The 121896-nt window shown below is 45.0% G+C and overlaps 1 protein-coding gene across 2 annotated transcripts; it reads left to right on the top strand.

Moving 5' to 3' along the window:
• Nucleotides 1–14508: 14508 nt before the first annotated feature.
• Nucleotides 14509–86112, top strand: LOC134339351 (adhesion G protein-coupled receptor E2-like). 2 transcript variants are annotated; one of them, XM_063035778.1, is made up of 16 exons: nt 14509–14664; nt 46883–46963; nt 59621–59764; nt 60795–60905; nt 62759–62826; nt 68081–68231; nt 70294–70398; nt 72000–72175; nt 72871–73035; nt 74859–75062; nt 76695–76915; nt 77533–77599; nt 78394–78473; nt 79555–79723; nt 80558–80650; nt 84048–86112. In XM_063035778.1, the coding sequence occupies exons 1-16, from the start codon at nt 14571–14573 to the stop codon at nt 84096–84098; spliced, it is 1980 nt and encodes a 659-aa protein (XP_062891848.1). In that variant the 5' UTR covers nt 14509–14570; the 3' UTR covers nt 84099–86112. The 2 variants fall into 2 exon arrangements, with proteins under 2 accessions (XP_062891848.1, XP_062891847.1); XM_063035777.1 differs by having other exon boundaries at nt 68057–68231.
• Nucleotides 86113–121896: the final 35784 nt, after the last annotated feature.

Genomic DNA, 121896 nt, shown 5'->3' with positions numbered 1-121896 from the left:
AATGGGCACCTTCAAGGGCCCCAGCTACGCCTGCTCTTTTGTTGGCTTCATGGAAGAGTCCATGTTCCAAGCCTTCTGGGTAATGCTCCCAAACTCTTTCTACCTACATTAACAACTGCATTGGTGCTGCTTCTTGCATGCATGCTCTCATCACTTTCATCAACTTCACCATGTCCTCCAATTTACTTGGCCCATCTCTGACACCTCTTTCTTCTTTCCTCTTTCCCCTTTCTCAGTCTCTCTGTCTCCATCTCTGTTGACAGACTGTCTATTGAAATCTTTTATAAACCTACTGTATCTTGACTGTACCTCTCCTACCATGTCACTTGTAAAAATGCTATTCCCATATCTCAGTTTCTCCATCTGTGTCGCATGTTCTCAGGATGAGGCTTTCCATCCTGGATCATCTGAGATGTCCTCCTTCGGTGAACAGGGTTTCCCTTCCACTACTATCGATACTGCCCCCACCCACATCTCCTACATAAACTATTCAATAGTCCTATAGCACTGCGGTCAACATTGTTCATGAGGCTGGTGGTACATGTGTTCAGGCTTTTGTGTCTTCTCCTCATTGGGAGATGGTGAAAGAGAGGGAGGTAGGGTCTTTGATCATGCTAGTTGCTTCACCAAGGCAGTGAAAATCCCAAAGACTTTGATAGATAGAGTGCATTAAGAGTGAGTGCAGCAGGATAGCAAGGGACAAAATTGGTCCAGCTGAAAATCAGGGTGGTCACTAATGCATGAGTCAAAAGAGATGGGGAGATCTTAAATGGAATTTTTGCATCTGTGTTTACTTAGGAGATGGACACAGTCTATAAAACTGACACTAAACAGCAGACAGTTCATAGAACATGTCTGGATTGCACAAAAGGAGGTGTTTGCTGCATGATGTCACTAGTAAGTAAATTATTAGAAGGCATTGAAAGGGATAGGATGTATAATAACTTGGATAGACAGAGCTGGATTAGAAATAGTCAACATGGGTGTGTTTCTAACCAATCTTACAGAGTAATTCAAGTAGCTTCCTAGCAAAGTTGATGAAGGAAAGGTAGGAGATATTGTTTATAAAGACCAAATCTACTACCTTTCATAAGGCCTTTCAGAAAGTCCCCCTTTAGGAGTGTTTGCAGTCTTGAGGCAAATTAGGGTGAGTAGGTCCCCAAAGACAGGCAAGATGTTATATCAGGCCACGTGGGAGGCTATGGCAAACATTAGCCATGGGTGAGGTACTGGAGGACTGGAGGATAGCTAATGTTGTTTTGTTGTTCAAGAAAGACTCTAAGCATAGGATGGGAAATTATAGGCCATTAAACCTGATGTCACTAGTAAGTAAATTATTGGAAGGTATCGTAAGGGACAGGATGTGTAAGTACTTTGATGGACAGAGCCTGATTAAGGATAGCCAAGATATGTGTGTTTCGAACCAATCTTATGGAGTAATTCAAGAAGGTTGAAGAAAGTTGATGAAGGAAAGATAGTAGATATTGTCTGTATAGACTACATTTACTATCTTTCATGGGAGGCTGGTCAGGAGGGTTCAGTTGCTTGGCTTTCAGGATGTGGTAGTAAATAGGATTCAACATTGGCTTAGCAGGAGCAGTCAGAGAATGGCGGTAACACACATAAAAGTTGCTGGCGAATGCAGCAGGCCAGGCAGCATCTCTAGGAAGAGGTACAGTTGACGTTTTGGGTCAAGACCCTTCGTCAGGACGTAGGGTCTCGACCCAAAACGTCAACTGTACCTCTTCCTAGAGATGCTGCCTGGCCTGCTGCGTTCACCTGCATCTTTTATGTGTGTTGCTTGAAATTTTAGCATCTGCAGATTTCCTCATGTTTGAGAGAATGGTGGTAGAAGGTTGCATCTCTGATTGGAGGGCTGTGAATGTGGTGTGCCACAGGGATCAGTGCTGGGTCTGTTGTTTGACATCTGTATTAATGATTTGTGAATGACACCAAGATTCGTGACAGCAAGGAAGGCTATCAAAGCTTGCAGGATCTGGACCAGTAGGAAAAATGGGCTGAAAAATGGCATTGAAATTCAGTGCACCATTTCCTTCTTGAAGTCAATCATTACCTCTTTTGCCAAACAATGAGGGAAAGGTTGTTGTCATGACACCGTGTCACTAAGTGCTCCTTCCTGTTCTCCGACTCATCGTTATTTAGAGACAACCCACTATCATGGTATTATTTGCATAATTATAAGTAGAATTAGTGCAGAATCAGGCCACGCATGGTCGAGAGTGTACAGAAAGTATAGGGGGCCGCTCTAAATTGTACTATTTTAAGTTTCATGTTTTGTATTCAATGTTTTAAGTTCTATATTCTGTGGTCTGTGTACTCTGTTCTATGTTAATCCTCCCAAGCATAGTAAAATATCCTGTAGTGTTTCTCCCACAGTATTTGACACTAACCATTTGGGAAGATATTAAGAGAGGCGAGCAAAATTTGGTCATAGAGGAAACTTGCAAGGAATATATTCTGCAAAAAAAGTCTCATAAATTTTATTTCAAGCACAGAGTGGACACCTCTTGCTCTTCAAGCCTCTACCCCTGGAACACCTAGCCTAAATCACGGGACAATTTACAATGACTAAATAACAGTATGTCTCTGGACCTGGAGAAAACCCACCCATTCCACATGGAAGTCTCCTTACAAATGACATACAGACTCCTTAGAGGTGACGTAGGAAATGAACTCCAAACTACAATGCCCCAAGCTGTAACAGAGTTGTGCTAATCACTATGCTACCATGACACCTACAGAGGAGGGGGAGTGACAGAGAGAGGTCCAAGGGGCCCTGAGCGGAGGGCAACAATGGAACTTCTTTGCACACAGACTCCTGCTACAGTACCCTCTCCTCTTTTGCATTCAAGGCAAAGCTCATGCCCACAGAAGTTACTTCCCATATTAATTTTCACATGACTGACAGCCCACGCCTTGCTCAACCCAAGAATTACCCCACCCAGATCTGCTCAGTGCAAGTTCCCAGTGGAAGCCCAAAACCAAACCAAACTGCAAGATTCAGTTTCTGGTTTAAGTCAGTTTATTACCATATACACCAGCATGAAATGAAATTATTTGTTCAAATACAACAATAAATACAGCAGAAAGAGAAAAGCAGTCTGACGTAGTGCAATCACAAACACTAAAGTGGCAATATTAGAAACATAGAAACATAGAAAATCCTACAGCACAATATAGCCCTTTTGGCCCACAATGCTGAGCTGAACATGAACTTTAGAAATTACCTAGGGTTACCTATAGCCCTCTATTTTTCTAAGCTCCATGTACTATCCAGGAGCCTCTTAAAAGTTCCTATCGTATCCGCATGGAATAACTGAGAGAGGGACAGTTAAAGTTAAGAATTCAAGAACCATAAGACCATAAGACATAGCAGCAGAATTAGGCCATTCACCCCTTAACTCTGCTCCACCATTCATGGCTGATCCCAGATCCCACTCAACCCCATATACCTGCCTTCTCACCATATCCTTGATGCTCTGACTAATCCACCTTAAATATACCCATGGCCTCCACCGCAGTCTGTGGCAGAGCATTCCACAGATTCAGTACTCTCTGGCTAAAAAAATTCCTTTTTACCTCTGCTCTAAAAGGTGCCCTCTAGTTCTGGATACCCCCACCATAGGAAATAACCTCTGCACATCCACCCTGTCAACATCTGTAGGTTTCAATGAGTTCCCCCTCACATTCTTTTAAAAGTAGCAGCCTCACCAGGAAGGAAATGTGAGAGAAGTGACTAGTTCAGGAGTCTGACTCAGGTGGAGTAGAAGCTGCTCTTGAGTCTGACCATCTGGATTTCCAGACTCCTGTATCTTTTCCTAGAACGTATATGAGAGAACAAAAGAGAGAAAGATACACTACATCCCAGAAAGGAGTATGCCAGGGTCATGGGGTAACGACTCCACTAAATATAATAGTAGTGAGATCATCCTAGTCAACTCTGATGTCCCCCTAAAGAGGTGTATATTGGTGCGTGATTGTAGAGACTGATTCAGGATCGACACAGTCTGCCCTTAATGGAGAATGCCATTCAGAGAATGCTTCTCTTGCTTTTCTCAATATCCTGAGATATATCCCATCAGGAACTGGGGCTGTAACCTCTTTCATACTCTTTAAAAAGCTGAAAAACAACTCTTCCCAATCAACTTTTGGAAGTAGGTACAGAGGAGATGTCAGGAGTAAGTTTTTTTACGCAGAGAGTGCGTAGAATGGGCTGCCAGCGGTGGTGGTGGAGGCGGAAACGATAGGGTCTTTTAACAGACTCCTGGATGGCTACATGGAGCTGAGAAAATTAGAGGGCTATGGGTAAAGCCTAGGTAGTTCTAAGGTAGGGACATGTTTGGCATAGATTTGTGGGCTGAAGGGCCTGTATTGTGCTTTATGTTTTCTATGTTTCTATGTTTCTAACTCTCCTTAGTTTCTGCCTAATTCTGTCATAACTTACTCTTTTCCAATTTACTATTCTCCTGCAAAGTCCATTTTATGCTTATCTACAGGTATATTAAAACTTAAGAAGTTGTTATTACTGTTCCCTAACTGCTCACTCACTGAGAGGTCAGTCACCTGACTTGGCTCATTATCAGACCAGATCCAGTACAGCCTTTGCTCTTGTTGGACTATCCACATATTCATTTAAGAAACCCTCCTGGGTGCATCTAATAAATTCTGCCCCATCTAAACCTTTTGCACTAAGAAAGTCCCACTTTATATTTGGGAAGCTGTAAGTCCCCCATGACAACAATGCTCTTGATTTTACACCTTTCTTTAACCTGCCTGCATATCTGTTCCTCAATGTACTGGGGCCCTTGAGGGGTCTGTAGTGCAATCCCATCAATGATTCACCCTTCTTACCCCTGTCGACTCAGTGGACGATCCCTCTACTATGTCCCTCTGAGTGCAATTGATATTGTCCCTGATTGGTAGTGCAACTCCCCTAACTATTTTACCCCTTCTTTATCTTTTCTAAAGTATCAAAACCCTGGGACATTAAGCACCCATTCCTGTCCCTCTCTTAACCAAGTCTCCATAATCACCACAGCATTATAATAAGAATAAAGCATCACAGCCATTAATGATGTTAGGTTTCACCTTGTGATGGGCCTGCAAACCCTGTCAAAGCTGTTGTGCATCCAATTCTGTCTCTAACTTCAATTAGAATTGTTTTTTTTCACTCATAAAATGGTCTTCCACAGGTCATACCTGGTCTTCTTGTACAGTTCTGCATCACCGACCTTGAACACCACAAAGCTATCCCTCACTAAACTGTGAATCTCCTGGTTTATCCACAGCTTTTGGGTTTGGTATTTCTTGTATGTTCTCAAAGGCACACACACATTCACACATCGTGATGAAGTCAGTGGCAACTGTGCATATTCATTCATATTCAAATTTAAATTCCTGCATGTTGTCCAGCCCACCAATTCAAAGCAGTCCAGTCAGCACTCCTCCTCCTTCTCCATTGACCACACCTTCGTGGTCCTCACCCCTGGTGCTGCAGTATTCAGTCCCTACCTGTACACCAGAGGTAGAAGTACAGCCAAGGTGATGCAACATGCCAAAGTCTGGCTGTGGGATGGAATGGTGAGCATTCTTGATGGTGCTGCAACAGTGATCAAGTGTATTGTCCACTGGTTCCACAAGTGATATGTTGGTGGTAGTTGGGAAAAGGCTTCTTCAAGCTGGCCCAGTTGAAATCCCCTCCAGTGATCAGGAAGACGTCACAGTGCTCAACTCCTCCACTGCCTGCCTGATATTGGCCAGGGGTGACATCTACCAGAACCCAAGCCCAAGTGTGCTCCTACCCATATCCTATTCCTCACCCGGCTTCAACATTTGTAAACCCCTTCACTCTCTTTCCTTCCTTCTTTTAAAATAGTGTCTTTCACCAGTGTTAACATTACTGTTATGTCACACCCAATTCCTCAAACTACTCTGTGTGAGCGTTTAAAGACAGACTCACTTCCCCCATCACCCCCAGTTTCCTAGGAGTTCTTCACTACCTCCAGACGGGGTGTGCTGGTGGTCTCCACTGTTTGGTGACACCATGATATTAGCTTAACGTGGATAACTTCACTAACCACAACCTAGACTCACTTCCAAAGATTGCTGTTCTCAGCATTATTTATTTTATTTGCACAATTTATCTTCTTTTGAACTGGTTGTTTATCAGTCTTTGTTTTTGTATAGTTTTTCATAAATTCTAATGCATTTATTTTCTGTAAATGCCTGCAAGAAAATGAATCTCAAACTAGTATATGGTGACATATACATCAGTATTCTGGTAATAAATTTACGTGGACTTTGAACATTAAGGTTGGTGTGAACATGCAGGCATCTCAACATCTTTACAACCCTCCCACACTTTTAGATTTTGTTTCATACTCGAGACAATACTTGAGATGAAGGTGTGTTGTTTAACCAAGTCTGGGCACCTTCTCAGCAGCATCAAAGCTTCCCACGGCTGAATACCAGAAAAGGTATTCCTCTTTGCAAATGAACAAGTGTAGATGACAGTTTTAGTGGTTTGCAAATTTAGCTGGTATTTCTGGGACGTGTTTTTTTTTTGTTTATCACAAGGCCCCTGAGCAATGATAAAACCCCGGCAATACGGTCTGAACAATTTTCTAGAGGTGCAGCGTCCCCTGAGGCAATGGTGTGAAATACTGGGGTATTTCCTCAGTAGGTTGGTCCTACCCTGGGGACCTGACCTCATCAGTGAGCTGCTGACCTTTGTTTCTGTGGGCAAAATTTGTTTTTGTTCAGAATCTGACCAAAACTATTATATATTTTAATATCAGGGAGATGGCTCCAGTTCCATTTCTACTAGCCTTCGGTCATGCTTAAATTTATAAGCATGATAACTCATATTAAACATGATACCATAATTACCAACTTTAAAAATAAAGAAGTCACGAGTAATTACAAACTGTACTGTATATTTGAGGAACTACTTACATGTTGACTTCGTCAGATTGATTATCTCCCTCAAGTGATTCTTTGACATATTTTTCTTTTTCTTCCTTTTTAGCTTTAAGGTACAAGTTTATGCCTGCCATTTGTAATTTCTCTAACCCAATTGAGCTCCAACTCCAAAGAATCAGTGAGTATTGGGGAGTGCTACACTGCTGATAGTCCACTGTTTGGAGTACAACATTCCACTGCCAAATAATTACAGTTGAGAAGACGCTCTGAAATGCCTCTTGAGAAAAACCATTATTTTACTGAATAACCTTCATGCTGACAGGATTACCAGCTTCATTTTTCTTGCTTATGGAAATGTAACTGGAGCCAACTTCCTGCTATTAAATGACTCTCATGGTTTTCAGAATGTATTATAGGCCACACATTCATTGTTTCAAGAATACATCACTCTGTAGTGGGGTGACTTACTAGATACTGGATAAGGTTAGTCAGTTTATATAGCTTTGAGCATATGACCAATTTAAATCCAGCTATGCAGACACCAATAAACAATAATCAAGGACAGAAAAAAGCCCAAAATGGGTCACAGCTGAAAAGTAATTAACGTTTTGGGTCAGACTTTGTATCTGGACTACTTTGCTCCAGATTCCAGCATCTACTGTCTCTTGGGTCTTGTTTTGTCTATGTCCATTTGACCATGTTCTCACTCTCTAACTGCCCCCATTCACACATTGATAAAATCACCAGGTTTACATCTCACACCTGTGGTTACCTCAGCTTTAATCTGACAAAAACAATTTCCTTTTTCTCCCTTTCACAGTTCTGATGAAATGTTGTCTCTGTTTCTCTTCCCACAAATGTGGCCTGATCCACTGAGTGTTTCCAGCACCTCCTAATTCTGTTCTAGATTTCCACATCTGCATTTTCTTATGATTGTCACTAACAATCCAGCAATGAAATTTGGCAATTAAATGTAGCTTATTTTCTCAAAGATCTTATATTGGTAAAGTGCTTTAACCTTCTTTAAAAAAGATGTGGTGTGGTTCCGGAGAGGTTGCCTTCTGACTGAAGGTCACAAAGTACGGAGAAAATAGAAAGCCACTTATCACGGCTTGGCATAAGTATTAAGATATTTCAACTGATTATCAGAAACAGATAGCATTGTCTCACTGCATGCAAAGAACCCGACTGATGTCAATTCCTATAGTGTGTGTGTATAGGTTCACAGTCCAACTTCTAAAACTGAATTAAGATTCTAACATAGAAAACCATGAAGTATGAGAAGTAGAAGCACGTACTCTCCTGAGGTTAGAGCCACACTTTCAAACTCACTCTCAGAGCATGGATGAAGCATTATATTGGTCTAACTCACCCTGTCCTCATCACTTTTCTTTTACAAAAATACATTTATTACAGATTACATTCTACAATATTACAACAAACACAGAGACAATAACAGTAACTAACACAATCACTAGCACAAAAATAAATTAAATTAAAATGTCCCCTTCCTGATCTGGGATGACATTTATCCCCAGTAGTCTAAGGTCATGTCCATGGTACCCCTAGACAATGTGTTTTCCCTCTCCATGGTTACTTGGTAGTTCACCTGAGTGGAATCTTCTGCTGTCCACTTCCAGGACCCATGGACTATCACTAGATAGTCCACCTGGGTGGAATTCGCCACTACCCACTTCCAGGACCTCCTTTGCCAGCCCCAGGAGGATGGGACGGGACAGTGTAGAGGGACTATTGGGCCTCATCCAACCCATGTTTTGGCCTTTATTCCCCATCCCAGATTTTGAGTGTATTGCTTTCTTTCAAGTAACATGACTGAATGGGGACACAAAAGGCAGCAGATTTGGGATCCAGTGAGAAATGAACAGCTAGAGGAAGTGAAATGATTGATTTCATAATGGCACACTGCGTCAGCACAATGTCGACCACTGTTTTAACTCCACAGACACTGCTCCACCTGTGGAGTTCCCTCTCATCAGTTGAACCAGTTCTTCCTGTACGGGGTTACAGTCCGAGTTCTAGACTGCAGTGTCCTGGAGGCTGCAACCAGTCAGCAGAATCCTTGGTCCGTGTTCAGGGACACCCTTGACCCTGTCATCCCCTGACGCCTTCACCCATGATCCTGTTACTGGCTGACCCTTCACCCCTGACCATGTTACTACCCAACACTATCATCCCTGACTGCGTAACATCTAATCTTGGGTGGATTCCGAATGTACTAGGTTGGTAGCAAAGTTCAAGTGGAGACAAAGTAAGTGGAGACAAGAAGGAGATCATGCTTAATGCCAGAACACAGAATGCAGCATATAGAACATGGACGGAGAATATACACTTAGTGGTTATTTTATTAGGTACCTCCTGTACGTAATAAAGTGGCCCCTTAGTGTAGCTTCATGGTCTTCTGCTGCTGTAGCCCATCTAGTTCAAGGTTCAATGTGTTGTGCATTCACAGATGCTTTTCTGCACATTACTGTTGCAACCCGTGGTTATTTGAGTTATTGTCGTTTTTCCGTTAGTTTGAACCAGCCTGACCATACTCTGCTGACCTCCCTCTTTAACAAGCCACAGAACTGCAGCTCACTGGATGTTTTTTTTAATTTTCACGCCATTCTCTATAAACTCCAGAGACTGTTGTGCAGAAGACCAGCAGTTTCTGAGATATTCAAACTACACCATCTGGCACCAACAATCTATCTGGGTGGGCAAGTTCACTGGACACTGAGATTGATCTCCCAGCATAAGTGAGTGGTCGGAGGAAGTAAGGGAGTTCATTGTTTATTCATCCACTGCTTTTTTCTCTCCATAGATGCTGCCTAATCTGCTGAGTTCCTCTAACATTTTCTGTGTGTTTCTCTGGATTTCTACCACTTGCAGAATCTCTTGTGTTAAAGGGAGGATGACCAATGGGATTGCTCTGCTCTGAGCTAGCATGTGGTCTCAGTCTGAGGCCTCCATTGGTCAGAGTTGACTATGGATATTGTGTCCTAGATGTCCAGATATGCAAGTCTGGGCAGTACAATATGGAGAGCCCATGTGGCATGCTCCACCTCTTCACACATCTGATGAACCCTCAACAGACTGGTAAGTGGGTAACAGTCAAGAAAGGGAAGGGCAAGAGTCAGATACTAGAGAGTACCCCTGTGGTTGTCCCCCTTAACAACAAGTACTCCTGTTTGAGGCGCGCGTGGAACGGCCTACTTGGGGGAAGCAGCAGTGGCCGCACCTCTGGCACAGAGCCTGGCCCTGTGGCTCAGAAGGGTAGGGAAAAAAGAAGGCATTCGTAATCGGGGACTCTATAGTTAGTGGGTCAGACAGGTGAATCTGTGGATGCAGGAAAGAAACACGGATGGTAGTTTGCCTCCCAGGTGCCAGGGTCGGGATGTTTCTGATCGTGTCCATGATATCCTGAAGTGGGAAGGTGAACAGCCAGAGGTCGTAGTACATATTGGTACCAACAACATAGGTAGGAAAAGGGAGGAGGTCCTGAAAACAGACCACAGGGAGTTAGGAAGGAAATTGAGAAGCAGGACCTCAAAGGTAGTAATCTCAGGATTACTGTCTGTGCCACGCGACAGTGAGTATAGGAATAGAGTGAGGTGGAGGATAAATGTGTGGCTGAGGGATTGGAGCAGGGGGCAGGGATTCTGATTTCTGGATCATTGGGACCTCTTTTGGGGCAGACATGACCTGCACAAAAAGGATGGGTTGCACTTGAACCCAAGGAGGACCAATATCCTGGCAAGGGAAGTTTGTTGAGGTTATTCGGGAGAGTTTAAACTAGAATTGCTTGGGGGGTGGGAACCAAACTGAAGAGATGGAGAAAGGCAAACAACAGGAATTCTGCAGATGCTGGAAATTCAAGCAACACACATCAAAGTTGCTGGTGAACGCAGCAGGCCAGGCAGAATCTCTAGGAAGAGGTGCAGTCGACGTTTCAGGCCGAGACCCTTCGTCAGGACTATGGAGAAAGGGGCTGTTGGCTCACAAATAGAGAAAGATTGGAGACAGTGCAAGAGGGAAGATAGGCAGGTGATAGAGAAGGGATACGCTCAGACCAATAGTTTGAGATGTGTCTATTTTAATGCAAGAAGAATCATGAACAAAGCGGATGAGCTTAGAGTGTGGATCAGTACTTGGAGCTATGATGTTGTGGCCATGATGGCTCAGTGGCAGGAATGGTTACTTAGAGTGCCAGGTTTTAGATGTTTCAGAAAGGACAGGGAGGGAGGTAAAAGAGGTGGGGGAGTGACACTGCTGATCAGAAGCAGTGTCACGGCTGCAGAAAAGGAGGAAGTCATGGAGAGATTGTCCACCGAGTCTCTGTGGGTGGAAATTAGAAACAGGAAGGGGTCAATAACTCTACTGGTTGTTTTTTATAGACCACCCAATAGTAACAGGGATATCGAGGGAGCAGGTAGGGAGACAGATTCTGGAATGGTGTAATAATAGCAGAGTTGTCGTGGTGAGAGATTTTAATTTCCCAAATATTGATTGGCATCTCCCTAGAGGGGTTTAGATGGGGTGGAGTTTGTTATGTGTGTTCAGGTAGGTTTCCTGACACAATAAGCCTACAAGAGGAGAGGCTGTTCTTGATCTGGCATTGGGAAATGAACCTGGTCAGGTATCAGGTCCCTCAGTGGGAGAGCAGTTTCTATCTCCTTTACCATGGCATTGGAGAGCGATAGGAACAGACAAGTTAGGAAATCGTTTAATTGGAGTAAGGGAAAATATAAAGCTATCAGGCAGGAACTTGGAAGCATAAATTGGAATAGATGTTGTCAGGGAAATGTATGGCAGAAATGTGGCAAATGTTCAGGGGATATTTGCGTGACATTCTGCATAGGTAAATTCCAATGAGACAGGGAAAGGATGGTAGAGTACAGGAACCACGGCGTACAAAGGCTGTTGAAAATCTAGTCAAGAAGAAAAGAAAAGATTACAAAAAGTTCAAAAAACTAGGAAATGATAGAGATCTGGAAGATTATAAGGCTAGCAAGAAGGAGCTTAAGAAAGAAATTAGGAAAGCCAGAAGGGGCCATGAGAAGGCCTTGGCGAGCAGGGTTAAGGAAAACCCCAAGGCATTCTACAAGTATGTGAAGAGCAAGAGGATAAGACTTGAGAGAATAGGACCAATCAAGTGTGACAGTGGAAAAGTATGCATGAAACCGGAGGAGATAGCAGAGATACTTAATGAATACTTTGCTTCAGTATTCACTTTAGAAAAGGATCTTGGTGGTTATAGGGATGACTTACAGTGGATTGAAAAGATTGAGCATACCGACATTAAGAAAGAGAATGTGTTGAAGCTTTTGGAAAGCATCAAGTTGGGTAAGTCTCCGGGACCAGATGAGATAGCCTTATAATCTTCCAGGCTACTGTGGGAGGCGAGGGAAGAGATTGCTGAGCCTCTAGCAATGATCTTTGAATCATTAATGGGGATGGGAGAGGTTCCAGAGGATTGGAGGGTTGCAGATGTTGTTCCTTTATTCAAGAAAGGGAGTAGAGATAGCCAAGGAAATGATAGACCAGTGAGTTTTACTTCGGTGGTTGATAAGTTGATGGAAATTATCCTGAAAGACAGGATTTATGAACATTTGGAGAGGCATAATGTGATTAGGAATAGTCACCGTGGCTTTGTCAAAGGCAGGTCATGCCTTACAAGTCTGATTGAATTTTTTGAGGATGTGACTAAACACATTGATGAAGGTAGAGCAGTAGATGTAGTGTATATGGATTTCAGCAAGGCATTTGATAGGGTACCCCATGCAAAGCTTATTGAGAAAGTAAGGAGGCATGGGATCCAAGGGGACATTGCTTTGTGGATCTAGAACTGACTTGCCCACAAAAGGTTAACAGTGGTCATAGATGGGTCATACGCTACATGGAGGTCAGTGATTAGTGGTGTGCCTCAGGGATCTCTTCTGGGACCCCTTCTCGTCATGATTTTTATAAGTGACCTGGATGAGGAAGTGGATAGGTTAGTAAATTTGCTGATGACACAAAGTTTGGGGGTGTTGTGGATGGTGTGGAGGGCTGTCAGAGGTTACAAAGAGACATCGATAGGATGCAAAAATGGGCTGAGAAGTGGCAGATGGAGTTCAACCCAGATAAGTGTGAGGTGGTTCATTTTGGTAAGTCAAATATGATGGCAGAATATAGTATTAACAGTAAGACCCTTGGCAGTGTGGAGGATCAGAGGGATCTTGGGGTCCGAGTCCATAAGGCACTCAAAGCTGCTGCGCAGGTTGACTCTGTGGTTAAGAAGGCATATGGTGTATTGGCCTTCATCATCTATGGGATTGAGTTTAAGGTAATGTTAACAGCTATATAGGACCCTGGTCAGACCCCACTTGGAGTACTGTGCTCAGTTCAGGTCATCACACTACGGGAAGGATGTGGAAACCATAGAAAGGGTGCAGAGGAGATTTGCAAGGATGTTGCCTGGATTGGGGAGCATGCCTTATGAGAATAGGTTGAGTGAACTCGGCCTTTTCTCCTTGGACCAGCGGAGGATGAGAGATGACCTGATCGAGGTGTATAAGATGATGAGAGGCATTGATCATGTGGATAGTCAGAGGCTTTTTGCCAGGGCTGAAATGGATAGCAGGAGAGGGCACAGTTTTAAGGTGCTTGGAAGTAGGTTCAGAGGAGATATCAGGGGTAAGTCTTTTACGCAGCGAGTGGTGAGTGCGTGGAATGGGCCGTCGCAACGATGGTGGAGGCAGATACGATAGGGTCTTTTAAGGTACTCCTGGATAGGTATATGGAGCTCAGAAAAATACAGAGGGCTATGGGGAACCTTAGGTAATTTCTAAAGTAAGTACATGTTCGGCACAACATTTTGGGCCGAAGGGCCTGTATTGTGCTGTAGGTTTTCTATGTTTCTATGTTTCTAACCCAAAGATAAAGCGGAGACTGATACAGTTTGCTACCAGCAGTGTCGCAGGAGTTGCCAGTCCACACTGAACCCAACGTAGGGCTGCCTTAGGGACTCCAGCTCCGGATTTTTCCCTCGGGATATGCTCTTGAAGCATTCCCCATGAGTGGGCATAGCCACAAGGCAGCGGAGGTTTGAGATCAAAGTTTTCCATCTCCTAGATGAGCTGCCAACCACGGCTAACAAGTCCCATCTGCCCGAAGCGACCAGTTTTAAAGCGCCAGTAACCCACTTTTGCCCCTTCTCCTGTCAGTAGAAACGTTTCAGCTGGGCTTAGAAGCTAAGCCAAAGGAGAAGGCCTGGAGCTGGACTTGGTTGACTCAGGATATTGAGGCGCACACCATTGCGAGTATTGAATAGAAAATGGAAGCTTGTCCTTATTACCATCCCCAGTTATAACAATTTTATGAAACCTAGCATGTGGTAAAAGAAGTATTTTCCACAAGTTACTATACTAGTGAAGTAATCCTCTGCAGAATTGGCCGAGGAAATCCCTCTGTCACATGAACACTATTGAAGCGGGGCTCTTTGTTATTCTGAAATGCTGGCCCCACCCCGCGAGCTCACTGATTGGTTGTCCCGGCTCTTCAGCTGAAGATCTGAGCGATGCTTGGGAGCTCTCCGAGACGGTGAGGGACTGAGGAGAGAGTGCACGCGTCTACAGTGAAGAGCAATGCCGCACATCCCCGCCCGGCCTCCGCAGCTTGGCAGAAAGAGAAAACGGCACATCCCGCTGATGGAATCTCAGCGATTCATTTTCCTGCTGGGTGAGTTTGTGTCACTTGACACGCTAAACTTTTGCCTTCAGAACTTGCGATCTGTGGATCTGTTTCTGACACTTGTCGCTTGTGTATGTAACCTTCTCACCTTGTGGCCTGAGGAGAGGGCAAAGATCTCAGAAGCAACAAAGCATGTGATTGGTCTGCAGACGCCTAAATTATTTTCTCTAGAAACAGAAACATCAGACAATGGGAATTAAGGTTGGGATAAATCAAGGAGTGGATAAAGTGAGAAGCTGAATGGGAATCACAGAGTGAAGGTACCAGCAGAGGACCAAACGTGACATGGGGACGGTTCTCCACAGTGATGGCTTGGCGATAAGAGAGGGCAACCTTTGAACTCAGAGCGACAGCCGGGAGCTGGCAGAAATTCACTGGGTTATGGAAGGAGGGATGGGAGATGCTACCAGCTGGATTATGTTTACAGTGGACTCAAGTGGACTCAATAGCCTTCTGTTCTGTAACAGCTCTGTGATTCTATAAATCTTATTTCAGCAACATTTATATTTGCCAGTGCGCTTTGTGTTCACGTCGCTTAGGTAAAGCTCCCAGGTAATGGGGAATTCCCCTCTGAAATGGCATACAGGGTATTGGAGAGTGTGCCTGGGGTTTCCAGCGTTAACAGAAATGAGTCATACGGCTACCTACAAGATGATTTCCCATGCTTACCTTTCCACGTCTTGCCGGTCATTTCATTGTAGTAAGGGCAGGGCAGCTGGAATACAACTCCCAGCGGGAAATAGACGACACACCGGAATATCCTGATGGACGGGGAAAGTGAAAGGGCAGCGAGAGAGGAGGAGAAGGGGAATGGTATGTAAAGTTGAGAATCGGCGAGACAAGGCCGGAGGAAGGAAAATCTAACGGGAAAGTGATGGAGTAGCTCAAGGGCATCGACAAACTTGGTAACCGCCCAAAGTCAGCAAGTCTCGGAGACCGAGGAACATTGCAGCCTGCAGCTGATAAGCAAATAAGCTGTTCTGGGAAATGGGCAAGAGAGGGACTGTGTGGCGGGCAACCAGTTTCGATATCAGAACGCAGGGCACGGAACGCTTTTACATTCCTACAACGTTAACAAAGACAGTCTTGTTCCCGGCGGCTGGTTAAACCTGCCCAGTGAGAGTGCCCGGCTGACTGATTCACTCTGTAGTCACCCTCACTACTATTGGTGAAGCTGTGAGCAATTCACAGCCAGTGACCACATCGAATTCCCATTCTGCCGTCGTTCATTACAATTCCACTGGGAATGTAGCTCACAGCCCGTTGCCATGGGAATGCAGCGGGGTAGTTAGCTGTTCTTTGTTCATCAACTTCTCACCAGCTCTGTCACTCCATCAGTGTGTATATTTCTCTCGTTTGCTGTAAACCGTTCTTGGACCGCCTGCTGACCATCCACTGAAGGTGCCTGTTTACGGTGAGACACGTTCTGCAAGGGTTACTGTCCATGTGATGTTGTTTTGCCCAATACACGGTGCAAATCTCCCTGTAGACTGTGCAATCCCCCTGTACACGGTATAAATCTCCCTGTACACTGCGTGGTCTCCCAGTACACAGCGCAGTCTCCCTGTACACTGTGCAATCTACCCGTACAGAGTGCGGTCTCCCGGTACACGGCACAGTCTCCCTGTACGCGGTGCAAATCTCCCTGTACACTGCGTGGTCTCCCGGTACAGGTGCAATCCACCTGTACAGAGTGCGGTCTCCCGGTACACGGCACAGTCTCCCTGTACGCGGTGCAAATCTCCCTGTACACTGCGTGGTCTCCCGGTACAGGTGCAATCCACCTGTACAGAGTGCGGTCTCCCGGTACACGGTGCAGTCTCCCTGTACACGGTATAAATTTCCCTGTACACTGCGTGGTCTCCCGGTACACGGTGCAATCCACCTGAACAGAGTGCGGTCTCCCGGTACACGGCGCAGTCTCCCTGTACACTGAGTGGTCTCCCTGTACACAGCAGAGTCTCCCTGTACACGGTGCGCTCTCCCTGTACTGGGTGCAATCTCCTGTACACAGTGCAATCTGCCTATACGCACTGAGGTCTCCCTGTACATGGTGCGATCTCTTTCTATACCGTGTGATCTCCTTGTACACAGAGCAGTCTCCCTGTACACAGTGCAATTTTCCCTGTACACGGTGCGATGTCCTTGTACACGGCGAGGTCTCCCTGTGTACGCTGCAGTCTCCTCCTACATGGTGCAATCTCCCCAAACACGGTGCAGTTGCCCCATGCATGGTGCAGTCTCCCTGCACACCTGGTAGTCTCCCCGTACACACTCCAGTCTCCATGTACTCAGTGCAAACTCTGTACAAGATCACAGTGATGCCCAGCATACAGACTTATTTAATTGTGATCTAGGAGGACATTTGGTCCACTGTGTCTCTGCTGGTTCAGGGCAGTATTGTCATTCCCTTTCCCGCACATTACTGGATGTCACTCCCCCACCTGCCAGCTTCCCCCATACCTTGCCTGCATCAGGGGTAGCTTACTGTGACTGACAATCCCACTGACCCCACCCAACTTTGGAATATGGTCAGGAACTAGAGTACCCAGTGGACCCCACATGGACACAGGCAGAACGTGCAAACTTCACACAGACAGCACCGGAAGTTGGGATTGAACCTGGGCTGCTGAAGTTGTGAGGCAACAAAGATGTTCAGTGTCACTGTGGCGCAGCTGGATTGTATGGAGCCTCGTGGTTACTGTTGGAGGTTCACAGCTCAGCTAATTCCTTGCGCTGTAATGGTGGAAAGGTTCTGTGCAGTTGGTGCGTCACTCAGAGTGGAATATGCAGCTTCTGACTTGCTCTCAAAATCAAGCTCATGTCTTGCCAATCCTCTTGAGGTTCTAGATGATGTTAGTCATGAGACAAGTGATTTTGGGTGGTAACAACACTAAATATCATGGTGAGGTCGTTAGACACCCTCTACTTGTAGGTGCATTATCTATGACTGTAACGTTTTCTGCATTTGAATTACCATGCCAGATTGTGGTGTAATCACTCAGGACACTTCCAACAGCACACCTGCCTGCAGAAGCTCATTACAGTTTTGGTGACAAGCCGACCCTCCTTAACCTTTTAAGGAAGACACAGGAGCACGTTCCTTGTGCTTGCATTTATGTTCTGCACCCAAGACATATACTATCCCCAGGAGTTGAAAGTTTCTGACCCTTCCCACTGCAGATAGACTTGTGTCAACTGGCACATGTTCAAACCAAATGTATTATTAAAGTTCAAGTTCAGTTTATTGACATTCAACCGTACACGTGTATACCACCAAATGGGACAACATTCCTCCTGACCAAGGTGGATTACGCAGTTTGTATAACTCACACACATAACATATAAAGTCATATTCAACAAATAAATTCACAAATGATGAGGTGCAAAGTTAAAAGTAAGCAGAATAACATTATTGATGCTTCATACGTGACGACAACTGGGTGGTGGCAGGGAGTTCAATACATATATGCTACCATATACTATCGTGAGATTCATTTTGAGAGGCATTTTCACCCTGCTTCCCCTTTCTGAAGTCAACAATGAGAAGAATCCTCCACATATCGGAAAGGAAGCCCTTGCCCCTTTAAATGGTGGAGATCAACAAAGTGGTGTATTTAAGGAGGAGCTAGATAAGTTCGTGGGTAGAGAGAAATTAGGTGACAAGATAGAGGGCTGGAATGAGCCTTGTATGAAATGGGAGTAGGGCTCAGGCAGAGATGAATGGAATCCAGCTGAGGCAGTCATTGGTGCCATACAGCAAAAGGGAACTCACAAAAAAGTGGAGTCAGAAAACTCACACTGATAGATTCTTCCAGCTAAAGCTCACACTAGCATGCCTGTGTGATTTTTCAGTTGGACATGCATCTCTTTGAAACATTCTGTTTAGAAAAAGTGCACCAGATTGTCAAAAGCAAATAACTACAAATTCCTCTGTCAAGTTTAATGTTTATTGATTAAAGCTTCTCTAATCTACTTCACACGTAGATCGTCTGAGTGGGCTACTTACCTCTGAATGTTCTCTAACCTGTTTGTTGAATTTACAACATTCTTTAGTCTGGAATATTGTTCAATAATTAAACTGTAACTGCAGCAGGGATCTTGTTCAAGGTGGCTCAGCCTTCAGGGTGACCTTGGATTATGGGGCTGAGCGGAAGAGTGTATCCCATCATAATGTAAGACCGGGACTGACTAAAATAAATTCCTTACTGCACCAGTAACACCTTCTCCCCGCACCTCCCATCCACAAACCCATCAAATGGACATGGTCTGCCCTGCCTGTCAGCTTCATTTCCCCCAACAAGCCAGACCACAGCCCCTTTCAGGACAGCTGTTCTTCCTCTGTCCACAGCCTGCACTATCAAAGGCTCTATGGAAGATCACAATGACAAGCCCATATGATGCATCCAACAGGCTTCTCCTGAAATTTTGGACAGGCTAATTCTGTGCTCCATTTTAGCACCAATTGTGCCAAGAGATACACTTGAGCAGAAACACGACCGTTACTGTGGCCCTGACACGTGACTGCAACTTTCCCCATTATCTATGTGTGCACACCAGCTGTTCTATATTAGGATTGCATTCTGTCCATGAGCAAAGGCAGCTCATCTTGGAATATCTGCTTCCTCTGAATAAAATCCTTGTGGCTAAAATCCTTATGACTGGATATAACAATGTATGTCGACAAGAGTTGGAGCAGAGGACTCAGTCAGTGGACAGCAGGTTAGGTTTAACAGCTTCAAGCAAAATTGGTCTGGAACACACTCAATCAAAGAGCACGTTAAACTGGACAGCAGAGTTTTCTTGGTTAGTCCCTTTCAGGATCTATTCATCATGAACAAGGCCTAAGTTTATTGCCCATTCACAAATGACCTTGAGGAAATATTGGTGAACTCCTTTCTTGAACCATTGCAGTCCCTCTGGTGACAACGTTCCTACAGTGCAGTTGAGGGTGAAGCTCCAGGATTTAAACCAAATGGTGAAAGAGCAGAGGAACAGTTCGATACAAGGAGGGGTTGTGAAACATGGGGAACCTACAGGAGGTGGTGCTCCCATGAACCTCCGACCCTTTTCCGCTGTACTGGGCTGGAAGGTACTGTCAGAGTAGCTCAGTGAGTAACTGTGCACTGGGATTGGAGGCAGTCAACATTTGGGGTTAGGACTAAGCTTCTGGGTTGTGTCAGATTCCTCAGTGTTGTTGGAGCTTGTCGAGTCTTTACACTTGGAAGGAGTGAGCAGTTGAGTAGAATATTCAGCCATGGTGTTTGTAGGCTGCTCCAGTCCTGCTTCTGGGTTTTGGTGTCCCTCAATATACTGATGGTGGGAAACTCGGTGACTGCAATGCCATTCCATGCCAGGAGTAAATGATTAGATGCTGTCATTATGGATGGTTGTCTTATAACCCTTTCTAGGATCAAGCATTACTTGCCACTTCTCAGCCAATGCTGAATGTTATCAGATCTTGCTGCGTGCGGGCATTTGGTAGTATGGTAGCAAAGCAGTTAGCATTACGCTATCACTGCACCATCTGTAAGATCGGGGTTCAATTCCCACCACTATTTGTAAAGAGCTTGTGCATCTTCCTCCTTGATCGTATTCCAAAGACATATGGGTTAAAGTTAGTAAGCTGTAGGCACCGGAAGCGTGGCGACTCTCATGTACTGCCACCAGCACCATCCTCGCTGATTTGATTTGACACGTGATACATTTTGCAGTATGTTTCAGTGAGAATGTGATAAATAAATTCCATCTTAAAAGATTCCCGACCCTCTGGCTAAAGAAATTCCTTCTCATATCTGTTCTGAAGAGATGTCCTTCTCTCCGAGACTGCACCCTCTGGTCCTAGACTCTCCTACTACTGAGAAACTTCCTCTCCAACTCTACTCTGTCTAAGCCTTTCAATGTTTGGTAAATTTCAATTAGATCCGCCTTCATTTTGCTAACCCCAGGGAGTATAGTCCCAAAGCCATCAAACGCTTCTCATGAGTTAGATATGGCCCTTGTGGCTACAGGGGTCAGGAGGTATGGAGGGAAGGCTGGGGCGGGGTTCTGAGTTGGATGATCAGCCATGATCATAATAAATGGCGGTGCAGGCTCGAAGGGCCGAATGGCCTACTCCTGCACCTATTTTCTATGTTTCTATGTTTCTATACATTAACCCTATCATTCTCATGAACCTCCTCTGGACCCTGCCCAACACCAGCCCATTCTTTCATAAATACGAGTCCCAAAACTGCTCACAGTACTCCAAATGTGGTCTGACCAATGCTTCATAAAGCCTGTGTTGATGTGAAAGGTTTAGCTCTGCCCATTGCCTGCAGCTTGGCTCACACAGTCCTTTGTTGCATGGTCTACACACCGAGTGTTAATCCACTAGATTGATAGTTCTGGTAAGGTGAGGGATGTGCTAGAATTGTGACCATTTCCTCACAGTGTGTCATGGATCCGGTGCCAAATTGCAACTTCTATTCTGAATCTCTACCATTCGGGACATTTGTGGCTGCACAAAATGCAGTGGTAGGTAGGTTCCTCTGTCTTACAGTGTGACTTCTGTTTCCACGAGGGTTGTGCAATGGTCACTTCTATCAATACTATTCCGCTCACTTGAGATATGTTGGTGAGGATGAGGTCCAGAGCTGTGAGCCTCCTCTTGCTCACCCACTACCTTCCACGCCCCCAAACTAGCAGCTCTGTCCTTCAGGACTCAGTCCATTATGGTGTATTGATCCATGCCTTCTGGGGGATATTCAAGATCCTCAACCAGAGCACCTTCTGTTCCCTTGCTGTTCTCAGTGCTCCTTGTGATTGTGGTTAAACAGGAGGTGGACAGGTCTGTCAGTTAAGGGAGGAAGGGAGAAGATGATCAGGGAGAGGATCCTCCACCCATGATTCACCCTAGGGCCTGGGGTGGTAATGAAGACTCCCTCGCTCCTGCCTGTATACCACATCACCACCTCTTCTCTTCTGCTTGGTACTGTCCAACACTGGGACAGGGAGATCTCAGAGATATCTTTCTCACAATGTGTTTGGAGGATTTTGTCCAAGTTCAGTTAATTAGTCTGCTTTTATTTAAATCCTTTTTTTCTTCTTTGTAATGATTCTTGAGGACAATTAGAGGCAGCCTCTTTGCTGTGTGTTGTGTTAGGACAACAGATCTCTTCTCCTGAAGGCCACAGAAGAACCAGATCATTCTTCACAACCATCTCTGGTCATTATGATTAGCTTTTCCTTTTAAGTTCAAGATTGTTAACTGCATTTAAATTCAGCAGTTCCACTGGGATTTGAACTCAGGCATCCAGTTGTTCCAGTCTCTAATTTGTTGTTGTTCCATCATCGCACTGAGAAGAGGAAAAATAGCTCAAAGGTGGAACTAGACAGAGTGGAATAGTTCGAATAGAAGTTAGATTAGTCAGAGTGAACTAGACTAATAGAGAACTCAGTGAAACTGAAAACACTAAGTTTAGCATTTCCTGGAAATACAGTGCATTTTGTTACTGGAGGCAGTACTGTGCCATGTCTCCTCCATTGTTCTGCTATTGATTGACGTGCCTGCAATTACCAATGGGAAGACGGAAATGGAACCCTGGCCAAAAAGCTGGAACAATCGATGGGAGTGGTGAACAGGCAGCAGACTACAATCTCCCCTCTGTCACTGCGGCGTCACCAAAGGTTGGAATGAGTTCCTGCCTATGGCTCACAGCCAGCAGTCAGTGTGGTGTTCACCTCTGTTGAATATTAAGCAAGTTCTAACTCAGGCTGGAAATACGTTTGTGCATGCCTCGAATAGTCAGGAGTTATAAGGCATTAGCTTTTGTGTTCAGACTTTAAAACTACCAGCACCTTGTGTGCCCCCTTCTGAACCAAGTAATAATTAACAATTGACTAACCACAGAGGCTGTGAATTAAATATGACAAGTGTTTGCACATTGCAGTCTACACACAAACAGCTCAGATCAGCTTATGGTTCACGTGTAAATGAAAGGAGTGGAAAAATAAAATCTCAAGAAAACTAAACTAGAAACAGAAAACGCTGGAAAACATCTGAGAGGAAGTACATGCACTCACCCAAGGCAGTCTCATTTCTAAAGGCTCTGAGTTCAAATGCCTCTCCGAAATGCGGAGGACAGGTGTTCTATGTTGAGTGGTGTCTATACTGCAGAGGAGTTGTCGTTTGTGAGATACTGGCTTGTAAAGACCAAATGTAAGAGGTGTCATATAGATTGAGATTAGAATGTAGAATTTTGCAGCACAGTACAGGCCCTTTGGCCCATGATATTGTGACGTTATTTTAACCTATTCTAAGATTAATCTAGCCCTTCAATCCTAGATAATCCTTGATTTTTTTTAAGATACATATGCCTATCTATGAGTTTCTAAGTGCCCCGAATGTATCTGCTTATGGTAGTGTGTTCTATGCTCCCACCACTCTCTGTGTAGAAGAACTTACCTTTGACATCCCCCAATAACTTCTTCCAATAAACTTAATATCACCACTCGCCTCATATTAGCTTCTTTTGCTGACGATGCAATCCTGCCTTTGATAATATTTCCAACACTGTAACACCCAGTGAGTCCAGGAATTTGTCTTCTGTTAAATATTTCTTACCATTTTGAAGTAGATCAGCAGAATGCTGTGTGGAAGAAACTCCGTTGACCTTGTTTATGACCTTGATGCACAGCTGACGGTCACTGTTACACAGGTAATGTCACACCACTGACAGCCCGTTTCCTCTGATGTGATTAAACAGTCCTTGCAATGAGTCATTGACCTACAACAGAGACCAGTGGACATGTCCAGCAGGTCAGGTAGCATCTGAGAAGAGAGAAAAAGAATTAATGTTTCAAATCCATGATGTTTCATCAGAACCATTAACTCTGTTTCTTCCTCCACTGATGCTGCCTGATCTGTTGAACATCGGCAGCACTTTCTGTTTTATTTCAGATTTTCAGCATCTGCAGAATTCTGTGTGTGAAGCTATCATCGATGGTTCAAAGTCATAGTCATAGAGCACTACAGCAGAAAAACAAGCCCTTTGGCCCATTTAGTCCATGCCAGCCTTGTTTCCGATGAAGGGTCTCAACCCAAAAGATCAACTATCCATTTCCCTCCACAGATGCTACCTGATCTGCTGAGTTCCTCCAGCACTTTGTGTGTTGTGATTTTCCACACCAGATCTGAAAAGCAAAGTTAGCACAATGAAAGTTTCATTCTTACTGTAAACCAGGTGTCTTCACCCTGCAGCTTCACTCTCTGCTTCATGCTAGTCCTTGATAAATGTTGATATGACACAGATCTCCGACTGTGATGTAAGTGTGGGTAGATAAATCTGGTGTCATAGACAAAGACCGGCAGCAACTGGTCATGGGTCTCCTCATTCTGATCTTTGTAATGGGCCCCTCTTTCTGTGTGTTTATAATGGGCCCCTTGTTCTGTACGTTTGTGCAGCAATTCGTAAGGCCAGTGATGTTGTGGGGATGGAACTGGACTCTCTCACGGTGGTGTCTGAAAAGAGGATGCTGTCTAAGTTGCATGCCATCTTGGTCAATGTCTCCCATCCACTACATAGTGTACTGGGTGGGCACAGGAGTACATTCAGCCAGAGACTCATTCCACCGAGATGCAACACAGAGCGTCATAGGAAGTCAATCCTGCCTGTGGCCATCAAACTTTACAACTTCCTCCCTTGGAGGGTCAGACACCCTGAGCCAATAGGCTGGTCCTGGACTTATTTCATCATTTACTGGCATAATTTACATATTACTATTTAACTATTTATGGTTCTATTACTATTTCTATCACTGTTTATTATTTATGGTGCAACTGTAACGAAAACTAATTTCCCCCTGGGATCAATAAAGTATGACTATGACTAACAAATGAGACCAATCAATCCAGCACATCCTTCCCCACATCCTGAAGCACTTCCTTTTATCCAATTCCATTCTGAACATTCCTGATAGATCTACTTCCATCACCCGTCCTAGCAACTGATCTCTGACTTCAGAAATCAACTGTTGTATATAACTTCATCGGAGAGACAACCCTTGAGGACATATATACATGAGGAAGAATTTCTTTAGCCAGAAATGAGTTCCAAAGACAGCTATGGAAGCCAAGGCATTGGGTATATTTAAGGCAGAGATTGATCAGTTCTCATTTGGTAAGGCAGGGTGGGGTTAAGGATGACGGTGAAAGGCAAGATATTTGGGTTGAAAAAATATGAGAATGATCAAATGGAGGAGCAGACTCAATGGGCCAAGTGCCCTAATTCTCCTTCTTTGAGGTCGTAATTTTACCTCAGCCCTCTTCACTTTGGAATGGACACAAGTACAAGTTCAAACTGAATTGTCATTCATCAATATAGTCAAATGAAACAGCAAATAAAAGCAGCCAAACAAAAAGCATTACTCTGGGGCCAAGGTGCCAGAGCTAGTAAATTACTGCTCTTTAGTTCAAGACCGAGGTAGTACAAAAATCTTATAATTCCTTTTCAGTTTTACTTATTTCTTTGTTGTTTATTTATTATTATGTTTGCATTTGTACAGATTGCCTTCTTTTGCACATTGGTTGTTTGCTCTTTCTAGCTTTTTACTGATTCTATTGTATTGCTTTGTTCTGCTTTTTTGTGAATGACTGCAAGAAAATGAACATTAGTAAATGGTGGCTTATATGTACTTTGATATTAAATTTACTTCAAACTTTGAACTTTAAAACAATGTAAAGTTCTAAAATCTTCTGACCTATTCCCATGTGTCCTGTGGAAGCTACTGCTACTTAGTAAGGTATCACCGTCTGCAATCCGAAGCCCTGGATCAATGGATCATAACAACCAGCTCTGTTCCAAGCCAAGGCCAAAGTTACCTCATTCCTCCTCGTGGCTCTATAAGATCAAATTAGTGGGACAGAGTGGAAAACTGCACTCCACTGATAGAGCCTCTTATTCACAACCCTGACTGTTTTTTGGGCTTGATAACAAATTCAGCCTCACTTGTCTTATCAGAGACGGGCAGCCTCAGCTCATTCTCACGTCTCTCCCTCTGAGCCAGGACGTCTGTCACCATCAACCTCAATTCTTATTTGTTCCAAATAAGCATGACATTTGTAAGAAAAAGGAAGCAGTCTTTTGAATGTGTAGGCTAAAGTTCATAGCATAGAATCTGAAGGGTGTGGGATGGCTTGCATTCTGATGGGGCAACATGGTAGTGTAGTTGTTAGCATTATGCAACTATAGCAATTATTGATCAGGGTTCAATCCCCACTGTTGTCTGCATTCCCCCATGACTGTGGGAGCTTTCTCCAGGTACTCTAGTCTCCTCCCACTTTCCAAAGATGAATGGGTTTGGATTAGTGAGTTGTGTGCTTCCCAAAGCATGGTGACACTTTCCGGCCGCCTCCAGCACATTCTCAAACTGTGTTGATCATTGGCACAAAACAACATACAGTATTTCACCATTTCAATGTACATGTGACAAATGAAGCTGATCTTTAATATTCTGTATAAAAAGTGCAAGGCCAGGTTTGAAGTTTCTGTCTTTCACCAACCGCTGTCGCAGAGTATCACAATGATACTAAATGTAGTACTTGTTGTGTGCTACTCTCGAATTCCTGCAAGCTTCATTTTCAATTATTTATCTAATACCCTTCTGAAAAGCATTGACTCTGTGACTGAGTCTATATTGCTCTGTGACTTCATCCCTGCTGCCTTCCCATAAGACCATACAACGTAGAACTAGAGTGAGACCATACACTTCCCTGTTATCAGTAAACATGGCTACAAAGCCATTAATTCTATAATTCAGATCATTAATATACTACATTAAAAATGCGGCAGACCCAACACCAGTCTCTGTGGAACACCACTAGCCACCAGCAGCTAACCAGAAAAAGCTCCCCTATTCCCACTCCTTGTCTTCTGCCAGTCAGCCAATCTTCTGTCCATGCTAGTGCCTTTCCTATAATACCAGAGTCAGAATCAGAATCAGGTTTATTTTCACAGAAATTTGTTTTCTTGGCAGCAGTAGTTCAACGCAATACATAATATACAAGGGGTAATTGATAAGTTCGTGGCCTAAGGTAGAAAGAGTCAATTTTGGAAAACCCAGCACATTTATTTTTCCTACATTTACATACTTAGTCCAGCGGTCGTGGAGCATATGGATCCCTTCTTTGTAGAAGTCGGCGTCTTGGACCTCCAGAAAGTGGTCCACAGCAGGGGTGATTGATATGTTCATGGCCTAAATTAGAAGGAGATGAGGAGAAACTTCAAACTTTCTGCATTTTCACTCAAAAAGTTGAACTGCACGTGCATGTAACGAGAGCTGTATGACTCATCTGCTTCTACCTTAGGCCACGAACTTATCAATCACCCCTGCTATGTACCACTTCTGCAAAGAAGGGATCCGTATGCTCAACGACCGCTGGACTAAGTGTGTATATGTAGGAGGGGACTACGTTGAGATACCCTGACAGTAACAATGATAAAGGGGCATGCCCTGGGTGCTGGGGGTCCTCAATAATGGACGCTGCCTTTCTGAGACACTGCTCCTTGAAGATGTCCTGGGTACTTTGTAGGCTAGTACCCAAGATGGGACTTCTTTTGGTCCCGTGTAGTAGCCCCCCACCCCACTCCATACCAGACGGTGATGCAGTCTGTCAGAATGCTCACCATGGTACATCTATAGAAGTTGTTTTTGGTGACATACCAAATCTCTTCAAACTCCGAATGAAGTATAGTCACTGTCTTGCCTTCGTTATAGCTGCATCAATATGTTGGGACCAGGTTAAGTCCTCAGAGATCTTGACACCCAAGAACTTGAACACTTATCTTCTTTAGTAGCCTCATGTGGGGCACCTTGTCAAAGGCCTTCTGAAAATCCAAGTGAACAACATCCACTGACTCTCCTTTGTCTATCCTGTCTGTTATTTCCTCAAAAACTCCCAACAGCTTGTCAGGCAAGATTTTCCTTTAGGAAACCATGCTGACTTTGACTTTGGCCTATTTTATCAAGTCCCGAATCCTTATCCTTAATAATGGACTCCAGTATCTTTCCAACCACTGAAGGCAACTAAATTCGCACAAAAGACTTATTTTTGTGTGACTGCCTTTTGGTTTTCTGCAACTCATTTTGAATTTTCTGTGCCACAGCACACAATTTGCTCTGTGACGCCCTGTCCGATTTTAAACCCATTCTTTTCCCTCTGTCATCCTGAGGAGTACAATCCAACTTTCTCTGACTTTTCCATAAGTGGAACTTTCCCTCCCTTCCCCCTCCTTGTGAGCCCTTGTGCACTCCCCCAAAGACCTCGATGCCAAGTTTTGCCATATGGAGCAGGGTGTAAAACTGGGGTTTACCCAGCCTCAGGAGTAGCAGGATTCGCTTCAGTTAATCTCTGTAGATGTGGGAAAATCTTGAAGAGGTAGCTCAGGGATAGAAAAGGAAGTAGCTTGAAGAAGTAGAAGAAACTTGAACATATTCTTGAATTTCTTGGAGCTGCAATAGAGACAAATGGCCTCCAAATATAACTGTCAGAATCTGAATGTAAAGATAAAAAGCTCAGTTTTATTTGTCACATGTACATTGAAACATGCAGTATGATGTATCAAAGCAAGTCAGCAAGGAATGAGCTAGGCAGTCAGCAAATGTCACTAGTTTTCAGTATTTACTAACCCTACCCGTTCATCTTTAGAATGTGGAGGAAATGGGAGCAGCTGAAGGAAACCCACATAGCTACATGGAGAATGTACAAACTTGTTGGTGCAAGTCCATGTTATCTCTTGTGAATAATACATCACCATAAGCCGGACATAAGACCATGGTGCAGGCTGTCAGTGGAGATGAAGTGAAGGCCAAGAAATGTAAAGGAATTACGTGGTGAAAGTGAGGAGGATGAAGTGCAGAGGAGAGGTACTCACAGCCTCAGAGAACTGATTCCCTCACCAGGAAACCTACGACCAGAGCTGTACCTGACAATCAGAAGCAGGAAGGGATATGGGAAACACTCACCACACAGATTAAGAAATGTTTGAAATTCTCTCCCCAAAGATCAAGTTCTGAAGGACAACACTTAATTTTAAGCCTAACACTAGTATATTGTTGACTGATGGAGGCTGCTCGAGTTAGGGCACATATCAAACAGAATGACCTCAGTTTGATTGTACTCACACCATTGTAACCAGATATAAGAACAAACAGGATCAGGTGTCAACTCACTGACAGTCAGGGAATAGGGCTTCCAGACATCCCTACTCACCTGAGCACAGAAGCAGAACAGTTCATAGATTGTGAAATTTTTTAGTAACCTTCCCTCCTGCAAGTGGTTTAATTATAATATGACATCATCAATAGCAAAATAGCACTTTCTCACATTTACTTTTCATAGTTTACAGCACAGAAGGAGATTGATCAATCCACTAAGTTTATGTCTTCCAGGAAATTGAAAAATCGGTTTATTGTAGGAACCCGTACAGTGAAAAACCTGTCTTGCATACCGTGCATACAGATCAAATCATTACAACGTTACGAGTAGTAAAAGGTTAAACATTAACAAGGTGCAGAATAAAGTGTTATACTTACAGAGAAAATGCAGTGCCAGGAGACAGAAAGGTGAAGGGTCCGGACTCCATCGTGTCCTACTTGGGGACCATTGTGTAGTCTTATAACAGCAGGCCAGAAGCTGTCCCTGAACCTGGTGGTGTGTTGTATCAGGCTTTGAGGTTAAGCACAGCTCCAATGCCATATTCAAGTTTGCTGACAACACCATTGGCATGGGCCGAATCAAAGATGGTGATGAATCAGCGTGTAGGAGGGAGACTGAAAATCTGGTTCCTATACATTGTTATTACCACAACAAAAGCCTCTCACTCAAGATTGAAGCGCTGATTATTGACTTCAGGAGGAGGAAGCCAGGGGTCCATGAGTCAGTCTCGTCAGAGGTTCAATAGAGGAGAGGGTCAGCAACTTTAAATTCCACAGTGTAATCATCTGAGAGGATCTGTCCTGGGCTAGAGCACAAGTGCGACTACAAAGAAAGTATAGATTTAAATTTAGATTATGAGGACACGCAGTCCTCTTTTATTGTCATTTAGTAATGCGTGCATGAAGAAATGATACAATGTTTCTCCAGAATGAGATCACAGAAATACATGACAAACCGACTGAAAAACTGACAAAAACCACATAATTATAACATATAGTTACAACAGTGCAAAGCAATACCGTAATTTGATAAGAACGGACTATGGGCACGGTAAAAAGTCTCAAAGTCTCTCGAAAGTCCCATCATCTCACACAGACGGTGAACCTCCAGCACCGTAAACTTGCCGATACAGCATCCTGGAAGCATCCAACCACAGTCTGACTCCGAGTCTGTCCAAAAACTCCGAGCCTCCGACCAACTCTCCGACACCGAGCACCGAGCACCATCTCTGCCGAACGCTTCGATCCCGGCCTCAGCAACAGGCAATAGGTAAAGCCGAGGATTTGGGGCCTTCCCCTCTGGAGATTCTCGATTGCACAGTAGCAGCAGCAGCGAAGCAGGCATTTCAGAAGTTTCTCCAGGTGTTCCTCCGTGCTTCTCCCGGCTGTTTCCATCAAATCAGGATTGTGCACGGCCCCCTAGTTAACACATACGGTATCAATTCGGAATGGCCGCGCGCACTGCATCGCATCGCCATCTTCTTCTCCCGCCTCTATTTCCTTATACATTTGCAGAGATTCAGCATGACATCTAAAACTTTGACAGACTATATAGTTGTGTGATGGAGTTTATTGGTTGCATCATGGCCTGGTATGGAAATACCAATACTCTTGAACAGAATATTGTACCCATGACCAATCCATTTGGCCCCACTGATCTACACTGTTCATTGCACACTGTTCACTGTTCAATGCTTTGTATATAGTGTTCTTGCCATGCTGTACAAGTTGTGAAAGCCTCTGTATATACATAACAGTTTTGACGTTCGAGATAAAGTTATTTCTTTGGGCATGAAGTTGTCGAGTGTGCCTTTTGCAAAGTAGAAGTTACCACATATTTTTGGCGACAAGGCAAGCTGTTTTTGTGGATATGTCGGGGTTTCGAACGGGAGCAGCAGCACCGATAAGGGGGCCTCACGTTCAGATGGCTACGTTTGGGACTATTGTTGAATTTGTGGAGGTTATGGAGGACCAGCTGGAGTATGAGGAAAAGTTGGGACACTTTTACTAAAGCTAATGGAATTACTGAGGAGGCTAAGAAGCGCTCTATTCTCCTGAGTGTGTGTGGGGCGAAGACTTACAAGCTAGTAAGGAATTTAGCCACACTGCGGAAACCAGGGAACATTCCATATGACGAGCTGGTCAAGCTCGTGGAAACCACTACAATCCGAAACCTTCTATGATAGTCCAACGGTGTAAGTTTCACAGCCGTTTCAGGAAGCCAGGTCAGTCTGTGACCAATTTTGTGGCCGAGCTTCAGCAGTTGTCGGAGCATTGTGATTTCCGAGTGGTGTTGGATGACATGCTCCATGATAGATTGGTATGCAGCATTAATAATGACGGCATACAACGCCGCCTGTTAGGGGAAACCCCACCGTTGACTTTCAAGAAAGCCTTCGAGATTGCCCAAGGCATGGAGATGGCTGCTAATAATGTCAAGGATATCCAGAAAGGACATGGGGTGGGTGAGGGGGCTTGCAGTCGGCGGCAGTGCACCAAGTCAGGAGGGAGACTGGTAAACAGGCAAAGCGGGTGGAATGTCTCCGGTGTGGAGGGACGCACTATGCAAATGATTACAAATTCAAAGACACTGTCTGCCATGCTTGTAGCAAAAAGGGACATTTAGCTAAAAAGTGCAGGAGTTCAAAGGGTAAGATTAAGCCTGGGCAGGGGAAAGCTCGACAGGCTCAGGCAGCCACACACCATCTAGAAGAAGCAGATGAAGAGGCAGCGTGTGCCTACAACATGTTTGCAGTGGAAACGGATGGGGAACCACCTGATCCATATTATGCCACAGTCACTGTCAGGGGAAAGGACATTAAGTTTGAGATTGATTCAGGGGCTACTGCACCGGTCATTAGTGCGGAGACCTACAGGAGGACATGGGGGTCCAACCTGCCTCCCATCAGACCATCAAAGCTCAAACTCAGAACCTATACGGGGCAGCCCAGACCTCATTTTGGGGTGTTATGTGTGGACATTTCAGCCGGGGATCAGAAGGCTGAAGCCAGGCTAGTGATAGCTAAGGGCAGGGGGCCCAGTCTTTTGGGTCGTGATTGGCTTCGCAAAATCCGGCTGAACTGACATGAAATTAAGTATGCACACACAACGGAGGACATTCTGCAGTGGTACAGTGACGTTTTCAGGGACGAGCTGGGAACACTGAAGGGTGTGACAGTGAAACTCCATGTTGACCCTGAGGCTACACCACGTGTTTTTAAGCCCAGGTCGGTGCCCTATGCCATGAAAGGCAAAGTCGAGGAGGAGCTGGAACGTTTACAGAGGCTGGGCATTATTGAGCCCATCCAGTTTTCAAGGTGGGCGGCTCCCATTGGTCCAGTTCTGAAGGCAGACAAATCAGTGAGGATATGTGTGGACTATAAGCTTACGGTGAATCAGGTCTCTAGGCTGGAGGAGTACCCATTGCCACGGGTGGATGAACTATTTGCGACCCTGTCAGGGGGTAAACTGTTCACAAAGTTGAACATGAGCCACGCCTACCAACAGCTGCTGCTCGACGAGGATTCAAAGGAGTACGTCACAATTAATACGCACAAGGGATTATTCAAGTACCATCGCCTGCTGTTTGAAGTGGCGCCCAGCCCTGCCATTTTCCAAAGGACAATGGACACTTTGCTGCAGGGGATTCTGCACGTAGCAGTGTATCTTGATGATATTTTGATCACGGGGGCTGCGGAGGTGGAGCATCTGGCTAATTTAGAACGGGTGCTGAAGAGGCTCTCAGACGCAGGGCTGCTGTTGAAACGTGGAAAATGTGTGTTCCTGGCATCAAGTGTGACTCACCTGGGACACAAGATCACAGCTGAGGGGCTTTGCTCTGTGGAGGACAAAGTGAGGGCTATTAAGGAGGCCCCAAGCCCTAAGACCGTCACAAAACTCAGATGGTTTTTGGGCATGGTGAATTATTATGGCAAGTTTCTTCCTGACCTCTCAAGGGTTTTGACCCCACTGTATAAGCAGCTTCACAATGACACTAAGTGACAGTGGGGCGACAAGCATGAGAAAGCTTTCAAGGAAGTGGAAGAACTCCTCCACTCAGCGAAGCTGCTTGTTCACTATGACCCAGACAAGGAGATCACCCTTGCATGCGATGCCTCGCCCTATGGAGTCGGGGCAGTTCTCTCACATGTAATGAAGGACCGTTCAGAGAAGCCTATTGGTTTTGCTTCATGTACCCTGACAGCTGCAGAGAGGGGATATTCACAGCTAGACAAAGAAGGTCTGGCCATTGTTTTTGTGGTCAAACGTTTTCATTAGTACCTTTATGGACGCGTATTTACAATTTATACGGACCAAAGACCACTGATGAGCCTGTTCAGTGAGACTAGATGCATCCCATCGCTAGCCTCAGCCAGGATACAGCATTGGGCTCTTACGTTGTCAGCCTACCGGTACACGATAGTGTACAGCGTGGGTGGGGATAATGCAAAGGCTGATGCACTGAGTCGACTGCCTTTACCTGAGACACCTGTTGCTACATATGTGCCTCCAGAGACTGTGTTTTCATTGGAGAGGCTGTCAGAGACACCTGTAAAGGTGACCCAGATCAGGCAGTGGACAGAGAGGGACCCAGTTCTGTCCCAAGTCAAGATTTTTCTTTTACAAGGTTGTCCCAGAGCCGTGGAAGGAGAGGAACTAAGGCCTTACGCCAAACGCAAGACAGAACTCAGTCTGCAGGATGGCTGCATTTTCTGGGGGGCGGGGGTCATCGTGTCTCCCCCTGGCTGTTCACAGTTTGGTGGCCAAGAATGGATCGGGATCTGGAGAACAAGGTAAAATCATGCACGCAATGTCGGACTAATCAGAATATGCCACCACCAGCTCCTTTGCACCCATGGGAGTGGCCAGACCACCCCTGGTCTAGGCTACTTTGGGACTCTGCTGGCCCTTTTATGGGGCAGATGTTTCTTGTAATGGTAGACGCACATTCTAAATAGATCGAAGCTCACATCATGAACAACGTCACAACCCCCTCAACCATAGACAAACTCAGGCAAGTGTTTGCAGTCCACGGGCTGCCTGACACTCTGGTCACTGATAATTTCCGACGTTCACCAGCGAGATGTTCAGTGAGTTCATGCAGCAGAATGGCATTCCTCACATTCGGACAGCCCCTTTCCACCCAGACTCCAATGGTTTGGTTGAGCGGGCTGTTCAGACAATGAAGGACGGCCTGAAGCGGATGACAGGGGACTCTCTTAGCATTCGGCTTTCACGTTTCCAGTTTAAATACCACCTCACGCCACAGACCACGACTTCCCGCACTCCAGCAGAGATGCTGATGGGGCGTAGGCCCAAGTCAAGATTGGACCTGCTGCACCTGGACATGAAGGCAAAAGTGAGACAGACTACTGCGGAATCATGTCCACCAGTGACTTTGCCAGAGCGAGGGACGCTGGCAGAGGGGTCAGGGTCCCATGAGGAGGATGGACATTCTCACGCAGACACACAGACTCCTCTCATGCCCCCAAAACCAGACCCAAAACACCCTCACCAGCAGTGCCTGCTGGGTCACCGGGGGTAGTGCGCAGATCACAGTGCGCTCGTAAACCTCCTGACAGACTGAATCTTTGACGGGACAGTATTTTTTGTGGTTGTTAGATTGAATGTTGAATCTGTCATGTTTTCCAGATGTTTTGTATTGATAAACTGTTGCTGAGATACTAGTAAAAGTTTCCAGGGGTCTTAGAAACATAGAAACATAGAAAATAGGTGCAGGAGTAGGCCATTCGGCCCTTCGAGCCTGCACCGCCATTCAGTATGAACCTGGCTGATCATCCAACTCAGAACCCTGTATCAGCCTTCCCTCCATACCCGCTGATCCCCGTAGCCACAAGGGCCATATCTAATTCCCTCTTAAATATAGCCAATGAACTGGCCTCAACTGTTTCCTGTGGCAAAGAATTCCACAGAGTCACCACTCTCTGTGTGAAGAAGTTTTTCCTAATCTCGGTCCTAAAAGGCTTCCCCTTTATCCTCAAACTGTGACCCCTCGTTCTGGACTTCCCCAACATCGGGAACAATCTTCCTGCATCTAGCCTGTCCAATCCCTTTAGGATTTTATACTTTTCAATAAGATCCCCCCTCAATCTTCTAAATTCCAACAAGTATAAGCCTAGTCGATCCAGTCTTTCTTCATATGAAAGTCCTGCCATCCCAGGAATCAATCTGGTGAACCTTCTTTGTACTCCCTCTATGGCAAGGATGTCTTTCCTCAGATTAGGGGACCAAAACTGCACACAATACTCCAGGTGTGGTCTCACCAAGGCCTTGTACAACTGCAGTAGTACCTCCCTGCTCCTGTACTTGAATCCTCTTGCTATGAATGCCAACATACCATTCGCCTTTTTCACCGCCTGCTGTACCTGCATGCCCACTTTCAATGACTGGTGTATAATGACACCCAGGTCTCGTTGCACCTCCCCTTTTCCTAATCGGCCACCATTCAAATAATAATCTGTTTTCCTGTTTTTGCCACCAAGGTGGATAACCTCACATTTATCCACATTAAATTGCATCTGCCATGAATTTGCCCACTCACCTAACCTATCCAAGTCACCCTGAATCCTCTTAGCATTCTCCTCACAGCTAACACTGCCGCCCAGCTTTGTGTCATCTGTAAACGTGGAGATGCTACATTTAATTCCCTCATCTAAATCATTAATATATATTGTAAACAACTGGGGTCCCAGCACTGAGCCTTGCGGTACCCCACTAGTCACTGCCTGCCATTCTGAAAAGGTCCCGTTTATTTCCACTTTTTGCTTCCTGTCTGCCAAACAATTCTCTATCCACATCAATACCATACCCCCAATACCGTGTGCTTTAAGTTTGCACACTAATCTCCTGTGTGGGACCTTGACAAAAGCCTTTTGAAAATCCAAATATACCACATCTACTGGTTCTCCCCCATCCACTCTACTAATTACATCCTCGAAAAATTCTATGAGATTCGTCAGACATGATTTTCCTTTCACAAATCCATGCTGACTTTGTCCGATGATTTCACCGCTTTCCAAATGTGCTGTTATCACATCCTTGATAACTGACTCTAGTCATAGTCATACTTTATTGATCCCGGGGGAAATTGGGTACGCAAGTTAATAACACCACTGTTTTATTTCCTAGTTTTTTACATTTGGGGAATGTTGGATTTTAAAGGGGGAGAAATGTTGCATTATTAAAAGTAAGTTAGTACTAATTAGGATAATGGTGGGGGGGGGGGTTACTTCCGTTGCTTTTACTTCCAGTGCTTCGTATACAGTGTTGCTGCCATGCCATACGGGTTGTGAAAGCCTCTGTATATACACAACGGTTTTGACGTTTGAGCTTCTTTGGGCATGAAGTTCTTGATTGTGCGTTTTGCAAAGTAAGAGTTACCACAGTTTCAAAACCCAATCCACTTCCATTTTATTTCTGTTTCAGTATCAGAATCAAGTTTATCTTTGAACTCATTCTGGTCCCTATGAATTCCTTAATCTGTTTGTCAAAGTCTTGCATAATTGTTTCCTCTACTCACTCAAGTACCAGATATGGTGTTGAGGGACTGCGCTGTTTCATCATCTTGACAGCGCAGTCACACAGTTCCTTGCGTAGGAAAGTTTAGGTGTAAGTTTCGCACCTTTCACATTCAAACATTTGGTGCAGATGAATTTGATTTAGACCGTGGGCTGTGCAATAAACCAGAATGAAACAGAAATAGCAAATGGTCTTATCTGATTACCAGAGTTCGCAAACTTTCCAGCAGGGTTTCTAACATCATATCAAGTACATTTCAAGATAGCTTTATTGACTATAGGCTCTTTGGCAGTTTCTGAAGGGAGGAGATAGAGTCATAGAACAGTACAGCATTTATCTAGTCTGTGCTGAACTATTAAGCTGCCTAGTTCCATCGATCTGCACTCAGACCATAGCTTTCCATACCCCACCCATCCGTGTACTTACTTACATTTCTCTTAAATGTTGAAATCGAGCCCACATCCACCACTTCCTTTAACAGTTCATTCCACACTCATACCACCCTTCATTCCCCACATGTTCTCTTAAAACATTTCATCTTTCACCCTCAACCCATGAGTTTTTCCACTGAGGTTAGGTGAAACTCTAATTCTAGTCTCTCCCAAATTCAGTGGAAAATGCCTGTTTTCATTTACCCTATCAATACGTCTCATAATTTTGTATACCTCTATCAAATCTCCCCTCATTCTTTGACACTCCAGGGAATAAAGTCCTAACCTCTTCAAACTTTCCATAGAACCATAGAACCATAGAACCATAGAAACTACAGCACAGAAACAGGCCTTTTGGCCCTTCTTAGCTGTGCGGAACCATTTTCTGCCTAGTCCCACTGACCTGCACACAGACCACATCCCTCCATACACCCCCCAGCCATGTAACTCAGGTCCTCAAGGCCTGGCAACATCCTTGTAAATTTTCTCTGCACCCGTTCAATCTTGCTGATATCTTTCCTGTTGACCAGAACTGCACACAATTCTCCAAACTAAGCTTCACCAACACCTTATACAACTTCAACATAACATCCCAACTCCTGTACTCAGTACATTGATTTATGAAGATCTGTGCACCAAAAGTTCACCCTATCTACCTGTGCTGCCACTTTCAAGGAATTATGGATCTATATTCCAAGATCCCAAAATTTGATGAAATAGATGCAAGTCTGACTATCAGCACATTTCAATGATTTTGTTCTGTGTTTTGCTGGATGCTCAAATATTGCTTCCTGCTTTCTGATATGAACCTGGATGCAACTTCCCATCACCTGACTGGCTCCTGATCAAATTTAAGATTCTTCTCCTTTGTTCAAATTCCGCAGGGACCTCCTTTCTCCAGTCCTGTTGGGTTCTCATTTCCACTGCAACACCTTGATGGGTGTTGCACAAATTGCCCTCGCAGGGTCAGGGCCAGACACCTGCACTGGTGCGATCAGTTGCAGAGCAGTCTCTTTGAAGGATTCTTCTTACTTTGAGGAATAAATACAATGCAATTCTGACTTTCCTGGTTCTGCTGAAGACTCTTTAACCTGAAACATTATACCTGTTCCTCCTCCACAGATGCTGCCTGACCTGCTGAGTCTTTCCAGCAATCCGAGATTTAATTTCAGATTCCCAGCATGTAGAGTGAGTCATGTTGTCCATTGGAACTCTCTTCCTAAGGTCACAAATAGCAGATGCATTGGAGTAGGTACAGAAGGGTGATGAGGTCAATGGCAGTCTGTTCTCCTCTCCTCTCTGGCTCCCTTCAGTCTGTTGTGCCACTCAGCTGTGAGCTAGCATTCATCAGGCTGCTCTCTCCATTCTCTTGGGGGTGTGTAGCCAACAGCACACAGCCTGTGCCAACAGCTGCCTCTTCTGCTGGGCAAACTGGCTCCGCAATACAGAACTGTTGTCAGGCAGACAGGTGTTGTACCTGACACTGATACTGTTGTCAGGCAGATACATTGTACCTGACACTGATACTGTTGTCAGGCAGACAGGTGTTGTACCTGACACTGATACTGTTGTCAGGCAGGCATGTGCTGTATCTGACAATGATACTGCTGTCAGGCAGACATGTGTTTGTACCTGAGACATATCCTGTTGTCAGGCAGACAGGCGTAATGCCTGACACTGATATTGTTGTCAAGCAGACAGATGTTGTACCTAACACTGAAACTGTTGTCTGGCAAAAATAAGACCATAATATATAGGAGCAGAAGTAGGCCATTCGGCCCATAGATTCTGCTCTGCCATTCAATCATGGGCTGATCCAATTCTTCCAGTCATCCCCACACCCCTGCCTTCTAACATAGAACATAGAATAGTACAGCACAGTACAGGCCTTTCAGCCCACAATGTTATGCTGACCCTTAAACCCTGCCTCCCATATAACCCCCCACCTTAAATTCCTCCATATACATGATATCCTTTGATGTCCTGGCTAATCAAGAACCTATCTATCTCTGCCTTAAATGCACCCAATGACATGGCCTTCACAGCCACTTGTGGCAACAGATTCCACAGATTGACCACCCTCTGACTAAAGTAATTTCTCCGCATCTCTGTTCTAAATGGACATCCTTCAATCCTGAAGTCGTGCCCTCTTGTCCTAGACCCTCCTTCCATGGGAAATAACTTTGCCATGTCTAATCTGTTCAGGTCTTTTAACATTAGAAATGTTTCTATGAGATCCCCCCTCATTCTCCTGAACTCCAAGGAATATAGCCCAAGAGCTGCCATACGTTCCTCATACGGTAACCCTTTCATCCCTGAAATAATTCTCATGAATCTTCTCTGAACCCTCTCCAATGTCAATATATCCTTTCTAAAATAAGGAGCCCAAAACTGCACACAATACTCCAAGTGTGGTCTCACGAGTGCTTTATAGAAACTCAACATTACATCCCTGCTCTTATATTTTATATCTCTAGAAATGAATGCCAACATTGCATTCGCCTTCTTCACCACCGACTCAGCCTGGAGTTTAACTTTAGCATATCCTGCACAAAGACTCCCAAGTCCCTTTGCATCTTCTGCATTTTGACTTCTCTCTGCACCTAAATAATAGTCTTCCCATTTATTTCTTCTACCAAAGTGCATGACCATACACTTACCAACATTGTATTTCATTTGCCACTTCTTTGCCCATTCCCTAAACTATCTAAGTCTCTCTGCAGGCTCTCTATTTCATCAACACTAACCGCTCCTCCACCTTCTTTGTCTCATCAGCAAATTTAGCCACAAATCCATTAATCCCAAAGTCCAAATCAATGACATACATCCTAAAAAGCAGCAGTCCCAACACCGACCCCTATAGAACTCCACTGGTAACCGGCAGCCAGCCAGAATAGGATCCCTTTATTCCCACTCTCTGTTTTCTGCCGATCAGCCAATGCTCCACCCATGCTAATAACTCCCCTGTAATTCCATGGGCTCTTATCTTGCTAAGCAGCCTCATGTGTGGCACATTGTCAAAGGTCTTCTGAAAATCCAGGTACAGCATATCTACTGCATCTCCTTTTGTACCCTGCTTGTAATTTCCTCAAAAAATTGCAGTAGGTTAGTCAGGCAAGATTTTCCTTTCAGGAAACCACGCTGGCTTTGGCCTATCTTGTCATGTGCCTCCAGATATTCCATAATCTCATCCCTAACAATCAATTCCAACTTCCCAACCACTGAAATCAGGCTAACAGGTCTATAGTTTCCTTTCTGCTGCCTCCCACCCTTCTTAAATAGTGGAGAAACATTTGCAATTTTGCAGTCATCTGATACAATGCCAGAATCTATCGATTCTTGAAAGATCATTGTTAATGCCTCCACAGTTTCTCCAGCTACTTCCTTCAGAACTCGAAAGTGCATTCCATCAGGTCCAGGAGATTTATCCACCCTCAGACCATTAAGTTTCCTGAGCACCTTCTGAGTTGTAATTATCACTGCACAAACTTCACTTCCCTGACACTCTAGAATGTCCGGTATACTGCAGATGTCTTCCACTGTGAAGACTGATGCAAAATACATATTCAGTTCCTCTGTCATCTCTGCATCTCTCATTACAATATCTCCAGTGTCATTTTCTATTGGTCCTATATCTACCCTCAACTCTCTTTTATATTTTATATACTTTTAGCATCTTCTTTGATATTCGTCACCAGCTTCCTTTCATATTTCATCTTTTCCTTCCTGATGACCTTCTTAGTTTTCTTCTGCAAGTTTTTAAAAGCTTCCCAATCCTCTATCTTCCCACTATTGTCAGCAGTCCCAGTGTCAGGTATAACACCTGTCTGCATAATAACAGCATCATTATCAGATACAATACCTGTCTGCCTAGTGGGCTTAACAACAAGCTGTTCTAAAAAGCCATCCTTTAGACATTTTACAAATTCCCTCTCTTGAGGTCCAGTACTGGCCTGGTTTTCCCAATCCACTTTCATATTAAAATCCCCAACGATTATCATGACATTGCCTTTCTGACATGCCTTTTCTGTCTCCTGCTGTAATTTGTAATCCACATCCCAGCTGCTGTTTGGAGGGCTGAATACAACCGCCATTAGGGTCCTTTTACCCTTTGCCATTTTTTTAACTCAACCCACAGAGACCCTACACTTTCCGGTCCTATGTCATTCATTTCTAAAGGTTCAGTATTATTTCTTATACACAGGACTACACCAACCCCTCTGCCAACTAACCTATCTTTCTGATACACCATATGTCCTTGGACATTCAACTCCCAATGGCAGCCATCCTTTAACCAAGTTTCAGTGTTGGCCACAATGTCATACTTGCCAATCTGTAGCTGAATTTCAAAATGGTCCATTTAGATTACATTAGATTAGATTATGAGGACACACAGTCCTCTTTTATTGCATGCATTAAAGAAATGTTACAATTTGTTCCTCCAGAATGATATCACGTACAAGACAAACCAAGACTAAAAAAAACTGACAAAAAGCACATAATTATAACATATAGTTACAACAGCGCAAGCAATACCATAATTTGATAGAAGAACAGACCATGGGCACTGTAAAAAAAGTCACAAAGTCCCTCGGAAGTCCCATCATCTCACGCAGATGGTTGAAGGAAGAAAACTCTTCCTGCCATGAGCTTCCAGCGCCGCAAACTTGCCGATGCAGCATCCTGGAAGCACCCGACCACAGTCCGAATCTGAGTCTGTCCGAAAACTTCAAGCCTCCGACCAGCTCTCCGACACCGAGCACCGAACACCACCTCTGCCAAGCGCTTCGACCCCGGCCCCGGCAACAGGCAACAGGCAAAGCCGAGGATTTGGGGCCTTCCCCTCCGGAGATTCTCAATCGCACAGTAGCAGCGGCAGCGAAGCGGGTATTTCAGAAGTTTCTCCAGGTGTTCCTCAGTGCTTCTCACGTCCGTCTCCATCAAATCAGGATTGTGCACGGCCCCTATTTAACAAATACGGTATCAATTCGGAGCAGCCGCGCGCACTGCATCACACCGCCATCTTCTCCTCCCCTCCCATTTTATTCTTATGCTGCGTGCATTCAGATACAACACTTACAATCCAGTATTTGTTGCTTTCTGTTTTAATTGCATCATGCCTCTATTTCCCTGTAACTCATCCCATTGGCTGTGATTAAGCCTCATCTCCTGCCTGTCCTTTCTATCATCTCTGTTGCACTCTATCTTTGATTTATTTCTGTGTTCCCCTTCCTCAGCCCTATCACTCCGGTTCCCACCCCCCTGCCAAATTAGTTTAAACCCTCCCTAACAGCTCTATTAAACCTGCCTGCTAGGATGTTGGACTCTTTTGGGTTCAGGTGTAACCTGTCCTTTTTGTACAGGCCGTACCTCCCCCAGAAGAGGCCTCAATGATTAAGGAACCCGAAGCCCTGCCCTCTACACCAGTCTCTCAGCCACGGTTTAATATGCCTGATCATGCTATTCTCATGCTCATTAGCACGTGGCACAGGCTAATATGTGTTGTACCTGACACACATACTCTTATCAGGCAGAGATGTGTTGTATCTGACACAGTTACTGTTGTCAGGTAGACAGTTGCTGTGTCTGCCAATGATTCTGTTGTCATAGTCATAGTCATACTTTATTGATCCCGCGGGAAATTGGTTTTCGTTACAGTTGCTCCATAAATAATAAATAGTAATAAAACCATAAATAGTTAAATAGTAATATGTAAATTATGCCAGGAAATAAGTCCAGGACCAGCCTATTGGCTCAGGGTGTCTGACCCTCCAAGGGAGGAGTTGTAAAGTTTGATGGCCACAGGCAGGAATGACTTCCTATGACACTCTGTGTTGCATCTCGGTGGAATGAGTCTCTGGCTGAATGTACTCCTGTGCCCAACCAGTACATTATGTAGTGGATGGGAGACATTGTCCAAGATGGCATGCAACTTAGACAGCATCCTCTTTTCAGACACCACCGTCAGAGAGTCCAGTTCCATCCCCACAACGGGCAGACAGGTGTTATACCTGACTCTGATACTGTTGTCAGGCAGACATGTTGTACCGGACAATGACCTCAGGCCAAAACATCAACTGTACTCTTTTCCATAGAAGCTGAGTTCCTCCAGCATTTTGCACATGTATTCTCGACACATCACTGTGGCAGGCTGTCTTGCATACTTATACACCGAAGAATGCTTTTCATTACTTGCTGTAGTGACCAGGTCACACAGTTTGGAAATGCTTTGAGTGCCTTTTACCTACATCCCTGAAATATTGATTAGTCCGTCTTCCCCTCAGCAAAATGCCCTCCCCCTCCACACTGCCCTGTTATAGCCAAAACAAAAATGTTCAGAACGGACTGATGCCTAGTGTATTCTGGAGAGTTGGGAAGCCACTTCACACAGTGACCTGATGTCGGTACTTGACGGGCGATCTGTGAAAACCCAGTGATCTGGTTGGTATCGGTACCGAACAGGCAATCCGTGTAGGCCTTTTTGGCCCTCCCCAGCAACCCCACAACCACAATTAACCCTAACCTAATCACAGGACAATTTACAATGACCAATTAACCTACCTGGTAAGTCTTCGGACTGTGGGAGGAAACCAGAAGACCTGGTGAAAACCCACATATTCCACAGGGAGGCTCCCACGGGAACATAGCAGTTACCATGACACTATTACAGCTTGGGGTGTTCCAGAGTTCAGAGTTCAAATCTGATGCTGTGTGAAAGACATTTGTACATCCTTCCCATGAGCACATGAGTTTCCTCCCACAAACATACTGCTTAGTAGATTAATTGGCCATTTTGATAGTCCCGTAATTAGGCTAAGATTACATAGGTGTGTTGCTGGGCAGTTCAACTCATTGAGCCGTAAGGGCCTGTGTCTCTAAATAAATTTATTTATTGTACCTGATAAAGTGGCTATTGAATGTATATTTGAGTTCTTCTGCTTCTGTAGCCCATCCATTTCCAGGTTCAGCACGTTGTGTATTCAGAAACGCTCTTCTGTACACCACTGGTACTGTTATAACGTGTGGTTATTTGAGTTATTGTCACCTTCCTGTCACCCTGAACCAGTCTGACCATTCTCCTCTGACTTCCGTCATTAACAAGCCATTTTCACCACAGAACTGTTGCTCACTGGATGTTGTTTTGCTTATCGCACCATTCTTTGTAAACCCTGCTCTGCACGAAAATCCCAGGAGATCAGCAGTTTCTGAGATACTAAAACTGCCCCATCTGGCACCTACAATCATTCCATAATCAAAGTAATTTAGATCTCATTTCTTCCCCATTCTGAACAACTGAACTTCTTGACCATGTCTGCAATGGATTGAGTTGCTGCCACATGATTGACTGATTAAATATTTTCATTAACAAGTAGGGGCACAGATGTAACGAATGAAGTGGTAACTGAGTGTATACGTACAGAAATTTGATAATAAATTTGACTTTGACTTTGAACATTAAGGTTGCAGTGAGCGCTTAGACATCTCACCATCTTTAAAACCCTTCTGGATTTTGTTTCATTACGGACAATACTTAAGATCAATGAGGAACGTGACACAAAAGAAGAATGCTTAACCTTCTCAGCAGCTTTATGCTACAAGTCTACATGTTTTTATGCATTGAGTTGCTGCCGGATGATTGGAGTCACATCTCATTGGGGAACAGAGGTGGAAAGGGTCAGCAACTTCAAATACCTTGGTTTATCATTTCAGAGGACCAATGTGAAAGTGTAATTATGAAGAAAGCACAGCAGTGCCTCTACTTCTTTAGAATTTTGTGAAGATATGGCATGGCATCTAAAACTTTGACAACTTTTATAGATGTTGGGCTCTTTATCTAGTTTTAGGACTTATGTGAAGATCTGATCACATTTTAGGTCATATTTATGCAGAAATAGAGAAAATTTCTACAGGGTTCACTAACTTTATAGCACCACTGTATTTTAATAATAAATTTACTTTTCACTTTGATTAGATAATTGCATTAACAAGCCTATGTACCTAATAAAGTGGCCACTGAGTGTATGTCACTATACACTACCCTGAGATTCATTTTCTGGCAGGCACTTAGAGGAAAATAAAGAAATACAATAGAGTTTATGAAAAACTATACATAAGCAAAGATAAACCAACAACCAATGTGCAAAAGAAGACAAATCATGTAAATAAAAATAAATAAATAATACTGAGTCTTTGAAAGTAAGTGCAATGGTTGTGGAATCAGTTCAGTGTTGAGGTGAGTGAAGTTATCCATGCTGCTTCAGGGGCCTGATGGTTGCAGGGTCTCGCTCAGACTGCCCTGCGGTTTCACTTGCTGAGGAGCTGCGGATGGAAGTGAATGGAACTGTTGATGAATAATCAGCCAGGAGGGTTTTGAATGCAGGGCAGACAAAAGAATCTGTGACCTCCATCTGCTCCTGATCTCTAGTTTTTGTGCAACAGCCAAACTCATTTCTGACTGCACAATATCTGTGAGATCAGGCTCCGTGACTGCTGGGTTTCTACTCTCACTGACACACACAGCCCGGGGAAGGAGTCAGGCTCAGACTGGGATCCCACCTCCACTGAAGTGCTGCCCTCTGGTGGTGATCATAGTTCACTACCACCAGTGAAACACTTCCCTCTCTCACAGAGCTGTGTACTCTTAATGGGCCCACTACAGAACACAACAAAGAGCAGAAAGCCTGGAAAAACTCGGCAGCATCTGTAGGAAGAGACTGTCATTTGGGTCAGGTTTGCAATAAGGATCCAGACCTGAAACATTAACTGTGCCATTCTTTACATATGGCTGTGGAGAACTCCAATGTTAGCCCAGTGAAATCATCGTCCAGCTACTGTCGGACCACCTCGTGTTAGGAACACAGAAATAGTGAGAATGAAGTGACACAGTGAATCAACATTAGTGAATCAACTGTCTTGTCTCCCTTTCTCTTCACCATTTACACCTCGGACTTCAACTACTGCACAGAGTCTTGTCATCTTCAGAAGTTTTCTGATGACTCTGCCATAGTTGGATGCACCAGCAAGGGAGATGAGGCTGAGTACAGGGCTACAGTAGGAAACTTTGTCACATGGTGCGAGCAGAATTATCTGCAGCTTAATGTGAAAAAGACTAAGGAGCTGGTGGTAGACCTGAGGAGAACTAAGGCACCGGTGACCCCTGTTTCCGTCCAGGGGGTCAGTGTGGACATGGTGGAGGATTACAAATACCTGGGGATACGAATTGACAATAAACTGGACTGGTCAAAGAACACTGAGACTGTCTACAAGAAGGGTCAGAGCTGTCTCTATTTCCTGAGGAGACTGAGGTCCTTTAACATCTGCGGGATGATGCTGAGGATGTTCTACGAGTCTGTGGTGGCCAGTGCAATCATGTTTGCTGTTGTGTGCTGGGGCAACAGGCTGAGGGTGGCAGACACCAACAGAATCAACAAACTCATTCGTAAGGCCAGTGATGTTGTGGGGATGGAACTGGACTCTCTCACGGTGGTGTCTGAAAAGAGGATGCTGTCCAAGTTGCATGCCATCTTGGACAATGTCTCCCATCCACTACATAATGTACTGGGTGGGCATAGGAGTACATTCAGCCAGAGACTCATTCCACCGAGATTCAACACAGAGCGTCATAGGAAGTCATTCCTGCCTGTGGCCATCAAACTTTACAACTCCTCCCTTGGAGGGTCAGACACCCTGAGCCAATAGGCTGGTCCTGGACTTATTTCCTGGCGTAATTTACATATTACTATTTAACTATTTATTTTTTTATTACTATTTAATTATTTATGGTGCAACTGTAACGAAAACCAATTTCCCCCGGGATCAATAAAGTATGACTATAACTATGACTATGACTATGACTATGACTATATGTAGAGCTGAAGGAACAGACATTCAGACCTGGACATAAGCAGGGCGAAATACTCTGTAGCATTGAGGTAGTAATCAGGTGCAAAGTGAAATAAGCTGGACAAATTGCCCGCTATGTGCTTTTAAAGAATGGTTCCTGGCTGCCCCATCTAACATGCTTCTCTCTTCACTTGCAGTATTATTTCTCCATGACCTGCAGGCACTGAACTCTGTTTCCTCTGATTCCTGCTCACCCCAAAACAGAGCCAACTGTAAGGGTAAGTGACAAACCTTCATCACAAGCTTTGGAACTCCCCTCTCTTGCTTCTGTAGTGCTAACTGGGACAAGTGTGAGGGCTAACATAATTCAGTAAGGGGTTGTGTCTGAAGGCAAATGCAAACCTGCCTACCGACCCAGATGCACAGTTCCAAATTCCTCATCCTGTTTAGAATGGCCCTCTCCAGCACTCCAACCTCAGAATCTTTACAAAGGTATTCATAGGGCATGGAATCAGGCCCTTCGGCCTTCTGAGTCCATGCTGGTCATTGGGCTGAATTTGTTGGCCAGGAGCAGAATATGCGACATCCCAAACATAATGTAGGAGCTGTGGAACTGACAGACTCCTGGAGTGGTGTGAACTGTGTGGACAGAGTGAACAGTATGGGTGGTGTAGATGGTGTGGACAGTGTGAGTTGATAGCGTAGACAGTGCAGACAGGAATATCCAAATCTCGGGCTAGTCAACTGTCAGAGTCATCAAGTCATAGAAAAACACAGCACAGGAACAAGAAGGGTCTTTGGCTCATCTAGTCCATGCCAAACCATCTAAGCTGCCTACTCCCATCGACCTGCAACCAAACCATAGCCAGCCATACCCCTACTATCCATGTACCTACTGAAACTTCTCTTAAGCTTTGATATCGAGCTCACATGCACCACTTGTGTTGACAACTCATTCCACACTCTTGCAACCCTCTGAGTGAAGATGTTTCCCCTCATGTTCCCCTTAAACTTTTCACCTTTCACCCTTAACCCAAAATCTCTAGTTGTAGTCCCACCCAACCTCAGTGGAAAAAGCCTGCTTGCATTTACCCTATCAATGCCCCTCTTAATTTTGTAGACTTCTAACAACTTTCTCCTCAATCTTCCACATTCCAAGGAATGAAGTCCTAACCTATTCAATCTTTACTTGTAAATCAGGTCCTCCAGACCCAGCAACATCCTTGTAAATTTTCTCTGTACTCTTTCAATCTTATTTACATTTTTCCTGTAAGTAGGTGACTAAAACTGCACTCAATACTCCAAGTTAGGCCGCACCAATGCCCTTATACAACTTCAACATAATATCCCATCTTAGGTACGATTTATGAAGGCCAATGTGCCAAAAGCTGACTTTATGACCCTATCTACCTGTTCTGCCATTTTCAATGAATTATGGACCTATATTTATTCCCTGATACCTTTGTTCTACTGCACCTCAGTGCCCTACCATTTACTGTGTAAGGCCCACCCTGGCTGGTTCTACCAAAGTGCAGCACCTCATACTTGTCTGCATTAAATTCTATCTACCATTTTTCAGCCCATTTTTCCAGCTGGTCTAGATCCTGCTGCAAGTTCTGAGAGCCTTTCTCGTTGTCCACTTCACCCCCAATCTTGGTGTCATCTACAAAATTGTGATCCAATTAACTACATTATCATTCAAATCATTGATATACATGACAAACAACAACGGACCCAGCACCAATCCCTGCAGCGCTCCACTAGTTGTAATGTATTGTGTGAGTATTCATAGCGTCAGAGTGCGTATGACGTCAGGACGTGGAGAAGTAAAAATGGAAGTCAGGTGAGTAAAAGTGGTTGTTCAATCTACAGCGGTGTCCAAGTCACATCAACATTACATGGTGTCAGAAGAAATTGTGAAAAAAGAGGAAGAGAAGACACGTAAAAGATGTCACAGTTACAGCCACCGTCAAGTTTAAGCCGACGAGGTAATCTTGCTGAGAGCTGGAAAAATGGATCCAGAAGTTTGAGCTGTTTTGCATCGTTAACGGCGTAGCTGAAAAGACGGAGAATGTGTAATGTGCTACGTTTCTGCATGTGGCGGGAGAAGAGGCAATAAAGGTTGGTAACACTTTTGTCTCCCAAGATGACGAGCAAGATAAAATTGAAGTGTTGAAGAAAAAGTTTCAAGATTACTGCGAACCGAGAAAAAACCTACCGTACATCCGACACATGTTTTTCACGAGGGCTCAAGGACCAATAGAGACCATAGACGCCTACGTAACAGATTTGAAGAACAAGGCAAAAAACTGTGAGTTCGGACAACTGCATGACTCTTTAATACATGGCAGGATTGTATGCGGCATACGGGATGATCAAGTGAGAGGCTATTGAGAGAGGCGGATCTTACATTAGAAAAGGCCAGCAAGATCACGTCAAGTCAGGTTAAAGTGCTCAATGAAGAGATTGAAGTGCACAAAATAAATACTGTGAAAACTGACGAGAGTAGGACAAAGCCAGCTCCACAGGATAATCAAAAGGAAGTTAATTGCAACAGATGTGGTTATAAACATGGATACAGAAAATGTCCAGCTTTTGATCAGACATGCAAGTTATGCCAGAAAAGAAGTCACTTTGCAAAGACGTGCAAATCGAAGGAGCACACAAGGAAAATGCACGCTGTGGAACAGAGTGAGAGCAACAGTGACATGTTCATTGGCACAGTTGAAGTGGAACAGGAGGTATGCATCAAGAATATTGACAATGCAGAGATGGAGGATGAAGATGATTGGACTCAAGATCTGATAATAAACAGGAGGAATGTGACATTTAAGCTTGACACTGGGGCAAAGTGCAATGTAATGTCAGCACAAACATTCAACTCACTGGACATCGGAGGAAGACTGAGAAAATCCACCTGCAAGATTGTTCCATATTTGGGCCACAAGATGGCGCCATTGAGCAAAAAAAGCACTCACCTGTGTGTACAAAGGTCAACAATACAAGATCGAGTTTGAAATAGTACAGCAACATGTTCCAGCAATAAAAAGCAACATGCACAAAGCTAGGCCTGGTGAAGCGAATCTATGGTGTTGAAAAAGAAAATGACATTCTCAAAGACTTTGATGACTTGTTTTCTGAATTAGGATGTTTATCAGGGAAACACCATATCCAGATTGATCCAACTATTGCACCAGTCGTGTATGCCCCTTGAAAGATTCCAGTAGCTCTCAGGGATCAAGTAGTGGAGGAGCTACACAGAATGGAAGAGATGGGAGTCATAACAAGACAAATAGAACCGACCGACTGGGTGAATAGTATGGTGACAGTGGTCAAAGAAAAAAAGACGAGGATTTGCATGGATCCACAATATCTCAACCAAGCCATCAAAAGAGAGCACTATCCGCTGCTCACGGTTGAAGAGGTTGTCTCCCACATACCTAACGCAAAATACTTTTCAGTATTAGACGCAAATCAAGGTTTCTGGCAGATCAAGCTGGATGAAGAAAGTTCCAAATTATGCACTTTCAACACGCCCATAGGGAGATATCGTTTCCTGCGTCTACCCTTTGGGATTTCTTCTGCATCAGAGGTATTCCAGAGATCCGTGGCACAAGTGACTGAAGGCCTGGACGGGGTGGTCAACATCATTGACGATTTGCTGATATGGGGTGACACCATTGAGGAACATGATCAGAGACTGAGGAAGCTCCTGGAGAGAGCACGTGAGTACAACCTAAAACTGAACAAAAGTAAACGTAAGGTCAGAATTACAGAGGTCAAATACATAGGTCATGTACCCAGCGCCGATGGCATAAAACCAGACGATGAAAAGGTCAGAGCTGTGGTACAGCTACCACTACCCGAGGACAAGCAAGAACTATTGAGGTTCATGGGCATGATACAGTATCTTGACAAATTCATTCCCAACTTATCAGAGGTCAGCACTCCACTCCGAAAGCTACTAGAGAGCAAGACTGAATGGCATTGGGAAGACGAACAAAAGAAAAGTTTTGACACATTGAAGCAGTTGGTTACCAATGCACCAGCACTCAAGTTCTATGATGTCAATAAACCGGTGACGATGTCTGTGGATGCCAGTTCAGAGGGAATAGGAGCTGTTATACTGCAGGATGGGAGGCCTGTGGCATATGGATCACGAGCACTTACGGACTGTCAATGCTGATATGCTCAAATCGAGAAGGAATTACTCACCATAGTTTCTGGGTGTGAGAAGTTCCACCAATATGTATATGGCAAAGAAATCCAGGTTGAGAGTGATCACAAACCACTTCAGAGCATCTTCAAAAAGCCACTCCACCAAGCTACTGTGAGGCTGCAAAGGATGCTTCTCAGGCTACAGAGGTACACTCTCACAGTCACCTATAAGCCAGGAAAAGAATTGTACATCGCTGATGCTTTGAGCCGTGCTTACCTCAAAGAACAAAAGGAAGAGTTGCTAGGAAGAGAGCTGGAGATCAACTGGGTTACACCTCAGCTACTCTGAGGAGAAGTTGAACATGTTCAAGAAAGTGACTGCAGATGATCCTGAAATGCAAATACTAAGAGACATTACAATGAATGGATGGCCAACAGAAAGAAAAGATGTTCCAAAGGAAATGCAGAAATACTGGACATTTAAAAAGAAAATCAGCTATGCATCAGGACTAATGTTCAGAACGGCAAAACTCATCGTACCAAACCAAATGAGACAGGAAATGCTCAACAGAATTCATGAGTCACACCTGGGATAGTGAAATGTAAAGAAAGAGCAAGGGACATTTTCTATTGGCCAGGCATGTCAACTCAGATAGAGGACATTGTGTCTCAGTGTGCTGTCTGTAATGAAAACAAAAACAGCAATCCGAGAGGGCCTCTGCTTCCCCACCCACTACCAGGAAGACCATGGGAGAAGATTGGCACAGATCTCTTTCACTACAATGGTGCAGAATATCTGCTTTGTGTGGACTACTATTCAAAATATCCAGAGATCACCAAGTTCAGTGACACGTCCAGTCGAGGTGTCATTACCGCAATGGTCGACGTTCGCAAGACATGGGATTCCAGATATTGTCGTTAGTGACAACGGTCCACAATATGCCAGTGGTGAGTTCAGAGGGTTCTCAGAAAGCTGGGAATTTCAGCATGTTACTTCCAGTCCAGGGCACGCTCAGTCTAATGGACAAGCAGAGAGAACTGTGCAGACTGTCAAGAACATGGTCAAGAAGGCACAAATCAGCAACGGTGACCCTTACATCGCTCTGCTTGAATACCGCAACTCACCGATTGAGGGTGAGGGGTTCTCTCCTGCGCAGCTGTTGATGGGACGTCGTCTGAAGTCCAGACTGCAACATCCACAACTCTACTGACTCCTGAAGGTAATGCTCACGTACATGACAAGCAAAAGTACAAGCAAATAAAGCAAAAGATCTACCATGACAGACATACAATACAGTTGCCAGATCCGCATACAGGTGAAAATGTCAGAATACAGAGAGGAGACACTTGGCAACCAGCTGTGGTTGTGAACAGACATCAGCAGCCAAGATCTTTCATAGTTCGCACGCCGGATAGAAGAGTCTACAGGAGGAACAGGAAGCATCTGCTGAAGACAGGCGAGAGGGAGTTTCCACGTACAGATGCACAGGACATTTCCACAGATACAGACATGGAAACAAATGACACCAAGAGTGATGCAGACCACAAAGACACAGAGGCCACTTGAGAGACTGACATTGATGAAGGACAAGCACAGTCACAGTTGTATCACACACGGTCTGGGAGACAAGTCAAACTTCCAGCTAGATACAGAGACTAGACATACATACAGTCTCATACAGTTTGAGGCAAAGTCACACATGTTATAAGTTACAAGGTGTGAAATAAAAGGTTTATTAGTCTATGTTAGTAAAAGAAGATACACTGCTGTTAGTATTGTAAGATACAATGCAGAATACAGTACAAGAAGGTAAGATTTTTTTTAGTTTATGTTATGGTTGTTGCACTGTAAGAAGGGCATACCTAGAGGCATTGTTTTGGTAATTTACAGTGTTGTAAAAAGAAAAAAAAAATCTTGAGAAGCGGAATGTAATGGATTGTGTGAGTATTCGTAGCATCAGAGTACGTATGACGTCAGGACGTAGAGAAGTAAAAATGGAAGTCTGGCGAATAAACGTGGTTGTTCAATCTACAGCGGTGTCCGAGTCACATCAATATTACACTAGTCACAGGCCTCCAGTCACAGAGGCAACCGTCTACTACCATCTCCCCTTCTCCCACAATGCCAATGTAAATGCCAAGCAACTGAACCAACCTCCCAAGTAGGACCTTGTCAAATGCCTTGCCGAAGGCCATGTGGATAACATCCACTAAATCTTCCTTAATTTTTTTATATATAGGCTGATAATTGCACTCCGATAATTTTGCCAAATCTTTTGGCATAATGATGCCCAAATATTTGACGGACTCTGTTTGCCATGCCCAATGACATCTACTTTCAATTTCCCTTGGTGGGCTATAGTTATAATCTTATAACCATATAACAATTACAGCACGGAAACAGGCCATTTCAGCCCTTCTAGTCCACGCCGAACTCTTACACTCACCTAGTCCCACCGACCTGCACTCAGCCCATAACCCTCCATTCCTTTCCTGTCCATGTATCTATCCAATTTAATGGATATTAAAATACTAATGGATTTCTATTAACCAATTAAACCAAGTTATATGAAAGTAGTTGGGTTTTATCTATGTTGATCCTGATAATTGGCCATATTGTTCAAAGGATTGCATCAATTTAGGTAAAGAGTATGTTGGTTGCCCTAGATAGATTAAAATGTCATCCGCATAACAGGCCAATTTATGCTCTGTCCCTTTAATAGTAATTCCCCTGATATCTTCATTTTGTCTGATGTATTGAGCTAATGGTTCCAGATATAATGCGAAGAGTAGCGGTGACCATGCACAACCCTGTCTCGTGCCCCTTTCTAGGGTAAAACTATTAGATAAATATCCATTGATTTTAATCCTGGCAGTAGGAATGTCGTATAGTGCCTGTATAGTTTTAATAATTATGTCAGGTAGACCAAATTTATGTAAAATTCTGTAAAGAAAATTACAAATAACCAAATCAAATGCCTTTTCAGCGTCCACGCTTATCACTATTGCTTCAATTTCATTTTTTTTAAATATGATCCACAATGTGAAGTGTCCTTTATATATTGTCTTGTGTTTGGCATTGTTGTATAAAACCTGTCTGATCATTGTGTATCAGTGTGGGTAGAAATTCTTCTAATTGTTTGGCCATGATGGAGGTAAATATTCTATAATCCACATTAAGAACAGATATTTGTCTAAACGGCCCACATTCCATTTTATCCTTGCCTTCTTTCGGCATAGCTGAGATTATCGTCTCCTTCCAGCTGGGTGGCATTTGCGCCTTTCTTAGAGCCCAGTTCAGTGTGGGGAGTAAAACAGGGATTAACTCACTTCTAAACTCCTTATACCACTCTGCCGTATATCCATCTGATCATGGTGGCTTGCTTAATTTAAGCCTACGAATTGCAGTTTTTAGTTCAGCTTCAGTTATGTCAGCAGTCATCGTTCTATTTTGTTCTTCGCTTAAAGTGTGTAACTCTACAGAATTCAGCAAGGTGTCAATTTGGATTACGCTTCCCCCGGAACTTTGGAATATAGAGTTTCGTTAAACATTTCAAAAGCTTCTTGAATTTCACTTAGCTTATATTTTATCACTTTCGTTCTTGGATCCCTTATTCTATGAATTGTATTTTCTGCTACCTTTTTTTTTCAGTTTCCACACCAGTATTTTCATAGATTAAGATCCACTTTCATAGTGTCTCTGTTTCAGAAACATTAATTTTTTCCAATTTCTTGTGTAGCCAAACTATTAATTTCATTCCTAATTTTTTTAATTTCCTCTAGTGTATCCTGTGCCAAACTCAAATTGTGTTTTTTTCTAGTTCCTTCAGCTTATTTTGTAATTCCTCTAATGTTCTGTTCCTTATTTTTTTCTGATATGAAGTCGTCATTATAATTTTCCCTCTCAAGACAGCCTTTAGAGTATCCCATAGAATGGGAGGTAATTCATTATCATTGAATTCTAAGTAAAGACAAAATTTCTTTTATAATTTGTTCCTTAAAATAGGGATCATTGAGTAGACTTGAATTTAGTTTCCAAATAGTATTCTTTGATTGTAGGTCAAAATCAACAGATAAATGTATAGGTGCATGGTCACTTACATCTATTGTCCCAATTCCACAGGTGATTATTTTGTCTTTATCTTTTCCAAATGTTATGAAATAGTGTATTCTTGTATATATGGAATGGGGGGCAGAATAATGAGTGTAATCCCTTCTGTCGGGGAAAAGGTCCCTCCATATATCAATTAGACCAACATCCTCAGAAAGAGTGTTAACTTTCTTATGTAAGGACTTTGTTTCATAAGTTTTTTCTATTGGAAGAGTCCAACTTTGGTTGTAATTGTAAATTTAAGTCTCCCCCACATATAAAGAGACCTTCTGTTTCCGTTACCATAATATTAGTAATTTTCTGGAAGAAACTATTATCACTTCCTGGGGGTGCGTATATATTCAATAGAATAACTGAATTTCCATCTAAATGCCCCCTTACCAGAATATATCTGCCTTCCTTATCTCCCATTTCAAATACATTTTCAAAATTTAGCTTACTTGAGATGAGAATAGCAACTCCTCTTCTATGTCCTGATTTATATGAGGAGAAAAACGAATTAGTGAAGCCTATTCTCTTTAATTTTCTATGCTCATTATCACTTAAGTGAGTTTCCTGTAAATATACTACATGGGCTTGTTCTTTTTTTCATTTTTGATAGAATTTTACTGTACTTGACTGGATTCAACAGCCCATTGACATTAAAAGAAATGAATTTTACTTAGTCCTTAGCCATGTGTATTTATCTGTTAGTATATCATTGAAATTTGCAGAATATAACTTAATCGATTTACTCCCTGAACAAATAAGAGCCAAAAAATGCGGATAATAAAAAAAAAGGTAATGGAGGTGTGATTCCAAGGCTGGGGTCTCTAGATGACCCTGGGTTGAGCTAGAAGAAAAGTCTAGCCGTGGGGGATAGCCCTTCCTACCTGTGAGTTGAGGGCCCCCGTTGCAGTACCTGTAAAAGTAAGTAAAAAAAAAACTATGCCCATTACACAGAAATGATTTCCCTGTGTATTCCTCCCATGTATATATTCTCATTTAGGTGGGGGAAAAGGAATGAATAAATGAATTTTTAAAAATTGTGTAATATAAAATCCACATTATAATACGTATTTCTCGAGGTAGGTATATCACCGTCTATTTTTGCTTCCGTTTAGTTTATCAGCACTTTTAAAGTTAGCCAAACCTTATGGCTCTTCTGGAGGAGGTGAGGACTGCCCTCGGAGAACTGACAGTCTCTTCCTAATATCCTTCTCTCGTCCTGCTCCCGTCCCCTGCTTTCTACAAATCCCATTTCCAGACAAGTTGGGATATTTTCCAAAATGCAATAAAAACAATAATCTGTGATATGTTAATTCATGTGAACCTTTATTTAACTGGCAAAAGTACAAAGAAAAGATTTTCAATAGTTTTACTGACCAACTTAATTGTATTTTGTAAATATACACAAATTTAGAATTTGATGGCTGCAACACACTCAACAAAAGTTGGGACAAAGTTAAAATAAGATTGAAAAGTGCACAGAATATTCAAGTAACACCGGTTTGGAAGACTCCACATTAAGCAGGCTAATTGGTAGCAGGTGACGTATCTTGACTGGGTATAAAAGTAGTGTCCATCAAAGGCTCAGTCTTTGCAAGCAAGGATGGGTCGTGGCTCACCCCTTTGTGCCAAAATTCATGAAAGAATTGTTAGTCAGTTCAAAAGGAACATTTCTCAATGCAAGATTGCAGAGAATTTAGGTCTTTCAACATCTACAGTACATAATATTGTGAAAAGATTCAGACAATTCAGAGACATCTCAGTGCGTAAAGGGCAAGGTCTGAAACCACTGTTGAATACGCGTGATCTTCGAGCCCTCAGGCGGCACTGCCTAAGAAACCGTCATGCTACTGTGGCAATTATAGCCACCTGGGCTCGGGAGTACTTCGGAAAACCATTGTCACTCAACACAGTCCGTCGCTGCATCCAGAAATGCAACCTGAAACTGTATTACGCAAGGAGGAAGCCATACATCAACTCTATGCAGAAATGCCGGTGAGTTCTCTGGGCCCGAGCTCATCTCAGATTGACCGAAAGACTGTGGAACCGTGTGCTGTGGTCAGATGAGTCCACATTTCAGCTAGTTTTCGGAAAAAATGGGAGTCGAGTTCTCCGTGCCAAAGATGAAAACGACCATCCAAATTGTTATCAGCGAAAGGTGCAAAAGCCAGCATCGGTGATGGTATGGGGGTGCATCAGTGCCCACGGCATGGGTGAGTTGCATGTATGTGAAGGTACCATTGGCTCTGAGGCATATATTAGAATTTTAGAGAGACATATGTTGCCATCAAGGCGACTTCTCTTCCCGGGACGTCCATGCTTATTTCAGCAGGACAATGCCAGACCACATTCTGCACGCGCTACAACAGAGTGGCTTTGTAGACACAGAGTGTGTGTGCTTGACTGGCCTGCTGCCAGTCCAGATCTATCTCCTATTGAAAATGTACGGTGCACCATGAAGAGGGGAATTAGACAACGGAGCCCACGGACTGTTGAGCAGCTGAAGTCTAATATCAAGCAAGAATGGACAAAATTTCCAATTGCAAATCTACTACAATTAGTATCCTCAGTTCCAGAATGATTAAAAAGTGTTACTAAAAGGAAAGGTGATGTAACACAATGGTAAACATGCCTCTGTCCCAACTTTTGTTGAGTGTGTTGCAGCCATCAAATTCTAAATTTGTGTATGTTTACAAAATACAATTAAGTTGGTCAGTAAAACTATTGAAAATCTTTTCTTTGTACTTTTGTCAGTTAAATAAAGGTTCACGTGAATTAACATATCACAGATTTTTGTTTTTATTGCATTTTGGAAAATATCCCAACTCTTCTGGAAATGAGGTTTGTAGGTTCTCTTACTATTTCCCAAGCAGATTGGGATAACTGCTCAGCCAGACTTTCCCTTGGTTTGACCACGCTAATGGGCAGTCCTCTGTTGTACATGTCTGTAGTCGCCTCTTCCACCATCTGGTATAGTCGTATCCCTTCTTGGTAAAATACCCTCAGTTTAGCAGGGTACGGGGTTTGGAATTTAATCTTTTCTTGCTTTAATATTTGTTTCGCTTCGGAATACTCCTTCCTTTTCTGTAGAACCGCCGGGGGGGTAATCATGATCAAAGTATATTAACTTCCCATTCCAAAAAACCCTCTTCTTACCCCAGGCCCTTGGTAGAATCTCCGCCTTGCTCTTGAATCGAAGGAATCTAAGTACTATTGAGCGTGGTTTACTTTCTCTGTCTCTGTGAGGCCGCTGGACGAGCGAGCGATGTGCCCTCTCAATTTCAATCTTCATAGTCTGGGGAATCTCCAGCGCTTCCCGCACCAGCTTTTCTACAAAGTCCATCATCGACAATCCCGCCGCTCCTTCGGGAACATTATAAATCCTGACATTTTTCCGTCGTGATCTTCCCTCCTGGTCAAGCAATTTACTTTCCTGTTGATTTAATACTTTTATCATCTTACTTAGTATCTGTTCCACATTTTGCACGCCATCTTCCACCTTCTCAATTCGAGTCTCTGCCACCGCTATTTTCTGATTGACGTTGGCAAGCTCTGACTATATCATTGAGTTGCTGTTTTATATCCTGTTGGACTTCCCTTATCTCTTCCAGAATCCTTATCATAATTGCCACTTCACCTGCACGAGGACCCGCATCAGCCTCGCCGCCACGCGCACGTGTAGGAGAGCCGCGTGCACGAGGCCCCGCGTCAGCCTCGCCGCCACGCGCACGTGTAGGAGAGCCGTGCGCTGCACCTCTCTCTTCCATAGGCTCTGCAGTGGTGCTTTTTTTATCTCCATTCTTTCTCCCCATTTTGCCCCCCTTATCAATTCAGCTATTTTCGAAAGATCTTGTATTTGATGGATTAACGGGGCAAAATATACGTTTTTCCAGAGGAGCTGTTGATTTAAGCTGCCATTCTGAACGATGACGTCACCAGATTTGACTTACCTTTTCTATTTCTTGTTGTAACCCGTGGTCCACCTCCCAGCCACTGTTGGGAGGCCTGTATATAACTGCCATCAACGTCCTTTTACCCTTGCAGTTTCTGAACTCAACCCACAAGGATTCAACATCTTCCGATCCTATGTCACATCTTTCTACTAATTTGGTGCCATTCTTTACCAGTAGAGCCACACCACCCCCTCTGCCTACCTTCCTATCCCTCCGATACAATGTGTAAATATCTCTGCTAGGCCTCCCCGCAATTTCTGCACTTGCCTCCCACAGGGCCCAAGAGAACACCTTGTCAGGCTCTGGGGATTTATCCACCCTAATTTGCCTTCACACAGCAAATATCTCCTCATCTGTAATCTGCATAGTGTTAATGAACTTGCTGCTGCTTCGCCTCACTTCTAAAGACTCTGTGTTCAATACAGATGCAAAAAATTCATTTAAGATCTCTCCCCATCTCTTTTGGCTCCATGCGTAGATTACCATTCTGAGGGGTTGGATTAATGTCAGTTACATTGAACAGGTTGCAAGCATTAGCTTTCTAATCTCTTCCCAAACCTAAAGTCCTCTAAAGCTACAGGCAGGCAATAAAGTACAAGATCATAATCAAGTAGATTTTGAGTTTGAGAGTCCATCTTATCATACTAGGGAACCATTAAGTAGTCCAATAATAGCTGGGTAGAAGTTGTCAGCAACCAATGATTGTTCACCATTGTATATTTCAGAATCTGATGCTTGTCGGTCACACACATGTCCTTATGGCTCAGACTGTGTGGCCAATCGCAGCGGGTATGCCTGTCACTGCAAGAAAGGGTTTAAACTGTGCCTGGAGATACAGAACTGTACAACTGGGCGTCCCTACTGCAAAGGTAAATTTTCTCTATTTCAGTAACTTCACTGCTTATCCCGGTATCCACCAGCATCCATGTTATGTTTCATTGGCAAGCAGTGTGTCTTGGTTACCTGGAGAAGATTACGGTAATCAGACTGGATCACAGGCTTCATTGTTCCCATGTTCATCTATGTGTGGTGAAAACAAATCAAAGTTCTAACAATGCTAGAAATGTTCAGCAAGTTGAGCAGCATCTGAAGAGGGAGAGATAGTCAGTTTTTCACATCAGTGACACAGGTGCTAGGTTACTGACCTGGGAGATTGACTTTGTTCATCCTCCACAGATGCTGCCTAACTTGCTGAGAGTTTGATTGTTTTCAGTGTTAATTATTGATTTCCATCATACTGATTGTAGTCCATTATATATACTTCATCATTCCATGAAGCCTCAGGCTGTATGGCTGCAAGGGGTCAGAAGCTCAGTCTCAGGCAGATGAGATGGTTGAGTTATAGCTGGTGTTATCAGTAACAATATTGATGTGTGAACTCCTATATCACCATGATTGTTGGGAAGCTTAACTTTGGTTAATTGTTTGAATCTGGAGCAAATTTCAGATTAGCAAGACTTTGAGATTGTTGTGAAAACCTGACTAATTCACTTTATTCCACTGGGGAAAGAAAGCAGCTACCTCTCTTAACAGTATCTCTAGAGTATACGAACGTGATTCTATTCCCTCAGAGTCTGGGAGGGGTTGGCTCAGTGTCTGGGTCAGGCAGCTGGGTGTGTGGCTGAAGGCTCCTCTTCATCTTTCCCTACATACTCACTGATTCCGTCCCTGGCTGTCTGCATTCTAGGCCCCTGTCAACCAGTGAAGCCGGTCTAGAGACTGCAGCTTCATTAGAGAGCTGATGCAATCTGCTGCCCTTCCGATGAATCAGTGAGGTCAGGTCTCAGGCCTCGGGCCTACTGTCTCTGGCTCAAACATCCTCCTTGTCATCTAACACACAACCTGAGCCAGTGAAGAACTAAACTGAAAGTTTACATTAATATTTCAATTTATTCCCAGACGTTGATGAGTGCAAATTAAAGAAAATGAAATGTAACAAGAGAGAAAGCTGCTTAAATACGATCGGAAACTACTGCTGTCTGACCGGAGGAGGTCACTCCAATTGTACAGGTGAGGAGTGACGGTCATTGTACTTTACACAAAGCAGACATACATTAGTTTAAAATATTCTGAATGTTTGAAAGTAAAATTACTCTCTGAACATACACTTTAAATCTAAGATTCCATTAGTTTCAACAGGGTCCTGCTGAAGGGTCTCAGCCTGAAATGTTGACTGTAATCTTTTCCATAGATGCTGCCTAGCCTGCTGAGTTCCTCCAGCATTTTGTGTCTGGCCAGTCTGTTTATTGTTTTCTGAACTCTGGCATGAAACACAAGGAAGAGGAATTTGGAACAAACAGACCTCAAGATCAAATGGCCAAAGGCTGGGATAATGAGTAAGGGAGACATTCCCAATCTGCCTGGTTCCTCATCCCTATTGACTGGGTCAAAGTCTGGGTTTATTCCAGCCCTTCACAGTGGCAGCTTAGGACACAATTCATTTCACATTCTGAGTCAGGACTCGATCTCCCAACAACGAGTTCCTCCAGGACCTTAGACTGGAACAGAATATTCCTCAGCACAAAATACTCTGCAGATGCTGGGGTTAAAGCAACACTCAGAACACGCTAGAGGAACTCGGCAGGTCGGGCAGCATCCGTGGAAACGATCGGTCGACGTTTCGGGCTGGAACCCTTCGTCAGGACTGTAGGGGGAAGGGGCAGAGGCCCTATAAAGAAGGTGGGGGGAGGGTGGGAAGGAGAAGGCTGGTCAGTTCCAGGCGAAAAACCAGTAAGGTGAAAGGTAAAGGGGTGGGGGAGGGGAAGCAGGGAGGTGATAGGCAGGAAAGGTGAAGAAAGAATACGGGAAAACACAATGGGTAGTAGGTGCTCGACAAAATGGTCCCCCAATCTGCATCGGATCTCACCGATGTAGAGGAGGCCGCACCGGGAGCACCGGGAGCTCCGGATGACTCCAACAGACTCACAAGTGAAGTGTTGCCTCACTTGGAAGTACTGTTTGGGGCCCTGAATGGTGGCAAGAGAGGAGGTGTAGGGACAGATGTAGCACTTGCGCTTACAGGGATAAGTGCCAGGTGGGAGATCCGTGGGGAGGGACGTTTGGACCAGGGAGTCGCGGAGGGACCGATCCCTGCGGAAGGCGGAGAGAGGTGGAGAGGGAAAGATGTGCTTAGTGGTGGGGTCCTGTTGAAGGTGGCGGAAGTTGCGGAGGATAATGTGTTGGATATTCCTGTTCCTCGGATGCCCACTACCTGTCTCCAACTTTCCACCAACGGGAACTCTGGAGTGCTTCCTAGTGAGGACCTATCCAGAGTCCTCACTTCAATGCCAAGCTCCACCCACACTCAGCTCCACCCACACCAATCTCCACCAACACTAATTACCTCCCACACCAATCCTCATCCACACCAATCCCCTCCCACCCAAATGCCCTCCCACACCAACCCCACCTACACCAATCCCCAGCCACACCAATCCTCACCCACACCAATCCCCTCCCAGACCAATTTCCACCCACACTAATCCTCACTGACACCTGCCCAACTGTGGGCGTTGATTGCAGTTCAGGTACCTCCCCACATAGAGGGGAACTGCATCGGCTTCCAGGACACAGCTTCCCTGCGGTCTACCTTTTTTTCTCTCATTCTAAATGTCGTACACTGTGACCAGAGTTTATTGACATGCCTATCAGCTGCCCCATGATTAACATGTACCAACTGTGCCCAATGCTGTTAACGGAAGAACAGAGATGGATCAGTCCCAGGAAATTCATTACAAAAAGTCCAGTCTTCACTAAGGAAACCTGTGACAATGTGTGGTTGAGAACATCACTACTGGTGGAATGTATTGTGGAAATTGCTGGAGCACAACCTGTAACACTAACCGATGACTTACTCATCACAGATTGTGAACAATCCTGCTTTATGAACCGGACAAGAAGTGATAAAAATTCCACAGAATCTGACCAAGTGGTAAGTGTCTCAGGCAAATAAACAAAGAATTTGCATTTTATAGTCCCTAAAATAATTTCCAGATGCTTGAATGCTTTGAAGGTTTTGGAACTGTAGTCACAGCAGTCACAGTTAAAGTTTGTACTTAGCAAGATCCCACAAATACCAGTAGGGTGTACCAGCTAATACACATCTGGACAATGCAGTGTCTGTCTGGAGACACTGTAGACTGTCAATACTAAAATCTAGAGCAAATCACAACTTACTGGAGAAACACAACGGTTTGAGCAGCATCTGAGGGTGAGAGGAATTGTCAATGTCAAGACCCTGCATCAGGGCTGAGAGTGGAGAGGGGAGATGTCTGGTGTTAAGAGGGGAGGGTGAAGGATGTAACTGTGGCCAGTAGGAGATGGGTGGTCTGAGGAGAGGCAGATGGAATCAGGTGGGAGGAGGAGAGGATGAAGGAGAATACAGAGGCTGGGATGTCATTGTTTGTCTCTACAGCATCCAACCTCATTGCCACACCTCGACCTAAAACATTGATTGTTTATTTCCCTCCAAAGATGCTGCCTGACCTGTTGAGTTCTTCCAGCATTTTGTGAGTGTTGCTCTAGATTACCAGCATCTGCATAATCTCTTGTGTTTAGAAAAACGTCCCCTTTGCCCCAGCAACTCCTCCCTCTCTACATTAATCCCATTTACTTGGACAGTTTCTATCCAAGCTCCTGTCTAAGTGCCTTCTAAACATAAATATAGTCTATTTGCCTCCAGTACCTCTACTGACATTTCATTCCACATATTCACTACCTACCAAGTGAAACATTTACCCCTCAGGTCCACATTAAATGTCTCCCCTGTCATTCTAAATCTGTGCCTCTGGTTCTAAGACCTCCCTGGGAAAACGGTCCTGTATATCTATGCCTATCATAACTTTATAAATCTCAACAAAGTCACCCCTCAGCCCTCTACATTCCAGTGAGATCAAACCCAGCCTCTTCAACCTCTCACAACCTCCATCTCAGGCCACATATCTTCTAAACTTTGTCTATTGTTACCACATCCCTCCTGTACTCTGGTGACCAGACTGAACACAATGTTTCAAGTGAAGTCTAACCAATGCTCTGTACATTTATAACGTGATGTCCCAAACTGTTACCACTATTTTATTATTTCCTGTCAGTCATGTTAGGTACAAACACTCCTGTGCCGAGCGTCACGTTATGGATATACAATCAATCTATGTATATAAGTTGATTTTTATTAATGTTCTGTTCTTTGTCTTATTGCATTTTTTTTAGAACCATAGAAACTACAGCACAGAAACAGGCCTTTTGGCCCTACTTGGCTGTGCCGAACCATTTTCTGCCTAATCCCACTGACCTGCCCACGGACCATATCCCTCCATACACCTCTCATCCATGTATCTGTCCAATTTGTTCTTAAATGTTAAAAAAGAACCCGCATTTACCACCTCGTCTGGCAGCTCATTCCATACTCCCACCACTCTCTGTGTGAAGAAGCCCCCACTAATGTTCCCTTTAAACTTTTCCCCCCTCACCCTTAACCCATGTCCTCTGGTTTTTTTCTCCCCTTGTCTCAGTGGAAAAAGCCTGCTTGCATTCACTCTATCAATACCCATCATAATTTTATATACCTCTATCAAATCTCCCCTCATTCTTCTACGCTCCAGGGAATAAAGTCCTAAACTATTCAACCTTTCGCTGTAACTGAGTTTCTTAAGTCCCGGCAACATCCTTGTAAACCTTCTCTGCACTCTTTCAACCTTATTTATATCCTTCCTGTAATTTGGTGACCAAAACCGAACACAATACTCCAGATTCGGCCTCACCAATGCCTTATACAACCTCATCATAACATTCCAGCTCTTATACTCAATACTTTGATTAATAAAGGCCAATGTACTAAAAGCTCTCTTTACGACCCTATCTACCTGTGACGCCACTTTTAGGGAATTTTGTATCTGTATTCCCAGATCCCTCTGTTCTACTGCACTCCTCAGTGCCTTACCATTAACCCTGTATGTTCTACCTTGGTTTGTCCTTCCAACATGCGATACCTCACACTTGTCTGTATTAAACTCCATCTGCCATTTTTCAGCCCATTTTTCCAGCTGGTCCAAGTCTCTCTGCAGGCTCTGAAAACCTTCCTCACTGTCTACTACACCTCCAATCTTTGTATCATCAGCAAATTTGCTGATCCAATTTACCACATTATCATCCAGATCATTGATATAGATGACAAATAACAATGGACCCAGCACTGATCCCTGTGGCACACCACTAGTCACAGGCCTCCACTCGGAGAAGGAATTCTCTACTACCACTCTTTGGCTTCTTCCATTGAGCCAATGTCTAATCCAATTTACCACCTCTCCATGTATACCTAGCGACTGAATTTTCCTAACTAACCTCCCATGCTGGACCTTGTCAAAGGCCTTACCGAAGTCCATGTAGACAATATCCACTGCCTTCCCTTCATCCACTTTCCTGGTAACCTCCTCGAAAAACTCCAATAGATTGGTCAAACATGACCTACCACGCACAAAACCATGTTGACTCTCCCTAATAAGTCCCTGTCTATCCAAATGCTTGTAGATTCTGTCTCTTAGTACTCCCTCCAATAACTTACCTACTACCGACGTTAAACTTACTGGCCTATAATTTCCCGGATTACTTTTCGATCCTTTTTTAAACAACGGAACAACATGAGCCATTCTCCAATCCTCTGGCACCTCACCTGTAGACAGCGACATTTTAAATATTTCTGCCAGAGCCCCTGCAATTTCAACACTAGTCTCCTTCAAGGTCCGAGGGAACATCCTGTCAGGTTCCGGGGATTTATCCACTTTAATTTTCCTCAAGACAGCAAGGACCTCCTCCTTTTCGATCTGTACAGTTTCCATGATCTCACTACTTGTTTCCCTTAATTCCATAGACTTCATGCCAGTTTCCTTAGTAAATACAGATGCAAAAAAACCTATTTAAGATCTCCCCCATTTCCTTTAGTTCTGCACATAGCCGACCACTCTGATCTTCAAGAGGACCAATTTTATCCCTTACAATCCTTTTGCTCTTAATATACCTGTAAAAGCTCTTTGGATGATCCTTCACTTTGACTGCCAAGGCAACCTCATGTCTTCTTTTAGCCCTCCTGATTTCTTTCTTAAGCATTTTCTTGCACTTCTTATACTCCTCAAGCACCTTATTTACTCCCTGCTTCCTATACATATCATACAACTCCGTCTTCTTCTTTATCAGAGTTGCAATATCCCTTGAGAACCAAGGTTCCTTATTCCTATTCACTTTGCCTTTAATCCTGACAGGAACATACAAATTCTGCGCTCTCAAAATTTCTCCTTTGAAGGTTTTCCACCTACCGATCACATCCTTGCCAGAGAACAACCTGTCCCAATCCACGCTTTCTAGGTCCTTTCTCATTTCTTCAAATTTGGCCTTCTTCCAGTTAAGAACCTCAACCCTAGGACCAGATCTATCCTTGTCCATGATCAAGTTGAAACTAATGGTGTTATGATCACTGGAACCAAAGTGCTCCCCTACACAGACTTCTGTCATTTGTCCTAACTCGTTTCCTAACAGGAGATCCAATATTGCATCCCTTCTAGTTGGTCCCTCTATATATTGATTTAGAAAACTTTCCTGAACACATTTTACAAACTCTAAACCATCTAGTATGGGAGACCCAATCAATATATGGAAAATTAAAATCCCCTACCACCACAACTTTATGTTTCCTGCAGTTGCCTGCTATCTCTCTGCAGATTTGCTCTTCCAATTCTCGTTGACTATTGGGTGGTCTGTAATACAATCCCTCTAATGTGGCCATACCTTTCCTGTTTCTCAGCTCCACCCACAAGGACTCAGTAGACAAGCTCTCTAATCTGTCCTGCCTGAGCACTGCTGTAATATTTTCCCTAACAAGCAGTGCCACTCCCCCACCTTTCATTCCCCTGCCTCGATCACATCTGAAACATCGGAACGCTGGAATATTAAGCTGCCAGTCCTGCCCCTCCTGTAGCCAAGTTTCACTAATTGCTATAACGTCATAATTCCACGCGTTAATCCATGCCCTCAACTCATCCGCCTTCCCCGCAATACTCCTAGCATTGAAATATATACACCTCAGGAGATTCTTACCACCACTCACAACCTTTCTATTAGTGGATTTGCTTGAACTTTTAACATCATTTATTTTCACCCCAGCCACACTGTCAGCTCTGGCACTCTGGTTTTTCCCCCTGCAAATCTAGTTTAAAGCCCCCCCAATAGCATTAACAAACCTCCCTGAAAGGATATTGGTCCCCCTGTAGTTCAAGTGTAACCTGTCTCTCTTGTACAGGTCCCACCTGCCCCAGAAGAGGTCACAATGATCCTGAACCCTTCCCCCTACACCAGTTCCTCAGCCACTTGTTCATCCTCCAGAGCATCCTATTCCTACCCTCACTGGCATGTAGCACAGGTACCAATCCTGAGATTATCACCCTCGAGGTCCTGCTTTTCAACTTCCTACCAAGTTCTCTATACTCAGTCACTTTGTGCTGCATCAGGTTCAGAGTCACAACTATTTTGTTCTCCTTTACACTTGTATACTAGAAATGACATTAAACAACCTTGAATCTTGAATCTTAACTCACCACTACCCACTAGTGTTGTAGGAGATCTATTCCAAATCCACTCTGGGCTTTATGAGATTTTGATTGGAACAATACCTCCAGTTTAATGACAAGTGCATCTTAAAAAATTCCTTTCCTTTTTAAAGATTTTTTAAGAATTCAATGTTTTGAATTAGAAAGATTGAATAAGGAACAATTATGAAACATTCACAAAGGACCATTTGAAAAGTTGTAAGGCAGAGTTCATGGGCACACAGTTTATGCACGGTGTGACCCCACAGTCTAAGATGTGAAAATGATTAGACAATCTGCTTTGCTGATTTTGGGCTTGGGCAGGAATCCAGGAAGAGTCACACTTCAAAACTACTTCAGTCATTTTGGGCATTGTGTGGTTGTGTGAGAAACTGCTTCCCGGGGAACTATTGATGTGTTGGTTTGGGAAATCCAAACCTGGGAGTATTGATAAAAAAGCTCAGTCACCACATTTGTAATAGTCCATAAAGACAACCAACTCAGTGCATCTGATATTTTATTGAGTGATAGATGCCAGTGTAGTCAGGAAGTTTAAAACAACCACCTGTTTCCTCAATCTGGTTACAGTGTATTAGTGCGTGTGAAATACAGACTCTCTACCTGAGGGTGTCCACAGTCGGAAGTCGACCGGCCCAGCTCAGGAACGTATTCCAGCTGCTGGACAAGACGGAAAGCATGATGATGTCTTTGGTTGAAGCTCCATCAAATCAACATGAAGAGCATCAGTCAATGGAAGCATTTGGTAAAGTGTTAATGAATCACAAATCCCACTGTCTGTACAAGTGACATGAGCCTGAACTCCTTCACCAGGCTCAGACAACCTCACTGGCTAGTGATCCCACTTGGCTCCACTGGGCTCTGTGACTGGATGGACAGGAATCTCACTCACTGTGTGTTTTCTTCTCCAGAAGGTATCAGTAACCCAAAACACTCGCAATAACAGCCACACGCACAAAATGCTGGAGGAACTCAGCAGGTCAGGCAGCATCTATGGAGAGGAATAAACAGCATTTAGGGCTGAGACACTTCATAAGGACTGGAAATGAAGGGGGCAGAAGCCAGAATAAGAAAGTGGGGGGAGGGGAAGGCAGATGATAGGTGAGACCAGGTGAGGAAGAAGATGGGTGACTGGGGTGGGGGATGAAGTGAGAAGCTGGGAGATAATTGCTGGAAGAGGTGAAGGTCTGAAGAAGAAAGAATCTGATAGAAGAGGATAGATGAAGGGAAGGAGGGGGAGAACCAGAGACAAAAGAAAGACAGGTGAGGAAAAGAGAAGAGTAAACAAACAGGGAGCCAGAATGTGAAATGGAAAAAGAAAGAAGGAAAAGGATGGAGAAATAACCAGAAGTTAGTGAAATTGATGTTTGTACCTTCAGGTTGGAGGCTACCCAGACAGAATATGAGGTGACTTCATCAACCTGAGAGTGGCTTCAGCATGACAGATAGTGGTATCTCCCATAAACTAGTGAGTCCAGTCTCCAACCACAGTCAAATTATATCTGTCTCTGTAAGATGGACAGAAGACTGAACAGAGATGTAAAGGGATGTCTTGTTTCACACTTCACACCAATTTGAAGTAAACACATTACTTTCAATATTCATGACCTGTATCAGTGATTGAGCAGAAGGGACCAACAGTAAGTCCCAAGCTGGCTGAAGGTGTGGAACTGAGTGAGGATATGAATGTGAAGGTGGATCTTCCTGTACCCTCTCTCTCCTAATCTCCAGTGAATACAAGGCTGGTGTGTCTGATCCTTCCTCAGAAATCAACCACCCCATCCAGCTACTGTATAATCAGTACATATACACTGACATTGTACTAATGCCCTTCCTCAAGGAAGGAGACCCTGTCAAGTTCAAGTTCAAGTTTAATTGTCATTCAATTACACACATGTATACAGCTAAACGAAACAGTGGTTTTAGGAGCGCAGATGCAAAGCACAGCACAGAGAGTCACATGTAGCACATATAATTACAATAGCACATAATACACAAAAATAATATTAGCACAGTTCCTGAATATTGATGGTGCAAGGGGTGTTATCCTGCAGCCATGTTTCTGCAAGTACAAACACATGGCAATTCCTCATCTCATGGTGGGTCGGCCACAGATGAAGGCAATCCTGCTTGTCTCCCACAGAGCAAACACTGGAGACCAACACCGATGGGAGAGCCAACCCGCAGGGGCCAGCCCCCAACTTGGCACAGATTCCAACTCATTTGCTGCTGTCTTCTCCCTCACCGTCTCTAGCGCCTCCTCCCCTGGGTAACTGTAACGGCATGAGGGACAACCTCAGGCCATGCAGCTCCCCCACCAATGAACCAGACTTGCAGTATTTTGTATTTCCAATATCCAACATGGTCTTGCAATCAGAAGAAGAATGTTTAAGACACACATTTGCACTGTTGACCCGACCAAGGCATAACCCCTCAGCTCGACGATCTGAGGGTTGGTCATCACCCAGAAACATCACTCTGTTCCTGTCACCTGATCTGGTGAAATCCCTGTTTTATCTCAGACTTGCAGCATTTACAGACTTTCTGTCCCATTTCCTTCTCTCCATTACTGTGAGCCGGGAAGTTGTGTCCCCGAGACTGTGTGACCCTCTGTGACTCTAGGCTCACAGGGACACACTCTGAGCTAAAACTGTTGGTGGTCACAGTGTGACATCTGATGCCGTGGCAGGAACTCTGATGTAAGTGGCAACTTGAAGAAAGAGAGAAGAACTTTATTAACTAAGCAGTTAATAAACGTTAACTTTATTATTCTGCAGTATTAACTGTACCAAATCTTCATTTTGTAGAAATTGGAATAAAGCGACAAGCAAATGCCTCTGACCCATTGATGATATCGGTACTGGGACACACCGTTGATATTGACCCAGCCATTCTGAAGGAAGTGACCCCTGGTAAAGTGTGACACTAACAGTTTCAGTGGGTGACTTGTAGATTATCAGGGGGCTCTTCTGGTAGTGAAGATAAACTCATTTAGATAGAAATTTATGCTGGACTCTGTGTAATTTATGAAGGGTTTTGTGGAAATACCCTGGCCCCAGACTAGTGGGCAGAAGGCTCTGGAATCTCTCAGCAAAAGGGTTCCTCCCCTGGTTCTGCCCTACAAGCTTTCCCATTACATGTAGGAGGCCAGGCAGCATACAGCCCCCCTAGTTCACCCAGTGTACAGATCTCTGATTGACCAGTGTACGGACCTCTGATTGACCAGTGTGGGGACCTCTGATTGACCAGTGTGGGGATCTCTGATTGACCAGTGTGGGGATCTCTGATTGACCAGTGTGGGGACTTCTGATTGACCAGTGTACGGACCTCTGATTGACCAGTGTGGGGACCTCTGATTGACCAGTGTACGGACCTCTGATTGACCAGTGTGGGGACTTCTGATTGACCAGTGTACGGACCTCTGATTGACCAGTGTACGGACCTCTGATTGACCAGTGTGGGGATCTCTGATTGACCAGTGTGGGGACTTCTGATTGACCAGTGTACGGACCTCTGATTGACCAGTGTGGGGACCTCTGATTGACCAGTGTACGGACCTCTGATTGACCAGTGTGGGGACTTCTGATTGACCAGTGTACGGACCTCTGATTGACCAGTGTACGGACCTCTGATTGACCAGTGTGGGGACCTCTGAATAAACAGTGTGGGGACCTCTGATTGACCAGTGTACGGACCTCTGATTGACCAGTGTGGGGAACTCTGATTAACCAGTGTACGGACCTCTGATTGACCAGTGTGGGGAACACTGATTCATCACTGCCGGCTGCTCAAGTAAATGGAGACAAAAGCTGGTGATATTCCCTGCCACTCCCCATCCCCAAATTCCAAACTAAATCTTGCTCCCTTTCATTTCCATTGACCATGATGAACCTCTCCCAGTTTCAGCCAGAAGCCAGCTGCACCCACTATGGTTGGCTGATGGACCCCCTTCAAAGGTCATGGGTGGTCAGAAGAGCCTGGGATCTCAGCCCAAAGCAGTTAAACTCCTGCACTAAAACCCAGAGACCTGGATGGGACCTGGAGACTGGGGTTCAAATCCCACCCTGGCACTTTGGGAATTAAACAGTTCAGGAATATAAAGGAGAAATACAAGGACAAGTAGCAAGTATGTGGTGGTCAGCATGAGCTCGATGGGCTGAAGAGACTGTCTGTGGTACGTGACTCTGTGAATGAAGATGACCACAAAACTACTAAATTGTGTCTCAGGGGGTGGGAAGGGATTGATATCTGCTCTATCCCATTCCATCCTTTCTGTGTGTGACTCCAGCCGCACAGGACTGGTGTTCAGGTGCATCTGGGGCAGTGCAGGAAGTGTGAGATCTGCTGTCCCACTTTGTGGGAGTGAAGGGACTAAACAGAACTTGGTGAGGTGAGGTCTGGGCTAACATCTCTCTCTCTGTCTCTCTCTGTCTCTCTCTCTCCCCCACTCTCTCCTCCTCCCTCTCTCCCCTCCTCTCTCCCCCCTCTCTCATTTCTCCCCACCCCCCTCTAGGAAGGGTGCCTACTGCTGGTCTGATTGTCCACAAGGACCTGAATGCATTTCTGGACAACAACAATGGGACTGGTCCTGGATCGAAGCTGAGCTCCATGGTGGTAACCATGGTGATTGGCAACAGGAAGAACAGTTCCCTCATCCAGCCCCTGATCTTCACCTTCCCCCACAATGAGGTGAGTGCATCTCACTCCAGTCCTTCTCCTGCTTCATCCCCTGCAGCAGGCAGCAGCAAGCAGGGACAGAAAGCTTACTCCAGCAGGGAGTAGTCTAGTGAGAGCTCGTCCAAATGACGTGGACTGGTTCAGGCAGCTCAGAGTGGCTTCTCCTCAAAGGATCCAGTGTGATGAGGCTGGGTTCCTGTCAGGGAGTGGGTGAGATCGGCATTCCCTGCACACACACTCTGGACACCCAATCCCACTGGCAACGCTACCTGCCAAAGAGAGCCACACTAAGGATGATAGGATGAACTCCTGACCTCCCAACACAAGCAAAATGCTGGAGGAACTCAGCAGGTGAGGCAGCATCTGTGGAGCAAAATGAACAATTAACTCAGTGCCCCAATGAACGGTCTCAGCCCAAAATATTGACTGCTCATTTCCCTCCACAGATGCTGCCTCTCAATCTGAGTACCAAATTGCAGGCTCCTTTCTCTGGACCACCTCCCTATCCGTTTGAGGAAGCTCCTAGGAATTCACCTGACAGAACCCTTGGAATCCAAGGGAAATGGGAAATGAGAGCGTGCTCACTTGGGACACAATATCAGCAGAACTTAGTGAGATTTTTTACTCAGGATAAAAACACCACCAAGTCCTCACGGGATACCAAATAATGGAAATCATTGTTAATGGGTTTTCTTCACTCCCTACAGGAAAACAAGGATGATTTTATAATAACCTGTGTCTACTGGGATCCCACTTCATCATCAGAAAACTTCTGGTCTCCTGAGGGCTGTGAGCTGGTGGAATACAACAGCACACATACCATCTGCAAAGCCCATCATCTATCTAGCTTTGCCGTGCTAATGGCTCTAAAGGTAGGAATGTGGGACCTCAGCCAGCAAAGCTGGTCAGTGGAGGCACAAGCAGGAAGCATTGGTGATGGTCAGGCAGGGAACGTCAGTGTCGGTCCGTGGAGGTACAGGTAGTGAGTGTCGGTGATGGTCACGGAGTTACAGGCAGCAACTTTGGTGATGGTCAGTGGAGGTACAAACAGCGAGCATTGATGGATGCTCAGCGACTGTGGAGTGAGAGCAGAGAGGGGAAAGAGTGTGAGTGAGAAAACAAAACAGAAATGGTCAAATAATGGTTCATTGTTTTCTTGACAATTGCAGGCATGTCTCCCATCCCAACCTTAGGTCAGTCAGGTCACTCAATAGTGTATCATCTGTAGGATTGGAATACAATCAGTTTATTATACAAAAATATCCCACGAAGACCAGTGTGAGGATGATCAAATCCCCGATAGCCAGTTGTCCTGTGCCTGAGGGAGAACTCACCTGGTCCAAATAGATAAAGATTCAGTCAGATATTCACGAGTTGTTGGGAAGTGAAGTTTAATGTCCATGAATTCCTTTTGGATGGGTTCATTCCATAGACAATTTGAACCAGATTCCGAAATCTGTTTCACCTGATACCATCAAAGGCTACAGCAATGTGGCTGTTAGGGGTTAGTCACCAGACTGAGAAGCAAGTTCTTCCTTCAAGGAGAATGAATCGGGGATTGTTTATATCAGATGTTCCAGTCCTGCTCCTTTGAGTGAATTCCAGGACTTTTGGACTTAGAACATAGAACATAGAACAGCATGTGGGCCCGTCGGCCCACAATATTGTACCTACCTTTTTTTTACCAAATCTAAGATCAATATAACTCCTCCCTCCCACATAGACTCCAATTTTCTTTCATCCATGTGCCTGTCTTAGAATTTTCTTTATATATTTTTAATGTATCTACCTCTACCACCATCCCTGAAGTGCGTTCCACACACCCACACCTCTCTGTGTAAAAAACCTACTCTGACGTTCATAGTCATAGTCATACTTTATTGATCCCGAGGGAAATTTGGTTTCGTTACAGTTGCACCAACCAAGAACAGAATATAAATATAGCAATATAAAACAATAAATAATTAAATAATAATATGTAAATTATGCCAGGAAATAAGTCCAGGACCAGCCTATTGGTTCAGGGTGTCTGACCCTCCAGGGGAGGAGTTGTAAAATTTGATGGCCACAGGCAGGAATGACTTCCTATGATGCTCTGTATTGCATCTCGGTGGCACGCAATTTGGACAGCATCCTCTTTTCAGACACCACCATCAGAGAGTCCCGCTGTACTTCCCTCCAGTCACCTTAAGCCCTCTCTTATTTGTCATTTCCACTCTAGGAATAAGCCTCTGGCTATCCAGTTGATCTATGCCACTTAGTATTTTGTACACCTCTATCACCGTCCTTAACCTCTGGCTCACTCATCCTATCCTCATAGGCCATGCTCTTTAATCCAGGCAGCATCCTGGAAAATTCTTCCTTACACCCTTTCTAAAGCTTCCACGTCCTTCTTATAATAAGGCAACCAGAACTGAACATAATATTCCATAATAACTGGGGTTTTATAAAGGTGCAACACTACCTCGTGGCTCTTGAAATCAATCTCCCAACTAATGAAGGCCAACACACCATATGCCTTCTTAAAGGCAACTTCAAGGTCGTAAAAAGATATGAAGAAGGTAGAAACAGCCAAGACCCTCTTAGTTGATATGCTTTAAGCATTTTCCTATCAGTACTTGTGTTGTCAGGCAAAACATCTGAATGTGATTGTTAAATGACCCAGTGTCACTGTTGGCCCTGTTTGTCCCTACAGGATCTTCCTGAGGTTTTCGAGGTGGAACTGATCACGTACATCGGGTTAAGCAGCTCACTACTGTGTCTGTTTCTGGCAATCATTACATTTTATACCTGCCAACCCCTGAAGGACACACGGTGCACCATCCACCGGCACCTCTGCCTCTCCTTGTTCATGGCTGACTTCATCTTCCTTGTGGGAATTTCACAAACAAGCAACAAGGTAAGGAGGTTTATCCAATACCTCAGCACCCTAAAGGCACCCAGTATAATGAGTGAAATTCCAGGAAATTATCCCCAGCTATAACACACAAAGTGTTATAGTGATGGCTTTGGGATCACCTCTACTTCTAAAGTATGTCCCATGATGACACTACTACCATACTCTCCAATGCCTCATTGTCACTCTGAGATCTCCAGAAGCAGCATGTGTGTCCATCGCTCAAAGGGCAAGTTTTCACACAGAGAGTGCTGGGTGCACACGTACATACACACAGCCACACACACACACACACACCCACACACACACACAGCCACACACAGCCACACACACACACACACACACACACAGCCACACACAGCCACACACAGCCACACACACACACACACACACACACACACAGCCACACACACACACACACACAGCCACACACACAGCCACACACAGCCACACACACACACACACACACACACACACAGCCACACACACACACACACACACACACACACACACACACACACACACACACACACACACACACACAGCCACACACACACACACACACACACACCCCCACACACACACACACACAGCCACACACACACACACACACACACAGCCACACACAGCCACACACACACACACACACACACACACACACAGACACACAGCCACACACACACACACACACACACACAGCCACACACACACACACACAGCCACACACAGCCACACACACACACACAGCCACACACACACACACACACACCCACACACACCCACACACACCCACACACACAGCCACACACACACACACACACACACACACACACACACAGCCACACACAGCCACCCACACACACACACACACAAACACACAGCCACACACAGCCACACACACACACACACACACAGCCACACACAGCCACACACACACACACACACACCCACACACACACACACACACACACACACACACACACACACACACACACACACACACACACACACAGACACACACAGCCACACTCATAAAAAGTGCTATTTTTTACCAAGCCACCCTTTTATTCTTAATATCCCTATGGATCAGATGGGCTGAAGGGTCTATTTTTGTGCTTTAGAAATCTATGACTCTACAACTCTGACTCGAACACATTGTCTGCATCTGGTCAGAGTATCCTGAGGCCTGGTCATTCTGTGTGGTCCCCAATCATCCTTGGAGTGACAAAAGCAGCTGCATCTCCACAACATCCAGAGCCATCAGCTGCCAGGTGTCAGGCTCAGCCACAATCATGGCCGGTTCCCAACTAAAGTCCAGTGCCAGACCAAGAGAGAGATGTTGTGTCATATTGACTGCTTTCCACTGGGAGAGTTCATGAAAGTTCCATCTATCCCCAGACAGAACAAGTTCAACACCAATGGAGTTGTCCCCATCCATGAGCACCAATACGTCAGACTTATGAAACTACAGTTTGTGGTCCCTCTTGTGTGTAGTTTGACTGATACGTTCTTACAGTAGGGTAATAACTATGTTTTGCTGGCTGTGTGGGGTTTTGGGACGCCCTGAATTGTGAAGGGCATGGTACTGGTATGAAGCTGCAGATCACTGGTGCACTGACGGTAACTCTTCTCCAGACCGTGTGTGGACTTGTTGCTGTAGTGCTCCACTACCTCTTCTTGGCCGTATTTGTCTGGATGCTCTTGGAAGGTGTTCAGCTCTACCTGCTGGTGGAAGTAGTCTTTCAGACCAAGATTCCCCTGGCGAGATACATCCACTGGGCCGGCTATGGACTTCCATTTATGATCGTGGCCATTTCTGCAGCGGTCAACCGCAGAGGATACGGCACCCCAACAGCGTGAGTTTGTTCTACTAACTCTTGCGAACAGCCTCTGGTTCTGTCATTACTGCTGTCGCTGCCTCGCCATCACATAACCTACCAGGAGGTTACGTGACTGTGGGCCTGTACCCAGTGGAGTTTAGAAAAATGTCGGGGGGGGGGGCGTGATCTCATTGAAATCTTGAAAGGCCGAGATAGAGTGAACGAGAAGTGTTTCGTATAGAGAGCACAGCTTCAGAACGGAAGGACATCCAGACAGTTGTGGAGGCCAAGTCATTGGGTATATTTAAGGCGGGTTCTTAATTAGTAAGGGTGTTAAAGATTATGGGGAAAATGGGTCGAGAGGGAAAAAAGTTCAGCCGTGATTGAACAGTGGAGCGGACTTGATGGACCGATTAGCCTAATTCTGCTCCTACGTCATGTGGTCTTATAGTTACATGGTTCATCACCTGCCTCATGGGAAGTTGGCTCCTCATTGCCTGGATGTTGTCCATGTGGAAGTCTGGACCTGTCCAGTGTCCCACTGACCAACCCAGTCTTAGCCAGGACACACTCAAGGAGGGGACGACAGAGGTTGTGATGGAAGTGGGGGACAAGGTGCCAGATGTAATAACCTTCTGAATCTTCAATTCCAGGTGCTGGCTCTCACCAAAGCATTACTTCACCTGTAGCTTCTTTGTGCCCGCCATCTTTATCTGCATCGTAAGTTTGATCAGAGCTTGCGACTCCTGGTCCCCTCAGCCGCAGGGTACCTGGTGATCCTTGACGAGGGTGGGAGTGGGTTAGCTGGATGGAGGTGGGGGGGCAAATGGGAGGAGGGAGTAAGAGGGACAGGAATTAGTGAAGATGAAATGTTCACTTAACAGGACGGGCGGGAGGGAAGATGTTGAGAGAGAGCAAGTGAAGGGGGGTGGAGGGTAGTGAGTGAGAGAGGGAGGGTGATGTGTGGAGGGAGATGGAGAGTGGGATGGGAGGGAGGGAGATCGGTGGGAGGTGAAGGAGATGGGGGGCTGGTAGGTGGGGAGGGAGTGTGGTTGGCAGACGGGTTTTGACTGGGGAGGGAGAGTGGTTGGTAGGAGGTGGGTGGTGGGTGGTGAGGGAGATGGAGGTTGGTGGGAGGCAGGGGTGGTGAGTGGGGAGGGAGGTGGGGCTGCATTGACCAGTAGCTGGAGTAGGACATGGGGGGGGGCAGGGTATTACACCCCCTCACTGACCACCCACACAGTACTGATAGGCCACACTGACACAGAAGGACAGGACAGGATGTGGAATGAACAGGATCTCAGCAACTGAAAAACCAACTCCACCACCATTCAGTGGCAGAGGAGGTGACAATACCAAGGCAGTGGGGTGGGTCACCCCTCCCAGTGAAGACCAGTAGTGGTCTGTGGTCTGGTGGGTGGGTCACCCCACAGAGTCAGATTGCAACCGAGGGTGATTTAAGCCACTGCTTTGGAGTATCTCAGATTATAATTTAGTTTTCACTTTAATTGCAGGTTAACTTTTACATCCTTTTCAAAACGTTGATGAAGTTATCACACGTGTTCGCTGACCAGAAGGATCTGAACAAGAACAGGTGAGTTATTTGGAATCTATCCAGCTGATTTCGCCCCCTTCCACTTGGTTTTCCACAGACTGAAACTTCCAGGGTCTTCCCAAGCCTACAGCCATACATCTACGCATCAATGGGAACAGAGAACAGGATGATTGGGATCTAGCTGTGAAGTGCTCCCAGTGACAATCCCCATTGTAACAGAGGCTTGGTCTGCAGGGTTGGCCGTTACCAATCCTTCAGGTCTATGCTGTATCCATCACTATCTGTGTGTGCAGTTCAGATTCATCTGTGCGAGGAACATCTGTACTGTCAGATAAGCCAGCCTGGTCCTCCTGACCTCTCAGCTGAAGATAATACTGAGCTGGAGAGGAGCAGGGACACTCTCCCTGGCCTTTATTTACCCCCTGCTCCTGTATCGCCACAGAAACAAGCATTATATCTGTTATCCATGCTCTGTATAAACACATCTCCTCACTGCGTGTGTGTGTGTGTGTGTGTGTGTGTGTGTGTGTGTGTGCGCGCGCGTGTGTGTGTCTGTGTGTGTGCACGCGCACACACGCTCACATGCAAGACTTAGTGTGGGGGAGTGATTGAGCGCGCGCGTGTGTGTGCACGCATGCATGAGTGTGAGGGTGTAACTATGAACATAAGTGTGAGTGAATGTAAGTGTGCAAGCATGGGTGAGTGTGCAAAAATGACTATGTGACTGTTTGTGTGTGTGACTGGGTGAGCATCCAGATGTGTCTACATATGTAAGGTGATCTGTTGCCAACATTGAGATGACCATCTTCTTTGATGCCTCTTAATCATGGCCTTCCCTTGTGTACCTCCAAGTGTGAGGGTTCAGAGGAGAGCACGCCACTCGCACTGAAGTCTCATGCGGGTCAGTGATGCGATGGTGGGCAGGTGTGAATCATGCCAGCTTACAAATAGCTGAAGTAAGCCCCACCCCACAGCTCCAGAGGTCAGCCAGAATCCTGGAACAACTGCCTGGTTGACAATCGCGGTGTAACTTGAGCATTCACCAGTCCATCAATGCTTCACTTTGGATTAACTTCATTACAGATGGGAAATAATTCGATAAATCCCTATTCATTCACAGAGTGTTTACGCTGACTGCAGTTGGTCAGCTGGTGATCCTGGGCTGTACCTGGATATCTGGAGGGTTTTTCATCCAGAATGCAACTGTTCCAATGATGTACATCTTCACCATCTTAAACAGTTTCCAGGGGATGTTCATCTACATCATGCACTGCCTGATGCGCAAGAAGGTTTGGTCTTAATTTCTTCATTTAACTCTCACATTGTTGTATTCAAACCGTGAGGAATCTTCAGTGACTGGCTCCTCTCCTGAGGTGCAGAATTGTCTCAAAAGGAGGTTGTCATTGGAAGATTGCTCCTGATTCTTCCACCAGGTCCCTCAGATCCACCTACTGAACTGATCTTTCTGGGCTAGGTCCACTCTTCCCCAACAACCCTGCATCCCCCAAGATTTCACATATCCCTCTTCTCTTGAGGCCATGGTAACCATGGAACTGTAGGCACATGGCTATCATCAGTAGATTTTCTGAGGAATCCAGGTCGAAGGGCTTGACCATAAGGCCATAAGACATAGGTGCAGAATTAGGTCAGTCGGCCTATCAAGTCTATTCTGCTACTCAATCATGGCTAATCATGGCAGCACTGGCTTGTCTCCCCTCAGTCTCTGACACTCCAGGGAGAACAACCCAACTTTGTATGAGCTTACCCTCCTCAAGCTCCTTTGTCACCTCCTCAGAAATCTTGATCAAGTCTGTGAGGCCTGTCAAATGATTGAAATATCCCTATAATTACCAAGCTGATAATTTACAAAATCTACTGCCTTTTTGACAGTTGGATTCAAAGTCTATGCCACTCAGACTATAGACTGTGTGTTTGCAGTACCCACACAGGGTTCTTCCCAGGGCTTGATAGGCCTGACGAAGGGTCTCGGCCTGAAACGTCGACTACATCTCTTCCTAGAGATGCTGCCTGGCCTGCTGCGTTCACCAGCAACTTTTATGTGTGTTGCTTGATAGCCAAATTTTGTTTAAACTGTAAACATTGTTTGTCTTTGACTTTCACAGGTGAGGGACTTCTATCAGAGTAAATTCAAAAAGTGCTTCAGTAGGCCGTTTGTATGGTCTCCAGTCTCCACCACCTCCTCCAGTTCAAATCAGGTAAAAAGTTCTAAACTCCTCGCAATATCCCTGCAATGCCAGTCCATGTACAACACCGGTATACGTTCCTTACAATCCAACGGATTTGTCCAACCCTTTCATGTAGGTCAGCCAGTAACAGGATGGAATTAAACACCTCGCTTGGCAGTGAGATAGCAGCCTCTCTGAAAATAAGTCTTTCATTACAATCACACACTGCCCACAAGGTTGCTTGTTGCCTTATTCCTCAGTCAGACTTCACGTGAAACCAGTCACCATGGCTCACGGGCTGTGTACAATATAAACTCAACAGTGAGGAACCAGTGCAGTGAAGAACTTAGAACATTATAGCTCAGTACAGACACTTCAGCCCATGACGTTGGACTAAGGGTGGTTGAACAAGTTATGTTCTTTGTAAGCTGAAGTGCCTACTTTTGGCTCAGGAAGAAAATCATGACCAAGGCCAACATCCATCCCACAGTAACCCTCCTACATTAAAGTTCAAAGTGAACTTATTGATAGTACGTACACCACCATATTCTAGATTGGGTGTTGACTTAAACAGACTTGATGAGGAGTTTAAGGTAAAGGAACACTTTAGGGGATCAGTGATCATAATATGATAGAATTCACCTTGCAGTGTGAGAGAGAGAAGATAACGTCAGATGTATCAGCAATAGAGTGGAGTAAAGGAAATTACACAGACATGAGAGCAGAGCTATTCTAAAGAGGTATTCTAAAGGGAGGATGATACAAATGTGGCTGACAAGGGAAGTAAAAAAAGCATAAAAGCAAAAGAGAGGGCATATAAATAGCAAATATTAATGGGAAGTTTGAGGATTGGGAAGCTTTTACAAACCAACAGAAAGCATCAAAAAAGCCATATAAGGAGAGAAAAGATAAAATATGAAGGTAGGATAGCCAATCATATAAAACAGGATACAAAAAGTTTTTTTCAGATATATAAAAAGTTTTGAAAAAGGAGATGGAAGTGTATATCAGACTGCTGGAAAATGACACTGGACAAGAGGTAATGAGAGACAAAAAACTGGTGGGTGAATTTAATAAGCATTTTTGTGTCACTCTTCACTGTGGAAGACATTAGCAGTAGGCCACAAATTCGAGAGTATCAGGGATGCAGAAATGAGTGAAGTTGTTATTACTAGGCAGAAGATACTTGGGAAGCATGAAGTTCAAATGGTAAATAAGTCACCTAGACTAGATGAATTACACTCTAGGTTTTTGAAAGTGCTAGCTATAGAGATTGTGAAGACATTAGTGAGGATCTTTCAAAAATCACTAGATTCTGAAATGGTTCCGGCCCAGGGACTGGAAAATGTCACTCCACTCTTTAAGAAGGGAGACAAGCAGAAAGGAAATTATAGGCCAGTTAGCCTAACTTCAGTGGATGGGAAAATGTTGTAGTCCATTATTCTGGATGAGGTGTCAGGGTACCTGGAAGCAGATGATATAAAGAAGGCCTAAGTCAGCATGGTTTCCTTAAAGAGAAATCGTGCCTGAGAAGTCTGTTGGAACTCTTTGAAGAAATAACAGACAGGATTGACAAAGGATAGTGGACGTTGTTTACTTGGATTATCAAGATAAGTGCCCCTGGTATTACAGAAAAGATACCAGCATGCGTAGAAGGTTGGCTGAGTGGCAGGAAGCAAAGAGGTGAATAAAGGAGGCCTTTTCTGGTTAGCTGCCAGGGACTAGTGGTGTTCTGCAGGGGTTGATATTGGGACCACATTTTTTCACATTATACATAATTTCAATGATTTGAATGACAACTACAGAGGCAGAGAATTGGGTATATTTAAACTGGAAGTGGTGATTGAAGTTATCTGCGCTGGTTCAGGAGCCTGATGGTTGTAGACTAATAACTATATCTGAAACTGGTGGTGGTACCTAAGCCTTCTGTACCCCTGCCCTATGCAAGTAGTGAGAGGAGGCCATCGCCTGGATTATGCTTTCATGTGGCGGTGCTCCATGTAAATGTGCTCTGTGGTGGGGAGGGCTTTGACTGTGATGGACTGGGCTGTGTCCACCACTATGTGTAGGATTTTCCATTGCTGGACATGGATGTTTCCATACCAGGCCATGATACAACCAGTTGGGATTCTCTCCACTGTGCATTGATAGAAGTTCCTCAGGAGCTAACAATTCTCTTTTAATCTGCACTGTCACAACTGTATGCTTAGTGACTGCGTCTACTCTGGGTGGGTTACACTAACACAGCAAATCCATGGGATATGTGACTTCCCCTGCCATCCAGCCATGCACTATCTTCTGAGTGAAGAAGCTCCCCCTCCAATTCCCTTAAATATTTCACTTCTCACCCTTAACCTATGACCTCTGGTTCTAGTCTCACCAAAACCTCAGTGGAAAAAGTCTGCTTGCATTAACCCTTTCTATACCCCTCATAATTTTCTATACCTCGATCTAATCTCCCGTCTTCCCCTGTGTTCTAGGTAATAAAGCCCTAATGCATTCAGCCTTGCCCTATGACTCAGGTCCTCAAGTCTCAGCAGTATCCTTGTAAATTTTCTCTTGCACTTTTTTCAATCTTATTCGTATCTTTCCTGTAGATAGAGGACCAGAGTTGCACATGGTGCTCCAAATTTGGTCTCACCAACATCTTATAAAACTTCAACATAACATCCCAACTATTGTACTCAATGCACTGATTTATGAAGACCAATGTGCCAAAAACTTTCTTTATGACCTTGTCGACATGTGAGGAAACTTCCGAAGAATTATGGATCTGTATTCCCAGATCCTTTAGTTCTATCACACACCTCAGTGCTCAACCGCTCACCGTGTAAGGGTTAATCTCCTGAGTATCACTTCAATAACTGTCTATCACTCCCCCTCCCACTTCTCTTTATTTCCATTCCCCAATCTGGCTCCCCTCTTACCTTTTTCATTTTCTTACCTGCCTATCACCTCCCTCTGGTCCACTCTCCTCTCCTATCTGATTCCTCCTTTTCCAGCCTTTTACCTTTTCCCCTATACCCACCCAGCTTCTCACTTCATCTCCTCTCCCTACCCATCCATCTACCCCCTTCACCTGGTCTCATCCATCACCTTCTAACTTACAATCCTTCCCTCCCCACCTCCTTCTTATTCTAGTTTCTTACCCCGTCATTTCCAGTTCTGATGAAGGGTCTCAGCCCGGAACATCAACCCTTTATTCATTTCCATGAATCCTTCCTGACCTGCTGAGTTCCTCCAGCATTTTGTGTGTTTTATCCCAACACCTTGGTAGGGTCAACAATAATAAACCAACAATTTGAAGTAGCTGCTGAAGACAGCTTTTACTGTATCAACAATTAGTGTAATCCAACTGTGACTATTAGTTTGGAAAAAGTTGAGTGACTCTCTGTCTCTAATGAAGTGCTTGTTTCCTTTTCCTCAGGTGCGAAGAAGTGTCCAGGAGACAGAATTAACTTCAGGAGCCATACAATGAGCAGTGAAGGATACCTCAGCAGGTGTGAGGAAAACCAGCCGCCAACTGCTCTCTCATCCTCACTGTGCTCTGATTTCCTGCTTCTGGGTTTCCTGACTCGTGACTGCTCAAGTCGAACAGGGTTGTTTCATGCTGTTGCTACATAGCACCTCTAAGTTTCAGACATGGGCAACTCCCAGGAAGAACTAAGATCTGTCCCCTCAAAGTGAATTCACCCCAAGTGACCCAGCTAGCAGTTATCGCTCACACCATGCCAAGTTATTCACCTGCTGTTTGTGAGAGTTTGCTGTGTATAGGTTCTTGCCACATATTCAGCACTGCAGTATTGACCAGACTTCAGACGTATGTCACCAGACACATTTCCCAATGCTCAGGCCCATGAAGGAAATTACAGTGTGCATCATTTTGCTCTGAACATGGTTGGGTAGAACTGGAGGTTCGTTCTGAGCTCAGAGAGGAAACACGATGCTCTCCAAGTGCAGGAGTTTGGTGTTGCTGCTGCCCTACAGTTTCACATCTGCTGCATCTGGGAGAAGTTCATATGTCTGGGATTGTGCAACTAACCAGGAGATCCAATTCCTCAAGATTCTACTAATATACTCCCTGCTTTAGAGGGTTTTGAAACGTTCCACTGAGTTCAGGAGTCTGGTTGGTGCTGTCACTTCTCATAAATACCCAGCTAGTTCAACAGCGTCCAGTGGAGAAGAAATCCTGACATCCATCACCCATCTGGTGGATATGTGGGCCATGGTATCTGGAGAAGGCAGCACACTACTGCTTCCTCAGGGTAACCACAGGCCAACTATAGTGTACACCCCCAGAATTAATAAACTCATTCATCACACTCATTGCTTAAGCTGTCGATTTGTGACCACGCAGCCTTGAATACAGGCCCTGGTCAAGAGGACATCAGAATAGGAATGGAAGAGGACCATTCAGCCCTTCCCTGCTATCCTTTGAGATCACTGCTGATCTGAGCACCATTTCCCTACCCTACTCCCTGTCCTTGATTCCAATAATATCCAGAAATCTATTGATCTGAACTTGCACTCCACAGCTCGTAGGGTAGAGTCCCAAAGGTCCACCACCATCTTCTCCATCTCTCAGTCTTTACTAGCCTACCTGCTCTCCCATGGAGGTACCCTCCCTGCCACCACCTTGTCCAACGCTTAATGGATTTGGTAAGTTTCAATGAGATCTCCCCCCGTTCTTCCAAACTAAGGAACAAAGTCCAGTCTTCTCGATCATACAGCAAGCCCAGCTTCCCTGGAACCATTCCGCCTTACATTCAATGTACTGCCTCTACTCCAGCTACATCCTTTACTAAGGCAGGGCATCAGGTCTGTAGCCAGTGGCCATGGTACAGTCTTCATCGAGCCCTGAAGCACAGGGAACCTTCAATCTCTGAAACCTCCTTGACCATGGATATCTTCATTTTGTAGCTTAATCTCTTCTATTCCACTCTAACAAAGATGCCTGTCCAGAGGCCATTTAACTGCAGAGGACACCAGAGATGGAGGCCAATCCTCCCTTCATCTGGTGCTGGTCCATAAATGACATAACAGGAGATCCAATCATATTTTCCAGTGGGTTGGCCTGAAATAACTCAGCACTGGTCAAACTTGTACGATTGAAATCCTTTCCTTCAGAGTAAATCCATATTTAATAACAAGTGCTCAGATGAGATGTAATTATGAATTCAATTCTAATTATTTGTAAGCAGATTAAAGATGTATACTTAATGAGTGATGCAAAGAGAACAGACACAATAAAAGAAGTAGGGTCTACCACTTAGCATGGAGAAACAGATATGAGTCAGACTTCAAAACAGAATAAGTCAGTAATACAGAGAAATAAAAATTATATTTTGTCAGTAAAGGATAATGGAACTAGGACTAAAAAAACTGAAATGATCTGGTACAAGTAGAATAAGAGTAAATGTTACTATTGAGGTATATTTATGTGGTTGAAGATTCTGTTATAATTTGAAATATTGATAATTTTAAAAATGCTTGCAGAGTTAAATAAATATTTCTATATAAATGTCTGTTAATTATTGCATTACACTGCAAGATGGGGTCAAAGGCAACCATACAACTATTATTGCTTTACTTCTTTATTATTTTCTGCACTGGGATATCACCGCTGTATAAAAAGTAACATCTACCTATTGGGGTTATCCTAGTTCATTCACATGGACTGGGCTGTTTCCTCTTGCATTGCTCCCCCTGTTTCTGAACAGAACTGCCACTCTGCTGATGTGTTTCAACTACCCAGAGCACAAGCATTTATAGAGTCATCGAGCACTACAGCACAGAAACAAGTCCTTCAGCCCATCTCATCCATGCCAAACTATTATTTTGCCTAGTCCCATTGTTCTGCACCCAGACCATGGCCATCCATACCCTACCCTCCATGCAAATTTCTTTTAAATGTTGAAATCGAACCAACATCCACCTCTTTTGCTGACAGATTGTTCCATACTCTAACACCCCACGGACTGAAGAGGTTCCCCCTCATGCACCCCTTAAACATTTCACCTTTACTCTTAACCCATGACCTCTCGTTCTAGTCTCACTTAACCTCTGTGGAAAAAGCTTGATTGCGTTTACCCTCTCTATACCCCTCATAATTTTGTACACCTCTATCAAATCTCCTTTCATTCTTGCATGCTCTGGGCAATAAAGTCCTAACATTCTCAACCTTTCCCTTTAACTCAGGCCCTCAAATCCTGGCAGCATCCTTGTAAATTTTTCTCTGAGCTCTTTCAAACTCTTTCCTGTAGATAGATGACCAGAACTGCACACAATAATCCAAATTTGGCCTCACCCAAATCTTATAGAACTTCAACATAGCATCCCAACTTCTGTACTCAATACTTTGACTTATGAGGGCCAAAGTGCCAAAAGCTTGCTTTACAACCCTATCTACCTGTGTCATCCCCTTCAAGGAACTATGGATCTGTATTACCACATCCCTCTGTTATACCGCACTCCACAATGCAAGCCCTACCTTAGATTGTCCTCGTAAGTTGACGCCCTTGTTTCCATCTCTCTTTCTTTAAAAGACCCTCTTTAACAAATCCTCACATCTCCTATGTGCCTCTGCTAGATTTTGTTCGCTGTGTTGTGACTGCAGGGAACTGAGGTTTCACTGGGTGCTACAGCAATACAAGCACTCCCTGTTTAGACAGTGGCTCTGAGCTGGAGAAAATGAACAGCGCCTCCTTCCCTGAAATATACAATCCCAGCTTCATGGACCAATGTCTGAGTGATCCGATCTACTGAGGGCACAGAAGATGAGGAACAGGAAGAGCGTGAATTGTCTTCTAGGCAAGGAATGTGAAGATTAGAACAGAAAGTGCTATGTCATTTCTGGTTGCCTCATTATTGGAAAGATGTAGAAGCTTTAGAGAGAGTGCAGAGGGGACTTACCAGAAGCTGCCTGGATTAGAGAACATGTACTACGAGGATAGGTTGAGCGAGCGAACTAAAGCTTTTCTTTTTGCAACAAAGGAGAATGATAGGAGATTTGATAGAGGTGTACAAGATAATAAGAGACATAGATAAAGAGGACAGCCAGACTGCTTTTCACAGGGCAGAAATGGATAATAAAAGTGGACATATTTTAAGGTGATTGGAGGAGTGGTGGTGGGAGGGAAGGGTTAGATCAATGTCAGAGTAGGGTAAAAGATCAGCACAACATCACGGGCCAAAGGGCCTGTACCGTGTAGCATTGTTCTATGTTCTGTGGTGTTCTATGAGAGTGAATGAGGATGGTGGCAAAGAGACAGAGGGCGGTGGAGGGTGTGACTAGGAGTGAGTCAGAGGAGTCTGTGGCAGAGAGTCCAACCATCAGTACAGGTCCTACCAGAGATGTCAGATCAGATCTGTCAATCACAGCTCAGTGGGGGGGGAAGAGGTGGTTTTCTGAAGATGGCTCATGGGAGAGGAGGGAGGATGGGAGGTGAGGTTGAGGGGAGAACAAGGCACAGCGAAGAGAAGGGAGTGGAGGGGACAGGATGATTTTGCATAAGATTCACAAGAAGATAAAAAAGGCCAATGTATCACATTGGGTCATAGACAACTTCTACCCCACTTCTGAATGGTTCCCTGGGACGGTAAGGTGGACTGGACCTCACAATTTACCTGGATATATTCTTGTACATCACTGTCTACCTGCATTTCCTTTGTAGCTGTTGCACGCTATTCTGCACACTGTTATTGTTTTACCTTGTACTACCTCAATACATTGATTTGAACTGTATGAACAGCATGTAGAACAATCTTTTCACTGTACCTCAGTCTTCTTAAGCATCCGTTAGTCTCATGAGACCATGGATTTGCGCCTTGGAAAGTTTCCAGGGCGTAGGCCTGGGCAAGGTTGTATGGAAGACCAGCAGTCGCCCATGCTGCAAGTCTCCCCTCTCCACACCACTGGTGTTGTCCAAGGGAAGGGCATTACGACCCATACAGCTTGGCACCGGTGTCATCGCAGAGCAATGTGTGGTTAAATGCCTTGCTCAAGGACACACACGCTGCCTCAGCCAAGGCTTGAACTAGCGACCTTCAAATCACTAGACGAACGCATTAATCACTTGGCCACACACCAATACCTCAGTACGTATCGCAATAATAAACCAATTCTCACTCCATTCTGACCCATTGAGCTTGCTCCAGTCTTCAATAAGACCATGGCTGATCTGGCTGTAGACTCAATTCCACCTACCTGCCTTTTCCCAATAACCCTTCATTCCTATTGTGAAAAAACCTATCCAACCATGTCTTAAACTGCTACTATACTGCCTCCTTGGGCAGAGAATTCCACACATTTATTTCTCTCTGGTGTTACGTACCCCGTAACTGGGTTGCCAAACCAGCAGAAATGGACCACTTAGTTGGAGTCTGGTTTAACGGAACTAATAAAGTTTTATTAAAGAAATAAGTAACACAGTACTCTAATCGTAAGGATATAAATGCAACAGGTTAGCAATGATAGAACACACATGTACACAGACTAGGGTAATAGGAATCAAACAAGCTCTATCGCAGTCTAGGGGTAAAATGATCAGTCTCAAGTGACGCAGAGTTCAGTTCAGCTTAGTACAGTTCGCAGTAGTCGCTGTTGTGCCGTTGGAGAGAGAGAGAGAGAGGGAATATGCAAATCTGATTCAGACAGACCTTTAATATTCTTCACAGTTAGCTTTCGGGCGGACCCTTTGTTATGTCTTCTGTGGTCACCGATTGTGACCCCTCCGCTCCGGATACAACCGTTCTTCCACGGTGAACCTGGCACCCAGGCAAGGGCGGACGCACACACCAGGTTCCGACCGATCGTACCCTTTTCACCCTGTGCGTCTATGGTCGGTTCCCGCGACCAGACCTCCAACTCACACCAACTTGTGGGGGCATACCGCTTTTCCAGGGTCTCGTTATCTCGTGATCTCGTGGTGTGTCGTGCCTTAGTGAACCTGTTCTTTTTATTCCCCTGCTGGGGTATCGCCTGTCCATCAAACTTCAAACAGTTCAGGTTCAAAGCAACCGATCTGTCAATATTCTGAAATGTGTTTCTTTCTCGTTAATCTCTCTCTTCTCTCTTATTAGCATTTTGAATGTTTCTCCATTGTCTGTCTTATCTCTCTCATCAGCATCAATCTTCTGATAACTTGGTTTGTCATCACACTGGGAAAAGCATTTTCTCCTCATCCCCATCCTATATCTACTCCTCCAAATTTTGAGGCTATGATCGCTAATCCTAGTCTCGGATTTTAACCATATAACCATATAAAAATTACAGCACGGAAACAGGCCATCTCGGCCCTTCTAGTCCGTGCTGAACTCTTACTCTCACCTAGTCCCACCGACCTGCACTCAGCCCATAACCCTCCATTCCTTTCCTGTCCATATAGCTATCCAATTTAACTTTAAATGACAACATTGAACCTGCCTCAACCACTTCTGCTGAAAGCTCGTTCCACACAGCTACCACTCTCTGAGTAAAGAAGTTCCCCCTCATCTCACCCCTAAACTTTTGCCCTTTAACTTTTAGAAGTTTACAAACAACTTTCCTGCCTCCGTCTTACTTATCCCTTTCAATTTCAAGAGGTTGTGAATACAAGAGCAGGGATGTGATGTTGAGGCTTTATAAGTCACTGGTGAGGCCTAACCTTGAGTATTGAGAACAGTTTTGAGCTCCTCATCTAAGAAAAGATGTGCTGGCATTGGAGAGGGTCCAGATAAGGTTAGAAACATAGAAAATCTACAGCACAATACAGGCCCTTCGGCCCACAAAGCTGTGCTGAACATGTCCTTACCTTAGAAATTACCAGGCTTACCTATAGCCCTCTATTTTTCTGAGCTCTATGTACCCAGGAGTCTCTTAAAAGACCCTATCTTATCTGCATGCACCACCATTGCCGGCAGCCCATTCCATGCACTCACCACTCTCTGCATAAAAAACTTAACCCTGACATCTCCTCTGTACCTATTTCCAAGCACCTTACAACTGTGCCCTCTCGTGTTAGCCATTTCAGCCCTAGGAAAAAGCCTCTGACTATCCACACAAACAATGCCTCTCATCATCTTACATACCTCTATCAGGTCACCTCTCATCCTCCGTCGCTCCAAGGAGAAAAGGGCGATTTCACTCAATCTATTCTCATAAGGCATGCTCCCCAATCCAGGCAACATCCTTGTAAATCTCCTCTGCACCCTTTCTATAGTTTCCACATAGTGGGGTGACCAGAACTGAGCATAGTACTCCAAGTGGGGTCTGACCAGGGTCCTATATAGCTGTAACATTACCTCTCAGCTCTTAAAATCAATCTCACGACTGATAAAGGCCAACGCACCGTATGCCTTCTCAACCACAGAGTCAACTTGCACAGCAGCTTTGAGTGTCCTACGGACTCGGACCACAAGATCCCTCTGATCCTCCACACTGCCAAGAGTCTTACCATTAATGCCATCATATTTGACCTACCAAAATGAACCATCTCACACTTATCTGGGTTGAACTCCATCTGCCACTTCTCAGCCCAGTTTTGCATCCTATCAATGTCCCACTGTAACCTCTGACAGCCCTCCACACTATCCACAACGTCCCCAACCTTTGTGTCATCAGCAAATTTACTAATCCATCCCTCCACTTCCTCATCCAGGTCATTTATAAAAAATCACAAAGAGTAGGGATCCCAGAACAGATCCCTGAGGCACACCACTGGTCACCGACCTCCATGTAGAATATGACACATCTACAAACACTGTGGGCAAGCCATTTCTGGATCCACAGAGCAATATCCACTTGGATCCCATGCCTCTTTACTTTCTCAATAAGCCTTGCATGGGGTATCTTATCAAATGCCTTGCTGAAATCTATATACACTCATCTATTGCTCTACCTCCATCAATGTGCTCAGTCACATCCTCAAAAAATTCATTCAGGCTCGTAAGGCACAACCTGCCTTTGACAAAACCATGCTGACTATCCCTAATCATATTATATGATTATGAAGACACGTAGTCCTCTTTTATTGTCATTTAGTAATGCATGCATTAAGAAATGATACATTATTTCCTCAGGTGTGATATCCCAAAACACAGGACAAACCAAGACTGAAAAAACTGACAAAACCACATAATTATAACATATAGTTACAACAGTGCACAATACCATAACTTGATGAAGAAGTCCGTGAGCACCGTAAAGTTCAAAGTTTCTCAAATGTCCCACATCTCACGCAGACGGGAGAAGGAAGAAAAACTCTCCCTGCCATGCCGACCACAATCCGACTCTGAGTCATCCGAAAACTTCAAGCTCCAATCAGCTCTCCGACACCGAGTACTGAGCGCCATCTCTGTCCGAGTGATTCAACCTCCTTCTCGGTCGCCAAAAGCAGGCAAGGCCGAGGATTTTGAGGACTACCTTCCAAAAGATTCACAACCACACAGTAACGACAGCAGCGAACGGGCGTTTCAGAAGTTTCTCCAGATGTTCCTCTGTGATTTCACGTCCATTCTCCATCAAATCAGAATTGTCCACAGCCCCTATTTAACGGATACGATATCATTTTCACCGGAGAGTTGCGCACTCGCGGCGCATCGCCATCTTCTCCTCCTGACATATCTCTCCAAATGTTCATCAATTCTGCCTCTCAGGATATTTTCCACCAACTTACCAACCACTGAAGTAAGAAGTAAGATTCACAAAGATGAAGTAAGTTCATAGTATGTTTCCAGGAATAAAAGGGTTATCATACGATGAACGGTTGATGGCTCTGGGTCTATACTCGCTGGAATTTAGAAGGATGAGGGGTGATCTCATTGAAACCTTTCGAATGTTGAAAGGCCTAGACAGAGTAGATGTGAAAAGGATGTTTCCCATGGTGAGGGAGTCTAGGACAAGAGGGCACAGTCTCAGGATAGAGGGGCGCTCATTTAAAACAGAGATGCGGAGAAGTTTCTTAGCCAGAAGGTGGTGAATTTGTGGAATTTACAACTACAGGCAGCAGTGGAGGCCATGACATTGGGTGTATTTAAGACAGAGCTTGATAGGCTCCTGATTGGTCAGAGCTTCAAAGGTTACAGGGAAGAGGCTGGGAGTGGGACTGAGGAGGGGAGAAAGGTATCAGCCATGATTGAATGGTGGAGCAGACTTGATGGGCCAAATGGCCTAATTCTGCTCCTATGTCTTATAGTGTTATTATGGTATTTCATCATTTTATATGTTCCTATAAGAGCTCCTCTCATTTTTCTGAATTCCAATGAGTATATTCCCAAGTGACTCAATCTCTCTTTACAGGCCAACACACTCGTCTCCAGAATCAACCTGGTGAATCTCCTCTGCTCTGCCTCCAAAGCCAGTATATCTTTCCTTAAGCAACGAGACCAGAACTGCAAACAATACTCCGGGTGCAGCCTCATCAGTACCCTATACTGTTGCAGTATGCAAACCAACCTTTTGGGATTCATGAAGGGAACAGGAAGGATGATAAGAAAATGGCAAATTCAAAAGTAAAATAAGACAGTGAGGAAAAGAACTACATCCAATGGGGGATCAAGTTAGTCAGCCAATTGAATAGAATATTGAGAATGGTGGAGAAATATGTTAATCAGATAGAAGTGTGGTTGATGATAAAGCACCTCTTTATCTCTGAAGCTCACTCCCTCAGGGGCTGACGTTGGGGGAAGGGCAGAGACAAAATGCAGAGTGGCTACATGGATGTCACCTTTAACAATCAGACCAACACTCAGCAGGTCAGGCAGTGTCTCTGGAGAGAAAAATGGTTAAAATTTCAGATGCAAGACCTGTGCTCAGAGCTAAACCATAAAAAATAGAAGCAGAATTAGGCCATTCACCCATCAAGTCTGCTCTGCCATTCAATCATGGCTGATTTAATATTCCTCTCAACCTCGTTCTCCTGGCTCTCTCTATAACCTAATTAAGAACCGATCAATCTCTGCTTTAAATATGCCCAATGACTTGGCCTCCACACCTGTCTGTGGCAATGAATTTCAAAGATTCACCACACTGTTGCTAAAGAAATTCCTCCTCATCTGATTAACAGTCTTCAACCTGAAGCATTAACTGTTTCTGTTTCCACAGATGCTGCCTCACCTGTTGAGTGTTTCCGGCATTTTTTTGGTTTTAATTCAGGTCTCCAACGTCTGCTTTCTTTTCAATTTTCTTTGAAGTCCACCAATCAGTTTGCATAAAAGACAAAAGGTCCGTTCATCTGATGCTAAAGACATGGATTTGCTCAATTCTCAAGGTATTCATTCATCCACTGAGCATCTGGCTGGTTTGTGCGACTATTCACAGTCCTCAGAACCTGAGAAGAGATAAAAGTATAGAATTATTTCTGCAATGTCACAAATACATGTGCAAGCATCAGGATAACCGGAGTCAGGCTATGAGAAAAGGACTTTGTAACTGCCTCAGATACAAAAAGGAAGAGACCCTTCAGCCCACTGAATCCATGCTAACCCATTTAACTAATCCTATGTTATTCCTCCTACATTCCTATTGACTGTCCAAGGTTCTCACCTTCATCTACACACCAAGGATAATTTATAGTGGCCAATTAACCTACCAACTTGCACATCTTATGGATGTGACAGGAAACTGGAGCACTGAGAGGAAATGCATGTGGTTACAGGGAAAACTCCACACAGACAGCACTGAGTGGTGAGGCAGCAGCACGGCCCATTGTACCTTTAGACCCGACATCAAAACAAGTTTCAGTTTGACCTTGTGACAGATCCAACAAATCAAACAGAATGGGAGAGGTGAGAAACAGAGGCTGACAGGATGAAGAGTAGGCACTGAACGGGGAGACAGCAAAACACTGATTGATCTGTCAGCTGAGGACAGCACCTCCACAAGCAACAAAAACTTTAACTTCAACTCATTACCAGAGACAGTGACACAGACTGATGAGCAACTGGGAAAGTGTAACTGTAACAGTTGGTGGTGAGCCCAAGTGGAGAGTAAGGCCTTGAATAGACTCAGACTCAGACTCCAAATAAACAAGACAAAACAAGCAAAGTCCAAAGGCGAAATCACAAACAATAGGACTAGATTCTGTGGATGAGAATGAGATTCCCAGAAGGTATATTGTCTCCTGGGTGCCAGGGTTCAGGATATCTCGGACCAAGCCCTTAGTATTCTTAAGTAGGAAGGTGGATAGGGTAGTTAAGAAAGCTTATGGGGTGTTAGCTTTCATAAGTCTAGGGATAGAGTTTAAGAGTCGTGATGTAATGATGCAGCTCTATAAAACTCTGGTTAGGCCACACTTGGAGTATTGTGTCCAGTTCTGGTCGCCTCACTATAGGGAGGATGTGGAGGCATTGGAAAGGGTACAGAGGAGATTTACCAGGAGGCTGCCTGGTTTAGAGAGTATGCATTATGATCAGAGATTAAGGGAGCTAGGGCTTTACTCTTTGGAGAGAAGGAGGATGAGAGGAGACATGATAGAGGTGTACAAGATAATAAGAGGAATAGATAGAGTGGATAGCCAGCACCTCTTCCCCAGGGCACCACTGTTCAATACAAGAGGACATGGCTTTAAGGTAAGGGGTGGGAAGTTCAAGGGGGATATTAGAGGAAGGTTTTTTTTCACTCAGTGAGTGGTTGGTGCGTGGAATGCACTGCCTGAGTCAGTGGTGGAGGCAGATACACCGGTGAAGTTTAAGAGACTACTAGACAGGTATATGGAGGGATCTAAGGTGGGCGTTATATGGGAGGCAGGGTTTGAGGTTCGGCACAACATTGTGGGCCGAAGGGCCTGCACTGTGCTGTACTATTCTATGTTCTATGTTCTATGAACAGCCAGAGGTCGTGGTCCATGCAGGTCCCAATGACATAGGTAGGAAGAGTGACAAGGTTCTGCAAAGTGAGTTCAGGGCTTTAGGTGTTAAATTAAAGGGCAGAACCTCCAGGGTTGTGATCTCAGGATTGCTACCTGTGCCGCATGCTAGTGAAGCCAGAAATAGGAAGATTATACAGTTTAGCATGTGGCTAAGGAGTTTGTGTAGAAGGGAAGGCATAAGATTTTTAGATCAATGGACTCTCTTCAACAGAAGGTGGGACCTGTACAGAAGAAACGGTTGCACCTGAAATGGAAGGGAACTAATATTCCAATGGGAAGGTTTGCTGGTACTGCTTGCGGGGGGGAGGGTGTGAGGGAATGGGAGTTTAACTGGAGTTGCAGAGGGAAGGGAACCAGAATGCCAGAACAGACAGTGGAAAGGTTGTGGAGACAGATGTTGTTTAGAACTCAGACAAAGTCAGGAATCAGAAGATTGAGCATAATGCGTCTAATGTACTGAACTACATTTCAATGCAAGAAGTGTCATCGAAAAGGCAGATAAGCTCAGGGCATAGATCAACATCTGGAGTCATGATATTGTAGTCATTAGTGAGACTTGATTGCAGGAGGGGCAGGAGGGGCAGCTCAATATTCCAGGGTTCCATTGTTTTAGATGTGACAGTGGGGAGGGTTAAAGGAGAAGGGGTGGCGTTAATAGTCAAGGAAAATGTCACAGCAGTGTTCAGTCAGTACAGACTGGAGAACTCTTCTAGTGAGACGTTATGGATGGAACTGAATAATAAGAAAGGTATGACTACATTAATGGGGCTATATTACAGACCACCCAACTGACCAAGGGATTTAGAGGAGCAAATTTGTAGAGAAATCTCAGACTGTTGCAAGACACGTAAATTTATTATAGTAGGAGATCTTAATATTCCTCATATTCACTGGAACTTCCATACTGTAAAAGTGCTAGATGGGATAGTGTTTGTCAAATGTGTTCAGGAAAGTTTCCTTAATCAGTACATAGAAGTCTCAATGACAGAGTGTGTGATACTTGACCTGCTATTAAGGAATGATACAGTGCAGGTGACAGAAGTTTGTGCAGGTTTATACTTAGCGTCCGGTAATCACAATGCCATTAGTTTCAAAGTAAATATGCAAAAAGATAGGCCTGGTCCACCGGTTGAGATTCTAACCAGGAGAAAGGCCAAATTTGGATGGTATCAGAAATGATCTGGCAAGTGTGTATTGATTCAGGCTGTTTTCTGGGAAGGCTTATTGAGAAAGTAAGGAAGCATGGGATCCAAGGGGGCATTGCTTTGTGGATCCAGAAATGGCTTGCCCACAGAAAGCAAAGAGTGGTTGTAGACGGGTCATATTCTGCATGGAGGTTGGTCACCAATGGTGTGCCTCAGGGATCTGTTCTGGGACCCCCTACTCTTCATGATTTTTATAAATAACCTGGATAAGGAAGTGAAGGGATGGGTTAGTAAATTTGCTGATGACACAAAGGTTGGGGGTGTTGTGGATAGTGTGGAGGGCTGTCAGAGGTTACAGCGGGACATTGATAGGATGCAAAACTGGGCTGAGAAGTGGCAGATGGAGTTCAACCCAGATAAGTGTGAGGTGGTTCATTTAGGTAGGTCAAATACGATGGCAGAATATAGTATTAATGGTAAGGCACTTGACAGTGTGGAGGATCAGAGAGATCTCATGGTCCAAGTCCATAGGACACTCGAAGTTGCTGCGCAGGTTGACTCTGTGGTTAAGAAGGCATACGGTGTATTGGACTTCATCAATCATGGGATTGAGTTTAGGAGCCTAGAGGTAATGTTGCAGCTATATAGCACCCTGGTCAGTTCCCACTTGGAGTACTGTGCTCAGTTCCAGTTGCTTCACTACAGGAAGGATGTGCATAGAGGTGCAGAGGAGATTTATAAGGATGTTGCCTAGATTGAGGTGATAAGATAATGAAAGGCATTGGTCGCGTGGATAGTCAGAGGCTTTTTCCTAGGGCCGAAATCGCTAGCATGAGAGGGCACAGTTTTAAGTTGCTTGGATGTAGGTACAGAGGAGATGTCAGGGGTAAGTTTTTTATGCAGAGAGTGGTGAGTGCGTGGAATGGGCTGCTGGCAACAGTGGTGGAGGCAGATACGATAAGATCTTTAAGATATAGATCTTTTAAGAGACTCCTGGACAGGTGCATGGAGCTCAGAGAAATAGAGGGTTATGGGTAACCCTAGGTAATTTCTAAGGTTTGGCACAGCTTTGTGGGCTGAAGGGCCTGTACTGTGCTGTAGGTTTTCTATGTTTCTATGTAAGTGGGAGGTCTTCAAAATTAAAATTTTGAGAGTACAAAACCTGTATGTGCCTGTCAGAATAAAAGTTAAAGACAAAAAATTTAGGGAGTCTTAGTTTTCCAGAGATATTGAGGCCCTGGTTAAGAAAAAAAAGGGAAGTGCACGTAGGAACAAATGAGGTGCTGGTGGAGTATAAGAAATGCAAGAGGAAAACTTAAGAAAGAAATCAGGAGGCTAAAAGAAGCCATGAGGTTGCCTTAGCAGACAAAGGAGAATCCTAAGGGATTCTCCCAATATGTTAGGAGCAAAAGGATTGCATGGGACAAAATTGGAACTCTGTGAGATCAGAATGGCAATCCATGCATAGAGCCAATAGAGATGAGAGAGATCTTAAAAGCATTTTTTTGCATCTGTCCTCACTCAGGAGATGGACACTGAATATATAGAAATAAGGTAAAACAGCATCAACTTCATGTACTGTATACAGATTACAGAGGAGGAAGTAATTTCCGTCTTGAGGCAAAGTAAGGTGCATAAGTCCCTGAGGTCTTACAAGGTGTTCCCTCAGACATTGCAGGAGACAAGTGCAGAAATTGTCAGGGCTTTAGCAGAGATATTTAAATCATCATTAGTGACAGGTGAGGTACCGGAGGATTGGAGGATAGCCAATGGTGTTCTGATGTTTAAGAAAGGTTCTAAAAGTAAACCAGGAAATTATAAGCCAGTGAGTCTGATATCAGGCATGGAAAAGGTATTGGAAGGTATTCTAAGGACAGTCAGCATGGCTTTGTGCATAGTTGGTCATGTCTAACCAATCTTAGAGAGTTTGTCGAGGAAGCAACCGGGAAAGTGAATGAAGGCAAGGCGATAGATGTTGTCTACATGGACTTTAGCAAAGCACTTGACAAGTTCCCACATGGGGGGGCGGGGGGCGCGGTGTCAAGAAGGTTCAATCGATCGGCATTCAGGATGAGGTAGTAAATTGGATTAGACATTGACATTGTGGGAGAAGCCAGAGATGGCTGCCTCTCTGACTGGAAGCCTGTGACTAATGTGTCCATTGTTGTTTGTCATCTATATCAATGATCTGGATGATAATATGGTTAACTGGGTCGGCAAATTTCCAGATGACAGAAGTTTGAGGGTGTAGCGGACAGCAAAGAAGACTATCATGGCTTGCAGTGGGATCTGGACTGGATACAAAAGGGGGCAGATGGAATTTAATGTAGACAAGTGTGAGGTGTTGCTCTTCAGTAGGACCAGCTGGGGTAGGTCTTACATGGTGAATGGCAGGGCACTGAGGAGAGTGGTAGAGAAAAGGGATCTAGGAATATAGATCCATAATTCATTGAAAATAACATCACAGATCGAATCGTGAAGAAAACCTTTGGCACATTGGCCTTCATAAATCAATGTATTGAGTACAGAGGATGGGATGTTAGGTGAACTTGCATAAAGAGATTAATGAGCCCTAATTTGGAGTATTGAAAGTATTAATAGGATTGAAAGAGTACAGAGAAAATTTACAAGGATGTCGCTGGGTCTGAAGGACCTCAGTTATAAGAAAAGATTTAATTGGATAGGACTTTATTCCGAGGAACGTAAAAGATTTGATAGACAAAATTATGAGGGGTATAGATAGGGTAATTACAATAGGCTGTTTCCACTGAGGTTGGACTGTCGATCTGCCTTTCTACCAGAGGACTTCTGGTTTAGACCAAGGGAATAATTGTCAAACATAGTTTACTTAAGATTACATACTGCTTATTAGCAAACTTGCGTCTCAGTTGATACTACAGAGGGGAGGGAACGTTGACTCAGACCATGAGAGGTCTGCATTGGGCATTTTCATGCCTTACAAGGCACAGATTGGAAGTCTGTGTGGGGCACTCCTCGCAGAGACACTAGAGCAATGTGTGGTTAAGTGCCTTGCTCAAGGACAGACACGCTGCCACAGCTGAGGTTCGAACTAGCGACCTTCAGATCACTAGACGAACACCTTAACCACTTTGCCACGTGCCCAACACAGTACTACAGAGCCCCCGCTCATAGAACCTGGAAAATCTGTAATCAGGTGAGCCCTGAGCACTGCCTGGAGCTGTTTGTTAAACACTCGTTATCACATAATACTCTGTTCATTGCCAGGCATCCTTGATTAGTGGTGACACAAAGCAGCTTTCTCATGCAACAAGCACTCCTTTTTTCCTTGCATCTAGTAATGGTTAGCAGATTAGTTATCTTGCAAAATTATTCACATAGCGTGACTAGTGAAGCTCCAAATGTCAGTCAAGTTGCAGCCCTTTTAATTCTGTATATAATTCCTTATTCCCTCCTTTTGTCATTCCATGTCAACTAGGATTATCAATGTTGGGGCTGTTGTACATTTTAATTTTCACATTCATGTAAGAAGGGTGGTTAGTATCCCTTGGGATAAGCTGATGGGCTTTCCATGTTATTCTAATCTCCATCCTCATCATTTGCACCTCAGTCTCTCTGAGGTCCCTTCCTTCTAAGGAACTCTTTGTATAAGTACCCCTGCCGGTGTAGGGCAAAAGCACCGGCTGACAAGGGGCCAGAAACATCGCAGAAGTGCAATAAGTATGAGTACTCCTGTAATGTTGATAGCGTAATGTAGCATTATACCGCTCCATTCTGTAATGATGATAGCGTAATGTAGCATTATACCGCTCCATCCTGCAATGATGATAGCGTAATGTAGCAGTATACCACTCCATCCTGTAATGATGATAGCGTAATGTAGCATTATACCGCTCCATCCTGCAATGATGATAGCGTAATGTAGCAGTATACCACTCCATCCTGTAATGATGATGGTGTAATGTTGCAGTATACCGCTCCATCCTGTAATGATGATAGCGTAATGTAGCAGTATACCGCTCCATCCTGCAATGATGATGGTGTAATGTAGCAGTATACCGCTCCATCCTGCAATGATGATAGCGTAATGTAGCAGTATACCGCTCCATCCTGCGATGATGATAGCGTAATGTAGCAGTATACCACTCCATCCTGCAATGATCATAGCGTAATGTAGCAGTATACCGCTCCATCGTGCGATGATGATAGCGTAATGTAGCAGTATACCGCTCCATCCTGCGAAGATCATCGCGTAATGTAGCAGTATACCGCTCCATCCTGCGATGATGATAGCGTAATGTAGCAGTATACCGCTCCATCCTGCGATGATGATAGTGTAATGTAGCAGTATACCGCTCCATCCTGCAATGATGGTAGTGTAATGTAGCAGTATACCGCACCATCCTGCGATGATCATAGCGTAATGTAGCATTATACCGCTCCATCCTGCGATGATCATAGCGTAATGTAGCAGTATACCGCTCCATCCTGCAATGATGATAGTGTAATGTAGCAGTATACCGCTCCATCCTGCGATGATGATAGTGTAATGTAGCAGTATACCGCTCCATCCTGCAATGATCATCACGTAATGTAGCAGTATACCGCTCCATCCTGCAATGATGATAGCGTAATGTAGCAGTATACCGCTCCATCCTGCGATGATGATAGCGTAATGTAGCAGTATACCGCTCCATCCTGCAATGATGATAGCGTAATGTAGCAGTATACCGCTCCATCCTGCGATGATCATAGCGTAATGTAGCAGTATACCGCTCCATCCTGCGATGATCATCGCGTAATGTAGCAGTATACCGCTCCATCCTGCAATGATCATCGCGTAATGTAGCAGTATACTGCTCCATCCTGCAATGATCATCGTGTAATAGAAACATAGAAACATAGAAAATAGGTGCAGGAGTAGGCCATTCGGCCCTTCGAGCCTGCACCGCCATTTATTATGATCATGGCTGATCATCCAACTCAGAACCCAGCCTTCCCTCCATACCCCCTGACCCCTGTAGCCACAAGGGCCATATCTAACTTCCTTTTAAACATAGCTAATGAACTGGCCTCAACAGTTTGCTGTGGCAGAGAATTCCACAGATTCACCACTCTCTGTGTGAAGAAGTTTTTCCTAATCTCGGTCCTAAAAGGCTTCCCCTCTATCCTCAAACTGTGACCCCTCGTTCTGGACCTCCCCAACATCGGGAACAATCTTCCCGCATCTAGCCTGTCCAATCCCTTTAGGATCTTATACGTTTCAATCAGATCCCCCCTCAATCTTCTAAATTCCAACGAGTACAAGTCCAGTTCATCCAGTCTTTCTTCATATGAAAGACCTGCCATCCCAGGAATCAATCTGGTGAACCTTCTTTGTACTCCCTCTATGGCAAAGATGTCTTTCCTCAGATTAGGGGACCAAAACTGCACACAATACTCCAGGTGTGGTCTCACCAAGGCCTTGTACAACTGCAGTAGTACCTCCCTGCTCCTGTACTCGAATCCTCTCGCTATAAATGCCAGCATACCGTTCGCCTTTTTCACCGCCTGCTGTACCTGCATGCCCACTTTCAATGACTGGTGTATAATGACACCCAGGTCTCGTTGCACCTCCCCTTTTCCTAATCGGCCACCATTCAGATAATAATCTGTTTTCCTATTTTTGCCACCAAAGTGGATAACTTCACATTTATCCACATTAAATTGCATCTGCCATGAGTTTGCCCACTCACCCAACCTATCCAAGTCACCCTGCATCCTCTTAGCATCCTCCTCACTGCTAACACTGCCACCCAGCTTCGTGTCATCCGCAAACTTGGAGATGCTGCATTTAATTCCCTCATCCAAGTCATTAATATATATTGTAAACAACTGGGGTCCCAGCACTGAGCCTTGCGGTACCCCACTAGTCACCACCTGCCATTCTGAAAAGGTCCCGTTTATTCCCACTCTTTGCTTCCTGTCTGTTAACCAATTCTCCACCCACACCAATACCTTACCCCCAATACCGTGTGCTTTAAGTTTGCACACTAATCTCCTGTGTGGGACCTTGTCAAAAGCCTTTTGAAAATCCAAATATACCACATCCACTGGTTCTCCCCTATCCACTCTACTAGTTACATCCTCAAAAAATTCTATGAGATTCGTCAGACATGATTTTCCTTTCACAAATCCATGCTGACTTTGTCCGATCATTTCACCGCTTTCCAAATGTGCTGTTATCACATCCTTGATAACTGACTCCAGCAGTTTCCCCACCACCGACGTTAGGCTAACCGGCCTATAATTCCCCGGTTTCTCTCTCCCTCCTTTTTTAAAAAGTGGGGTTACATTAGCCACCCTCCAATCCTCAGGAACTAGTCCAGAATCTAACGAGTTTTGAAAAATTATCACTAATGCATCCACTATTTCTTGGGCTACTTCCTTAAGCACTCTGGGATGCAGACCATCTGGCCCTGGGGATTTATCTGCCTTCAATCCCTTCAATTTACCTAACACCATTTCCCTACTAACATGTATTTCGCTCAGTTCCTCCATCTCACTGGACCCTCTGTCCCTTACTATTTCTGGAAGATTATTTATGTCCTCCTTAGTGAAGACAGAACCAAAGTAATTATTCAATTGGTCTGCCATGTCCTTGCTCCCCATAATCAATTCAACTGTTTCTGTTTGCAGGGGACCTACATTTGTCTTTATCAGTCTTTTCCTTTTTACATATCTATAAAAGCTTTTACAGTCCGTTTTTATGTTCTCTGCCAGTTTTCTCTCATAATCTTTTTTCCCCTTCCTAATTAAGCCCTTTGTCCTCCTCTGCTGAACTCTGAATTTCTCCCAGTCCTCAGGTGAGCCACTTTCTCTGGCTAATTTGTATGCTACTTCTTTGGAATTGATACTATCCCTAATTTCTCTTGTCAGCCACGGGTGCACTACCTTCCCCCTCCATCCTGCAATGATCATAGCGTAATGTAGCAGTATACCGCTCCATCCTGCAATGATGATAGCGTAATGTAGCAGTATACCGCTCCATCCTGCAATGATGATAGTGTAATGTAGCAGTATACCGCTCCATCCTGCAATGATGAAAGCGTAATGTAGCAGTATACCGCTCCATCCTGCAATGATCATCGCGTAATGTAGCAGAATACCGCTCCATCCTGCGATGCTGATAGTGTAATGTAGCAGTATACCGCTCCATCCTGCAATGATGATAGCGTAATGTAGCAGTATACCGCTCCATCCTGCAATGATGATAGTGTAATGTAGCAGTATACCGCTCCATCCTGCAATGATGATAGTGTAATGTAGCAGTATACCACTCCATCCTGCAATGATGATAGTGTAATGTAGCAGTATACCACACCATCCTGCGATGATCATCGCGTAATGTAGCAGTATACCGCTCCATCCTGCAATGATGATAGTGTAATGTAGCAGTATATTGCTCCATCCTGCAATGATGATAGCGTAATGTAGCATTATACCGTTCCATCCTGCGATGATGATAGCGTAATGTAGCAGTATACCGCTCCATCCTGCAATGATCATAGCGTAATGTAGCAGTATACCGCTCCATCCTGCAATGATCATCGCGTAATGTAGCAGTATACCGCTCCATCCTGCAATGATCATAGCGTAATGTAGCAGTATACCGCTCCATCCTGCAATGATCATAGCGTAATGTAGCAGTATACCGCTCCATCCTGCGAAGATGATAGCGTAATGTAGCAGTATACCGCTCCATCCTGCGATGATGATGGTGTAATGTAGCAGTATACCGCTCCATCCTGCGATGATGATAGCGTAATGTAGCAGTATACCGCTCCATCCTGCGAAGATGATAGCGTAATGTAGCAGTATACCGCTCCATCCTGCGAAGATGATGGTGTAATGTAGCAGTATACCGCTCCATCCTGCGATGATGATGGTGTAATGTAGCAGTATACCGCTCCATCCTGCAATGATCATCGCGTAATGTAGCAGTATACCGCTCCATCCTGCAATGGTGATGGTGTAATGTAGCAGTATACCGCTCCATCCTGCGATGATGATAGTGTAATGTAGCAGTGTACCACTCCATCCTGCAATGATGATAGCGTAATGTAGCAGTATACCGCTCCATCTTGCGAAGATCATAGCGTAATGTAGCAGTATACCGCTCCATCTTGCGAAGATCATAGCGTAATGTAGCAGTATACCGCTCCATCCTGTGATGATGATGGTGTAATGTAGCAGTATACCGCTCCATCCTGCGATGATGATAGCGTAATGTAGCAGTATACCGCTCCATCCTGCGATGATGATGGTGTAATGTAGCAGTATACCGCTCCATCCTGCGATGATGATAGCGTAATGTAGCAGTATACCGCTCCATCCTGCGATGATGATAGTGTAATGTAGCAGTATACCGCTCCATCCTGCGATGATGATAGTGTAATGTAGCAGTATACCGCTCCATCCTGCGATGATGATGGTGTAATGTAGCAGTATACCGCTCCATCCTGCGAAGATGATAGCGTAATGTAGCAGTATACCGCTCCATCCTGCGATGATGATAGCGCAATGTAGCAGTATACCGCTCCATCTTGCGAAGATCATAGCGTAATGTAGCAGTATACCGCTCCATCCTGCGAAGATGATGGTGTAATGTAGCAGTATACCGCTCCATCCTGCGATGATGATGGTGTAATGTAGCAGTATACCGCTCCATCCTGCAATGATCATCGCGTAATGTAGCAGTATACCGCTCCATCCTGCGATGATGATAGCGTAATGTAGCAGTATACCGCTCCATCCTGCGATGATGATGGTGTAATGTAGCAGTATACCGCTCCATCCTGCGAAGATGATAGCGTAATGTAGCAGTATACCGCTCCATCCTGCGATGATGATAGCGCAATGTAGCAGTATACCGCTCCATCTTGCGAAGATCTTAGCGTAATGTAGCAGTATACCGCTCCATCCTGCGAAGATGATGGTGTAATGTAGCAGTATACCGCTCCATCCTGCGATGATGATGGTGTAATGTAGCAGTATACCGCTCCATCCTGCAATGATCATCGCGTAATGTAGCAGTATACCGCTCCATCCTGCGATGATGATAGCGTAATGTAGCAGTATACCGCTCCATCCTGCAATGATGATGGTGTAATGTAGCAGTATACCGCTCCATCCTGCGATGATGATGGTGTAATGTAGCAGTATACCGCTCCATCCTGCAATGATCATCGCGTAATGTAGCAGTATACCGCTCCATCCTGCAATGATGATGGTGTAATGTAGCAGTATACCGCTCCATCTTGCGAAGATCATAGCGTAATGTAGCAGTATACCGCTCCATCTTGCGAAGATCATAGCGTAATGTGGCAGTATACCGCTCCATCCTGCGATGATGATAGCGTAATGTAGCAGTATACCGCTTCATCCTGCGATGATGATAGTGTAATGTAGCAGTATACCGCTCCATCCTGCGATGATGATAGCGTAATGTAGCAGTATACCGCTCCATCTTGCGAAGATCGTAGCGTAATGTAGCAGTATACCGCTCCATCCTGCGATGATGATAGTGTAATGTAGCAGTATACCGCTCCATCCTGCGATGATGCCACTGAAGGGTCACCATCCCTCTTTTGAACCAAAGCCATGTAGGTCGGCCCTGATTTTCCAGATTTTATTTACCTCCTTTTGAATGTGAACGGATAGAGAGGTAATGTTCTTTGATTCATCTGGGATGTAGGTGCAGCACGCTTGTCCTATAGCAGTACATGCACCTCCTTTTTCAGCCAGAACAAAATCGAGGGCCATTCAGTTCTGTAAAACCATCTGACGTAGCACCATCACTTCAGCGTTGAAACCCTCACCTGATCCCGGATGCCATCCACGGCCTAAGTGGTACTATTAGCCATCTCCTCCAAAGCTGCGGCCAGTTTGATGATTCCCCTTGAATTGCGGCCGCCCTGTAGAAGGGGAAAGCTATCATCCAGAAGCACTCCGGTTGTGAGATTCCTCACTTTTGCTGTGGGAGGGAAGAGTGCTGGTCTAGGGTTTTCAGCATTCACATGGGGGTTACAAGGTAAGCCAGGAAGCAGCATTCCATCCAGATTCCGCTCTCTCCTGGGAGCCACAAGTCGGCCCTTTCCCTGCAAACCCATTGAGTCCGTTGAGGGAGCACAGTCTTTGTATGAATGGCACAGGTGCTATTGCCCAGAAAGTAAGTCCCCTTACGTTTGAAATTATAGTAACAGATAGCAGTTGCTGGTTGTCAGAGCTGACAATGATGGAGGGCCATGATGTCTGACCTCTCCATTGGATGGCTTTTTCCGGGGGGGGGGAACGAATGTACCAACCATCAAAGCAGTGGCACCCACAGTCTCCAATCGCATCACTGGTGCAATTTTGGGTCTCACTAGTCTGAGTTGTTACGTACCCCGTAACTGGGTTGCCAAACCAGCAGAAGTGGATCACTCAGTTGGAGTCTGGAGTACTAGAACTAAGAAAGTTTTATTAAAGAAACAAGCAACACAGTAATCGAAAGGATAATAAATGCAACAGTTCAGCGATGATAAACACACATGTGCACAGAATTAAGATAACAGCATCAATCAAGCTCTATCGTTGTCTAGGGCTAAATGACCAAATTTCAAAGTGACTCAAAGTTCAGTCCAGTTTAGTAGTTCAGTTCGCAGTAATCGTTGCCATGGCGATGGACAACGTGGGGGGGTAGAGAGAGAGAGAGAGAACAGGAACAACTGATCATTCAGACACGGCTTCACTCACAGACCGGCGATATGGCTCACAAGCAGCTTTTGGGCGTGTCCTTGGTGATGTCACCTGAGGTCACCGACTGTGACCCCTCCTCCAGATGCGGTCGATCCTCTGCAGTGAACCCGGCACCCAGGCAAGGGCGGACACACACCGGGTTCCCGCTGATCGTACCTTTCCACCCTGGCCGTTGTCTGGTACTTCCCACGGACTCGTGAGAGGCGTACCGCTTCCAGGGTCTCGTTACCTCGGGTGGCGTGTGTGTCCTGCCTTAGCGAACCTGTCCCTTTTTATCCCCCTGCTGGGGTATCGCCTGTCCATCACTTCAAACAGTTCAGGGTTCAAAGGGGGAGCCACTCCAGACAGCTCTCTCTCCCACGTCCCTTCATTACACATCTCCAGACGCTGCTCCATTGTTCCTTATCTCTCCTTCCCCTGAGGGCAGGTGGCAGACCACTTGCTGATGTCACTGATGCTAACCCAGGCCAGCAAACATCTTAATTTTATGTGTATTCTCGTCACACTTCCCCCCTTTAAGGATTTTTACCGGGAGGTAAAAATTACAAACATGAATACATTATTTGATACACACACAAATATACATCGTTATCAGCTATTTGGCTAACACAGCGAGTTTGAAGCTGTCAACACCTTGACAGACAGTCATCACATTTTCTGTTCCTTTTATATGTGTTATTAATAATCCCTTAGACCAGGCTCCAACTCAGCAAACTTCATAGTGGCCAAAAACACTGATGAATTGCGATCAATGTAACCTCTCATTTGGCTTTGTCCCGGACTACAATAACAAGGGTCGTCCCATTCCGACTCAGTTTTCTCTCGCAAGGGCTTAGTAGGAGGGGGACGGGTATTGACCGCAGAGTTATTGCAAAACTTCCTACAGTACCCCACCATCTCCAAGAGCCTTCTGAGGGCCCTCTTGTCTGTCGGGGTTGGGAGGTCAGCGATAGCCTGCACTGTAGCTTGCATCGCTGCCAGCTGCCCCTGTGTCACCACAATTCCCAGGTAAGTGACCCTCGTGTGGCCGAATTCATTTTCTTCAAGATTCACTATCAAGCTGGCTTCAGACAACCGTATTAAATTGCCAATACACACCTCTGTGTCCATCAGCCCTTTAGTCACTGAATTACTCATTATATATGGCTGTTGTTTGCTAGGCTATCCTATTGTAACAGACATCACCCAACATCCCAGTTCTTTGCATCGCCTCGGGACAATCAAACACACGGGTGCGAGTCGTTTAATTACTTCTTCTAAAGATTCGCTTTGTTCGGGGATTAAGGGAGAGACCTTATCAGTGGACCTGGCCAAAACAATAGCCTTCTCCCATCTGATCGATCCCATACTAATCTTTTCAAAATGGTTTTTTCCTCTTATCAGGGGGCCCCTAGGTTCATTGATTTCCACGCTAACACCGACTAGGTTTGTTAGTATATCAAAAGCCGGTGACCGTCTCAGTTCCCCTCAGTCATGATCAATAACATTCTTCCCCCTGGGCAGCCGATAAATCTCTTTCATGATTCCACCAACTGTTTCCTCCAGCACCGCAAAATGTCCACCGGGGGGTACCTCGTGGGCCATGTTAAAAACCTCATCCCCATAACTCTTTTGCACCACCCCCCATTCCTCATCTGCGGGTACTGTACTTGATTTCCCTTTTTTCCTTAGCACTTCCTCCTCCACACAATAGCCTACTAGTTCCCTTGTTAAAGCTGTGTCAGAGAGAGCTGTCTCTGCCAAAACCATCAGCCCCTCGTCTCGCTCCTGCATCTGCACAAATTCTTTCCTGGCTACTGCTACGTCCGTCCCAGCTCCCTCACTACCTCTTGTCTCACTACACCCCGTCTCATACAAGGTTGGCAGAAACGTTTCAGCTAAATTCACTACCGCGGTCCCGTGATGAACCTGTGAGTCCATGGGCGGGGCCTCAATGCTGGCAGGCTGACCTGTCAATCTCACGACTGGGAACACGATTCCTCCGGCGATGTCATTACCGAGCAAGACTTCCACGCCTTTCATCAGTAATTCGGACCTCACCCCGATCGTGACTAGTCCAGAGACCAGGTTGCTTTGTAAGTGTATCTGGTGCAAAGGGACTGACTCTGTCCCTTCCCCAATACCTTTGACCTCTACCTCCCCAGTCTGGGTCTCTGAGCTAAACTCTAATACACTCTTCAGTATTAGTGACTGACACGCTCCCGTGTCTCTCCAGATCCGCACTGGAACTGGTTTTAACCCCTCCTTCACTGACACCAACCCGGCCAAGATAAACCTCTCGCGCCCTTCCTGGACTTTTTCAGACCTGTCCTTCCCTAGCGGTTCGCTTAACAGCTCGATACAGCCATTCAACATTGCCGTTTTTCCTTTTCCCGTCTCCTTCTTTGGGGCAAAGCACCGGGACGCAAAGTGTCCGGCTTTCCCACAATTATAACAGACGACCCCAGGAGACTTCCTACCAGACTGCTCCCGGTCTACCTTATCCTTTTCACTAGTCCCCGACTTACTTTCTGACTTTTCCGGCGGACTCTCCCCGCCGTCCTGACTACCCTTCTGGTAGCCTTTACTCGGGGCAAACTTCATTTTATGCGTCAACGCATACTCATCCGCTAACTTAGCAGTTGCGGCTAACGTGGCTGCCTCTTTCTCATCGAGGTAGGGTCTCATACCCTCAGGGACACAACCTTTAAACTGCTCAATCAGGATCAGTTGTAGCAGTCTGTCATAATCCCCCTCTACCCCCTTCGAGGCGCACCAACGCTCACAATATGTCTGCATCTCATGGGAAAACTCTAAATACGTGCGGTCCCACCGCTTCCTCGCATTCCGGATCCTCTGCCGGTATGCCTCCGGGACCAACTCATAAATCCTGAGGATGGCCTCTTTCACCACCTCATACCTCTGGGCATCTTTCGCGGACAAAGCTGAGTAAGCTTCTTGGGCTTTCCCTTTCAGTACACTCTGAAGTAAAACAACCCACTTATCCCTCGGCCATTCCTGACTTATAGCCACTTTTACGAAGTGGAGAAAGTACCGATCCACGTCGGTATCGTCAAATGGGGGAACCAGCCTAACCTCCTGGGTCGCCCGGAACCCTCCACCTTGGTTCGGCACGAACCCCTGCTCGGCCCTTATCTTTAACTTCTCCAGCTCAAATTCCCTTTCCCTCTGTTTCACCTCTCTCTCCATCTGTCTGTCCCTCTCTTTCTCTTCGTGTTCTAACTGCCGTACCCAGAACTCGTGCTCGAGTCTCAGTTTTTCAAGCTGTACCTGTACCGTGTCTCCAGCAGGTTTTTCAATAGACACCACCCCCAGCTCACCTTGGGGAAACACACCTTTAGATACATAGTGCTCTACAATAGCTCTGTGTATCTCCTCTCTCCTCATTGTCGACTTCACCTTAGCAAGATTCAACCGTTTGGCCACAGCTATCAATTCCGATTTCCTGGCATCCTCTAATGCCTCCAAGGTCGGCGCCTTTATAAATTCCTCAGCCTCCATTTCTGCTGTTTGTCTTTTCTTTCTTTCGGGAATTTTAACCCAATCAATTTACTCCGTCCCAAATTTAGCGTTCAAAATCCCGGACGAGAACCCCACTTATGTTACGTACCCCGTAACTGGGTTGCCAAACAAGCAGAAATGGATCACTCAGTTGGAGTCTGGAGTACTAGAACTAATAAAGTTTTATTAAAGAAACAAGCAACACAGTAATCGAAAGGATAATAAATGCAACAGTTCAGCGATGATAAACACACATGTGCACAGAATTAAGATAACAGCATCAATCAAGCTCTATCGTTGTCTAGGGCTAAATGACCAAATTTCAAAGTGACTCAAGGTTCAGTCCAGTTTAGTAGTTCAGTTCGCAGTAATCGTTGCCATGGCAATGGACAACGTGGGGTGGGGGGAGAGAGAGAGAACAGGAACAACTGATCATTCAGACACAGCTTCACTCACAGACCGGCGATATGGCTCACAAGCAGCTTTTGGGCGTGTCCTTGGTGATGTCACCTGAGGTCACCGACTGTGACCCCTCCTCCAGATGCGGTCGATCCTCTGCAGTGAACCCGGCACCCAGGCAAGGGCGGACACACACCGGGTTCCCGCTGATCGTACCTTTCCACCCTGGCCGTTGTCTGGTACTTCCCACGGACTCGTGAGAGGCGTACCGCTTCCAGGGTCTCGTTACCTCGGGTGGCGTGTGTGTCCTGCCTTAGCGAACCTGTCCCTTTTTATCCCCCTGCTGGGGTATCGCCTGTCCATCACTTCAAACAGTTCAAGGTTCAAAGGGGGGAGCCGCTCCAGACAGCTCTCTCTCCCCCGTCCCTTCATTACACATCTCCAGATGCTGCTCCATTGTTCCTTATCTCTCCTTCCCCTGAGGGCAGGTGGCAGACCACTTGCTGATGTCACTGATGCTAACCCAGGCCAGCAAACATCTTAATTTTATGTGTATTCTCGTCACAGAGTGTCATTAGAAAAGGCCCAGAATGACTGTTGTTCACTGCTGTTCAGCGGAATGTCTATTAGGGGAATCCCTATTTTTGTCACAACCACAGATTCCGCAGCGCAGTAAATAAGGCAATTACGCTTGTGAATATGCACGTGTCAGCTAATTATTATTTCATTGTAATAGTATTTAGCTCCATTCTTTTTGCTGTAGTGCTTGTCTAGACTTCGACACAGCATAGCAATGCTTCACTGCCTCTTTGCATTCAGCTTTGCCTGAGAAATTGGACTATCGAGTCGACTGACTCTGAAGACTAGCGGTATTCGTTTTATATCTAGTTGTTTTTTTCAGCCACAGGGTAGGCTACGTTTTCCATTTGAGAGTTTTAGTTAACGGTCCTGTTTGGCCTAGAGTTTATCGTTTTCCTTTCCCTTTAACACTGTTCGAATTTAAGTCTGTGAACTATCGACCCACTTCAGCGTCTCTCACTCCGCACTTGGGCCAGATCCGAACCGGATGACAATTTTCCCATGGGGAGGAATCGCTGCGTATACCCACAAGCAGACGAGTTAGTTTTCCCAGTATAACTATGGGAACAAGGTCTCCTGGGCGAACTCGATCTTTATTTTCCAGTTCCCCTCCTTCACCTCCTTCACCTGTGAGTGCAACATCTGGAGAGATTTGGTTAGTGCCAGGATATACCCTATAATTTCTTTCGACATTTGATTCAGGTCTACCTCAGGTAAATTTGGGGTCAGCAAGGCAGCCTTCCATGGGGCCCTTAAAGGTCTGTCATATACTATTTTGGCTGTTGACGGATCATGTTTGGTCTGATCATCAGTTCTCATCTGGAACAAGACTATCGGTAGTAGACCTGATCGGTAGCTGGTGGTAGACCTGAGGAGAGCTAAGGTACCGGTGACCCCTGTTTCCATCCAGGGGGTCAGTGTGGACATGGTGGAGGATTACAAATACCTGGGGATACGAATTGACAATAAACTGGACTGGTCAAAGAACACTGAGGCTGTCTACAAGAAGGGAGAGAGCCATCTCTATTTCCTGAGGAGACTGAGGTCCTTTAACATCTGCGGGATGATGCTGAGGATGTTCTATGAGTCTGTGGTGGCCAGTGCTATCGTGTTTGCTGTTGTGTGCTGGGGCAGCAGGCTGAGGGTAGCAGACACCAACAGAATCAAGAAACTCATTTGTAAGGCCAATGATGTTGTGGGAATGGAACTGGACTCTCTGACGGTGGTGTCTGAAAAGAGGATGCTGTCTAAGTTGCATGCCATCTTGGTCAATGTCTCCCATCCACTACATAATGTACTGGGTGGACACAGGAGTACATTCAGCCAGAGACTCATTCCACCGAGATGCAGCACAGAGCGTCATAGGAAGTCATTCCTGCCTGTGGCCATTAAACTTTACAACTCCTCCCTTGGAGGGTCAGACACTCTGAGCCAATAGGCTGGTCCTGGACTTATTTCATAATTTACTGGCATAATTTACATATTACTATTTAACTATTTATGGTTCTATTACTATTTATTATTTATGGTGCAATTGTAACGAAAACCAATTTCCCCCGGGATCAATAAAATATGACCATGACTATGACTATGACAATCGGTAGCATTTAGAGCCAATTTTGACCAGTTTCGTGTCCTAGTTTAGCCAATTTGTTTCTCAGCATCCCATTAACCTTTTCAATCAGGCTGGCAGCCTGCGGTCTGCGGTCAAAATATGCACCACGATATCGGCTTTGTTATCTGTGGTGAGATAAGCTTCAACCCATCTAGGATTACAAGACAATACTTACAACAGTGCACGAGTTGTAATTGGCAGAAAGGGTATCTTGGCACTGGGGTACATCCCTTTGGACGTGGGGTGCCTTTTCCTGGATTATGTTCTTGGCATATCGGACATTGCCTGGCAACATTCTCCGCTACTTTCACCAGGTCCGGGTCCCACCGTGATTCCAAACATTTCCTTACCATTCCCTGCTTGCCAAGGTGAGTATTGATATGCACAACATCTACAATATAGCCCAGTATAGTTTCAGGTACGCAGACCTGACGGACAGGAGTAAGCCTGAGGTCCTCAGTCAGTGAGTAAAAACATCTAGCCGATTCCCAGGTGGCTTTCTCTTTCTCAGAGGTGTCTCTCTGTAAAACACGCACTTCCTCAATTCCAGGCATACACCTTGATTCGGAAGCGGGGGATTCGATTTTTCCCCAGCGATTCGTCATGTGGGGAACAATAAGGGCAGCTTGTTTCACAGCTGAGTCAGTTCTGTTGTTTCCACGGTCAGTCTCAGTCGTACTTTTAGTGTGTGCAGAGCATTTAATAACGGCCAATTGAGAAGGAAGACAGATGGTTGTCAATGTAAATTTTATTAATGATGGGCATCCCAAAAGAGGTGACAAGCCCTAGCTTTCCAAAGTTGGCCGAAGTCATGAACAACTCCAAAGGCATATCTAGAGTTCGTAAAAGTATCGGCCGATTTCCCAGTGGCTAGGATGCATGCAAAGATTTCAGCTTACTGCGCCAAGTGAGGAGGAAGAAAGGGAGCGGACTCCACGGTTTCTACGTTGGAAACAACCGCATAGCCTGCACGGCGCTGGCCTTGGTTGTCTATAAAGGAGCTCCCATCTACATAAAGACTACGTCCGGGTTAGCGAGGGGGATGTCAGTCATGTCAGGTTGGACTTCTGGCAATTGGTGATTTATTGTTACACAGTCATGGGGTGGTGAATTTTGTCGCTCAGGTGGGCATTCTAAAAAGGTGTCTGGGTTCACAGTAGAACAGCGGGGAAATGGAGAAGGGGATTCTGTAAGGGAAGGACCTTATATTTAGTGTGGCAGGCCTGCATAAGGCCCTGAGTTTGGCAGATGTTCATCAGGGCAACTATGGCATGAGAGGTGAGTCTGTCCACTGGCTGGTGCAAGGTAATGTTACTCGTGGCCAGAACCATCATATACTGCAGGGAAAACTTAAGCGCAGGGAGGCAAGCCGGAAGCTACCGGATCGAGTTTCTTGGAGAAGTAGGCGACAGGTCGTCGATCCCGATGGCTCTCGGAAAGGACAGCGATGGCTCACCTGTCCTTGATTGTCATGTAGAGTGCAAAATGGCGATCATACAGGGGCCAGCCCAAGGATGGGTGCGATATCAGGAGTGGCTTGAAGGAAGCAAAATCCTCTTGGGCCTGCTCTGAGAATTGAAAGGGAGTCTCGCATTTGGGCACGGAATAAGGGATGAGGGATTTAGTGAGCAGGGCAACAGCGGGAATCTAAGTGTGGCAGAAATTGACAAGGCCCAGGAATTTACACAACTGGGTCAGTGTGGTGGGGGATGAGCTAATAACAATGGGGGTTATGAGTTCTGAGGTGGGGGATCTGTCGGAAGCAGAGATGACCATACTCAGAAGCTTCACCGAAGTCTCAGCAACATGGACTTGTGAGGGAGGAACAATGTAGCCACAGTGATGTAGGAAATTCAGAAGGGCTGTAGTATCCTTCCGACATGCTTCCTCGCTGGAGCTGGCTACCAGAAGGTCTTTAACATATTGGACTATTGTCGAGCCCACAGGGGGCATGAAAGTGGCCAGTTGAGACACCAGACACTAAGAGAAAATTGTGGGAGAGTGAATGAAGCCCTGAGGTAGGCAGGTCCATGTATACTCCTGGCCTTTATAGGTAAAGGCAAGGAGATATTGATACGTGTCAGCTACTGGGATGGAGATAAAAGCGTTTTGCAAATCCACAAGGAAAAAGACTGAGGCGTCAGATGGGACACAACTCAGTATGGTTGAGTACAGCAGCATACATAGCTGCAACCACATCATTAATGGCCATAAGGACTTGGACTAAGCGATATTCTGACTAAGCGGGCTTCGGCACTGGGAAAATAGGCGCGTTGCAGGGAGAGTTGCATGGGACTAGGATGCCCTGCAGTAAGAAAGACTGGATCATGGGCTCAATACAAGACACGACCTCTGGCTTGAGTGGATATTTGGAATATCAGGTAACTTTACCCCTTCCCTAATGGCAATATGGACAGGGTCATAGCTGACCTTTCCCACCTCCATTTTACTACAGGCCCACAGTTCGGGTTTCACATCACTCTTTGGAGTAGTGGACTGTTGGCCAGTCAGGGTATATGGTTCAAGGTGGTAGTGAATGATTCCTTTGGGGAAACTTTGGATGGTAAAGCACTGAGGGTTAGCCTGGTTCACAAGGATGCAGGCTAGAAAACCTAGATCCTTTGGTTTGTGAACAGGTGCAAAGGTAAGGGTGATATGTGGAAAAACTGTTTGCACAAGGTGGGATCTATTGCTCCCGAAAGAGCAGTTCCCCTGGGACCCTTAGTCTCTCCCTTCACTGACACAGAGAAAATCTGCAGCAATAGAGAGGAGGAGAAGGATTCGAACTCTGAATTATTACCTGAAGAATTGTAGGCCAAAGTAACATGAGGGTCTCGAGGGTCAGGAAATGGGATTACTAGGTCGAGCGCCCACCACTGTGAGATGGCAAAATTAGGACACTGTCGCATTGTAATTGGGCCAGAGACTGATATGCCCTCATTAGCGCATTCGATTTGCAACCCCACGCCACACATTACATCGCTTGCCACTATATTCACCCCAGTGTTGCCACAGACAGCGACCTCAATGTCCTTTGGGGAAGCTAGGTTATAGGAAGTGGGAAGGGGCCTGGTAAGCGTGTACCTAATTACAGAACCTTTAAATCCTTGGAGGGAGACAGTCTTATCAGAAAGGGGTAGATGGAGTTGCGTGACAACTGACTGTTATATGGAGGAGCAGGGACCATAAACTGTAAAGGATGTCCACTGACAGTGAGGGTGAAGAGGGCTTCATCAGCTGGACTGGTGGTGAGGATGGGCATCTGCGGGGCAGTCTCTCATGCAAAAGGGACTATGAGCGGAAGAAGGGGCTTGGCGAGGCCCAGACCGCGGTGTGTTTCTCTGGCCCCGCTGGCGATCAGGGCAATCCAGCTGCAGTGTCCCCTTCGGCCACAATTGTTGCACTCATCCGGGGAGACGGGGAGGAGGCGCGAATGGGGCATTAGGAGGTTGTGAGTGAGGATCCCATGGGGGGTGGTGGGGGGAGTTCTCTGTCTTCCTCCTGGCAGAATACGCGAAGTAGGTCCCCTTTGTTGCATGTACTCCGTCTTAACTCTGGTCGGAGAGGGGAATTTTCAGATCTATCCCAAAAGATCTTCACAGCCCGATTAAACTGTGCTTGAGTGGATTCTGACCAGTCCATATTGCTGACTTCCACCTTGTCGGCCACCTTGCTGGGCAGGGCTTGGGGGAGGAGAGCACAGTACTGTGGGGTCTGGTTCCCTGCTGCGAACAGCGGATCTCCCGATCGTGCAGAGTAAGCGGCATTAAAGTGTTCTGGGAAATCATCACTTTCCGGGGTTTACACTCTAAGACCTTGGTTACATCTAAGGGAAGGGCCAGCACGTGGGACAAGGTGTCCAATATATTTTCAGTCTTCTGCGGTTCTGTTTGCCCGGTCACGATTGGTTGCTACGTCCGAGCCGAGTGGGGAATCGTGTCTGATCAGTAGGAGTAAGGGCGGCCATAGCCAGAGGGAACAAATCTCGGGAGTTAGCGGAATAAATAGTCAAGACAGTTCTTATATAATTACAAACCCCTTGGGGGTCGGCCTTTTTGGTCAGGGCGGCATTCAGTAACGACAGAGTTCGAGAAGGGGTCCAGGGCTTATGGATTTGCATAGTAGGTGCTTGTCCCGCCACTGCGGTTTATGGGACAGGAACGGGCCTCACGGGCAATTGATACTGAGCCTGTATCGGTGCCGGTAAAACCAATGGCCCTTGTTCGGGGGTCCAGTCCACGACAGATCCAGTCTGACTACGCGTGCGGGAAGAAACGGGTATCGGGCTTCCCAAACGTTCTGGAGGAACTACATCGGTCTGGCGATTGATACTGAGTCTGTATCGGTGCCGATAAAACGAATGGCCCTTGTTCAGGGTCCAGTCTGACCGGCACGTACGGGCATTGGGCTTGCCGACCGGTCTGGAGGAACCACATCGGTCGGTGGTGACGCAATGACTGTCGAGTTGGCGACTGAGGCACCAGGGCGAGAGCCATATGAGGGTGAGGAACAGGACCGTGGTAAAACAGGTACTGACGCAGTTGTGGGTAGTACGGCGGGATAATGGTCGCCTTAGCCACTCCTAATCATCATTAGTATCGTTTGGGGAAATCAGCTAGTATGTCTGGATAGAGGCGGGGTACCCCAAAATTATTTTTATTTTTTGTTGCCCTTTTCCCTTTATTTGTTCTTCCATGGCCAGTATGTTTTGTCGCTGATACAATTTCTTTCCGTCTGCTTTGTCTGTTTCTGTCCTTTATCCCATTCTTTACAAATCGCTCTCAACTCTTGCCAACTTCTAGGATTGCTTCTTTTGTCACGTAGGTCTATCCCTCTTCGCTTAGCGTTATCGGCCCAACAATTTAATTTATGTCTGTCTGCTTTACTTTCTGCCTCTTGCCGCCATGGGCCAAACAGGCGACCATATTCTTTCCCTGCCTTCCCTTTCCATATTCCCTGTTCCGCCTGCCGGTATTAAATTTAAATCAAATGTACCTCCTGCAGGCCACACTCAGGCGCGATGTCTCAAGCAGCATCAATGGCAGGAAAGGAACTATTTATGTTTTGGGCCAAGACTGTTTGGGACTGTTTGTAGCATCCACAGGTTCTTTTGTCTGCCTTCCACTTTGTCCGCTTTCCTGCTGCTCACCAACCGGACAGACCACTCCTGTAGTGAAATCTGTGAGTAGTGGGTATACTGTACCCAAATGACCAGGTGTCATCCAAAGATCCACAACCCTTCTCCAAGAAGAAGGATCTTAGTCCTCTGTCATCTCAATCAGAATGCACTCTTCCCATTCTAGACCAAGACACCAACATCATAATGATCCAATTTTTTACAATTCAGAGGGATTCAGACTAAGATTTAGATTAATTTATTTATCATGTTCTTGTAAGCATTCAGTGAAATGTGCCATTAACAGCCAACACAACCCAAGGATGTGCTTAGGGCATCCACCAACACAGCATGCCCACAGAGCTTGGCAGAACAACGCAAGCAACGGCAAAACAAGCCTCTTTCCTCCCTGTCACACACCTGTTCACTCACATATCTACAAATAAGCATCCAGCCCCAGGTCACACCACCTCCAGTGGAGTCGCGGATTCATGGGCGTTGGGCATCCAAGTTTCCCAGCAGATGCAGACTCACGGATGGCAGGCTTCAGCCTTCAGGCCTCAACTTCCAGACTGGCCAACATCAGTCTTCAATCTATGGTATCAAGCCCAGGACCCCAAACTCCGGGTCTTGGGCTCCAGACTTGCCAACTTGCTGGCCTAACCAGGTCACCAGCCCTCATGCCCATATAGGTGCCTGATCCCAGGACCCTCTAGTCTGGGGTGCCTGATCCCAGGGCCCACCAGTCTGGACTGTCTGATCCCAGGACCCTCCAATCTGGGGTGTCTGATCCCGGAACCCTCCAGTCCGGGGTGTCTGATCCCGCAACCCTCCAGTCCGGGGTGTCTGATCCCGGAACCCTCCAGTCCGGGGTGTCTGATCCCGGAACCCTCCAGTCCGGGGTGTCTGATCCCGGAACCCTCCAGTCCGGGGTATCTGATCCCGGAACCCTCCAGTCCGGGGTGTCTGATCCCGGAACCCTTCAATCTGGATCGTCTGATCCCAGGACCCTCTAATCTGGGTTGTCTGATTCAGGGTCCCACCCTCCGTCTGGGGTGTCTGATCTCGAGGCCCTCCAATCTGAATTGTCTGATCCTGGGGCCCTTCAATCTAGACTGTCTGATCTTGGGACCCTCCAATCTGGGTGTCTGATCCTGGGATGTCACAAGCATAAATATTTGGAATTCTTGCTGGAGTTACACTGGGCTTCGCAGACACCACTCTGAGAGTTTTGGGCTCTTCTGCAAAGTTATGGACTGGATTCCTGGATAAGATTATTATTATATTACGAGGATACTCGGTCCTCATTTATTGTCATTTAGAAATGCATGCATTAAAAAATGATACAATGTTCCTCCAGAATGATATCACAAGAAACACAAGACAAACCAAGACTAAAACTGACAAAACCACATAATTATAACATGTAGTTACAACAGTGCAAAGCAATCTAGAAGATTGTAAGGCTAGCAGGAAGGAACTTAAGAATGAAATTAGGAGAGCCAGAAGGGGCCATAAGAAGGCCTTGACAGACAGGATTAAGGAAAACCCCAAGGTATTCTACAAGTATGTGAAGAGCAAGAGGATAAGATGTGACAGAATAGGACCAATCAAGAGTGACAGTGGAAAAGTGTGTATGGAACTGGAGGAGATAGCAGAGGTACTTAATGAGTACTTTGCTTAAGTATTCACTATGGAAAAGGATCTTGGTGATTGTAGTGATGACTTGCAGCAGACTGAAAAGCTTGAGCATGTAGATATTAAGGAAGAGGATGTACTGGAGCTTTTGGAAAGCATCACGTTGGATAAGTCACCGGGACGGGACGGGACCGGCAATGATTTTTACGTCATCAATGAGGACAGGAGAGGTTCCGGAGGATTGGAGGGTTGTGGATGTTGTTCCCTTATTCAAGGAAGGGAGTAGAGATAGCCCAGGAAATTATAGACCAGTGAGTCTTACTTCAGTGGTTGGTAAGTTGATGGAGAAGATCCTGAGAGGCAGAATTTATGAACATTTGGAGAGGCATAATATGATTAGGAATAGCATGGCTTTCTCAAAGGCAGGTCATGCCTTACGAGCCTGATTGAATTTTTTGAGGATGTGACTCAACAGATTGAAGGTAGAGCAGTGGTGTATATGGATTTCAGCAAGGCATTTGACAAGGTACCCCATGCAAGACTTATTGAGAAAGTAAGGAGGCATGGGATCCAAGAGGACATTTCTTTGTGGATCCAGAACTGGCATGCCCACAGAAGGCAAAGAGTGGTTATAGACAGGTAAGCCTATGAAAAAGTCAGGTTCAATCAATGACAATTGATATGTGAACACATATCAATCCTCATAGAGGGATCAGAAGTGGAAAGTGTGAGCAGTTTCAAAGTCCTGGGTACCAAGATCTCTGAGGATCTAACCTGGTCCCAACATATCGATGTAGTTATACAGAAAGCAAGACAGCGGCTATACTTCATTAGGAGTTTGAAGAGATTTGGCGTGTCACAAATACACTCAAAAACTTCTATAGATGTACTGTGGAGAGCATTCTGACAGACTGCATCACTCTGGTATGGAGGGTGAAGGCTACTGCACAGGACTGAAAGAAGCTGCAGAGGGTTGTAAATCTAGTCAGCTCCATCTTGGGTACTAGCCTACAAAGTACCCAGGACATCTTTAGGGAGCGGTGTCTCAGAAAGGCAGCATCCATTATTAAGGACCTCCAGCACCCAGGGCATGCCCTTTTCTCACTGTTACCATCAGGTAGGAGATACAGAAGCCTGAAGGCACACAGTCAGCGACTCAGGAACAGCTTCTTCCCCTCCGCCATCCGATTCCTAAATGGACATTGAATCTTTGGACTCTACCTCACTTTTTTTTAATATACAGTATTTCTGTTTTTGCACGTTTTTAAAATCTATTCAATATACGTATACTATGATTGATTTACTTGTTTATTTATTACTATTTTTTATTTTATTTATTATTATTATTTTCATTTTTTTCTCTCTGTTAGATGATGTATTGCATTGAACTGCTGCTGCTAAGTTAACAAATTTCATGTCACATGCCGGTGATAATAAACCTGATTCTGATTCTGACCACTCAGTAGGTTGGAACATGAATGAGAAAATATCCAGGACTTATTTGAAGGGAACAGCGATTATATGGGAGGTTTTACTTGGTGGATTGATAGGATGAACCATCCATACAAGGGTTTTATTATAGAAGAATTTGTGGTATGCATTAAGGTTCCTTCTAAGGAGAGTATATTGAAAAATCTGCGCAAGAAGAGGCTATTTTAGATTTGGTCTTGCGTGACAAG

Source organism: Mobula hypostoma, chromosome 29 (genome assembly GCF_963921235.1).
Source record: "Mobula hypostoma chromosome 29, sMobHyp1.1, whole genome shotgun sequence".
NCBI lineage: Eukaryota > Metazoa > Chordata > Chondrichthyes > Myliobatiformes > Myliobatidae > Mobula > Mobula hypostoma.
The sequence above is the reverse complement of the archived record's forward strand: the minus strand, read 5'-3'. Positions and strand labels throughout refer to the sequence as shown.

What these genes read in the sequence shown, in the direction of transcription:
- LOC134339351 (XM_063035777.1), top strand. Translation starts at nt 14,571, where the DNA reads ATGCCGCACATCCCCGCCCGGCCTCCGCAGCTTGGCAGAAAGAGAAAA. An exon ending in TTTCACAAACAAGCAACAAG is followed by an intron (nt 75,063 to 76,694) that starts GTAAGGAGGTTT and finishes ACTCTTCTCCAG; the next exon opens with ACCGTGTGTGGACTTGTTGC. An exon ending in CCTCCTCCAGTTCAAATCAG is followed by an intron (nt 80,651 to 84,047) that starts GTAAAAAGTTCT and finishes CCTTTTCCTCAG; the next exon opens with GTGCGAAGAAGTGTCCAGGA.